The following is a 121,896-nucleotide window of genomic DNA, read 5'->3' on the forward strand; positions in this document are numbered from 1 at the left end:
AAAATCTCAGGATAACCTTAACATTTTCAAAACAAACCATAGGGATCTGAGGATTACTGTACAAATATATGCCAAGAAAAAACAAGAGGCCAGAGGGCCTGTATCGCTCACCTGGTTTGTAATGGCAAGTAATGTTCTGAATACAGGTTCATTGGTTTTTTCTGAAGGACTTTGAATATTTACCTCTAATTCCCCTATTGGGCCCCACCCCTCCTACAGTACCTGAACCGTTTAACGTTCCCAGCCTAACGCAAACGCAACGCAAAAAAATCGTCCGTTAGCTAACGCTAACGATTGCTAACGCTAACGATTAACGATAAACGATTAACGCAATACCGGCTAACGATTAACGCAAAACGCAAAACGATCGGCTATGATAAACCGGAAATACCATTGTTATAATCACGGACACGGCTTGACGGTAAATAAATTACGGATCTTGACGTTCTGAAATACAAACGAAAGTACAAGAAAAAATGGAGTATGTTCGGGATTAAAGTTTCTGTATATCATATAAACATTTGCCTATGAAAACTATATGGACACGATGAAGTCAAAGACGACAGTACTCAATGCAAAGTTTCCACTTTACATGTACAAAATGTACGTTTACAAAATGAATTACATGTGCAACTGTGTGTATGGAGAAAGAATGGTATTATTCTAAAGTGTCATTTTACCCGATATTTTAAGAAATAACAAATTATTACAACATCTCTTTACTGATAATAACACAATGAAGTCAAACACGACTGGACTCGATACGAAGTTTCCACTTCACACGTACACGTACGTTTACAAATTACGTGTACAGCCGTATATATGTATTAAGAGAGAATTGTATTATTCTAAGTGTCATATTTGTCCGACATTTTAAGAAATAATAAACAAATTGTTACAACAACACTTTATTGATAATATTACCGTCACATACTGGTACTTTAAATAGTATCATGGTATTGAAATGACGAATAAAACATTTTCACACAAACACATTTAAAATGCAGTAAATCAAATTTCCATCTATATGTTTGATTTCTATTATCGATGTTTCATAACTCAACAATTGTAATAATTAACATCTTATAGTGTTTCCCGCATCAATCACAAGTTTCAGGGTTTTTGTAGATTGTCGAAAGGCTCTTCCGCTTACCATGGAAAATTGTATTCTCGGAATATTTGTTTCATAACGGATTACACGCTGTATATTACTAGGGTGTGCATTCATAAAAGCCCATTGCTTACAATTGACTAGGCATCGATTTTAGGGTCGTACATGTACATTTACAAATGCACGTACATACGCCACAGCTACTGTAATAAAGATTGAACATTTGAATTCGTGTTTCACCATTTGCAGTTCTCTCATTTTATAGTTCATGCATATAATAAAGATATAAAGAATGAAAATATTTCACTTCCAGTTATTTATATTCAAATTAAGTCAATTATGCATAATCATTAATAACAACGACGATGAAGATAGTGATGCACATGCATACATGTATGTACACTGAATATTATATACTGTAAAATTGCATTGCGACAGACAATTTTCTACGTATATTTGTAACTGGTGTAAGAAATATAGTTATTTGATAACATTTCACATCAAGCAACTCTTCAATTTACAGTTTAAACAAATTAATTATTCATACAATGTATAAGTGTAAGTTAATTCTTTCCAACGTAATCTATACTATAGGAAAGCATATTGCACACATCAAAACTTTGAAATACGACAGTACATATATGGACGTGAAATGTACTGTCACAGTGTACGGGGCACAGGTAAGTTGGGTATAAAGTTAATCTCCCTCCCAAGAAGGTGTTAATTACAGGTGAACTCCGCCCGTGGCAAGCTACAGGGGGTCGACACAAGGTAACACCAGTCGTGACCTATATACCTGTACAGGTAAAATACCCGTGCGCGTCACGCTGGGAATTGAAGAGATTCCAGTTACAAATAACAACGGGTGCCTGTGACTGTCCAGTTTTTATTGATATGAGCTGATTTGACATGCGTACAGTATGTGTGAAGGCTTACAATGTAACGTACCCCTGCACAGTTCGAATTATCTACACGTGTTCTACATGTACATATGTAGTTGTAGGATTGCAAACATTTACATCATTTTATTCCATTTTCATATAAATAAAAGTACTAATAAATTGCGTTTAAAAGTATATACATGTAAATGACAAATCTCACCTATTCCTCGTGTTCAAACTCGTCATATTAATGATTTTTAAATTTCACGAATTTATGCGTTCTTCGTACATTGATAATATTTAACATAACAAAAACAATATTATGCAGCGTGTCTGTAATAACATTTTTATATTTTTATTATCTGTTTTAGCTATTTTCTTGTGTAATCTATCAGTCGTCGTGGATACACGAAGCAGTAAACGTAATATCTTAGTAGATAAAAATGAACATTATATCCGGATCGTCAAAGCATATCACCGGCATTTGGTTCTATTTTTAGTGGTTAACGTTAGCGGAAGTCGGTCCTGCTAACGATTAACGCAAACGATTTCTAACGCAAACGATTGTAAACGCAACTAACGATTAACGATTGCTAACACAAACGATAACGATTAACGATAAACGGTTGCTAACGCTAACGATTGCTAACGGAAATAACGCAAACGCAAACGAAACGCAAATTTGGGAACGTTAAACGGTTCAGGTACTGTACCCTCAGGGGTCAGAGCCAAAATTTATACAAGTTCTGTTCCCCTTCCCCAAGGATGTTTGTGGCCAAATTTGGTTACAATCCATGCAGAACTCTAGGACAAGTAGCGATTTATAAGATTTACCTCTATTTCCCCTATTGGGCCCCGCCCCTCCTTCGGGGCAGGTGAGCTAACTAGGGCCCTAGGAGAAGCTGTACATGAAATTTGAGAAAGATTCCTTCAGTACTTTCTGAGAAATAGAGGTAACAAACTTTTATTATCAAAATCCAAGATGGCTGCCTGGCAGCTATCTTGTTTTTCCAATCATTCTAAAAATCAGCGTGACACTCCTAGGGACCAAGGGAACCAAGCATGTAAAATTTCAGACATATCTGTGGAGTACTTCTCGAGAAAAAGCGGTAACAAACATCAACTGTAACAAGAGATCCCAGAGGGATCTTGGCGCCCACCAAAGAATGATCTATGTCTGACAATGGAAAGATGGATCTTTTCTCTGCTTTTCAAACTTTTTCAAACATACTACATACAAAATTTGAGACAGATCGCTTCACTACTTTCTGAGAAATAGCAGTAACAAACTTCAACTAGCAAAATCCAAGATGGCTCCTTGGTGGCCATCTTGTTGATCGCTTGGTCCCAAAACGCAATATGCACAACTAGGGCCCTATGGGAACCTTCATCTGAAATTTGAGGCAGATCCCTTCAGCACTTTCTGAGAAATAGCGATAACAAACTTTAACTATTAAAATCCAAGATGGCTGCCTTGTGGCCATCTTGTTCACAGATCGGTCCCAAAACGCAATATGCACAACTAGGGCCCTATGGGAACCTACATCTTAAATATTAGACAGATCCCTTTAGTACTTTCTGAGAAAAAGCGATAACAATCTTTAACTATCAAAATCCAAGATGGCTGCCTGGCGGCCATCTTGTTGACCGTTCACTCCCAAAACGCAATATGCACAACTAGGGCCCTAGGAGAACTTGCATATGAAATTTGAGGCAGATCCCTTTAGTACTTTGTGAGAAATAGCGATAACAAGAATTGTTAACGGACGGACGGACCACGGACCACGGACAAAAAGCGATTTGAATAGCCCACCATCATCAGATGGTGGGCTAAAAATCCAAGATGGCTTTCTGGCGGCCATATTGTTTTTCCGATCAGTCTCAAAATCAGCATGACACTCTTGGGGACCAAGGGGACCATGCATGTAAAATTTCAGAAATATTCATGGAGTACTTCTTAAGAAATAGCGGTAACAAGCATTGTTCAAGGAGGGAAGACGGATGATGGACCATGGATGAAAGGCGTTTTGATCGTGAATAGCCCACCATCTGATGATGGTGGGCCAATAAAGACAATTCAGTCTTTATTCCAACAATTTCCCAATCTGCCAAGAAATGGAATCAAGCAATGGTAACCTCTTCTGCCAAGACCGTCCACAACAGCTGGTGGGTGATACCGTAGCCAGAGAGACCGGTCGTAGTCATGGTTTGGATGCAAAAGTCACTGATCTCACATATGGCCTTAGAGTTGTAGTAAGTTCCCATCAGCTCTGCCATACATCTATCTGACACATCTTCATTCAATTTGGCTAAAACCAAAATTACACACAGATGTCAGTGTCTGATTTTCTTACAAATTATTGAAATGAAGAAATTGTTTCATTACAAAAGGAAGATATGAATCATTTAAAATTTAATTATACAAGTAAAATACCTGTTGACAATCTGTCAATAACCCTAACAATTGTACGAATGTGTACAAATTACCCCTACAATATTTGTAATTACTCAACCCAATTAGTATGAGTGCTTACATTCAGAAATAAAATCAGAAAAATTTAACAAGAGCTGTTTGAGAAAAACAAAGCTTGCCCCTGGTAGCTATTAAAGATGTAAGAAGAAGAAGTTTAGTTATCAAGAAGGTGTATTTCTAATTTGTGATATTTTATTCATTTAATGATGGACTAGAGTTATTGACAAATTGATTCTGTATTTTACCGGGGGTATTATGTTTGATATAATAGACATGCCGGTACAGAGAAATATCATCATGCTTGAACTACATAGTAAATTTTATCTTAAAGCTAGTTTTGATAAGTTATCCAATCATCATTTTGATTAATATTTGCGGTCATATGTATATATATCTCATCATTATTTTTTATGGGAGAAGACAGATTATAAGTTTACATCTTGTGTTCAATTTCATTTGTATATAATGTGCAAATAAAATATGTTTAAATCAAGTTTACCTATTGGGCCTCTTCAAATTCTCAAATTCCTATCGTTTAACCCCTAAAATGAATGCCCAAGTACAAATGTATGTCCATAACATAAAAATCCTAAGAACCTATATATGTAGTAATTCCAACAGGGAAAAAAGGGCATGGTGCTATGTTTTGAAAAGGGCACCTTGACCGCCATAAATAACCATCAGAGGGGCACAAACATTATATCGACCACTTCCAATACAAGTGAAAATCTTAACAAGAGGCCCAGAGGGCCTGTATCGCTCACCTGGTTTGTAATGCCAAATAATGTTCTGAATACAGGTTCATTATTTCTTTTCTGTAGGTATTTTAATATTAACCTCTAATTCCCCTATCGGGCCCCGTCACTCCTGCCCCCAGGGGGTCAGAGCCAAAATTTATACAAGTTCTGTTGCTCTTCCCCCCAAGGATGTTTGTGGCCAAATTTGGTCACAATCCATGCAGAACTCTAGGACAAGTAGGGATTCATAGGATTTACTTCTATTTCCCCTATTGGGCCCCACCCTTCCTGCCCCCGGAGGGTCAGAGCCAAAATTTATACAAGTTTTGTTCCCCTTCCTCCACTGATGTTTGTGACCAATTATGGTTACAATCCATGCAGAACTCTAGGACAAGTAGTGATTTATAGGATTTACCTCTATTTCCCCTATTGAGCCCCGCCCCTCCTGCCACCGGGGGATCCGAGCCAAAATTTATACAAGTTCTGTTCCCCTTCCTCCACTGATGTTTGTGGCCAAATTTGGTTACAATCCATGCAGAACTCTAGGACTAGTAGCGATTTAAAGGATTTACCTCTATTTCCCCTATTGGGCCCCGCCCCTCCTGCCCCTGGGGAGTCAGAGCCAAAATTTATACAAGTTCTGTTCCCCTTCCCCCAAGGATGTTTGTGGCCAAATTTGGTTACAATCCATGCAGAACTCTAGGACAAATAGCGATGTATAGGATTTACCTTATTTCCCCTATTGGGCCCCGCCCCTCCTGCCCCCGGGGGGTCAGAACCAAAATTTATACAAGTTCTGGTCCCCTTCCCCCAAGGATGTTTCTGGCCAAATTTGGTTACAATCCATGCAGAACTCTATGACTAGTAGCGATTTAAAGGAAATGTTGACGGACGGACAGACGGACGGATGGACAGACGAACGGACGGACGGACGACGGACGCCGCGCCATGACATAAGCTCACCGGCCCTTTGGGCCAGGTGAGCTAAAAACTGTCTTGAAAATAGCCCAAGACTGCTAATTAGGGCCACTGGGGTATTGGTCAGGGGGTCAGGGAGTGGTCACACCTTTTATGTTTCTTTGCACCTTTGGTGACCCTGATACCAATGATACCCATCACAACACTTAAAATCCTAATATAATCAAGAAATCAATGTCACTTGTTATGGATATTAACAGTTTTTCAACGCTTGCACCAAAACCTTAACCTGGTGATTTTGGCCATTTGTGCCTCTTGAAATTCTCAAAATCTAGCATTTTACTCGTTAAAATCATAGTTCATATCCATCATAACACTTACAAGCCTAAATTAATCAAGAAATCAACGTCAGTTGATACATATAACAGTTTTTCAACACTTACACCAAAACCTTAACCTGGGATTTCCAACGCCGATGTGGACGCGGAGTGATTCCATAATAAGCCCCTCTCTTTGACCTTCATCCCAGCAACTTGCAGGCCCAAAATGAGTACCCTAGGCCTTTCAGTTCTTGTGAAGAAGTTGTTTAAAGATTTTAGCCTATTTGATCCCTTTGACCTTGAACGAAGGTCAAGGTCATTCATTTGAACAAACTTGGTAGCCTTTCATCCAAGCATGTCACAGGGCTAATATCAGATCTCTAGGCCTCTTAGATATTCACTATTCACAAGAAGTCTTTTAAAGATTTTAGCCTTTTTAACCCCTGTGACCTTTAATGGAGGTTAAGGTCTTTTCATTTGAATAAACTTTGTAGCCCTTCATCCGAGCATGTAACAGGCTCAATATTAGGTTTCTAGGCCCCTTATTTATTCAAAAGAAGTTGTTTAAAGATTTAAGCTCATTTGACCCATGTGACCTTGAATGAAGATCAAGGTCATTTATTTGAACAACCTTGTATTGGTAGTCCTTCATCCCAGCATGCTACAGGCCAAATACCAGTATGCTGGGCCTTTCGGATATTGAGAAGAAGCCATTTGAATGAAAGTTTATGCACGGCACACAACAACAGATGATGTATGATAGCAATAGGTCATTCAATTCTGACCCTTTGTCTCATGATCAGGTGACCTAAAAAAAAGCCTGTAGTTCCACTAGGTGCTTTTTTGTGTATTATCAGCATTGCTATCATTCATTTTTCTACTAATTTGAATCAAAATTAATTTTGGGCAAAATTGGTTTTGAATTTTTTTAATATAAATTTACAGAATGTTGCAAAAACTTATTACTTTTTCTTCGTTTTAGATACAAGTCTGGTGGCCAACGAAGCTGATTTTTAAGTTCTTTGTGCTTCTTTAAAAATTCCCAAGGTTTTCCCACAACATATTGCAGTTTCTGGAAATATTCCTCATCATCTCTGCGCACATATTCCACAGCACTGTTACTAGTCAGCGTAGACACAGATTTCATTTCCTTCAGCCTGGAGATAATGTCTGTAGACAGGTTGTGATGTCTGCCCTGCTCATCATACTCTCGAAGCAAAAGGTTCAAGTGTCCTGATAAAGAAAAACAAGTACCCGTATGTACCATGAAAGTTACTGTAACATGTAATTTATTACAATAAATGTATTTCAATCCAATAATAGAAGCTTACTTCAACATAAGTTTTACCCAATAAGCCAATTTGGTCCCACATTCTTTCATAATTAGCAAAATTTTCATAACAGTATGAATCAAATCAGTGATTTTTCTCCTTATATAATTGGGGTCGGTAATCGGTAAACGACCCCATTCCCAATGCCAATTCCCTTATTTTTTCCCAATTACAAAGAAAAATTCCCAAATCAAATTGCTTAAAAACAAATAAAACTTGGAAATCTCTCCCCTCGTTGTTTAATCTAAAAACAAACTACTCTGAAACTGTTGTGATGGTCGTCACCTTTTGATAAATTGACACAGTTTACTGTTTTACAATATCTAATCACCAATAATACCATGTTCAGTAATGGGTTACTTTTTCCCAAAACTGCTCTTTTTGCGATTAAATATTCCCAATTTGTTACAAAAAATTTTTCCCAAAATATCCTGAAAAATCACTGCAAATTTAAAATTGGCATATATTTTTTTTTGTTTACCCAATACTTTCAACAAAAAATCATGAGGCCATTGTTGTGAACATTCACTAAAATATAAAATTTTAACCCAAAAACATAAATGGGAACAGTGTTGTTTTGGGTACACCAACCATATAAACAAACGTAGAAAAATGGGCAAAACCTGGGGAATGTGTTAATATTTTAACACACAAGTTTTGACATTCTATCAATTATCAAATACGCCTAGCAATATTAAGTGGTCTCTTTTTGCTAAAAGCAAAAGCAAGTGGTCTTGAATTGATACAACGGTCAAATTGTGTTATAAATACATGTACATGGCCATTAAATTTGGAAAAATGGTGTCGTACATATACAGATGTGGTTCTAATTAAGGCAGGTTTGACTGTATATTTATATCCTGCATTACGTCACTCCTGTGGTATATCAATTCTCTCGAGCTCCATCACATGTGTATTTGTATGATCGGGGTTTAATTGCACACAAATTTTCAGAAATTATTTTGTGGAAATCAGCATGGAAGTATCTTCTATCAGAAATAATTTTATTGATGTGAAATTGCATGAAATCTGTAATCATACAGATACCTTGTACATATGCGATGGCAGGAATTGGTACTTGCCGAGAACTGGTCGCCTGCCAGTGTATATATACTCCAACATGCAGGTTTGGGAAAAACCACTCACTTAAATTTTGCTTATTATACGCAAACTCCAATGGGACTCATTCACGTACCGCGTGATACCCGATAATGTTTCTGCAGGACTTATATAATGACTGTTGTTTCTATTGGTGATGGAATGATGTCAAATGATGTTGTCGCGGGATTATATTGGGTATTATTTGGTATGTGAATTAGTCCCATTGGGGTATAATTACACAGTTTGCTTATATTATAATATGTATAATACGCAAGTTAGTGGTTTTCCCCCACCTGACACAATGTTGCAAGGTTTACACGACAAGACACTTTTAAAACGCCGTGTCACATGACCATGTCCAACACATGTTATCATGTGGAATAAGGCCTCGTAACATGCAGGAGTATGGCACTGAAACAGTCAAAATTACAATTTGATGATTTAGTAGAATTGAGCTGTTGAGCTAATGACAAACATACTCCCATAACATGAGAGTCGACTGGTCAGCCGTTTTTTATCGGACGTTGTTTTTCTGTAGACACGACGTAATGTTCCAAAAGTGGCTAGTCGTGCTATACCTATAACATTGTTGGAGTAACCCAGTGATGTAAAATACTTCAGATGAACGTAATTAAGATCGCAGTTTTATCTTCATCAAAAGACACCATGTAGGACCAAATGTTTCAAAAGACGTGTAGTAAGCTAGGTAGTTTTTAACGTGTTATACAGATAAAGATACAGGGGAAGGATTGCGCATGCGTGCCTGCCGGACGTCTCTTTTCCTCGCTCGGTAAAACTAACACGATTCTAACATATTCTACCAACTATTCACCTTTTCTTCCGTAAATTCTTTAAAATTATCTTTCTAGCTTTCCAAAATCTCTATAGATACTCAGTCATCGCTTTGCACTGCCCTGTATCATTATTTCTCTGCCGAATATAGACATTTCATACTTCCCGCCATCTTGTCATTTCATCCCTTGTAAACTTCCGGCTGGACGACTTCCCCGTGGTAAGTATATTGCACTCACAAACAACCATGAAAGCTGCTATAGTCATACTTGCATTAGGTCTACTCACTCTCTGGTTAGTAAACAAATCATCATTCACGCACCAAAACAATAAAATTGATCTGAATGCTGACAGAAGCACAAACATTACATACATAGAGACCCACACCACTGACATAACCAGCATATGTCATTCTCTACTCCCTAGGCTCAAACACAAACTAATTAGACCCAGTTCTCATTACCTATTCATACTCCTGCTTACCGTATCATCAGACACTGAACTTAACCCCGGACCAAGAACCCCAAGATTTCCCTGTGGAGTATGTAATAAAGCAGTTACGTGGAAGTCCAACGCTACATGTTGTGACACATGCGAGACATGGTACCATGTTAATTGCCAAAGCATGAATCTTTCCTTGCTCCAGTACTACACACACAGTGATGTCTCGTGGGAATGCTTGAACTGTGGGCTTCCAAATTTTTCATCCTCTCTTTTTGAAAACAGCCCGATAACAACATCAAACAAATTCTCAGAACTTAGTAAACTATCTGACAGCCCTTCCAGCCCAGGACTACCCACAGCAACGTTAACTTCATCACCAATTAAAAATCAAACAAAACAAAACTCAAATAAGTTTCAAAAACCAATTAGAATAGCACCCATCAACTTCCAGTCCATTTCAAATAAAAAACCTGACTTAGACGAGCTCCTTCACACACTAAAACCAGACATAGTAATAGGTACTGAAACATGGCTTAGCAACACTACATCATCATATGAATATTTTCCCATCTCAGACTACACTGTATACAGAAAAGATAGGAAACCAAACAGGAAAGGACAAAGTCACGGAGGGGTACTTTTAGCAATTACAAACAAATATATATCACAGCAACTCCTGGAACTACAAACAGACAATGAATCAGTATGGGCAAACATCACAATGGCCAATGCACACAACCTTATAGTTGGAGCATATTACAGACCACCATCAGATAAAGGACAATCACTACAACAACTACAAATATCCATGAACAGATTAGGCCAAATTAACAATACAATAGCATTTATCAGTGGAGACTTCAACCTCCCCCACATCGACTGGCAGAACAACCAAACAATCACAGGCAAAGCAGATCAAACACAGCACCAATACTTACTAGACATTATGGCAGACAGCTCTTTCACACAATTTACAAACAAACCAACTAGAGGTGACCACATACTTGATCTCACATTTACAAACAGACCGTCAATGCAATCATAAACAAAACAGAAACAACACCACCCATAGGCAAAGCCGATCATGACATAGTATACACAGAAGCTGATGTCAGACTTAAGAGATCAAGAAAAGAACCAAGAAACATATACATTTACAACAAAGCCAACTGGGAACAAATTAGACAAGATTTAAATAAACTGCATGTATCACTAGAGCAACAAACAAATGAAACTGCGGACTCATTATGGAACAAATTCAAATCTACACTACACAATTCAGTGGAAAAGAACATACCCCAAAAACATTTGACATACAAACATAAACTTCCATGGATAACAAACTCTCTACGTAGACTCATCAACAAATCTAAACGACTTCACGCCAAATGTCGCTCAAATCACCAACTAACACAAACATACAAAACACTAAAAGCAGAAGTACAAAAACAGATACGAAATGCATACCGTTCTTACTTAGAAAAAATGATTAAAGATCTCCCTACAGACGAGCAAACCACACCAAAAACACACAAACGATATAACCCTAAGAAATTATTTAGCTACATCAAAACAACTCGAAAGAAAACACTGATATTACAGCCCTACGTGAAGATGGTCAACTTGTAACAGACACCACCACAAAAGCAAACATTCTCAATCAACAGTTTCAAAAAGCATTCACAACAGAACAAAACCATAACATACCAAACAAAGGCCAATCACCACACCCCATTATGCCTCAAATACACATAACATGCTTGGGAATTACAAAACTCTTAGAAAACATAAACCCACATAAAGCTTCAGGGCCAGACCAAATACATGGGAAAATACTCAAAGAACTAAAAGACGTAACAGCACCCATTCTCACAAAAATATTCACAACATCTCTCACCACAGGAAAACTACCACAAGACTGGAAGCATGCTCATGTTCACCCTATATATAAAAAAGGAGACAAACACAACCCTACAAATTATAGACCAGTCTCACTCACCTCAATTTCATGCAAACTCATGGAACATATTATAACAAGCTCTACAATGAAACACCTCGAAAACAATAACATTCTCTATGATTTACAACATGGATTCAGAGCGTCCCGATCATGCGAAACACAACTAGTCACCTTTATACATGAATTAACACAAAACCATAACAACAACAAACAAACAGACATTATCATCATGGACTTTGCCAAAGCATTTGACAAAGTCCCGCACCATCGCCTACAATACAAACTCAAATATTACGGTATTACAGGACAAACACTTACATGGATTACAGACTTCTTATCACACCGCACCCAAACAGTTGTACTTGAAGGGAAACAATCAGAAAAAATACCAGTTACGTCAGGAGTACCTCAAGGAACCTGTTTGGGCCCAATACTCTTCCTCATATACATAAACGACTTCCCAGAATACATCAAGCACAGCACCCTCAGACTCTTTGCAGATGACAGCATATTATACAAAACCATACATAACACACAAGATGCACTCAATTAAATTACAAGAAGATCTAGACGCAGCAGGTAGGTGGGAGGAAGATTGGTTAATGTCCTTCCACCCGGACAAGTGTAACGTCCTTAACATCTCAAACAAATGTTGCGTTTTTCTTTTTGTTTTGTTTTGAAGAAGTATCCCACTTCTGACACCAATTGTTGCGTTTTTGCTCTCTTTGTTTTAATTTGAAGAAGTATCCCACTTCTGACACCAGTTGTTACGTTTTTGCTCTCTTTGTTTTAATTTTGAAGAAGTATCCCACTTCTGACACCAGTTGTTGCGTTTTTCTCTCTTCGTGTAACCAACATATAAATAAAGTTCAAGTTCAGGTTGTCAGGCACCGCCGAAAAATATTAAACAAAGTCCTTTTATGAGATATGTTTCCATTTATTCAAGTTGTATCAAATCAAGCTAAAGTTCAGGGTTTTCACTCAACAGCAACATCTACATACGTAAACTAATCCTTTTAAACCAACTGTCCGATTTATCTAAACACACTACAAACTAATCACTAACTATCATCTGACTGTCCAATGACTCCAGCTGTATCTCTTGGCTGACTCTCAACTAACTGCCAACTAACTGCTCGGCAAAACTCCAAAGAACTCCAAAGAACTACAGCTATACCTCTCGGCTAACTCCCAACTAACTGCTCGGCAAACCTCCAAAGAACTCCAAAGAACTACAGCTATACCTCTCGGCTAACTCCAACCTAACTCCCCACTCCAAGTGTCTCCTTCCCTTTTACTGACTCTAATTTACATCTCTATTCTTAGACTACTATTATTAGCTAGATACTCTATTCTAAGGATACTTATTCATAAAATGCTATTCTTAACTAAACAATCTAAACTAAGGATATATATTTATAGGATGGCTATGAATACACATGCATACCTAAAATAGGATGGCCCCTGAACTCTTTGTGACCCTGGCCAAAATTAGACCTAGCACATAGATACCATAACTAAAGATAGAACAATACTGAATATGCAAATTAAAGACTGTCCCATGCACCACATCTCTATCTGCTGCTAAAGATAGGCGGTCGGAATCACCAGAGAGCAGAAGTATATAAATAACTCCAAACTAAGATAAGGAAATCCCCTATCCATTCTTAGCCTAATGACCTACCCTTACTACAGACAGCTCATTAGTTAGGCTCTATAGATACACAATCACTGACCCCTTTATTTACATATCATCTGAACTACAGTGCCCGAATGTTCTCACCACCATTACTACATCATTAGCGCTCTCAGACTGACCACAGCCCTTTCTAGTCTACAAATGGCTTGGTTTACAGCTGGCGTTGACCATAACCGCCATCTCTATTTAACCCCTACTGGTCTGCTGACCAAATAACTACAAACTAATTGGACATGCTAATTGTTACACCAAATTAATGATCTAATCTACCTATCATAGAGACTAATAATTAAAACTACTTAAAACTACAATTATACTCAACCTTTATACACTAAAAACGCCACACAAACGCACAAAGACCAATTATACATATAAACTCCATGACCACAAATTACAACAAGTAACATCTTGCAAATATCTAGGAATCACAATACAAAATAACTTACGATGGGACACGCACATCAACAACATAACAGCCAATGCTAACAAGACACTAGGATTCTTGAAACGAAACCTACAGATAAACTCACAACATATAAAAGAACATGCATACAAAGCCATAGTCAGACCCAAACTGGAGTACTGCTCCTCCGTATGGGACCCCCACCAGACAAATCAAATCATGCAAATCGAAAAAACACAACGCAGAGCAGCACGCTACACAACAAGCAGATACCACAACACAAGTTCAGTACAAGACATGATGGAAAACCTCAACTGGACCTCACTACAAACACGCAGAACAAGAACACGTTTAATTTTATTTTATAAAATCATACACCATCATGTGGCAATAAACTATAGTCAAATTCTCAATCTGACAGACTTCAGGACTAGACAATCACACCCATTCACATATAGACATATAGCTGCCACCAAGGACATATTCAAACACTCATTTTTTCCACACACAATTAAACAATGGAACATCCTACCGGTGGCTACAGTACAAAGCACTACACTAGAGGTCTTCAATTCACATATCCTAAAAACAGAGCTTGAAGAACTAAACCCCACTCCCTAAAATTTCTATCATATTTTTATCTTATAACTGTCACTAAAAGAAAATAATAAAAAAAATAACATGCACCTTCACGATCACTGTAAATAACTTCACTCTTTTTTTTCCCCACAATCACGCCTCTGCCAATCCGCACAATATAATCATCGGCATCGATGGATTTGTGTTTATTATAAGAAGAAGAAGATACAGCAGTGTACCTAATAGGCCTACATAGGGCCATCAGTATCATCAGTGATTGTTGGAAGCTGGCTGTCGTAACATGTAATTACCTTCCACCACGCGCAGTCCAAATAGACCATCCACATTTAGATCTTCATAATTCAATTTGTAATAATTGACAACTTTCTCCAGTGCATCAACCACTTTCCCTATGTAAACCAAACGATCTTCCGATAGCGAACACCGTAAAAGTAATATAAACAGCCCGACAGCTGAAACTTTCGCCGCCATCTTTATTTTCTTTTGACATACTAATATCCGGACGCGGAATTCGAAAGCGCTTCCGGAAATAAAAATATTCAGAAATGTAAATATATCAGAAACATATATACATAGAGATTAAAAACCCCTTCTTTGTCTATGTTGACAGGCAGAGGGACCTCCAGTTTATAGGTATTTTCCCTTGGCTAACTTCTTTTTAGTATATTCCTTTAAACATGATATTTTTGCATCAACACAAAGTTTAAATATTATATCATGGTTTGATGTGATCAGTTTTCCCAATTGATGTTATTTAATATGATTTTTGAAAGTATTAAAATGAGCAATTTTACCTGATTTTTCGAAAATCAGGCATTCAAAACCGGAAGTGCAATTTGTTTTATTAATATATAAGTTAAAATATTATTTTTTCTTTCCAAAATCTTACTCAAACCATCTGAAAATTACTGAACTTTTATAACATATCAAAGTTATTCTGCTTTATTTAACTATTTAAGAGTTTATCTAAAAGCCCATAGGGACATACAGAGGTACATCTGCCTATCGTAAAAATGGCGAAGTTGCCAATCTCTATGTATATATGTTTCTGATTATATGGCTAATGTTATTCCTAATGACATAGAAATAGCATCGCAGTCAGAAATAACATATTCATGTAGATGTAAAATGACAGGTATGATTAGAGTGTTATAATACATTACAGCGGCGAATACATGTACTGTCCACTACTGTACCTTTCCGAGGTTTTATTTTTAGCTATTTTATAACGTTATATAGGCCTAATTAGTGTCTTACAGCAGGGTCATATAATATAAGGACGTTTGTTGGTGGAAGAAAATCTGAGTACCAGGAGAAAAACCACCGAGATACCCAACAATTTTCTGATGCATGCTCATATCTTATCAGTTCGGCCGCAACAAATCGTAATTGTTGCACATTGAATGTAATATATGACCATATATTTATTTTTTATGTTTATTTTTTTTCTGTTTAAAAAAATCAATTAGAGTCGACTTACAATCGTTGATATATACTAACGTATCAATCATTTCTTGCAGCGACTAGGGCGACGCGACAAGCAGAACTGTATCATCTGCATACATACATGTAAGTAAAAACAAATTAATCAAACCGATTTCTACTGATGGACAGTTACTCTCTAATAAAACATATTTCACAATAACTCACATATAAATTGTACAATATCGGAGACAATATTTCGCCTTGGAAGAGACCGATCGTGTTAACTATGATATTCAAAGAAAAGCCCATTATATTTATTGAAATATTTCACATTTTGATACACTGATTGAATAATTTTCAGCATGTTTCCATCAATGCCCTGATTTATTAATTTAGACTATAAAATACTTCAATCAATTAGATCTCATTCTTTCTAATAATCAATAAAGCAGCAATATAGTCTTTTTTTTTACTTTACAATGTTTCATCTATCAATGTTTGTAGAACGTTTGCATCAAATGTGGAACATCCAGGCTTAAAGAGAAATTGGGCATCTGTTACTCAGAATTACATTATACTTCTGATCCCATTTCATCAGCTTTTTATTCAGTATAGATATGAATAATTTACCCATCACACCCCCCCCCCCCCCCCCCCCCCCCCCCCCCACGTAATTATTTGAATTATTGATATCATCGTTGAAACCTTGCTCATCAAGTCCTTGGTCCGATGACGCTTTGCTCATTTATTTACTTCATAATATCGAGAAAAATAAACATTTAAAATATACAAAAATGAATCCTTGCTTTTAAAAATAATGACATTAGTTAGATCGATAGATCGAGTCGACTGGGGCTGGTCATTGGGTGGTTTGTCGAGATCTAGGCCTAGTTTGTATTGTTGGTTTACGCAATGATTAACGAGTTTTTATGGTGTCACTTTTCAAGTCTATTTTAAACGGGTCGGTGTGAAAATAGCGCTTAAGTTTCAGTTTTCAACTGCATTCCGGGTCATTTTTCAACGCTGAAAAATGACGCGAGGTCAGTTTTCAACTGGGGTCCATTTTCAACGTTACAACGGCGCACGGCAGACGACGACAGCACAACTTAGCCTACATCTTTTGATTTAAACATATTTTATTTGCAATGTTACAGTACAAAAAGGATTGGGCACAAGTTAAAAAACTTCTATTAAGCCCGTTCCAGTTATTTTTTAACGTATACAAGCAAATGGTGACCTAAGTTATATATGTAGATAAACTTTATTAGAGAGAGAGAGAGAGAAGGGGAGAGATATTATCAGTATTTTGATATAAAATATACAAACATATAATATAATGATAATGATTATGATACTAGAGTAATGGGTCTTTTCCAGCTCAGGTGACAATCACATCTGTAACACTAATCCTCATGTCATGCCAAACAACTGATCTATCACATGCCGTGCCCATGCGGTGTCTCTCTCCTTGTCACTCGCTGATCCTTCTTTATTAAGCCGGGAAGGACCTGATTTAAATGTTTAAGCAAAAAATAGTAATATAGTATTCTAATTAAATCTATTTGAATCTTTAATAAACTGCTGAGTTGATTGGCAAATAGTTTTGTTTTCTTGATTTGACAACATAGAATTTCCAAATAGAAGTAGGTCTAGCGGGATAAAGTTATTAATTAAGCTCACGAAATAATTTTACACGTTGTTCTGCATAATTTATACATACGAAAAAAAAATGATGTGCATCCTCAATACTATAACCAGATTGGCAATATTTATAATTTATTAAATTAGCATGATATATCATTTAGAGTGCTGGATCTATTTCTTATTCTGCCATGCAATATATTGTATTTTCTATCACCTATAAGATAGTAAGAGGGTATTTGTGTATCTCTAAAACTGAGAACGGGGAATTTGGAAAAGCCAAAAATGATACACTTTGTCTAATTTCAAGGTCCAATTGATTCCATAGTTGAATTGTAGAAGGGAAAAAGGAGAAGTTTGTTAGCTGTAGACGATAGTTTGGTAAAGAGTAATTATTAGCATTACGAAGGTTACATTGAGAATTTTCTGAGACTAGATGCGGAAGAAGATCTGTTAGGAAATCAGGTGTTAAGTTATTTTTCATGTTGTAAAATAATTGTAATTTTCTTCTGGATCTTCTATTTGAAAGCGGTTCGTCCAGTTTCAGAGTATAGAGATTCTCTGCTAGTGTAAGATGGTAATCCAGTAATTACACGAGCAGCTTCTAGTTGGAGTCTGTCTGCATCACCGAAAGTACACCCATCCCAAACCTCACAACAATATTCAAGTAGAGGAATGATATATGAGTTATAAATTCGATATAAAATTTGTCGATTTAAAATGAATTTTAGCTTTCGCAAAATACTAATCTGCCGTGAAACGTTTTTCACAAATATCTTCAATATGGCTTGTCCATTTACATTGTCCGTCTAATATGACTCCCATGTGTTTATGATTATCAACAAAATTTACACTAACGTTATCAAATTTAAGATCTATAGCATAACCTAATTCAGAGTTATAAATAAGTAATGACTCAGTTTTTGAAGGATTGAACTTAACTAACCATTTTTGCGCCTATCGTTGAATGTGTACCAAATCATTATTAATTACAGTTTCGATATTTAAAGGAGATGTATTAGAATACATTTTGTATATCAACGATTTCTCATCTGCAAATAATTTTGAGAGACTTCGAAGATTATCGGATATATCATTAATGTACAAGATAAATAACATAGGACCTAAAATAGAGCCTTGTGGAACACCGGCACTAATACTTTTAACAGACGATTTAGAATTTCCAACACAAATCTGTTGTTTTCTATCACTTACGTAATTAACTAACCAATTCAATAGATTTCCACATATACAATAGTTTGCTTATTTCACTCCAGTCCCCTGTGCATCACACGATCAAACGCTTTCGATATATCACAAAAAACTGAACATATAGGATACGTATTTTCAAGGTTTTCACTTAAAGTGTGATACATTTCTATGAGTTGATGAACTGTGGAGTGACCAGGCTGAAAACCAGACTGAAACTTGTATATTAATGAATTTTCAATTAAATATTTATTCAGATATTTTACAGCTAATCTTTCAAAAACTTTCCCGACTGTACTAAGTAATGAAATTGGTCAATAGTTAGTAAAGTCATGTTTATCCCCTTTTTTGAATAATGGTGTTACCAGAGCATGCTTCCATAGTTTTGGGAAAAAAAACTCCAGTTTCCAGTGAAGACCTAAATATGAGAGACAGAGGGAAAGCTACAGAAAATGCTGTATTTTTTAATATGTTTTGACTAATAGAATCTATGCCTACAGCTTTATTTCTATTCAATGATTTTAAATTGTCGATTACGCCATTTAATTCAAACTGTATGTCAGAAATAGTAGATTGTGTTCGCAGTTCAATCGTCGGTAACTCAGTTCCGGTTGACAAAACATACCTTAAATGTATGTTTATGTAACGTGATTGAGTAATTTACCTCTCTATATTGCTCGTTATATAAAAAGTAGATACGTGGCCAAATTTTGAGGTGTTAAATTTTGGCGCTTGCATGCCGAAATAAGCTAAAATAAGACCACATCAAAAATATTCCTATTTACGGTACATGTATACGTGTTGTGATGAATGAACGTCGAAGTCATTTGCAGGATATCAAAAGAGGAATTAAAGAAAATGCAATAACTTTGAATCAGTTTGCTTGCATTTTATTGGCTTTAAATCAAATTACAAATTTTGAATGAAGTCAAAAGTTCACACGCTGTTTTGTCTCAAAACCTATGCAGAATAGTTTATCAAAAAGTCCCTGTAGCTGTTAACCTCGGCATACACTGACGGGTAGGTCGTTGGACAGCCAGACGCGCCCCATGACGTCACTCCAACAAGTTCCATGGTATTGCCATTTGCACACACCAAAGGTCCACCACTGTCACCCTGTTACATGAAAACAAATACTATATCTTTTCCGAATATACTGATTTAAAATAAATCAAATGATAATCTCTGACGAACAACTAAGTTGATTTTAGAATACTATTACCTTTGTCACTATTTATATCATACTTTATTGTACAAGTTCTTATATACCACACATATACGTACGTTTTGTGCCAAGCAATAACATTTTACAATCCTATTTTATTGATAAAATACATGTATATGAATATATCCTTACATTACATGCACTAATTTGGGTAGCACCATCTTCTGCTTGAAGACAAATGTGACACGTGTTACATATGTAATTTCCCCACACGTTCTTGCACGTACTGTCCGTCAAAATCTTCACATTGGTGCCTTGAAGGGTGTCCGGAAGAGGGCCTATCAGGAAGAGAAATACGTGTACGAGTTTTTAGAGTGATTATCATCTACTGTGGTTTCAATGACGTCAATATATATTAAATACATATCATAGGAAGACATTAATACAAACAAAGATTTCAACTGTAATTAAATATTCCGTATTTGCACATTACAGATTTTATCTGCCCTTGCGGGTAAGTATTGATTATGACGTCATGTGTCCAGTAAAAATGTCATTCTATGATTCGTTTCTACAGGCAATCAGAAAAGATGAAATGGTAGAAAAGAGAGAGATTGAAAGGGAAGAAGAAAAATATGTAATTTATTTCAAAGAGATGAGATATTTCCTGTCTTATTGATAAATGAATGTGGATTACCATAATGATATACGCGTCTCTCACTTTTCAATGCATACATGCCGATATACTCAGCGGTATATTGGATTTACAAGGAGATATGTTCACAATAGTTCTTGTCAGAGTGACAATCGAGATAGACACATGAATTGGTGCGAATTACAATATATTGGTCTCTATCTCCTCGTTGGAAGAAAACAGACTTTTGCAACCAACAGGGAAATATTCTGATGCTCCCTAAATATTATTTAATCTCCCATTTGCGAGAAAATATAACCAGGATATGGTTTTTTTAACAATCATGAGGGTCATCTCAGTGAACTTCAATGACAATGATGTTATTGCCGATCTATCTTGAAAAGAAATCTACGAAATTTTCAAGCATTTTTCTGAAAATTTTAAAGATAATCATTTCACGCTTTGCAGAAGATGGAAGAAGAAAGGTCAAGATCATTAATAAAACATAATTTAACCCTAATATTAAAACATCATGTTTCAATTATGTTTAAAATGTAGATATGTATTCTTTATATTCGGATTTTAGCATTGTCTATTCCAGTAAAAATGCCATTCTAAGGGTCATTTCCAAAATACAGGCAAGTAGGTGGTTTCATACATAACAGAAATACAAGAACGAAATGGTAGAAAAGAGAGAGAGGTTGAAGCAAAAATATCTGTGTGGATGTCAACTTATGTCTGTGTTGTGTTATGGGTATATTGAATTTTATGTCTAAATTTGACTAGACACATGAACTGATGATAATATTAGGTCTCCACCTCCTCGTTGGAAGAAAACGGATTTTTGCAACCAATGGAGAAAGGTTCTGATGCTTACTAAATATTATTCTATCTCCCATTTTTGAGCAAATGAAACTAGAACATGTTTTGTAATGATGAGGTTTATTTCAATGAACTTCAATGACAATGATGTTATTGGCTATTTATCTTGAAAATAATCTACGAAATTTTAAACCATTTTTTCTAACAATTTAAAAGACAAACATATCACGCTTTGCAACAGATGGAATAAGAATGAAAAATATCATTAATAAAAATACCTTACCATATTAAAACAACAAAGGTCATAACATGTCATTAATTTGACGTAATCCTATTGGAGCGTTTTGGATAGTACGATAAAGATAGTTGCAAAGCTTATCATGAATTATATGAGGAAAATGAAGAGATATTCCAACACAAGGTAGTAATCTCGACTACTGTATATAGCTCTTTCAAATTTAAGAGTTATGCTTGCTAGTAAATGCATTAGTGACCAGAATGAAGTCTTACCTGTGCCTGAAGTTCGTCCCCAACCGGTGATTCTACATGATCCTGGATCCAATCCAGCCAAATCGCTATTGCTCCTAGAATTTAGGGGAATGGCTTGTGCGTTACTATGCAAATGCATTTTTTCCACCCTCAGTACTGCAATGTCGTTCGGATATAACCCAGCTCCTGAATCGTAGCTTGGATGCTGTTAAATGAATACAATGTAAATGCAAATCGAATTTATTGCTCAAAGTAGCATTTATATACATTTTTATTGAAATCATCTTTTCTGTCATAATAACTTAATCAATTTTCATTGGTTACAGCGGTATTGGTTATTTGCGCCACGACTGCATTATCCAGATACATTTTCAGCTAAAAGTTTCAACTTTTACCATCTACTATGAACGTCATTGACTTTTATTATTTCGAGAAATTAGGTAAGTAATTTTTTGTTTTACAATCATCCAAGGTTTGTACTGTCAGTAGTACCCAAATTGATATATTTTCTGACTTTACAATATTGAATGTCTTTTCAACTACACATTATTTTCTTTATAACCTTAAATCAGGATTATAGAATTCCTCCCTCTAGATGATTTATGATTGTATGGATTGCTGTTTTTTGAACTGTTGAGGTTATTCTTCCAGCTGGAGACAAGTCAAATGCAATTATATCCATTTATAAACACATTATTAACACTGTTGATACATAATACATATGAAAATAAGAACATTTGATTTGGTTATTTTTATATCATACAGAATACTAATGATGCGTGCATATTTTAATTAACAACGTCAGTATCATGGAAGACACAATGCTCACCATGGTTACTTTTGTGACTGTGGTTACGGATCCACCGTCTGTTCTTTTTCCGCTGCCATACCTTACGGTATAGGATCCACTGCCAAAAGCCAAATACATTAATGTCATGATAAACGTTGTTCTTCATAATAGAATGCAATAAGAAAAGATGTTCTTCATTTGTTGATATTTGAACACGTTAAAGGGATTTTTTTGTTTAGACATAAAACAATTTTAAAATTCTTAACATAAAATGAATATTTGGAAAATGATTGCACTTTTTATTATTAGTCTTATCATTGAAATCATCTTTACTTAACTGTGCGGGGAGTTTCTTAACAATTATTGTCGCTATTGCCGTATTTTCGTGATACTTCTGATCGAACTAATGATTTTTGTTGCCTTAATGGTATTTTTTAAATCAATTAATCTCACGGCATCATTGCAGTTATTTTGTGCTAGGTCAATTATTTTAGTTTGCCTGTTAATAATATTGAAAATGATAAAAAGATTAAAACGTTTGTTATGGATACATCACTTGTCAGTTATAGAGATGAATTGATCTATCGTTAAATACACTGATAAAGATAGCCTAAAAAGATACTTTACCAAATGAATGCCAGAATCTCTGTGTGAAACTATGTTAATGTTAAAAGATGACGTAATGATAGTCAGCTACTGGGCTGATATAATGATAACGCAGTACGGATAAGACGACCCGCAGTATCGTATATTTCAGAATTGTTAAAAAAGTGCCGATAATTATGAAATTAAAATTACGCTAGAGATAAGACAAGAACACCATACAAAGTATTTACTTTCATTTAAATTTCTACAAAACGAGACATAAACAAGATCTGTACGGACACTAGTAAAATCGAAGGGAATCAGATCACGCGTTTCACAAAAATAATGTTCCATTACATGTACTTTGTTAAAATCAGACAATGGTCCTACAAATATATGTCGACATCGACCTAGAAAGTTTCAGTAATAATCACAAAGAAGAGTCGGGACGGAGAAAAGTATATTCACATCAGATAATATTCTCACTGTGAATATGAATATTTCTATTTTGTTATCATCATTAATTAAAGATGCTCCACCGCTGACAAATGTTATTTTTTCACGATCAAAAACAGCAGCAGACGATTTGGTATTTTTCTTCAGTTACAAAATTTACTTACTTTACACCATTACCACCATTGAAAAGTTTGAGCTTCTAATTTTACTTTAAGATAAGAATACTATAAATAATTAATTGCATCCCGAAAAAATTCCATGCCACTATGTTCTATATAGAATGAAGTTCTGACTGCGCATGCACCAAAAGCAAAATAAATTATTTTATATTATTGTTTGTGTTAATCAGACATATATATACACGATTAAACACCAATTGTTGTCCAAATGATGAGTATCATTTATGGTCTGTCGGCGGTGGAGCATCTTTAAGTTGTAGTGTAAGAGACAATACAGTCCTTACCTTCCGTCTACACAATGTGCGGCTGTTATAACAGCAGTAGAATTTAGGATGCTTCCGCCGCAGATATGACTGTTACTGGATCGGAGTGATACCTGCCAGGGATTGGCACCGATTGTGGCATCATCCCCGTTGACAATCCTACTCTCGGTCATCTTAAATCAAAAGTGGACATCTAGTTGGTAGTTTTGTTTTAGTCTTTGATGTATTATACTAAAATATATTCTGTCTAGATTAAAGAACCAAGTCTCCCGTAGAACTCTATAGTGTTTTATTAGTCTTTTACAGCCATTATACCATCTCTTATTATTAAAACACAATGTTAAATGAATGTAGTATAACACAGTATGATATGATCAAAAGTGTCATTTGACGACATATATATTCACAAACACCCAATCCAAAACGAACATATTATCATATACATCATATTTCCATTATTTAATTCATCTGATATCCAATGACTTTGTCCATATTTTGTTTCTGTTTTCACAAGTGTAAGATGGAGAACGTTTTATTGGCTGTGTCAGTGTGATGAGTTCATGAATGAACTTAGTGAACAATGACGTGACGTCTGGATTTAAGAAAGCCATGAAAAAAGGCAACATATTTTGATGTTCTTCGAAATAGTTTGTTGTAGCTATTGTATAATAGGGAAATGAATGTTTAAAGCTCTACCATAATTACCTGTTCGGCCTCGTCGATCAACCCCTGAGACGGATGTACGGGTACCGGAACAACCAATTTCGCCAAAGAATCTGTAAGGTTATATTCCATATACATGTATATCCATGTACTCAAACATCATATTTGGAAACATCTAACTTGTATTTTAATGTACATATTACCCACTGAGTAAGTAATATGATAAATGTTGGGACATTCTGAAGAAAAATGAATTATATGCTATTTACAGTTTAATTCTTAAAAAGCAATACATTTTTTTTACAATTAAAAAGACTTTTTTTTCAAATATGTATTTAGATTACTATTAAGATATGAATAATGGCTACAAAATCTACAATCAAGCGGCAACACATTCCTTAAATGTCTTCCATTTGTCTTGTTGAGATAAAAGAGAAACAAATGCACGGATTTAGCATAAATAGCTGTACATAACTAAATATTTTTGTTTTTGCAAATTATTTTTAATCTGCCATATATACAATTTTGTCTTCATCCTATAATAATTAACTTTTCTTTGTTTTCATACCAAATCTGGCTTTCTGATTGGCCAATATTTTTTTTGCATACCACTGCATGGCGCGAAACCCCGACGTTATCGTGACGCCACAATAGAGACATTGACGTTGCGTATTGATTCGGAAAAAAGAATCCCTTGAAAAACCACTACAATGTTACATTTAAACATACTTCATTTTATCAAATAGAGTATAAAATTAATTATAAGTATTGATGTCACTATTTTTTTTTATTTTATCGGGGTATGAAAAAAAATGTTTGCAAACTTTTGTGAGAATCCGCTACACGGATTCACACACTTTGCAAACAATTTTTTTTCATACTCCGATAAAATTAAAAAATAGTGACATCAATGCTTAAGATCAAAATTGATTTTAAATGGATAAAAAATGTAATGATTAAGGCAACTAAAACCATTAATTAATTTGTCTTCTTGCTGATATGATAAGAAAGGAAACCCTAAAATGTCCAGCAGGAGGGAAAACTATAATCTAGAAAATATTCATGAATTACTTTCTGTGATGTCTGTAGAAACACAAAAGACAAATTCTTTTTTTTTAAGATTAGTAATATTGCTGAACCTGAGCCCAGATCACATTTTTCATATGAAAATATTTCCATTTACATTGATAAATATATATGAAAAGAAACTTACCGGCCACCAGCAAAGTACAAACGAAGACGAGCCCATTCATCATGATGGATCAACAATCAATGTTGTGTACTTCTACTCTGTGAGGCTGTCCTTTTTATACTAAAGGGATCGTGATACGACCTGCAGCATCTGCACCATCTCTCGTCCTCGACGTCCACACCTGTCAAATTTCTCGAGTACTCAACATGATAAAAAACAAAAAACTTGAATAATCGTGATGTTTATGTATTTATTGACGTACTTGGACTGAGTTTTTCAGCTGTTTATGATGATTTATGATGTGGTGATATTTGAATTGAAAAGAAAATACAAAACGTCACCATGTTACAAATATCTGTATTTCATAAACACTATATGCAAATTGATAACTTAACTACAGAATGAAACTGCCTTTTTATTTGTTTTTCATTTGAAAGATTTTTGTAAATAAATTAATATGTCCAGAACGATGCAGCACCATATTTTGAACGAAAATGTACATATAATGTTATAAAAACCCTATTCTTTATATGAGTACTTTGACGCATGGACGACATATCGCACATTTGTTTTAAACCGGAAGATGCTACTATGATCTGAAAGAAAAACAAATATATATCTAAATACAGATCAAGATAATGTGGCCAATGATGAAACTGTTACAATAGGTTAATACCGGGTATGGGAAAAGGATAAAATGCCAGACCAAAAAACCTTTACATACAATGTAATTCAAAAGCAATATCTATCAAATAACTTGACTTAACTAATCTACAGTCATCAAAATATCATTAGCAGAACTTTTTAAACGTAGAGTACACGTTGGATCTAGAATGAAAAGAGAGAAAAAAATCCATATTCAGATGTAAATAAATCCATAATACATGTACCTACATGTACTTAAAACAAATACTGGTTTTATCAATTTCTACAATTATTCATACCAGTGTTTTGTTGATGGTCAAACTTCTCGTTAAATCATTTATCATGTGAAATAAGTCTTCTGACAAAAGCAAAAACGATTTCAAGGACTTTTTTTTCTTTTCTTTATTTTAAAATCCCCACATAAAAAATCAGATATACAAAAGCGACAATGTATATATGCCTTATTGATGATATAGTCTAGTCACCCTGCGTTTAACCTCAAAATAAATGCAACAGAAACAATTTATACCATAAAGCACATATTCAAAATCCGCAAAAATTGACAAAGGGGAAATATTTAAAATTTTAATTTGAAATATGTTGATTTACACATATATATTATAGAGAGAACAAAGAACGATAACTCTGTGTATAGACAACTGCAGAATACGATATACACTTACTAAATAAATGTACAAGAGGATTTGTTAGTTTAACGTCCTATTAACAGTCAGGATCATGTAGGGACGTGCCAGGTTTGTTGGTGGGGAAGCCGGAGTACGCGGAGGAAACCCACCGACCAGCGGCCAGTACCTGGCAACTGCCCCATGTGGGATTCGAACTCGCGACCCCAAGGTGGAGGGCTTGTGGTAATATGTCAAGACATCTTAACCACTCAGCCTAAATGAACAAGAACTTGCAAGTGTTATAAAATACGCTTTAGAGGAAATGATTGAAAAAAAAAGTGTTTTGCAATATAAATTCATAAAATTTCAAATATGACATGAGATATTATGTCCGTGTTTATCATGTTAACCAACTTTACTACATTCTTTCAATCACTTTCTGCGATATATGTTTGCCATACAACAAAGCATAAACGAAGAATAAACTCAAACAAAAACATAATGAGGTAAAAAACGGTATAAAGCTAGTATATTAATAATCCGAAATAAAAGGCCAAAATAAATTCAAAGTAAAATCAAAAATCATTTCTATGGAATATATATTCAGTCACTATAGGGTCTTCCTCAGTCCAAAATCCAAAAACATCCATGCAACATATTTGTATTAAATTACTTACTTATGCGTACTCAAAATAACTAGCTGGTGTCTTCAAACAGAATTGAAATGTTAAGAAACCTGATACTGTATTTTATATTAATATGTTACATTGCATTGTAAAATCGTGTGAATAATGTAAATATCGTGTATAAGTTCTAGGGAATATGCGTTATATGTTGTGACCACTTGTGCTAGAATCCTTGTTGTTACTTTGTACGATATCATTTTAAGACACAATTACAAGCTTCTAGATTTTATTTTTTGGTGGGGGGTGGTTGTCTACAATATGTATATGTGTTGTGAGCATTAGCCTTCATGCAAAATATTATATTTATATTCATCTGAAGAACTGAAGAACTTAATTATATATTTTGATTGTACAATATATTCTTAAACAACTAGAAGAGAAACAGCAGATAATGTGTACTGTCTGTAAAAGATCGTCCGACTAATATGCATTGCCTTTAAGTCAACTCACACAAAATGTTATGCTTCGTTGATTAATAGTGTTTTTTTTTAAGATTTTCTCTTTCTACATTGATTTATTTGTTCCCCGATTAAAATTTAGATAAACAGAGGTTTTTTTCAATTATTACACTGGCGTAATTAACGTTGAGCGTAACGTTTTGTGAATTAATGTGCCATACAATTGTGCAAGACAATTCTTCCAAAAGTGGAAAAATCCTAAACTACCTTTAGAAACTTTTTTTTTCGTTCAAAATTTTTAATCAATTTTTATTATTTTCAAACTGTTTTTGCAAGCACTTTGTGGCAAAATACGATAAATTATATTTGTTGACCATAAATCAAAAATTGATTTTCAAGGATTTTTCGCTTTTGACCTTAAAAAATCCACATTTTCTCTTATATGATAATTTTTGATATGTTATTTATGTCATAATATTATTAACTAAAAACACTTAAATTGTTTCTGTTGCAATTTCTTTGAGGTTTGGTCATTTTTCGCGTAGGGTGAGTAGACTATTAAAAATATAATTGATATAACATGCAGTATATCGTATACTGTCCTAGATTCGGTGCTGTGCTTATATACACCCCTCGTTTTTTAATTCATTCTGTCTTTGTCGGGGTATAAACGAGTGTGTGTCAATGAAAATAGCTAATAGAGGAATAACGACATCCTACTGTAACGTTACCAGCAGATACATTTGGATTGTTGGCAGTGCGACTGAATTTCAGTAAGCAGATTGAACTCGACAAAGTAATTAGTCAATATTTGTTTTAGTATGTGCTATTATAACGATATTTTACACGTTGTACGTAATGCATTATTCACCTAACGTAAGTTTGAGAATTTCGAGATCCTAGATATATATCTGTATGTAATGTTAAAGACAACAGAAACGTAATAAAGAATTTTCTGTAAATTTGTGAGTAAACTGTAACGTGTACGTGTTTAAACCCGTAACGATATATACTTTTTATTACAATATAAAGGTAGAACAATTGCATAATCGATTAGTATTCTTGCCTGATATCCCTTTCCGAATCTCTCAAGTAAAATTATATTTACATTAGCTTCTTCATATAGTCAAGTGCATACTTGTCCGTCAAATATAGAGGGCTTACCAGCCACCAGAAAAATTCATGATAACGTGGTGACGTGTTATATTTTCTTTTCAACTGATATATTACCGCATCATATAACATCATAAAACAGCTGCCAACTCTACGTCAATGAAAATACATAGACTTCACATTTGTTCTATCTTTTGTGTTTTTACCATGTTGAATACTCCATAAATTTGACAGGTGTGGACGTCGAGGACGTGAGATGGTGCAGATGCAGATGCATTTTAGGGTTTCCTTTCTTATCATATCAACAAGAAGACAATGGAATTGATTGTTTTTAGTTGCCATTATCATTACAATTTAATCCATTTAAAAAGCCTTTTGACCTATAGGATTAGGACAAAATTGTATATCTTGTAGATTCAAATTAATTTGCAAAAACAAAAATATTTAGATATGTAGAGCTATTTATACTAAATCCATGCTAGTTTCTCTTTTATCTCAACAAGACAAGTGCAAGACATTTAAGGAATGTGTTATCGCTTGAACGTGGATTTTGTAGCCATTATTCAAATATAAGTCTTATAGTTGAAAACAAAAATAACTAAATTATTGCTTGTTAAGAATTAAACTGTAAATAGCATATGATCCATTTTTCTTCAGAATATCTCAACATTTATCATATTACTTACTCAGTGAGTGATATGTACATTAAAGGAACAATTCAGTCTAAGAGTACATTAAAATTTGCATATATATATCGGAAACAAACCAGCTCTAATGGAAATTAGATTAGTTGGTTTTACTGACTTATACCAGAAAAGTCCACTGTAGTGAAATGTATGTGAAATGTTTAAACTCGCTTGCTGTCCGCCATTACACATTGTGCTTGGACGTCTTGTATGCCGAACCCTGGTCCTAGCCAGTGTAGTATAGAAATTTTTGTCTAGAACTACTCAAATCGCTTTTACAGTAGTGTTTTAACATTATTATGTGCATGTTTTGTTTAAATATAATTTCACCAACTCCTCTGTGGTTATGTATTGCATTTGTTTAACATAGGTGACTTTGGCTCGGGTATGGATACAGCTTACATGTTATACCTGCTTAATCGTATTGATCAACGAATTGGAATTTCAACGTTATCAATCAAAATTCTTAACAATGTCTAGATTATGTCAATATTTCTTGTTATATGTTTCATAAGGAATGTAGAACAAATCATTTATGTCATATTTTGCTTCATGGTTATGTAACAGAATTAGCTTCAATGAATGGCCCCATTAAAATATAAGTTATAAGATGTTTCCTAAAAATGATTCATTTCTCTACTGTACAATAGCTACAACAAACTATTTCGACGAACATCAAAATATGTTGCCTTTTTGTCAAGGCTTTCTTAACTCCAGACGTCACGTCATTGTTCACTAATGTTCATTCATGAACTCATCAGACTGACACAGCCAATAAAACGTTCTCCATCTTACACTTGTGAAAACAGAAACAAAATATCGACAAAGTCATTGGATATCAGATGAATAAAATAATGGAAATATAATGTATATGAGATGTACATGTTTTGTTTAAATATAATTTCACCAACTCCTCTGTGGTTATGTATTGCATTTGTTTAACATAGGTGACTTTGGCTCGGGTATGGATACAGCTTATATGTTATTCCTGCTTAATCGTATTGAGCCAAATCGTATATGTCGTCAAATGTTACTTTTGATCATATCATACTGTGTTATACTACATTTAACAGTGTGCTTTAATAAATAATAGATGGTATAATGGCTGTAAAAGACTAATAAAACACTATATAGTTCTAAGGGAGACTTGGTTCTTTAATCCAGATAGAATATATTTTAGTATAACACATCAAAGAATAAAAAACAAAACTGTCAACTAAATGTCCATTTTAATTTAAGAATTTAAGTAGGATTGTCAACGGGGATGATGCCACAATCGGCGCCAATCCCTGGCAGGTATCACTCCGATCCAGTAACAGTCATATCTGCGGCGGAAGCATCCTAAATTCTACTGCTGTTATAACAGCCGCACATTGTGTAGACGGAAGGTAAGGACTGTATTGTCTCTTACACTACAACTTAATTAATGATGATAACAAAATAGAAATATTCATATTCACAGTGAGAATATTATCTGATGTGAATATACTTTTCTCCGTCCCGACTCTTCTTTGTGATTATTACTGAAACTTTCTAGGTCGATGTCGACATATTTTCGTAGGACCATTGTCTGATTTTAACAAAGTACATGTAATGGAACATTATTTTTGTGAAACGCGTGATCTGATTCCCTTCGATTTTACTAGTGTCCGTACAGATCTTGTTTATGTCTCGTTTTGTAGAAATTTAAATGAAAGTAAATACTTTGTATGGTGTTCTTGTCTTATCTTTAGCATAATTTTAATCTCATAATTATCGGCACTTTTTTAACAATTCTGAAATATACGATACTGCGGGTCGTCTTATCCGTACCGCGTTGTCATTATATCAGCCCAGTAGCTGACTATCATTACGTCATCTTTTAACATTAACAAAGTTTCACACAGAGATTCTGGCATTCATTTGGTAAAGTATCTTTTAGGCTATCTTTATCAATGTATTTAACGATAGATCAAATCATCTCTAAAACTGAGAAGTGATGTATCCATAATAAAAGTTTTAATATTTTTATTATTTTCAATACTATTAACAGACAAACTAAAATAATTGACCTAGCACAAAATAACTGTATTGATACCGTGAGATTAATTGATTTAAAAAAACCATTAAGGCATCAAAATTCATTAGTTCGATCAGAAGTACCACGAAAATACGGCAATAGCGACAATATTTGTTAAGAAACTTCCTGCACAGTTACGTAAAGATGATTTCAATGATAAGACTAATAATAACACGTGCAATCATTTTCCGAATATTCATTGTATGTTAAGAATTTCAACATTGTTTTCTGTCTAAACAAAAAAAATCCATTTAACGTATTCAGATATCAACAAATGAAGAACACCTTTTCTCATTGCATTCTATTCTGACGAACCACGTAAATCATGACATTAATGTATTTGGCTTTTAGCGGTGGATCCTATTCCGTAAGGTATGGCAGCGGAAATAGACTAAGCGGTGGATCCGTAACCACAGTCACAAAAGTAACCATGGTGAGCATTGTGTCCTCCATGATACTGACGTTGTTAACTAAAATATGCACGCATCATTAGTATTCTGTATGATATAAAAATAACCAAATCAAATGTCCTTATTTTCATATGTATTATGTATCAACAGTGTTAATAATGTGTTTATAAATGGATATAATTGCATTTGACTTGTCCCCAGTTTGAAGAATAATCTGAACAGGTCAAAAAACAGCAACCCATACAATCATAAATCATCTAGATGGAGGAATTCTATAATCCTGATTTAAGGTTATAAAGAAAATAATGTGCAGTTGAAAAGACATTCAATAAAGTTATGATGAGAGAAAAAGTGATTTCAAAGAAAATGTATATATATGTTATTTTGAGCAATAAATTCGATTTGCATTTACATTGTATTTATTTAACATCATCCAAACTACAATTCAGAATCTGGGGCATTTCCGAACGACATCGCAGTACTGACGGTGAATGGAATGAATTTGGATAGTTGCGCGGAATGCAATAACTTTGGATAGTAACTGGGAATGCAATAACTTTGGATAGTTGCGCGGAATGCAATAACTTTGGATAGTAACGCGGAATGCAATAACTTTGGATAGTTGCGCGGAATGCAATAACTTTGGATAGTAACGCGGAATGCAATAACTTTGGATAGTTGCGCGGAATGCAATAACTTTGGATAGTAACGCGGAATGCAATAACTTTGGATAGTTGCGCGGAATGCAATAACTTTGGATAGTAACGCGGAATGCAATAACTTTGGATAGTAACACGGAATGCATTAACTTTGGATTGTAACACGGAATGCAATAACTTTGGATAGTAACACGGAATGCAATAACTTTGGATAGAAACGCGGAATGCAATAACTTTGGATAGTAACGCGGAAGGCATTCCCCTAAATTCTAGGAGCATAGGCTGGATTGACAAGTAGAATCACCGGTTGGGGACGAACTTCAGGCACAAGTAATAATTGTTTCTGGCCACTGCTGCATTTACTACCCAGGATAATTCCTAACTTGGAAAGAGCTATATACAGTAGTCGAGATTACTAGTTTGAGTTGGAATATCTCTTCGTTTTCCTCATATAATTCATAAACTTTGCAACTATCTTTATCGCACTATCCAAAATGCTCCAAGAAGATTACGTCAAATCAATGACATGTTAAGACCTTTGTTGTTTTAATATGATAAGATTTTTTTATTAATGATCTTTTTCATTCTTCTTCCATCTGTTGCAAAGCGTGATGTGATTATCTTTAAAATTGTTAGAAAAGATGGTTTAAAATTTCGTAGATTTGTTTCAAGATAAATAGCCAATAACATCATTGTCCTTGAAGTTCATTGAAATGAATCAGAATCTTTCCCCATTGGTTGCAAAAATTCGTTTGCTTCCAACGAGGAGGTGGAGAACTAATATTGTCATCAATTCATGTGTCTTATCTCGATGTTAACTCTGGTAAAAACGATTGTGAAAATCCAATATACTGCTGAGTATATCGGCATGTATGCATTGAAAAGTTAGATACGTATATATCATTATAGTAATCCACATTCATTTATCAATATGACTGTAGAAACGAATCATAGAATGACATTTTTACTGGACACATGACGTCACAATCAATACTTACCCGCAAGGACAGATAAATCTGTAATGTGCAAATACGGAATATTTAATTACAGTTGAAATCTTTGTTTGTATTAAAGTCTTCCTATGATATGTATTTAATATATATTGACGGCATTGAAACCATAGTAGATGATAATCACTCTAAAAACCCGTACACATATTTCTCTCTTCCGGAAACCCTTCAAGGTACTGATGTGAAGATTTTGACGGACAGTACGTACAAGAACACGTGGGGAAATAACATATACAAGATACAAGATACAAGAGGTTTTATTTAGTGTTGTATGCATACAATGAAATAACATTAGCTCTGTAGAGCTATTCTTACGACAAACAAAGGTATAAACATTTTATAACAACAAAGGAGATTGTATTAATGTAAATGATAGGATAGTAATAATATTGTCAAGTTATGAATAGTTTAAATTTATCACAGCATGTAGTTTAGTTTCAAAACAGAAAACACACAATATATAGTAGATACATTCTATGGGACATGTTAAAAAAGCAAAGCTAAACGAGATGCTGTATGAACAGTTCCATGCTACATTCTACCAACCAAACTTAAAAACGCTGGACAAGGTTCGTATATACATACAATACCAATATGGTATAGGTTAAAAATTGACAGAATACATGCTAATATAGCAGAACCTAAAACAAATGGAGCACGTTTGTAATACATACAATGTGGATAGTAAGAAGAAAACATAAAAGCGCAGATTATAAAATAAGACAAACAAGCAGAGACAGGACAATAAATTAAAAAAAAAAATCATCTTAGTAGTGAGCACTTTAAAAGGATTTCAGACATAGAATGTTTACATATGCATGTGATATATGAAAAAGCACTAAGAGTAGAAAATTATGTTTGTGCAACATTCTGCGAAGCGTCTGATAATTATCGACCTTCCGGAGTTCATTCGGCAGACTGTTTCACACCTGGGCAGCCTCAAAACGAAATGATTTTTTTCCATATGAGGTTGAGTTAACTCTTGGTTTTCTGATTGTGTTCTCTGTTTTGAAATTATACATAGGGTCATTTTTAATAATTAGGTCACTTAAAAAATCTGGTGCTAAGCCATTTAAAATTTTAAAAACCTCTGCAGCCATAGACTTTATTCTGATGACATGTAAAAATGTAAGTTTGTTTCTGCGTAAAATATCTATCACAGGTGAGGTAAAATCATTTTTAATAAAACGCAGAGCTCTTTCTTGTATCTTTTCCATCTTTCTTGTGTTGCTGAGGCATAAAAATGCCATGCTAAGGGACAATAATGAAAATTTGAAGTAATAAAAGATTTATAAATAGTCATTTTGCCCATTTTGGTAAGGTTTCCTCCTATTCTTTTCAAAATAGCTAATTGTTTGGAGGCCTTTTTGCATAGTTTGGAAATGTGGTTGTCGAACTTCAAAAATGAATCAATTTCTACACCTAATAAGCTTACAGAGTCATCGCATTCAATGTTCTGGTCCCCAATACAAAATGACTTTATGTTATCATGCGACTTCTTTCCGAAACATATTGCCTGGAATTTACTAGGGTTTGCTTTCATTCCATTTCTGGAGAACCAGTCAATCAAAAATATGCTTTCATTTTCCAGGTACTTTTTAGTTGGACTGGGCAGTTGCTGATGTAGGATAAAGTGTTGTCATCAGCATATTTATACAATACACAGTTTGTTAAAAAGCTAATAAAAATGTCATTAAGAAAAAATATTAAAAATCAGTGGGCCGACTATGGACCCCTGAGGAACTCCCTTTCTGAGCAGCTTCCAGTCACTGACCCTGGGGCCGAGCCGAATCCGCTGCTTTCTGTCACTGAGGTAGCTGCTCATGAGACTGATTGCAGCCTCATCCAGCCCATAGGCTTGCAGCTTCCCCAGCGGCAGATTGTGGGGGATGGCATCCCTAGCTCTGGGTCAAAAATTGGATTCGCCAATTGAAATTTGCGGGTCGCGTGTCGATCTACCTGGGTATTCTTCACGGGGACAATTTTTTATATCTTTTATATTGATTAAAAGAAGGGGAAACATTTAAGAATGCCAATTAAACATGTATTTCAATCCTAATACCTTTATATTTCATATATCTTTTATTGAAATATATATATAAAAATACTGGGCTTAATTGAATGGAAATATTTACTTAATTTTCATCACAACAGAAGTACTAAATTAAAAAAAAATAATTGTCAAACCTGTTCAGTATCAGTTGAAATAATAAAAAATATATCTTATTTGAGAGAAAGAAAAAGTGAAAATTTCTTTGAAATTTGATTGATTAAAATGTATTTATATTTACTATTAATATATTTTCATAAATTAATGTATTTTTTTCAAAAATGTACACAAAAATTCTGGAAAAAAAATCCCTTCCTATTTTTTAACATGATTTTTAATGAATTCCTGAAGTTGTACCGATCCGGGCCGACTATTATAATTATCCAAAATGGCGGCCATTACGATTGCAAACTTTGTGACTTGGGGGACAGTTAGGCCTATTAAACATTAAAAACGTGAGTAAATCATTTACAGTTGTAAGCTGTGTTTGTTTTTGATGTAATGCTCACTAGCTGTAATCACAAAATGTATTGAAAGGCCAGGTAATTGTTTTCTAATGGTGGCCAATCGGCCGATCAACTTCAGCTGTAATACACACGTGTGACACTACCAAGCCCAGGCATCATGCAGTCAAACGCCTTGGACAGATCCATCAGTATTGCACCAACACATTGATGGTTGTCCAAGGCCTGACGCCAATCCTCCAGAATTATGTAACACGTGTCACATTTGTCTTCAAGCAGAAGATGGTGCTACCCCAATTAGTGCATGTAATGTAAGGATATATTCATATACATGTATTTTATCAATAAAATAGGATTGTAAAATGTTATTGCTTGGCACAAAAAGTACGTATATGTGTGGTATATAAGAACTTTTATAATAGAGTATGATATAAATAATGAGAAAGGTAATAGTATTTTAAAATCAACTTAGTTGTTCGTAAGGAATTAACATTTGATTTTTTTTAAATCAGTATATTCGGGAAAGATATAGTATTTGTTTTCATGTAACAGGGTGACAGTGGTGGACCTTTGGTGTGTGCAAATGGCAATACCATGGGACTTGTTGGAGTGACGTCATGGGGCGCGTCTGGCTGTCTAACGATCTATCCGTCAGTGTATGCCGAGGTTAACACTTACAGGGACTTTTTGATAAACAATTCTGCATAGTTTTGAGACAAAACAGCGTGTGAACATTTGACTTCATTCAAAATTTGTAATTTGGTTTAAAGCCAATAAAACGCAAGCAAACTGATTCAAAGTTATTGCATTTTCTTTAATTTTCTCTTGTGATACCCTGTAAATGACTCTCGTTCATACTTGTACCGTAAATAGGAATATTGTGGATGTGGTCATATTGTAGCTTATTTCGGCATGCAATCGTTAACACACCGAAATTTGGCCACGTATCTATTTTTTGATAAAACGAACAATATAGAGAGGTAAATTACTCAATCACATTACATAAACATACATTCAAGGTATGTTTTGTCAACCGGAAAAAAACGCAAGACGTGCGACGCCAAAATATCCCAATTTACGGTATTCGATAGACAACATGCAAAATTTGATTAGGCTTAACCTACGACAGCCATAGCCAGAATTTGATGGATATGTAAGTCGACTTAACGACTTCGGTATATTCGTGTTGTGTCGTCTCCAATTGTTTAGTGGAACTCTTACCCTTTTAATAGTGCTATAACACTGATGCTGCCGAAGATACCAAGCAACACACCCCTCCCGGTCACATTATACTGACAACGGGTAAATCAGTCGTCCTTCTCCCGGAATGCTCATGCTGAGCAGTAAGCAGGAGGAGAAACTACCACTTTTATAGGCTTTGGTGTGTCTCGGCTAGGGGACAGAAACCAAAGCTTACCTCATAGGGACGAGCGCTCAACCAAAGGCCAAAATGTTAGTAGCATTCATTTCAAAAATCCTAATGACAATTGTTCAAAGAAACTTATTATTCAATATAAAGATTAGGAATCTTTGATTCGGTCAATATGGTGTTATACTGCCATGGTAGAATAAAAATGAATCAGAGTGGTATAACACCATAAAACAAAAATTGACTTCGACAAAGGCACACATTTTTTTACGACATGGATAATAAAATAACCATTTGAAAGTTGTGGATTATTTTCTATTTGCTACAAAATGTGTGCTAACCATGGTACGTATAATATATACATATATCCAAAGTTCAATTGAATTTACCAAGAAATGTTGATCTCTTCATTCGGAATGATCTAATTTTATATTAAGTATATTTTCAAATCAAAAAGAAGTAATTTTGATCTTAGCATACAAGGATATCTCTACAGAGAGGATTCATATTCATTATTTGTTTTGGGAGGTGCTTTAGGTAATGGTGTGGGTACCTTTGGGGGTGTGTGCCCGTACCATTAGTCAGGGAAAAGACCTATGCCATTGCATCCACATTGATTTAACCCTGGCTACGCCTCTGATTAGAGATACCAGGGGTTTTGTATGAGATGTCATTGGAACTGAGAGCACTTCAATTCTATCCATTAAGATATTGTGAACTTTTATTAAATATGCTTCTCCACTATCGAATGGTATTTTCTCTCCATTACATACATAATGAATTTGATTATTTAATGGTTTTATATTCAGGCGTTCTTTTTGATTCACATATCTCAACTTTCTAACTTGAATGGGTTTATCGACGAACACAGCACTTGATAGATATCAAGGTATGCGCATAAGTGTGAGTTTTCATTTTTTATTTCTGATTACATCAAATTACCGTATCCTCTCATACATTCACATTAAGTATTACTCAGCTCAAATATTTTATTTGTTGCGTGGTTTTTTTCATCAGTTATAATCAATATTATTAAAATAATTAGTTTATTTTGTTTAATTAGTTTTTTGTTTTTTTTTCGTTTTACAGTTTCATTTCACCGTTGGTTCTGTACGAGTCTACAGCATCATAGAAGTGGAGTTCCTTGGTTTAAGCAAAGTCTGATTTATAAATAAAGTCATTAAATCGCATTTTAAAAGTTCTATTCTTTAGTTTTGATTATATATTCAGTTTTAGTTTTTATACTTTCCATTATGTCAGAACATCAAAATACAATAAGAAAGGCGTTTCCTCACTTTGCATGGCTATCAAGATGGAGTCTGTGCAATGTGTCATATGCAGAACGACAATCAGTGATAAATCCAATGCTGTTCAGTTAAAGGATTTGTGCAGTCAAAAATGATAATTTCAGTTTATGCTGGAAATGGCTTTATTAGCACGTGTAGAAACCTCTCTGAGCCGCGCGCGACCGGAATAACCTGTAAACCATCGATATCGAGGTCCAAAATTCTGACCGTCCGATTATGCATATTTTATAGCTCTAAACCGTGTGGCGTCATAATAGTCCGTGGCTTATAGCTGTACTATAACGGATGTGTTATCACTGACATCGACGGTCACAGGAAAAGCCTATCAACGATTTTTTATGATTACTTTTGAGTGAAGTTAATCGTAAAATAACTAAAAGAGTGAAACTCGATGTTTCAAATACTCTAATTTATGCTCTAATAGCAGGTATCTTCGTGTAATCATGAAAGAAAATCCACACAGAAATAAAAGTTTCGGATTTTTTGTCGAGGAGTTCAGCAACGAATAAGCTTTAACTAGATATTTTCCTGTAGTCTGTATCTTTGATACATTTTGAATTACAAAGTTTGTGATTGTAAAATGAAATTTTACGTACCAATTTAAGAAATCCTTGATTAAAGTATTGACTTACGTACACACTGATGATTGATCATTACAAACATTGCGTTGTGTGTTGCTAACCGAATAAATTGAGATACGTTTATTACAATACCGTAAAACGTTTCAACATATGGTAGAAAGAATTTATTTTTGATATTAAAAAATATCTAAATATTGAGATATTAAGCAAAGCAAACTATTTTTTCAGACCGTGTGGACGCTTTCAATTTTTAATCGATATTTGCTTTAAAATATTAAATATATAGCGCGAGCTGTTAGGGGTCACATGTTGATTGACACTGCCATACATTCTCTTCTTATTTCTCGTGATTTTGAGACTGACATAGAGAACGGTCATGGTGTTTTGTGGCATTTAATCATATGGCATGTCCTTACCCAAGAAAATGATGATATAAAATATTTAGTTTTAATTCGATGAAAAAATAAATGTACGGTCAAGAGGTGAGCCATTTTCGGCCAAGACCCTGTGTCGTGTCCAATAAAGTAACCAAAAACTGCTGGTTATACAAATATGTGGGGATTGGGTAAGAAGTGAAAACAAAACAACATTTTAACCAGCAATAATTTTATTTCACAAACAGACACTTAGAAAGCCCTGGGATATTGTTTAATAACTCGTATCTGAGTAAAGCACGAAATTCTGGTAGTAGCTGACCTCAGTATACACTGAGGGATATGACGTGCTGCAGCCAGACGCGCCCCATGACGTCACTCCAACAAGTTCCATGTCACCGGCGTCATTTTCACACACCAACGGACCACCGCTATCACCCTGTGAAAGAACAATTTCATAACTAACCAAACCTCGTGAATATTTACAATGATTTAGATAGTGATACAATCATATCACCATATCTTTTCTAACATCATACCAAAAATAAATTATGCAACACTTGAGTATTATACACTGTCTGTACACGACAACGAAGTAATTTAAAACAATAAAACAATCCATTATAAAGAAGAAGAAGAAACAAACTGGACAATGATATTCAGTTATACAGAGTAAATCCTTACGTTGCAAGCGCCACTGCCATCTCCGCTAACACAAATATGAAGAGGAGCATTTAAATTGTTTCCCCAAATACTACCACAGCTTGAATCCGTCAAAACATTTACATTAGTTCCTTGTAGAATTGTTGGTAGGCTGCCTATATTTGGAAAAAAATGATAACTCATCAAAATATATATGTATCAATACGTGGTTATGTATGACGTCATATCCCAGTGATATCTAAATGTCTTTAAATGTTTCTTACTGTAGGTCCCCTGACTTCTGTAGTGGCTTTACATATAAGAATAATAATTTTTCTTTGGGGATTTTAAGTGAGGTAATTTCGTTAAATAAATTAATATCGATGGGTTGGGACCAAGAATCATAAAATGGTGACTGACTAATTGAATGTGATTAGGATAAGGAGCTTCGTATAATTATAACGGCGACAAGTTTCGAAAGTTGAGATCATGATCACTCTATATATGTTAATTACGTAGTTTTCATATAAATTACTGCTAAACTAATTATTTATAGACTTTCAAATACCTTATCAATTAAGATTATTATCATAAAAGTATGTTATTGTGATCGAGGTCTGTATTATTTTATGGTATATTTTGATTTCTTATTAAATTCATCATACATTGTTGATATAATTAACATCTTATCTAAATATGCACTAAATTGTGTTTATTGATCTTTACTGGATAAAGGTAGTATTTTTTTCCGTGAAAACATGTTACATATACCACATATTTATTTTCAGGATGAAATAAATCAAAGTTATCCTATTCATAATGCGGAAAATTACCATAAAAAAATATATCATATGTGATCAAACTCATCAATTGATGTCCGTAATTTATTCTTACTGCTTGAGCCTGAAGTACGTCCCCAACCAGTGATTCTACAGGATCCCGAACCCAAACCAGCCAACACATTATTGCTCCTAGAATTTAGGGGAATGGCCGCAGCGTTACTTCCCAAACTCATTTCCTTCACCATAAGTATTGCAATGTCGTTCGGAAATCCACCACTGCCGATCTGGTACCTTCCATTCTGTGATATGAAAAACAATGCAATACAAGTCCAATGTCGAGAAGAATTGCAATGACTATATCCTTGATGAGTAAAGAGTATATCAGATTAAGAACATTAAGAACATTAAAAACATTATTATTTATCTAAAACGATACACGTTATTGGAATCACGTGTAATTGAATTGTCATTTAAATGCCTCAATGTTCCTATTTCTTTTTAAGCTTGATTGCAAATTGAGACAAAGATTTTTTTAAGTTCTTAGCAAAGTTACATGGAATATAGATAGTATCACCAAATTAGTTCAGAACTTTTTTGTCTTGATCTTTACTGACACTATTCATGTCATCCTGAATTGCCACCGAATCATACAAAGGGTGGATATATTGTGATTAAGGATGCATATTATTAAAGCAGGTTGACATCAACATGACTGTTAACGTCAACGTTTTCCACATGTCTGAAATTAATAGTTCTAAATAGACATCCTAATATATCCGTACAGTTCCTTGTGATACTGATAGGCGAGTGGTTCATTTATAGACAAGGTGGAATTATTTGAGAATAAAGACACTCACTATCTTCATGCCCGTAGCGGCCGAGATTCCTCCTCCTGAGATGCGACTCCCAGAGCCATATCGTACTGAGTAAGGTCTTATAAACAAAATAAATCATTTTAAACATTTACTCTCGAAAACAATGAAATTACATTTCGAATACAATCCAATTTGTACGCGGATGTAGATTCATTATTTTAGAATTTAATATTTTAATTGTCCTACCCAAAGACTGTAGCTACATTTAAATAAAAAAGAGACTGTTTTGTGGAACTATGGTATAGGAGTGTCACGCAACTTTTCAAAGTTACTAAATATAGACTAAAGCTCAATCCTGGCATTTTACAAGGTACAATTTTCGCCCGATTTATAAGTAAAAACAACTTATGTCAACATTAAATACACAATGAAGAACTCCTTACGTGTATGAGCTCCCCAGACAGTGTGCAGCCGTCAGAATAGCAGTAGAATTTAGTATGACCCCGCCACAAATATGGCTGCCCATTGATCGGAGCGACACCTGCCAAGGGTTATTAGAGATTGTGGCTTGTTCCCCTGAGATTATCCTACTGTTGGTCAGCTGAAATCAAAATGAACCTTTAACATGGGATTTCATATTTTGATTTTTATCTCGTGCATTGGTTTATTTTTTGTTTCTTCGGATTCACATGTTTTATTTTGGACGGGGATGAAAGTTTCTTTATATACACTTGCCTGTTCAGCCTCATCGATGAGATCTTGAGAAGGGTGGCTTGGTATCGGTGCCGAATTTGGCAGTGCCGAAGATTCTATAATCACAAAGTATGAAAATATCATTAGATACACGAATCAAGCTTGACTAATTTTATCGATTTATATGAAATGTTGTTAATTTGCTTCCATAGTATTCTGATATTATAAACACTCACTACTGTTAAATGTCAATATAAACTAGACACCTACTTCAGTTTAATTATACAATATCTCCTTTGTACCAATAGTGTGGTTTGGAAATTAAATTTTCTTTATATTACAATTAAATAGAACAAGTATCTACCTTAACTCTATAGATGCTACACCACTGATGAATGGTATTTTTCCTTATCATTTTCTTCATTTACAAAAGTTACTTTCTTTACACCATCACCACCATTAAAAAGTTAAAAATAATCAACTGCGGGCTGAAAAAAGTCCATGGCACTATGTACCCATATGGGGAATGACGAAGTGATTGCGCATACACCAACAGCAAATTAATTATTTTATATGTATTTTTGTGTCAATTAGACCCATATCTACACGATTAAACACCAGTTATTGTTTAAATGATGAGTATCGTTTTTACTCTGACGGCAGTGGTGCATCTTTAAACACACTACAAAGATTAAAAATCAATATATCGGAAAGATAATTATAACGTATTAATTGCTGATTTATATCACCAACATGCAATAATTACGTTATCATTATCACTTAATGAATTTATCGTGATGTCGACATTTCCTACATCTCTTTGGTCTTGTATTTCAATTTTAGCTTTTATATATATTCTTATTTTATGATTATTATTAATCAAGGCAATATTTCTTTCGGAAACATACTGATACTTTAGGTGTATTTTGTATTAATTAATATAGGTAATCTAGTGACTTACCGACAACCAGCAAAGCACAAACGAAGACGAGTCCGCTCATCATGATCGTGCAACAACCAATGTCGTGTACTTCTGCCCTGTGAGGCTGTGGTTTTTATGCTACTCGGATCGTGACAGGACCTACATCATCTGTACCCTCCCACGTCCTCGGTTACAAAAATTCAGGAGTTCACAACACGGTCAAAGATCTTAACATAGAACAATTATTATGTTCATAAAATTATTATTGCACTTTTGTGGAGTTCTGATGGTTTATTATTAGATTTCGTGTGCGACAGAACATACTGTGTTTTCTGTAATTTATAAACACGTTTTCCAATTAGTATCAATACTAAGCGTCTTGACATTAAAAGCTCATTTTATATTGTTCTGTAAAAAAGTTTAGATAATTGGGTTTGCACTGTTACGACGATCCTTATGGACAAACAATATATCAAAACACAATGTAACAGTCTTCTCGTGTATTGTGTTGCGCGTTTGAAATCAGTGTTGCCATCAGTTTAAATTATAAATCAGCAATTCAATAATAATTTCACAAAAATAGAGTTATCGTCGATAGAAATTGCATGATGCATATAGTATTGTAAGATACATTTCAGTATGAAATAAGAACTACACGCAGGTTCTAATCGATATATTATAATACTTTTTGATAATAAATTCCAAATCGGTAAAATGAAACCTACCTTTAAGAACAAATACACTCTGGAAGAGAGAACGTTTTTAAAGTTATGAAGTTGATGGTCCGTATAATTGAATAGTCTTGTATTTTTCTGTAGAAACTTGTCGTGAATGTTGTAAAACAACAAATAAAAAATACTGCTTAATTCGATTTATAAATTAATAGGACCACTGCTTAATTGGTGTAAATAATTTCATCCTGGAAACAAACGTAAATGGTATTTGAAAGCCCTACACTACGACCGAAAATTACACATAGTCTTGTCAAAACGGATAGAAAATATAGCAAGTTAGTTGCATCATCGCCATATTTCTCAAAAAGAACAAATAATCCTTTATTTCTTTTACATTACATACGGGAATTCGTTCAGATATTCTTTTGTTACTTGAAGTAAATATTGTGAAAATTTCAGAAAAATTGTGGACCGGTAAATTTGTCGTTTAAAGGTCTTAGTGAGGCAAGGTCTATTTTTAGCAGTATTACACCATGGTCGCACCACGGCCCTTTTCAATCATAAAATTGAGAAAACAAAGAAAGTAATTTCTTAATCTTAAAGAATACTCATTAGTTACATTAAATGTAAAGTAATATATGATTTTATAACCTATATATTGTAGAATAATTAAAATATTGAATCACAATAACAAAGTATTTTGGAATTTTTAGGGCATTATCGTTCACTTTTCAAGCTAGATGATGATTGCAACTGCATTCTCAGAAATATTCTTTTTATTTACAGTTGAAAGGCATATATAACAAAACAATAACAAAATTTAGAAAAAAATGGGTGGGAGTAGATTATTATGTAAGAGAATCAAGTTGTTACCAATTTTCACACATCCAGTATATTAGTACATATATGTATAATGGTGTTGTTTTTCAAAATATTGTGCCCTCAAAGTGTTTGCAATGGCATGAAATCACACCATTACAAGTTTTGGTTTAAAAAAACATAGACAAATTTATATATGATTTTTTTTTCGTTCAAAATTGTATTTAAATCTTACTATATTAAGTATTTCTTAGCAGTTTAATATTTAGATTGTTAAGAACATTTTGTGATCAATCAACTGAAGTTTGATTTCTAGTTTTTAATTTATTTTTTTTTCAGAATTTTCATGAATTTTATAAAAGTTAACTAAGAATTTTTTTCAGCATCTTTTATGGTTAATGAAACAGTCGAAAGTTTTTGAGGTCCACAGTTTTATTTTTCATAATTAGCTTTGTGCATCGTAAACACATCATACTATCAAGGTTTATCATTTCAGGTATTAAATTTTGATTTAATAAGAAATTTGGTTATCACAAAATGAATCAACATGTCAGGGGGATCCAAATAAATTACTTTATACGTGACACAAAGCTAAGTAACATACAGTATATGTAATACACTGCATCTAAATGATTTCCAGTTTGATCAGACACTCTCATTTTCTGTTTGACTGTTTCTCCATTATCTCTGTACGATTAATACCATATCCACCAATTCACATTTTTAGAGATGTTTTTGTCGATAAGGATTACTTTAGAATTACAAATAAAATTCATATAATTCTAAACTCAAAGTCAGTTTATATAGTATGGAATAAAACGGTTTCATCGCCACACACTGTTTACCACGGGGATATACACTATGTACATGTACTGTGATCGAAGCCTTTCTTTTGTGTCTAATACTCAGTAAAGCTGTTCAATTTTCTAATTATATAATAAATATAATACTAACATGAAATTCAAATATGATTATTGAAAATAAAGGTACAATCATGTTTTGATGATCTACTTACAGATAACGTCTATTTTTATTATTAAAACTGCTACATTCAGTTAGTTATTTTGCAATATTAAAGAAGTATTTGCCTTTAATGTATCTAAATCTGAAATGATACATAAATGAGTTTCCCGCCCAAATTAAACTTAAAATCTAAAACAATACAATATGTAAAAGTGATGAGGTTTACATTTGTAAGCATGAATCAACATAAATGTTAATCTATCAGAAGTGTTAGCCCTGCAAATAATTGAACTACTGTAGGTGTGTAACATGACCCATGTAACCTGGTAACTCTTCCCTCTAAAACCACACAGTTACAGAATCCCATTTTAATCACTCTCTTCACTGTAAAATATGCTATATAATTACAAAATAAATCATTAGAACAGGACATATTAGTGAAGCTACTTCAAATGCAAAACAGCTTATTGTGGTCATAAAACACCAAAATGTTTTGTAATTTTGATTATGTAAAACTTAATTTTTCTACAAAGTATCACTAAATAAATCAATTTGAAATCATATCAAGCGTTACAGATGAGCATTGGATTATACATTAATGTTGACACCGTTAGATTCTTGTTTAATGATACAAAAAAAGCATATTCATAGCATTATGTAACGTTTCTAAAAATAGACCTTGCTATATTATAACCTTTAAACGACAAATTTACCGGTCCACAATTTTTCTGAAATTTTCACAATATTTACTTCAGGTAATGAGCCAACTTTTAGAAAATAATTTTGGTGCACTCAAACTGGAAGTAGGTGAATCACCATTGTTAATAATTGACATGGCCAAAAATAACACCCAAAATTTCGATATTTTCTGTCTTTAAAATGTAACCAAAATTTTATTTGTCACATTTTGTCTACATATTTGTGATCATAATATGTAATTATTTATACTCTTCAGAAAATAATACAGTTTTATGACATAAAACATTATTTTGATACCATTTTGGATCAAAAATGGAACCCTGTCATACACCTCTACTGGGCAACATTAATTTGGCCATAGCACAGGCCCCTGGGACCTTTTGAATTTTTTAAACGTATTTCAAGGGTTTGCATTTATGTTGCTACATATAACATTTAATTTCAATAAAATTGGTTCGTGGGCAAATTTCCATTGTTCGTGAAAGAGGTCCTGCGAAATTTCTTTTACTCCGTCAACAAATTGTTTTATCTTTAAAAGTTCCACCTTTTTATCCATCACCAACTTTTTTTATCTTTAGATATCACACCTTAATCGATTAATGTATTGCCGATTCCTTTTGCTGAATTGTAAATGACAACATTGATTTCTAACGTATAATTAAAATACTAAGTGTATTATTGTTTTTATGAAATATCATATACCGTGTGTAAGAATTGTCGTAGTGGTGCATGCCGACATACATACTGCTTTAAATTTTCAAATGAAAATGTGAAATGAAATTCGTAGATTGTAATAACTACTGCACTTTTTATCACATCCTTCAATTTAGAGATTCCCAAAAGTGATTAGCTTACTGTTGATAAATACAAATACTTTTGTTCTTTGCTTTTTTATGACAACGTGCATTTATTTGTTTTTTAAGGTTTCAAATTAATTTCATTCCGCAGCAACTAAGAGAGATAGCAGGGTTGGGACCCTTAGGTATATCCCTCTTGCACCATGCAAAAGAGTTCGCTTTTGGTTTTTGTCACTCAATCGCTTCTTTTTTGTGTCACATTCATACTTCAACCGCATTTACACAAATACATGTATTGCACAATGTAGATAGAGATGGTATTACCTTGAATACAAGGTGTTTAAAATACAGAAAATCGTAGTGTGTTCTATATCGACGAAATATTATCGTGCCATAAAAAACCAAAAGTAAAATAATAATTCCATCGACTATTTTATGTTTGTTTGTTTGAGTTTTACGGCCTATCGACAGCCAAGGTCATTATGGGCCAAACTACTAGTACTATGTTTAGTTGTCTATAATATAATATATATAGTATAATAAAAGTTTCCTATTAATTGTTAGATAATAACTATATTGTAATAAATGTCTATATCATCAGATGATAGTACAGCACCAAAGATTCAAGATTAGCTTACTTTTCAGATATAAATTTATTTAGATAAAATTAGACGATTAAATAAAGAAACCGGTAGTATGGTCTGTTTCACACGAACTTTTATCGACCCATAAAGCATCATAACTTTTCGAAGTGCATTAATACTTTTATGAACATAATAATTGTTCTATGTTAGGATCTTTGACCGTGTTGTGAACTCCTGAATTTTTGTAACCGAGGGCGTGGGAGGGTACAGATGATGTAGGTCCTGTCACGATCCGAGCAGCATAAAAAGCACAGCCTCACAGGGCAGAAGTACACGACATTGGTTGTTGCACGATCATGATGAACGGACTCGTCTTCGTTTTTGCTTTGCTGGTTGTCGGTAAGTCACTAGATAGATAACTTATACTGTACTACACAATGCACTTAAAGGGTCACTGTATTTCCGAATGAAAATGCCTTAATTAATTATGAATATGAAATAATAATATAATTATGTAAATATATATAAGTTAATGTTAAAATACAGCACCAAAGATGCAAGAAATGTAAAAGTCGTTTTGGTTCCGATAAGTACTACGATTCTATGTTTTCCTTGTATAATTTATGGATAATGTAACCTTAGATATCACGTTAAATTCATCAAGAAAAAACAATGCCTTAGTTATTGCCCGTTGATAATATAATGAAAAATGATAAACGTTTTAATTTTCTTTCCATTATATCATTAACTTCGTAGTTCGTTTAAAGTTAATATGGATACTTTTTTCTATTCAATTGTAATATACAGAAAGTTTCATTTCCAAAACACTGTATTGATACAAAGGAAATATTGTACAATTATATTTAAATCGATGACGTGTATTATTTTACAATAACATTCAACATTGGTAGTATTTAAAAAAAAAATGAAAATTCAAAAAATTAATGCCTACTGGTGACTGAAACCAAGGCATTCAAAATATACTAAATACTATACTATAAGTGAGAAAGTGAGAATGAAAGAGATGTTTCTTTTGTAATTGTCTTTTTTGTTTACTGTGAAATAAGCTAATAAAAATGTGGTTCAAATGAAAAAAGAAAAGATTTAAAAAAAAACATTCAATATTGGTGAGTGTTCATTACATCAAAATAGTATGGAAGCAAATTATAAATCGATAAAATTAGTAAAGGTTGATTCATGTATCTAATTTGTTCACGTTAATGTCATTTCCATACTTTGTGATTATAGAATCTTTGGCGCTGCAAAATTCAGCACCGATACCAAGCCACCCTTCTCAAGATCTCATCGATGCGGCTGAGTATGAACTGGTAAATAAATAGCCACATACACACACACTCCGATAAAATGCAAAAATAATAATCATATAAGAGAAAAAAACAGTGACTAAATATTGAAATAATTCATTATGGATTTTATCTATGAAATATTGAAATGATTATCATTGCGACATGTATTGTGAAACCTTCAGAGAGTGAGATTTGATGTTAAAGTTGTAAGTTTCTCTATAGTATCACACATTGATGTTGTGTTGGGGTTTGATATTAAAACTGTCAGTTTCTCTATAGTATCACACATTGATGTTGTGTTGATATTTGATGTTAAAGTTGTAAGTTTCTCTATAGTATCACATATTGATGTTGTGTTGGGATTTGATATTAAAACTGTCAGTTTCTCTATAGTATCACACATTGATGTTGTGTTGAAGTTTCCGAAGATAAGACGAGATGGCGTATTTGAATTGTAACGTAATGCCACTTGATCATCAACATAAGGTATGATCACAATTAAAATAGAAATATGAAATCCCATGTTAAAGGTTCATTTTGATTTCAGCTGACCAACAGTAGGATAATCTCAGGGGAACAAGCCACAATCTCTAATAATCCTTGGCAGGTGTCGCTCCGATCAATGGGCGGCCATATTTGTGGCGGGGTCATACTAAATTCTACTGCTATTCTGACGGCTGCACACTGTCTGGGAAGCTCATACACGTAAGGAGTTCTTCATTGTGTATTTAAGAATTTATAACATTACAGCTTTTATTATGTTCGCAACCAATGGTTAATATGAGTGTATTTAATTTAGGAAGAAATTATATCTATTAACATTACTTATTTTTGCTTTTAAATTTGGCGAAAATTCAGTTTAAAGATACCTTGTAAAAATGACAGGATCGAGCTTCATCATTTATTTAGCAATTTTGGAAAGATGCATGACAACACTGGATTTCCATCTTTTAAATGTAGCTACAATTTTTGGGAAGGAAAACTATTTTACATTTGCGTACAAGTGGGATTTTATATGAAACGTCATTTCACTGTTTTCAAGAATAAAGTCAAAGTGATTTATTTTCTAGACCTTACTCAGTACGGTATGGCTCAGGGAATCGCAACTCAGGAGGAGGAATCTCGTACGCTACGGGCATGAAGATAGTGAGTGTCTTTTATCGAATATTTTCGTCATGCGTATTTAAATGAACCACTCACCTATCAGTGTCACAAGGAACTGTGCGGTTATATTAGGATGCATATAGAAAACTACTCAGACATGTGGAAAACGTTGATGTTAACAGTCATGTCGAAAACCTGCTTTTATAATATGCATCCTTTAATACAATGTATCCTGCCTTTGTGTGATTTGGTGGCATTTCAGGATAAGACGAATAGTGTCAGGAAAGATTAAGACAAAAAGTCCTGAATTTTGTGATACTGTTTATTCTATGTAAGTCGTTGACTCAATTTGCAATCAAGCTTTAAAATGCACCTAAAAGGTTTCTCGTGACTGTTTATACGAATATTGACAATATCCGACGACCAATTCAATAACACAGATTTTTTATAATGTTTATTCTGTGTATAATTATCGTAGGTTTTAGATATATAACAATGTTTTACATCCTCAGACTATGTATATGTTCCTTAACATTGTTTTTCATTTGACAGAATGGAAGGTACCAGATCGGCAGTGGTGGATTTCCGAACGACATTGCAATACTGATGGTGGAGGAAATGAGTTTGGATAGTAACGCCGCGGCCATTCCCCTAAATTCTAGGAGCAATAATGTGTTGGCTGGTTTGGGTTCGGGATCCTGTAGAATCACTGGTTGGGGACGTACCTCAGGCTCAAGCAGTAAGAATAAATTACGGACATCAATTGATGACTTTGATCACATATGAGATATTCTTTATGGTAATTTTACGCATTATGAATAGGATAACTTTGATATATTTCATCCTGAAAATGTATATGTGGTATATGTGATAGGTTTTCACGGGAAAAAATACTCCCTTTATCCAGAAAGGATCAATAAACAAAATTTTGTCGGATTAGATAAGATGTTAATTATATTAACAATGTATGATGAATTTAATAAGGAACCAAAATATACCAGAAAATAATACAGACCTCGATCACAATTACATAATTTATGATAATAATCTTAATTGATAAGGTATTTGAAAGTCTATGAATAATTAATATAGCAGTAATTTATATGAAAACTACGTAATTAACATACGTATCTATGTATATAGAGTGATCATGAACTCAGCTTTCGAAACTTGTAGCCGTTATAATTGTACGAAGCTGCTTAACCTGATCATATTCAATTATTCAGTCACCATTTTATGATTTTTGGTCCAAACCCATCGATATTAATTTATTAAACGAAATTTCCTCACTTAAAATCTCCAAAGAAAAAATATTATTCTTATATGTAAAGCCACTACAGAAGTCAGGGGACCTAGAGTAACAAACATTTAAAGGCATTTATATATCACTGGGACATGACGTCATACATAACCACGTATTGATACATATATACATTTTGATGAGTTATCATTTTTTTTCCAAATATAGGCAGCCTACCAACAATTCTACAAGGAACTAATGTATATGTTTTGACGGATTCAAGCTGTGGTAGTATTTGGGGAAACAATTTAAATGCTCCTCTTCATATTTGTGTTAGCGGAGATGGCAGTGGAGCTTGCAACGTAAGGAATTTACTCTGTAGAACTGAATATCATTGTCCAGTTTGTTTCTTCTTCTTTATACTGGATTGTTTTATTGTTTAAAATTACTTCGTTGTCGTGTACAGACAGTGTATAATAATCAAGTGTTGCATAATTTATTTTTGGTATGATGTTAGAAAAGATATGGTGATATGATTGTATCTTTATCTAAATAATTGTAAATATTCACGAGGTTTGATTTGTTATGAAATTGTTCTTTCACAGGGTGATAGCGGTGGTCCGTTGGTGTGTGAAAATGACGCCGGTGACATGGAACTTGTTGGAGTGACGTCATGGGGCGCGTCTGGCTGCAGCACGTCATATCCCTCAGTGTATACTGAGGTCAGCTACTACCAGAATTTCGTGCTTTACTCAGATACGAGTTATTAAACAAAAAACGAAAAGCTGATGCCGACAAAGTGTCACGGGATTTATATGGGTCTTTTTTTGTGAAATAAAAAATGAAGGTTAAAAAATTATTGTTTTCCTTACTTGTGATACCACAGTGCCGGAAATTGGCTTATTTCTTTGCCTTACTTTTATTTTTATCTGATTAGATCCAAATATTTGACATTAACGTTTTTTTCGGGTAAAGGCTTAACATATAAATTAATGTAACATGACAATATAGAGTGAAGGAGAAAAATTACGATGACGTCATTAACATCGTATTTTCACATAGATAACATAGGTTGAACAATCATTCATAGTAACTTTGGTAGCTTTGAGGTTTGTTGGAACGGCGTTACACAGTGGATAGTTAATGTGACACTGCCCAAATCGGAACACTTTTAAAATACGTGGTACAAGAAATTTCAGTTTGCAATATGACCTAACAATAACTATCCTTAAAAAATTAAAATGCGGAATAGTAACTATGATAATTCTCTATGTCCTTTTCTTTTCTGTTGCTTAATATCTCTATTCAAACATGAAAATAATGAATCCGTGAAACAACGTCATGCACAAACCCTAAAAATACAATATATTTTTAAGTACGTTGTAAGAACATTGCTGAGTGAAATATTTTTGAATTTTTCTTACTGACAACTGACAAGTAAACATTTCATGAAATTAAAACTGGATAAGGAACGTTCAGAGAACATGCTCTTTTTTAAAAATAATTTTCAAAACGTAAACCAACTAACCAAGTTAGTAGCTTTAAAACTGTATTACATTATTTCAGGACAACAATAATCAGAAACGGATATTTACTTTTTTCACATCCAAACATCTTTAATCTGATAAAACAGTCAATTGATAGCAATGCCTAGGAGCATGTGTATGACTAAAATACTAATTATCCAACCATTGATCCGAAATATCAGACGGACTTTACTGTACTTCAGATATGGCCGGTAGCAACACTTGAAACAACACATGTTCTATTGCTGTAACGCTACACACTTACGTTGGTATTTATTTATTTCACTTACCTATTGCAAGAGAGCCATATTAGAGTCATTAACGGTCACCTGAATGTTGACTCTTTTCGGCCCTTGGATTTGATCAAGAGTCAATGTGAGAATAACATAAGTGTAAACAGCTGCCCAGATAGTATGACCACAGCGTCCATCCTAAAATAGTCCCCTGGGTCAGATGGGGGCAATTTGTCCATGATGTTCTACTGCTACCTCAAACTGAGTGGTTTTACCTAATTAGATTTATTTCCTTCAGAAATTCGAAATGGAATTTTTGTTTAGTTATTAGTATGACTTATGGTCAAAGTCCTATACATGTATTATGAAAAAAAATATAAACATAAGTTTAAGACGTGAAAATTTAATGCATATCATTTTTATAGCATTCCATTATCACATGAAAACTGGTTTTGCAAGTCTGATTTTATGTAGGAAATAAGATCGACAGATTTAAATTAATATCAATAAATTTAATAAATTAATAATTTCCATTCAACCTTTAGAGAAAACACACACTGAATTCTCTAATATTTGCCATTTTACATCGATATTATCATAAAATTATCCAACCTGATATGATTTTCAAGTAAAAGGTTTTCACATATCTCTACATAGAACTTAGATCAAATGTTCAGTATTGGTATATGTTAAAGTGATCCCCTGACTCTCTTAACCCCTACCTTGCTCTATGCTTTAATCAGTGTCATGTGTTAGGTTTCCTTCAATGGATAATATAATAAATGAAAACGTCGAATTTTACATCTCGATGTTATTTTATTCTGAAGATTTTGAAAATCCTTGAAAAAAAATATATATTAAAATACTACTATAAATAAATATTTACAAATACTGAAGACAATTTTTAAATATTGTTGAGAATTTAATTGAATATCATAAGTAATAACATCACAGTAGTTCATATAAATATACAAAAACAAAATAAAAAATACAAATATTATGAAACACGCTTATATTGTGTATATGGCAATGAAAACAATCAACTTTAAAACAAATAATCGCAATGGGAAATACTTGTATTCTAGCATGTATACGTGCTCAGGGGAATGTCGAATTCTGGAAAAGGTTGTTATGGCTACAAAAAGCTGATAGAAATATCACTTTAACGTCAAAAAACATATCGGCTTCCATAAAGTGGAGGAAATGATCATTATTTCTCTTCATTCACTTCTCACATGATGCCGCCATTCATCAACTGTCATGTCCATTTGTTAAAATCTTCCAGTACAAAAATGTCTTTATGTTACATACACTTCACTTGCGTTCACTTAATCACAAAGTAACAATTGTTAATCCATCACATCCATCCATTCTAATTACAGGTCATACATCTATCGTCACCTCGTTTGTCTGTCTGGTGCAATCCTGAGTACAACTGTCACAACCTTCGCCTTACAACGTCATTGTCATCAGACGATATTTTGGTACAACGGCCTTTAGTTGGATTGTGTTGTGGGAAATATTCATACGGAAATGCATCACCTGTTATTTTTTCTGTTTTCTTTTGTTAACCGGGCCATTTCTTGCATGCCTTCAAACAAACCATCTCCATTCTTCGCGCAAGCGCCCTGTATGAACCATTTCCGCCCAGTTAGTTTCCCTAAACCCATCCGATCTGCTACTACTGATGTGTTCATGGCGTCTGTAAAACGAGACGTTCATAAATAAGTAAATGATAAATAATAAAATATAACATAAAATAAACAAAATAAAATCATGTATGATAATTTATGTTTAAATGAATACACAAGTTGGATAACATCATTGTATATTTAAGACATTGATAAAGATATGTTTAAATTAAATCAGAACGACATAAAATTCATCAGTTCTAAAGTAAACATCATACCTTGATGAATTTAGTTTATATATAAACAACAAATTATATCTTTTGCGTGAATTGAAACTTACGTGGGAGATCTTGTTTATTTGCAAACACAATAACCGGTACTCCTCTCATTTCATCATTCTCTAGTATACTGAACAGTTCCTCTCGGGCTTCATCGATCCTCTCCCTATCGTTACTGTCTACGACATACATCAAACCTAGAGGCCGAAAAAGCGACATTATCATTGGATAATCAAACACAATATATACACACGAATGTGGTATGCTGCACAAAAAATATTATTTTGTTAGTCAAGTTTCTCCTACTGCACCAGTAGCAAGCATTTTGAGAGAGATCTTGGTTCTAGAAAAGATATTTTAAGTTAATTTTAGGTTAATTATAATAAAAAATGTAGAAGGATATCCAGAGAAGAAAGATACAGTGGACTTTAACTACTCCACGAGAAAAATTTGCAAAAATAATATCCTTACACTGCTGACAGTTAAACAGATGTATTGTACATTAATGTGCATCATATTGGTGAGATGAATAAAAGTAGAAAAGATCGATCACATATTAATTTCTTTGAGTATACTTAATTTTTTATTTACTAAACATTCTTACCTTCAGTATTTTGGAAGTATACCTTCCAGAGCGGCCGGATTTTGTCCTGACCACCGACATCCCATACGGTGAAGGATACTCCCTTACACGGAGACACTTCCTCCACATTAAAGCCTATCGTCGGTATGGTGGATACCTGCTCATTCAGCTTGACTTTATACAGGATTGTGGTTTTGCCTATAAGGGATAATATTTTGTGAAAACGGTGTTTTTGGTGTTTTTTGTAATTGAGAAGGAGCCATGTAAAGATATCTAATATGTGATTTCATAATATGTGACATAGATGTACATGTATACACTAGTCTTTTATCATATTTTTGTATACATTAATTCACATTGTTTCCATTTGCAATAAATTAACACGGGCGTCTTATGTACAAATAAACTGTATAACAGTCGCTTATCAGCAACTATACAATTTAAGTGACAGCCCAAATGTGATCATTTCAATAGGTATAGTTATAAAATAGTTATACATTATAATAAAATAATTATAAATAAAATAATCATATAATAAAAAAGTTATAAAACAGTAATACATTATTATGAAATATTTATATAATAAAACAGTCATATTATAAAATAGTTATTCAATAAAATAGTTGTATTATAAAAAAGTATACAGTATTATAAAAAGTATTTGTATGTTATATATAAAACTAAAATGATGGATAATCATGCACATAAAAATAAATATATGATAAGATAGTTATATTATTTAACATATAATATATAATATATTAATTGATAAAAATTATCTTAAATTAAAATATAATTTAACATAATAGCTAACCGTAGATACCATACCACTTACATGACAATTTCTATACAACATTATAATTTAAACTGAAAAGCCTACAATTATTAGATTACCTGCAGCATCTAAGCCCAGCATCAGTATCCGAGCGGGTGTTTCACTAGAGAAACTCTGCAACACATCAGCCAGCTTAGCTAATAACGATCCCATTTTGGTCTTATTGGATATTTCCTTTATATCTTACAGTTATCTATAAATGTTCTAATGGTGTATGGCGGTTTGTTGAAGTTTTGTAGGTTTTATAGTGTCTCGGCTCCACGTATTTCACAAACCCCGTTCATGTGTATGCAACACGGTACCCGTCAATTCTAGCCATACAATCAGTACCAGCGTGGAGAAAATTGAGTCACGCTTTGGGATATACCCGATTCTATTTTTAATCTTTCTATACTGATTAACGGACAGCTAACGGCTAATTACCGATTAATAATAATACATTTGTACATTTGTAAATGTATATAATATAACTATTCAGATTTTGAAATAAATCCGATAACTAAACTAAAATAGAACAAAACAGTTTGAATCATGTAATGTTAATCAGAAAATAGTCGACTAAACACTGGGTCATTGTTGATAAGGTAAACAAACAGGGGTTTCCCTGAGGTAAGTCGGTTAAAAATAGACGCTATCGGAATATATCGGATTTTACCCATAGTGTATTATAGTGAATGATCCGAGTATACGCTTATGCGTGACGCAATTTTTTCCACGCTGGAATTGACCAGATGGCTTGAACTGACAGATCGGGTGTTGCATACCTCTTGGACAATCTATATGGAATACGTGGAACTGAAATGCTATAAAAGCTGTCGTATCTGGAATAACCTCACACAAATTTGGATAGATCACAAGGTGACAGTAACTTGTAGTTCAAAGTAACAGTGAAAATATTATCAGTAGACTATGGGTTTGTTATTAGCGAAACTCGCCGATGTTATGAACAGTTTCTCAAGTGGAACGACTACAAGGATTCTGATGCTGGGGCTAGATGCTGCAGGTAAAAATTATTTAAAATTAAACTTAATATTTTTTAGTTTTATAACAAAAAATAGAAAGTCACTGTTATAAATTATCAGCTTTACGTCATTAATGATTCTAGATTTTTTGTAAAACGGTTGCAAATGAATTTACATATGATTTTTTTATTTTTAGTAAATGCATGAATTTGGTCATACATGATGTTATTATCAAAGTTTTTATAAAAAATAAACATTTTTTCTCATTGTATCTTGAATTATTTCCAGGTAAAACTACGGTGCTGTACAAGATTAAACTAAACGAGAATGTTTGTACTATACCGACGATAGGCTTTAATGTGGAGGAAGTGTCTCCGTGTAAGGGAGTATCCTTCACCGTATGGGATGTCGGCGGTCAGGAGAGAATCCGAGCACTCTGGAGACACTATTTCCAAAACACCGAAGGTAAGTTGAATATCTAGACTTATCGCCCTGTTCCTGAAAAGAAAGGCTGATCTCGGATTTATTATTGTTCATATTTGTTCATATTGTTCACATTGTTCATGTTTCGCTAGAAATAAGAATTACCATCTCATGTCAGGTTAGTTTAAATTAGTTTACAGAAGAACAATTCTCTTTCCTTCAAACTATTTTTGTTTTACTTTCAAGCTATGTTATTTTAAAATGATAAAAATAATATCTATTTTTCTATTCAGAAAATAAAAACTACTTTGTCCATTTGTTTCAAAACTGGTTTGTAAAGCCGCTTGAAACTATTATGAAACAAAAAAAAAGATCCATCGCTCTCTGACTTAATTGTATTAATGTTAAGTAAGTTATGCTGGTTTATTACTTGCCTTAATGTCTTATTAACAGTTAAAGTTATTTAAAAACGACATTCCATTGAAGCAATATACTAGTTATGTAATATTACATATGATGTAAAAAAGAACGTCATAGTCACTGTACTTTTCCTTGGCAGGTCTGATATATGTCGTAGACAGTAACGACAGGGAAAGGATCAGTGAGGCCCGAGAGGAACTCTTCGGTATACTTGACAATGATGAAATGCGAGGTGTTCCTGTGGTTGTGCTGGCTAACAAACAGGATCTTCCATGTAAGTTGAGATAAGTATACTATACATAGTCGGTCATCCTCAATACTTCAGGGGTATTATTACTGACGTTATCGAGATTATATACCGTCGGTATATGAATTCTTTACAACTATTATTTGTTACGATCAGCATTTTGTGCAAATAATCTGCGATAAACCGTGGGCTTCCACTATGTGCTTTTTCACATTTTAATTCATTTGCTTTCTTTTTCGTAACGCATGTTGAAATAAGCAACACATCTAGCTTGCACGTGTTAAGTTATATCTTATATATTGCTTGATTCAAGAATACAAATGCAGCAGCTTCAAAATTACTACACTGAATACTAAGATTGGTTGTTTTAAAATTCATAAATAATGTTTGGCTTTATTTTACTTACAGACGCTTTGAAAACATCGCAGATAGCTGATGAAATGTGCCTGACGAAACTCACCGGACGGAAGTGGTTTGTGCAGGGGACATGCGCAATGACTGGCGATGGAATATATGAAGGCATGAATGAAATGGCGCGACTAGTTAAAGAGAACAGGAAAAACAACAGATGAATTAGATAATATAGATAGCATGCGATAAGTGTATCACGGGTTGCTGTACAGCAACAGAGTATCTAACGGCACTCGATTCGGGAGATCCAACATTTCCATTGGCCCAGGCAATGCGAACGTGGTTGTAGGACTTCCGGCAAGAAGTGTTTTTGTTCTATTGAACAAGACACTGACTTTTTAACCAACGAAAGAACTGTTTTGTGCAATATTGTGCAACTGATCAACTGTTGAAAATACATGTCTTGTTGATAGCAATTTTATTTACATGGGCTTCTAAAGCTGTGATGAAATTAGTATTGTGCATTTTAATGTTAGTTACTATTTATATCATTTTGTGTTAACTTGTATTGTATACCTTGTTATGAACATGTTCAAAAATAAATGATTTGATGAATGTCATTTTAAATAGTTAGTAATGTGTGTTTAAGGAGTAAAGCGGTAAATCTAGACAATCTACACGTGTTGCTATAGAAAGTCGCCGTCGTTTCCATAGTTATAAATATATAATATCACTGGAAAAAACCAGTAAACATAACTTATTGAGAGATACATCTGACTTAATGGATTGATCATTATGAAGATGTAATGTAAAGTACCTGTTACAGTGTTACAACTACCATTGAATATTGCCCACACAGTGTTTTAACAACAACCAGGTGCACTTTGTAGTACAACGACAGCGAACATGTAAACTACATTTACATGTAACAAATCCAAAAGGTCCAAAGGGTCTTTGCTACGGATGGTTTAATGTTGCATTCCCGAGGTGTACACTAGTGGTCACTTTTTATCCAAATTACTTTTTATCCTAATTTTATTAAATTCAGAGTTCAATTTCGTAAAAATATATCATACTCTTCCAAAACTTTTCTGCAAATGTAGACTGAAAATTTATATCATAAAAATAAATGACATTTGTAGAGTCTTGAAACAAAAACAAAAAATAATGGCCAAATTTGGAGATTTAATTTTACTGATATTATTTTTTCACCGGTTCCAAAATGCCAGTAATATTTTGTAATTTTTAGACCATATACTGCCATCAATGGATAATGGAAATTTAAAAATGCTCCACCGCCGACAGAGCATAAATGGTTTTCATCATTTGAGCAACAATTGGTGTTTAATCGTTTATATATATGCCTAATTAACACAAATAATAACATAAGATATTTTTTCGCCTTTGGTGCATGCGCAATGATTTACTTCATTCCATATAGAATACAGTGCCACGGAATTTTTTCGGGATGCAATTAATTATTTTTCATATTTTTAACTTGAAGTAAAATTAGAAGCTCAAACTTTTCAATAATGGTAATGATGTAAAGTTAGTAACTTTTACAACTGGAGAAAAATACTAAATCGTCTGCTCCTGTTTTTGATAGTGAAAAAATACCGTTTGTCAGCGGTGGAGCATCTTTAAGAAAAATCTTAAACCTGTATAATTGTCATCTAAATATTAGATATATTCGAAGGTCTATTCATTGATACATCAAGCAACTACTACAACTTTCCTAGCAATTAAGTATAAATCAGGTATTTTATCAAACCTAGTCATGAAGTATAAGTGAATTTTACGTATTTTGGTGGGTTTTTTTAATGTGTATTTCAATGGCTCCCCCATTTCGGTTACTGTACGTCGGTATTTTTGTATGTGCACATTACATCAAAGAGACTGCACACACAAAAAATCGGAAATTTCCGAAATCATTTCCTAATGTCAGACTATACGTAATTATCAATAAAAAGTCAAGTTAGATTCTACCCCGATATTGTTAGTATTTGTAGATATATGAAATAAAGATATATCAAAGAATATTTATAATGATTTTTTAATAACTTTGATACAGCAGTTGTTGAAAGTCGATACTTGTAAGCATGCCTTCATTTTACGAGTATTGCCGAAAGGAAGTCGGAAAGTCTCGGTAGAGTCTGGACAGACGTTACGTAGTTACGGTAGTCACATGACGTTCTCGGCAACGATGTTACAATGTCGTCGAACTTCGGCTTGTTTGACTAAATGGGACCCACCTGGCGATATTCAATATTTATTCGATTTTTTTTTCATCAAAAGATTCCTGATCATTATCGCTCATCTTGGCTTCGATTTAGTCCTGTCTCTGCATGATTTACAACAGGATTTTTTTTCTTCAAAATTCTTCTAAGTCATGAAAAAAGACAGATACGGATACTGGGAGTTTAATCCTTTTAGAAATATTTTACGTGAGATCGCGATAACTCGACGACGACTGGTCAAAGCGATAATACTATCGTTATGTCGCCGACGCATTGTCGAGTTGCCGCTCCGTCGCTGTCGAGTTGTCGCTATCTGGTGTTGTCGCCCTAAAGTATCAACCTGTGGAAAGTGTTAACTTTGTGAAGTGACCTGTTCACACTTACATTTTAAGCGACATATAACAAATTAGTCCGAACAGTTTGACGGACTACTGTACTTCGGATACGGTAGGTAATAAAAAAAGATAAAACACCATGCGTTCAATTGTAACGATGCGATACACTTACGTATGTGTTTATTATTTGTTTTAGCTAATAACAATGTCATTTTGGTCTTATTAGATATTTCCTTCGTATTTTACAGTTATAGATCTATAAATATTCTATTGGCGTATGGCGGTTTGTAGATGTACTGTAGGTTTTATAGTGTTTGGGTCCACGTATTTCACAAAAACTGTTCATGTGTACATCTATGTATGCAACACGGTACCCGTCGATTCTAGCCATACAGTCAGTACCAGCGTGGAGAAAATTGCGTCACGTTTTGGGATATACCCGATTCTATTTTTAATATGGACAGCTAACGACTAATCATCGATTAAATTGATAGTATATTTGTATATGTATTTGTATAAATATATTTCTTCATAATTAAAAATAAATACGATAACTAGACTAATATTCAAATTAGAGTCTTATGGTATAAAAGGAAGAGTGTTACAGTGGTTTCGAAATTATCTTTCTGATCGAAAACAAAGAGTATCTACTGAGGGTTTCCTATCTTCTTATAAAAATGTCAATGCCGGTGTACCACAAGGTTCTGTCTTAGGGCCATTCCTATTCTTATTATATATTAATGACATAACTGAATGTGTAAATAGTAAAATTAAACTCTTTGCTGATGATACTTCACTTTATGAAATAATAACTGATAACCATGTAGAAATTGCAGATAATCTAACCAATGATCTAAGTAATATCAATAATTGGGCAAAGAAGTGGGACATTAATTTTAATCCTTCAAAAACAGAAACTGTACTTTTCTCAAGAAAAAGACATATATTTAATCCTGATATTCTATTTGCAGATGATATTGTAAACTCTGTTCTATTTCATAAACATTTGGGGGTAACTTTCAGTAATGATGGTAAATGGTCCAAACATATTAATAATATTTATACTCAGGCCTCTAAAAGACTAAATATTTTAAGATTACTAAAACATAATGTAGATAGAAAGAGCCTTTTAAAAATTTATACATCCTTTATAAGACCTGTTTTAGAATATGGTGATGTCATTTGGGATAATTGTACAAACCAAGATAAAGACTTATTAGAATCTGTACAGATAGAAGCAATAAGAATTATAACAGGCCTGAGAAGAGGAACATCTCATAATAATTTTTATGCTGAAGTTGGACTTGATTCACTTGCATTCAGACGAAAAGTACATAAATCAATATTGATGTTTAAAATTGTAAATAATGAATCCCCTAGATATCTTACTAATTTGATTGATCCATTCTTTAATGATAATAATAATACTCCTTACACATTAAGGAATAATCGCCTGTTTAATCCCCCCCCCTCTGTAGAACTGAATTATACTCCAACAGCTTTATTCCCTCAATGCTAAGAGAATTTAATCAAACAGATATAGAACTCATATTTAATAATTCATTAGAACAATTTTAAAAAAGTATCAAAATTGATAATGATATTCCTACAGAAATTTCTAATATTTTTAAATATCATGGCGACCGTAAATATAACATTATTCTGTGCCAGCTACGAAACAAAGCAAGTAATTTAAACTCTGATCTTTATCACGATCACTTAAGAGAATCTCCAGCCTGCTCCTGTTATTATACCAATGAAAATTCATATCACTTTTTCTTTGACTGTAGGCACTTCTATGAACAGAGAGCAGTTCTTATACATGGAATAAATAACTTAGGTTTACCAGATAATCATAATCATTTAAACATTGAAACACTATTAAATGGATGTAAATTTTGCAATAATGATATTAACAAAGATATTTTACAATGCGTGATTGAATATATATGCCATACTAAAAGATTTGATTTCTGATAAACATATTTTATATACATGTATCATAGCCCTCTGCATATATAAGCAAACAAAAACAAGTAACAAGTACCCATATCTAATTACTTGATAGTCAAAATACTATCTAGCAGTGCAATTAAACATCTAAACTATTGTATATGTTAATATTTATTTCTAATTTACTCTAAACTATCCTGGCTGGATGGATACTGAATACTGTTTATCGAATATTGAGAATCTTTTATACTATAATAATTATCTAATTGAATAATCAAGCTGTACATATTAGAACCATAAATGTTGGTTAACTCCAATTGTATAAAAAATTGCATTCAATCTCCTACAAATTTTTTTTTTTCATATTCAACTGAAGACAAAATGCTCATTTGTTGTCAGACTTTCATACATATATTCCAAAGGTATGGGTCATTGTGCATAAGGACGGGGACTTTTTGGCCTAATATCTCATGGTGTGTATGTATGTTAGTCTGTCAATAAATGAGCATGATTCTTATCCCTATCCAAAAACTACAATCACTAGGAATATGAAATCCAAATAACTAAACTTGTTCTGAAACATTTTCTATAAAAAATAAAATTGGAGTTATCCCCCTTTAATTAGTAATTATTAATATTATTATCACTATACTGTAATTAATTTAATTTATTTGTATATATCAATATATGTATTAATTAATTGCAGAATGAATTCATGTTTATACTTTAAAATAAGATCTGGAGAGGACTTCAATAGGCGTAGCCTGATGTCTGATCCTATTGATGTACATAATATCAATAAAATATTGTTGAAATTGAAATTAACTAGACTAAAACATCAGTTTTAATCGAGTAAGTCGTCTAATACATTGTACTTGACCAAGTTATGAACTTTGTCGTCGTAGGTAAGGTAAACAAACAGGAGATTCCCCGCAGTAAGTCGGTTAAAAATAGACGTTCTCGTAACATATCGGATTTTACCCATAGTGTAGTATAGTGAATGATCCGAGTATACCCTTATGTGTGACGCAATTTTCTCCACGCTGGAATCGACCAGATTGCAACAACCAATCTGTCAGTTCAAGGCATACATCATAAACAATCTATATGGAACACGTTCAACCAAAATGCTATAAATGCTTTCGGATCTCTATCAACCCTACACAAATTTGGATATATCACAAAGTGACAATATAACTTGTAGTGTAAAGTAATAGTGAAAATATAAACAACAAACCATGGGCTCGTTATTAGCAAAACTCACCGATGTTATGAACAGATTCTCAAGTGGAACAACTACAAGGATTCTGATGCTGGGATTAGATGCAGCAGGTTAATATTCCAACTTATACTTCATATTTTACCAATTTTACAAGTTTTATACCAAAAATGTGAAAGTCACTGTTATAAATTATCAGCTTTTAAGACATTATTGATTTTAGATTTTTGTAAATTGGATGCAAATGAATTCACATATATGGTTTTTTTTATTTTTGTCAAACACATAAATTTGGTTATACATGATGCTACTATAAACGTTTCTGTAAATACAACAACCATTTTTTCAATGATTATTGCGTTATTTCCAGGTAAAACCACGGTGCTGTACAAGATTAAACTAAACGAGAATGTTTGTACTATACCGACGATAGGCTTTAATGTGGAGGAAGTGTCTCCGTGTAAGGGAGTATCCTTCACCGTATGGGATGTCGGTGGTCAGGAGAAAATCCGAGCACTCTGGAGACACTATTTCCAAAACACCGAAGGTAAGTTGAACATCTAGACTTATCGCCCTGTTCCTGAAAAGAAAGGTTTATCTCGGATTTAGTATTGTTCATTATTACTAGAAATAAGAATTACGGTCTTATGTAAGGACGTTAGGCGATTTATGCTTAAATTTATAAATTCAAATTAGTTTAAAGAGGACCAATTCTCTTTCCTTAAATTAATTTTTTTTCAAGCTATGTTGTTAATAAAAAAGATGAAAATAGTATTTATTTTTTATTCAGAAATTTTTTCTTCAATTGATTAAACTACTTACTATTTTGTAAAACCGCTAAAAACCATATTAAAACCAAAACCAGATCATGTGAAATTAATTTGCTTTTTGTAGAAGAACATAAAAAATCATAAAAAACGCGCGGGCCGAAGAGAACACATTGTATAAAATCTAAATTATTTTTATTTTTTGTCATTCTATCGCTTTCTGGCTTTTAGGGCGTTTAGTAAGTTATTTTGTTTCGTATTTTTCTTCGTTAGTCTTAACTTCTTATTAACGGCTAAAGTAATTTTAAAACGACATTCCATTTATACAATATACTAGAAAGTAATAAATACATATAGTGGAATTAAACGTTTTTATCACTGTAACTTTCCTTGGCAGGTCTGATATATGTCGTAGACAGTAACGACAGGGAAAGGATCAGTGAGGCCCGAGAGGAACTCTTCGGTATACTGGATAATGATGAAATGCGAGGTGTTCCTGTGGTTGTACTGGCTAACAAACAGGATCTTCCATGTAAGTTGAGATAAGTGTGGTATACAATGTCTGTATGAATTACTTTTAACTACGATCAGTATTTTGTGCAAATAATCTTCATAAAACTTGATGGAGTTAGCAACACACCTTGTACATGTTACGCTATTTATTATCTTTTGCTTAAAACACAATGCTGCAGAATTGAAATTAATAAATTACATTTTATTTATAATTTACAGACGCTTTGAAAACATCGCAAATAGCTGATGAAATGAGTCTGACGAAACTCACCGGGCGGAAGTGGTTTGTTCAGGGGACATGCGCAATGACTGGCGATGGCATATACGAAGGCATGAAGGAAATGGCACGACTAGTTAAAGAAAACAGGAAAGCTAACAGATGATTTAGATAACATAAATAATATGCGAGAAATGTAAAGCGAGTTGTTGCACAGCAACAGAGTATGTAACGGCACTCGATTCGGTGTATCCAACATACGCATTGACCCGGGTCACGCGAATGTGGTTGTAGTACCAAGAAATTCTACCAAGAAAATATTTAGGTTTTCCTTCTGTCCGTTCAGACATTTCGGAGACTAAATTATCTTGTTTTATTAGCCTCATGGTCACTGCAATGCAAGAGAATAAATGGAATTCGAATCATCCTATTTGGATTTGATGAAGTATTTCTGTACATTTACTTGTTATCTATGGAACAACATATTGACTTATGTAACCAACCAACAAACTGTCTTTTGCAAACTGATCGACTGTTGAAAATATATGTCTTGTCTATTACAATTTTATATACACGTACTTTCAAAGCTATTTATTTGTGTGCATTGAATACTTCGTTATCAACATGTTTAAATAAAAAGGAGTTTATGAATGCAATTTTAAATGGTTAGTAGTATATGTTAAGGAGTAGAAAGACAAACTCCGACAAATTCTTAGAATACCTTAAATATTTCTATTGGTAGTTATTGCTTCCCTGTCGTTTCCCGAATTTAGAACACATTTCATCAGAGAAAAAAGTGGTACATGTAAGTGTAACATATGACGAGATACATTCCATTTGAGGGATTTGCTTTTATTACCATGGAGATGTAATGTAGATTTCAAAAAGTGATATGAATAGTTGAGTTAAATAATAAATCATTACCAACAATTTGAAGCAGTAACATTTGAATATAACGAAGAAATAATTATCTTATATGTTTATACTACTTATACCTCCTTTCAAAAGTCATTGACCAATAAACAGGATAACTGGAGTATCACAATCCCGTTCGGGCGACTTGAGGTCGACAAGGCTAGATCACGATAACTCGGCGTCGACGGAGTGACAACTCGAAGACGATGGATCAAAGCGACGATGATATCGTTATATGTCGCCGTCGCATTGTCGAATTGTCGCCGTGGAGTTGTCATGATCTCGAGTTGGCGACAGAGCGAGATTGCAATATGGTACTAAACCGTCACCATAACAACCTGTTGAAAATGATAAAGTGATAAGGTGACCTGTCCACTCTCACATTTTCCCCTACCAGTTGTTGACCAAAATGTTACTTGAATGAATATAACGGTATGTGAGTCTATCACATCTAAAACGCTCCACAGGGACCTGGCACGAACATTTTAAACCAATGATATACATATATATATATTATAGTATCAAGGTTATGATCTCGGCGGTCGAGAAAAACGGACCTATTTTGTTCATCAAGCACTCAATGGAAAGATAAATTATTTCTCTTTAAGGTAAGATATCCGTCAATGGTGTTTAGAACCCATTTATCAAAATAATCACCGTTTTAAAAAAAATAGGTCGGTTTTTCTTGACCGCCGAGTTCATACCCATGATACTATAATATATATACGTATACTGTTAGTTTAAAAAAATCGTGCCAGGTCCCTGTGAAACACTCCACACAAGATCATGTTGATAATAGTTATGTGATGTTTATTGTTTTTGACACTAACAAGAATGTTATGCATTCAAAATATTCATACCAAATTTCCAATAAATCGATGCTTTTCTAATTGTAAATTCATTCTTTATTGAATGTAACTATTTTTACAGGAGGCAAGTGGTTGATGTAAAAATATGTATATTGCAATAAATAATTATTGTCAGCAAGTACACATACGGTACAAGATATTGTAAAATACGTACTTTAGTCGGATCTACTTCATTATCTGCTCTTATGACATAACAGAAAACGGAATCGTCCTTATGAAAGGAACTAGCTGGTTATAAGTCGTTGATTTTTTGTCAGGAAACCTGCATATCAGACGTGTTCTATTGAAAACAGAGCTATTCATATGTAATAATCACCCAGTTCGAGAACCAACCTCACTCAAAAGTGTGCAATACTGTTTTTTCTCTCATACCTACACTGGTAATACTGGCTGGTCTAGGGCAATACACTCATGTCCCCTGAGGCTGTATTGCATGGCTACCCATGCAGTAAAGCCTCGTGACGTCACAACGTCAACACAATTACTATTTACTAGGTACATCTTTTTCAGAAACTAGAGTGGATAAAACAACGGGATTTGCGTTGAAAATTTCACGCAATTTTCATTTATGACAAATTGAATTGCAACCACTTTTTTCAAAATGGCGTAAAATCATAGTAGTAAAATTACAACAAAACGCCGAGGTTTGAGAGAAAAATAGTCTTTCATATGTGGATATGAAGGATAGGGATATTCGACTCTCTTGATCACAAAATGTTGTAAAACCTTCGGCAAGCCTGGGGTTTTACAACGTTTTGTGGCCTTCGGGTAGAATATCCCTATCCTTCATATCCACATATGGATATGAAGGATAGGGATATTCGACTCTCTTGATCACAAAATGTTGTAAAACCTTCGGCAAGCCTGGGGTTTTACAACGTTTTGTGGCCTTCGGGTAGAATATCCCTATCCTTCATATCCACATATGAAAGAGTCTTATTATCCCATACAATACTTTCTACGTGTCGCCTGATGCTATAGTGCATAACCACACATGGCTACCTTTATAGTACCAATTTGTGACGTGACTGCGTAAACAACATCAATTTCCAAAATAACATTTAAAATATCACGCAATATTTATGCATTGAGACTTGACTTGATATTGCGGTTTTCTTCTTATTTCTCAAAATGGCGATCATAATTGTAAAATTGCAATGAAAAGTCGAGATATGACAGAAAAATATTCTCTCGTCTGTGGATAGGAATGATGATATACTCTACCCTCGAGATCACAAAATGTTGCTAAAAACTCTTCTCTGAAAGCGTCATATACATGTAGTCTAATATAACAGTCAAGTTTCTTTATTCCGCGGGCCTTACGGCATTAAGAGTACAGACTGATTGAGTCCTGTTCATTGTATTTGTAGTGTAAATTGTCTTGTCTGTAATGGCCTTCGTATGTACATGGTACCTTCGGAAGTTGTGTTTTAAAAACACAAAACTAGCATTTAAGTCAATAGATACTACAGATGTTTATTTTATAGATAAATACTGCAACAGGTGTACGCATCATTCCATAGCTTTATCAATGTAATGCTTAACGTCTGTGAGTCTAGCCGTTGTAGCACGCTGTTTTGTTTTAACTGATAATCAAATAACACCAATGACTACCAATTACACGACATTTGACGGAGACGCTCCTCGAAACGTCAGACCAGGCATCATAAAATGGAAGGATTCCTGTATAGCAGGACTTGTTGGTATACTAATAGGTTTGGCTGTTGGACTTGTTATTGGACAGTCAGGCAAGCAGAAGACCGGAGATGGAGTCTTTCTTCCCGGAGTTTCAAATAAAATTATCAAAGATGGCGATCCCGCATTTAGCGATACTATCATCAATGAAATCAAAAGTGAAAATATTCGGGAATACCTAAGGTAATATTTATGATAACTATTATTTTGGATTTTATAAGTTAGTCGAATGATATGTGTATTCTATATAGTATTTGATATAAAATGTTCCAATACAATTTCCATATGTATCCGAAAACAACATAGTGATTCTTGGTTTCTTTGGTACTATTTTTGTCAATCACCATATCAATATCTGTTCAAAAATATTATCTTGTATTCATAAAAGTGCAATGTTTATTCAAAATTTTCTTTTATTCAAAAAAAAAAATAATCATTAGATATAAACATGTGTTCATAGAGTCCAATACGTTTTCAAAACTAGAATACTTGTTAAAACATTAAAATATATAGTTAGTATTAAACTAAATGATTTATATTTTTCCTCAAAAAATATTATCGAGATATCTTCAAAATTTCAACTGTTCTAAAATCAGAATGATTTTCCAAGCGTTACAGCCAAATGAAAACTTTGGAAACAGCACTCCTTTGTGTCCCTGTTGTCCCGATCAAAACATTCCCTCTTGCTTGCCATGTTTGAAAGGTCTTTTCTCTACAGTGCTTAATCCCGTTGAAAATAAGCGTTCAAAGGCCATTTGCATGGTTTAGTTCATGTTGATAATTTAATATAATATAAACCCAATAACGAAGCGGAACGGTATCAAACGATTTATTTTCATCACTTATGTCGACATAAGATGAACATTGAGCTCAGTATTAGATAATAACAATTGCCGCTGGGACAGAAAAATACAATGGTGGCAGTAAATAAAATTTTAGTTTTTATATTTTGATTCCCAATTCTAAATTTAATTATCACGAGGCAGACGACAACGGATGTAGGATTGGAATAGTTCATGGTGAAAGTTTAGGGGTGACATAGCTAAACAGGGAAGTATTTTCGATTACATATATATGTGAGTATAATAATGAGAATAATGTTTCTCTGACCGAAAACAGTTTTAAATGACATTATAAACAATTAACTGTTTCAAATTATGTAACATGTCTCTTCAAAATTTTTATTGTGATTATGCCGTCATCTTGTCTTCAATTCATGTAAACATACAAATAATGCCAGCATCAATGTTGTAATTGACCACAGTGAAATAAGACATTTAACGATGGAATCAACAGTTAATCTCTAAATTTTGTGTTTATTATTCAATAATTTACATTATACTGATGATTTAACTAAATTGTAATTCTAATACCAAAAGATCTCCTGATATGCAATGATATACACACATATACATTATGACGTTTCACATATATCATTTGGTGACTGCTTGTTTTATTTTTGAATGAAAAATGAATTATAGTTTATGACATAGGTTAGCTTGTTAAAAGTAATATCAAATATTTTCTTGGGCAATATTATACCGCTTTTAATTTTCAATACATATTATATTCAAGAAATGTTGAAATAACTGAATATCAATATTACGCCATAGAGACCTCTCAGAGCTACCCCACCTTGCGGGGACGGAAGCTGACTTTAGCCAGGCTAAACAACTACACGACTTTTGGAAACAAGAGGGACTTGACGAGGTCTACGTCACACCGTATGACGTCTTGTTGTCCTACCCCAAAAACACGGATGACGAAATGATGAACCGGATAGAGTTGATCAACGCCACCGGTGGTGTAATGTACCGGTCTCCACTAAGGGAGGCAATCCTTGACCCGAGAGAGAACAAAAGTGGTGTAGTGCCACCATTTAATGCCTACTCAGCTGCTGGCGACTTAACAGCGGTTAGTGTTTTTTATTATTATTTTTTGTATATGTTGCTGTGTGTGAAATGGAGCGGAAGATGGAATTGCGTAAATCGCTTCATTATATTAGGACTATGTTGAAGCCTCTTTAGTGATTAAACTTCTGTGGAAAAAAATTACTCTTTCTTAAAATAAAAGTGACCTTAGAAATGTGATATCTGTTAGAGCACTGAAATGTCCTTCAACGAACAATGCGATTATCATCATGAAAATTGAACCACGATGCTCTCTGTAGAAGAAAAATATGCTTACTGCCTAAAACATTATCTAATACCAAAATGTTAAAATGTTTTACAGTTGTTTCATGACTAATGAGACAACCAGAAGTATATAGGAACAGTTCACAAGATCGGTACTCATTCCCATTAACAATTTTATTGTTTGGTTTGGTTTGATTGTTTCGTTTAGGACGTCAGGTTTATGTGGTAGCCACATAACATTGCTTTTGCAGCGACGTATATCTTCTGCGACAACTAAAGTAATCGAATGTCAAATTTGCTAAAAAGTTGATAAACATGCTTCTTAATAAGATCACATAACTGATATTTTAAAATTTTGTTTTGTTGTTTTCAAAGGAGCGCCTTGTGTATGTTAACTATGGACAACGAGAAGATTACGAATGGTTGAGGAACAACACGTCCGTCAAAGTCTCGGGTGCCATCGTTATTGTGCGGTACGCGCGTGTGTTCCGGGGCAACAAGGTGCGTTATGAAAAGCGTTATTTTCTAAAGTTGTTTCATGTCTGATATACCTATTTTGTGATTTTAATTAAGCTAAAATGTCAATATTTATTCAAGTGTATCCATTGGCATATCTATACGAAACGGCAATTTAAAAAGAAAACTAAAAAGATTTGGTCACTATCACATGTATCTATGTACAATGCTGCCATAATAAATATTGTGTGACCTATTTGCACTCCAAAGAGGTATAAACTAGAAACTCAAACATATGATAACCAGAACGAAACTGTGTATCGATCGTTGTATTGATTAGTTATTTAAGACCAGATAATGACAAAGTTATCCAGTTTACTTCAAGCTATAATACAAAGGTCTTTCCATGTAAAGGATCATCATGGAGAATTTCTCAAAGACTCAGTTCTTTTGTATTAAAAATACTGACAATTTTAATACAGATTGACAGTACTTTTTCGATATTAGTAAATAAATAACTGATATGGATACTGAAAGTGATGTGGTGCCTTAATACCTAGATAATTTCTATCTCGAGGCTTATTTTACTTTTAGTTTCTGGTGTTTCTAGGTTCGACTAGCAGCCGCTAATGGAGCTGTCGGTGTCATTATCTACTCGGACCCTGCTGAAGTCCTACCAGACGGAAACCTTTATCCGGAAGGCTGGTCACTGCCTCCTTCTGGTGTACAGAGCGGTACAGTTGGGAGAATGAGCGGGGATCCTCTTACCCGTGGTTACCCCGCAACAGGTATGGTTTTATATCGACACCCCTCTTACAAAACTATTACACTGACGCAAAACGTATACAAGCCAGGAGAAAAAATCACACACGTGTGTTCGGGGAGAACTAAAATTGCAAATACGCCGATGAAGACAAATTATTATTGCAAATGATGCATTCTTTTGTCTTTCTTCAGTTTTTAATCCGAGAGTCGATTACCGTTTTAAATAAAAGGTTTCAATGTCTCATATAGAGCGTCTTCGAGTGTGCCTCATCATGTTTCTATCACTTTAATCATGGTTACAATGACTACATACAAACCATACTTATTCTGCTTCACAATTATAAATGTTCTCTTCTTACTGTTGGATGGCTCAGCATATATTTTGTAATTCTGCTAAAGCAGTTGTTCAACCTTAACTTAACAATTTTCCATACAATCATCATTATCAGCATTAAATGCACTCGTATCATCCAACTCTCATATCTGCACATAAAAAATCACAACAAATGCCAGTAAAAAGAGTCGTGTTTTAAGTTACTTATGATAATACAGAAACAGCATACAGATACCCAGAGAATAGCAGCGAAGCTGATCTGCCCACCATCCCTGTACATTCTATTGGATATGGCGCGGCAGAGGTGTTCCTTAGGTGAGTGACTATCGCTTTGTGATTATTTTATGTTTTGTTCGGCATTTTCGGTGACATAAAATGGCTATAAATGTAAACATGAATTAATTAATCTGAAAATTGCTGTTATTCAAATCGTTATCATGTTATCTCAATTTAGTCGTAATGAATAAAAGTTTTCATCAGTTTTATTTCAAAGTTTCAGTTAAACGATATACATATTAATATTAAATGTGTATCCAGTCGAGTATATATTTTTATAGGTTTTTCCTGTCTTTTTATAATGCTATCTAAAGAGAGATGACAGGCGAGGAGGTACCAGGTCACTGGAGAGGAGGGTTAAACATCACCTATAGAATTGGAGGACAATTCAAGACGACCGGCCAGTGAGTACTTAATACTTATAAATTCATGCATGACGTCTTCCTTTTGTATTTTGTATAGTTGGCAATTTAAGATATTGGTTATCCAGTTCACGTTAAATATAACATTTTGATTGGTTACTAATGTCGAACCTTTTTGAGACCACCTGAGGTAAGGTTAGGTTATCTATAGTCTCACCTGTAAGAGTCCACAGTAATTTTACGAAAGGTGTCGGTAAACTGTATAACATGAAATTTTGGTTGTGTAGAATTTTTGAATTTTTCGTTGTTTTCATTGTTGTTATAAACTATAAATATACAAAAATATATAAACAACGAATATTGTTGTTTATGATATTGTTATAATTTTTCTATCGTCGAACGACGGATATTTCTACTCACGAAATTATTTGAATTCTCCGAACCATGAAAGAAAGTACCCACGAATATTCCATGTTATGTAGTAATTATGGCCGTCATCCTGTGACAAACAACGACCTGACTTCTACATTATAGTGTTAACTTACTGAAACTTCCCCTAGTACGCCTTGCATAATTCAATTTGCATAAACCCATTATTTTTTGTGGCGAATTAATTTCGAGTTAACATACGTAAGGCAATGTAATTTCGCGATCTAAACTTCAATAGTTCAACTTTACTTGTATATGAAACGTTTACGTGACAATTTATTTTCTTATATCCCACAAAACAAAATAGCGAAATTAAATCGCACACGATAATAAAGAAGTTTAAAGTATATAAATCATGTTTCTTGTTGGATCCAGAAAGAATGTCAGGAACGCCAAAAAGGGGTATTAATGTCAAACAATAATATGCTTTATATTTAACAAAAGCTATTTTCCGAATTTTTCAGCAACCTGTCAGTGGCGATTCAAACATATGTAAAATAGATAGTACTTTAGATATGGATTTCAAGCATGTCGCTGTTATAAACAGCTGTTTTTGTAATATAATGCTGCTATGTTTCAGAAAAATACGGATTTTTATTTCGACGCAGAACTACATGAGGCGGATCCATAACGTGTTTGGAATAATACGTGGAGATATTGAGCCAGGTAGGTCGATTACTTACAAAAACATATGCAGTTCTAGAATTTGTTTTGTTGTTATCGTTTAACTATAACATATATAAAATCTTTTTTTCTTTTTTTTTATTTCATATGAAATTTTATGAAAAATTTTGTTTTTCATTTTTGCGAGCCTTGACGAGAAAAAATAAATCTTTGATAAGTTTTATAAAAATCTCATATAAAATAATATTATTTATCACATAGCTACATAATTATATTTCAAAGAATCTCAACGTCAAGATGTGCAGTTGCCGAACTCAAACAGAAGCCCCTATTTTGTCGCACGTCCTCCAATCCTGATATCATGTTATTTTTTACTTACATGACGTCGCAATAAATTCTAGCCAATGGGAATCGATTTATATTATATTACACGAGTAACATATGCGAATAAATAATACACGGACAAAGTCGCTGGGTATCAGACGAATACCGTTATAAATTTAAATAGATTAATATTATTTTGCCAATCCACTACCAAAGATGCTTACCTCAATGAAAATGGACTTTCTCTAAACATATTTCGTATTTGGCAGATGAACTTTTGAATATACTAAACAGCTCTGTGGGGTTTCGTAAAACAATCAAGACATTTGTTTAGAAATACCAAATACATGTGTACCTCGATTTCAAAATGATTTTCATTATTTTATTTTTTTACAAATTCGCATGGCTGTTTAACCAGTCCGTCCAATGTCAATTTAGTAAGCCCTCTAAGCCCTCTAAGCCCTCTAGCTATGTTTCCTGCTTTCGATTGTCGTTTTATTACCCATGATCTTTTAATCATCATTCATTGTTACATAACTGGTTTTGGTAATATAATCTTAAACACGGAATGTGTACGGATTGTGTAAACAAGTCCTATTCCCTACCCATACTTACACATTAAACTTCGATAATTCTATCGCCATATAACAGATATGACGATGTTCGTTTTCAGACCGGTACGTACTGATGGGTAACCATAGAGACGCGTGGGTGTTCGGATCTATTGACCCGTCTAGTGGGACAGCCGTCATGAAAGAGGTGTCCAGAGTGATGGGTAATCTGGTCAAACAAGGTATTAAGGTCACACAAATCCCGTATACCTCTATGAACTATGAAGAAAAAATACCGAGAATGGCGGGAAAATCCGGCGTCATCATGACGTCACAATAGAGACGTCGAAGTTGCGTATTGATGTCGAAAAATAATCCCTTGGAAAATTAATGAAATAGTACATTTAAAAATATTTTTTATTTTATCAAGTAATAAGAAAAAATAATTATAAAGCATATTAAATAAAGCATCTAAATAACTATGCATTACCAAGATGATTCAATGCAACAGTTCTAAACTTACAAACGATCATGTAAATGGACGTTTGTTGGTTAAGAGAATTACGATAACGGAAGGCTTTGATATCATGTTATGTTAAATGGTTTGGGTTGATATTGTTACATTTAGTTACAGACTATAATACTAGAATTCAGCTTCTTCAGTGAATACTTTATTATGTGACTTTACTTCAATATTTATAACAGAACACACACATACACATCAATTCCAGAACGTCAAATTAAAACAATGACGCCGATGGTAACGGAAAATAGAAGCCGTTTATTTTATTCATGCATATTGAAGAATTTACTTACTTTATGATTATAATGATGACCATGATCATGATGGTGATGATGATGATAATGATGATGATAAAGATAATGACAATGAAGATAATGACGACAACGTTGACGATAATAGTTATATAATAAAGATATTTATAGTTGAAGCAGAAACAATAACTTCCATAACATGAACTCCATGTCTCGTGACGGCGGTAACAGCTGTGATATACAGCGTGACAACACTAATTACAGTTTTAGTATCTAATGCATCTGTTATAACACTATTTCAAATTATGAATTATTCAACTGCCATTAGGAAACGGCAATTTTATGAACGATGTACATGTATATTTTATATATGTGACCATGCGTGAATGACAGAGTACGTCAATATTGATTTTATTTAATTTAAGTATAGCTTCTGATAGCAATGCGTTTTAATTACTCTTCATGATGCTAGTATATATGGAAGTAATTTTATTTTCATATTTTCTCCGCTTTGATGAATATCATCCCAAATTAGGGTAGTTGATGAAGTAATATCGATTCCATAAATACACCAGTTTTATAAAGCCAAACCGTAGTTGGTAAAGGATATAGTCGAGTAGTTCTTCCAACGATAATATGACATCATATTTTGCATCATACTTTTGAAATGACTATCGCCGATAGGTGGGACTAACCACACTCCAACAACGTCATTTTAGTACCACAAAATCCTCGTATTGCCTTGGAAATCAATATCTATCAATTTTGAAGGGTTTATCTATTTTCGTTAAAATTTGTTTCGATTGAAGTATCAATTACATCTGTGTATCATTTGAAAACAAACTTGATGATTAAAATTAAATATATTGCGATATACAGGTAGATGGCGGCCCCGACGAACCATTATATTCTGCAGCTGGGACGCAGAAGAGTACGGAGTATTGGGCTCATATGAGTGGGTTGAGGTATGGATATTTCTGAAGTAAAGCACATGTAGCAGTAATCCGTTTTTCGAACTATTATTCAGACACAATTTTGATTATCTCTTGATGTATTTTCAAACAACATCCCATCATCTGCTTGTAGCAATATGTGAAAAACCTTGCCGTACGATCAGTAGCCTACATCAACCTGGACATGGCCATGACAGGTACGTCTGACTAATTTCACGAGACACGTAAAATAAGTTCCCGAAAAGTAAGTTATGTAAGTTATCCAACTGAGGTACAATGAGAGAGATAAGTCGACAGGTAAACGACGAGAGAAATTAAGCTCGGTGGGACAGGTAATATTGCGAGAGAAGTAAGGCCGGTGAGCCATATTAGTCGGATGACTTTGATGTTAAGGTTTCGGTAAAGTCCATGTTGGAACAATGTAAAATAATATATTTTTACATAGAAATCCTTGGAATTCTAAAAACATATTTGGTGAATCTTATCCTTAGTGGTCGAAGCAAAAAAATCTGTAAGCATGTCAACTTATGTCTGTCTTGTGTAATGGGTATATTGAATTTTATGTCTAAATTTACACACATAAATCGCAAAAAATTCAAACGTTTTAATACAAACATGTTTCTGAAACTGAAACTCGCAGATAGATATATCGAAATATAAGCTAGGTAGTGCGGCTTTACAGTCTTCATGAGGAAATATCTGGGCTTGTATATCACCTTGTTCCCTCAATGGGCGCCGCCACATGGTATAGTCAAGCAGCTATATTAAGGTGAATTTAACTGGAAACTACGGTGCCACTTGCAAAGTTTAGTACGTTTTCCAAATAAATGTTCTTACACACAAACTGTGTCATTTTTTCGGAAATCAAAGCTTACTTTCCTCCTTTTTATACCAATGCGTGAGCGCTTCATATTCTTTCAAGCTACTTTCGGTTTCGAGTCACAGAACATTATTACGCAGAAAATGCATGAAGCAGAGTAAATTGTATAATAATTATATTGTTTTAAATGATATTTTAGATATGAAACACATTTACCAATTTTTGATATGGGTTATACTATTATATCTTTTACATTGTATTTATGTCCGAGATTATTTGTAGAGAAGGTACTTCCGGTTGTACAAGCGCTGCACGCGATGTGATGTTTACTTCGTATAAACTCACGCAAAATAACGAGATCGAAGAGGAGCCCGATTTCGCATCTACTTTAGCTAAGTAAAGCTGAATAAATACATTCATTCTGTATATATGATACTTAAATCGTACGTTCGTTTCTTTGTCAAAAATAAGTTTATCTGGGCGAAATGTGCCTTTGTCAACTTGATAATCGCCGACGACACAACACCCAAAAATATTTTGTAAAGCTATTCATATTTTATTTTGTTTCTTTTTATTTCTATAATTGCACAACAAAGAATTCAAATTCATCATGGCTGCTTTCTTCCTTTATTTTCTTAATTTTATATGACTTTTGAAGACAAGAATTCATAGTAAAACACATTTTAAAGCTTTAAAAGAAAACCCTAGTACATCTAGATCTATTGACATTGAAATTGTCATTTATTGAAAAAATGGTTAAAATTATTTGGCAAAATTATTTTCCTATGTCTTGGAACAAACAGTGTTATAAAATAGGTTTTTTTTGTAAAATTTTGTACTGTATTTTTATAAAGCAAAACTGCAACCAATGTATAGCTCTCCCTCCACTGAACATTTTGAGCTATTAATCATTACCATTGCATCAGAAATGAATAATTTTTGATGTTTTTATTATTGGTCTCAAAATGACTTTACCGGAACCTGAAGTTTGTCATAGAAGTCATCGATCTAATTTGATTGCATAAGTTTAGTGACATGTAAAACTTTGAATAATAGAATACAGTATGTAAATTGGTCAATCCCCATGACTTTTCAGGAAACTTTTCGTTTGGACCAAGTGGAACGCCATTGATGTATCATGCCACTTACGAGGCCACTAAGAAGGTAATGTATCAAAGATGAACAAGATAACATGTAATACTCCAACATTAAAATATCGATTGGTTCTTCTGTACTGATGGATACATAGTGTATTATCAACATCACCTTAACACGTTACTTTGCACCCAGATAATTTACAGATTATGTCATAAATTATGTTATTATAACGTTTAGCAAAAGTAAGCCACTTAAATATATTTTAGGGGAAAACAATACGCCAAAGCATTTCATTTCAAAATATTTTTATTAAATCATTAGATTTAATAGGGATTGGGCAGCAGGCTATGCCTATGTAAGCCCTCTCACTGTGGATACATACATGTACATCTCAAAATCATATATATAATATATGTAATTTTACAGACAATATTGAAATTAAATATATATTTAGGATACACTTGTAAGTAATACTATGGTAACACTCCAATAATGAGCAGGTATAAAAAGCATGTTAAGTATATATATATATACATGTATATATGCATACCTATGTTTTTGTTTATAGTTAAAATGTGGATACTGTATAGCCAGATAATGATAAGTTGAGATTTATAATGGATTCATATCAGTTCAATAAATACAGTTCCTTGATTTAAACCGGTTGATATTGATTTGAATTTAATTTGAATTTGGATCCCTCAATGTCACTCCCACACAAGCCATTCCTAGTGAGCAGGCAATACTATAAAGTCCATAGTGTTACCACTAAGTACTGATCCTAGTCAGGAATGTCCAGAGAAAGAGCCATACTGAGGGAGTATATTAAAACATATGCATATAAATTAATTATAACATTGGAGAAAATGGGTTTATACATAATGTAATATAAAAATATGAGTGTTATAAGGGTTTACCTATGATCTACTCCTGTCAAAGAACTTGGAACAGACAAAGGATTAAACTTGTAATATTATATCTAGGTAATTCATTATAATAAAATGTAATATCAATAGTTTAATACAAATTTGAGAATCAAATGGTTGAGTTATGGTATGGATATATTTGAGAATATAGTAACCAATGCATACCTGCAGACAAAATAGTTGAATATATATATATATATCCAAATCCTCCAATACTATTCATTCTTCATATTTCATGAAACAGTTAGATTATGTTTGTATAAGAAGTCATAAACATGTTAATATTCATATAATATTGGATAGTACAATATGGATTATTTTGCTAGATTTTAATATATACTTGTATAAGAGAGGTATGAATGTTATTATGTAATAATAATTATGGTGGGCTCAAAGTCTGCCAGATGATTCAATAAAGGTTTGGACACAGGCACACAGGTTTGAATTTATATCATGGCTAAGGTGATTACTTCCCTTTGTTAGAATGTCAGCATTCATATGTAAATGTTGAGAAAGATTCAGGTCTAGATTCAGGTGAAGGTTTAATTGGATGTCAAGTTGTAAATGAGACAGAGAAGTTAACAAGCTCTGACGTTGGACTGCATATCTAGGATTGAAGAGAAAGAAGTGATCAACATCTTCAGTAGAGTATCCACAAATACAGGATGGACTATTAGAAAGATGGTCTTTATAGAGATCAGAATTTAGCTGTCTTGCTCGATTACGAAGTTGACACATAATAATATCAAAATACCTAGTTCCACCATACTTAAAAGCATCAGTACATTTATCATCAACATTGACAGGGACGCCAAAGCACTATATATTACGGTCATCAAAACATGGCAGTATCACCTTCGCCTCAGCAAGGGGCCTTAACTCTTTTCTCATACAGTATGTCACAAAGATGCGTTACTGCATTTTGGCTCCATGCACCCACCAGCCTCCTGATTGCAAACACGACTAATGTGTGCATATGACCCAAATGTGACATAAAGTGTATAAAGATTAAGTGATTATTTTATCAATCTGACCTTTCAAACTATGAAGAGTATTTGCTTCTATCATATCTGGGAACTATGAGAAGGACTTAAGTTTGTGTCCCTCCTTCAGGGCTTTGAGAACAATTTTATCTCATGATAATAGTTCTAAACAAATTTTACCCATTTCCTTTTGGAATTGAATCAAAATGTGTTTTTTTTCTGTATAAATTATAGTAAGTAAGCATTGATGTCAATAGTTTTACCTTCATCGGGGTGTGAAATAATTTTTTTTGCAAACTGTGTGAATCCGTATAGCGGATAATCACAAAAACTTTGCAAACTAAATTTATTTCATAACCCGATGAAACAATAGTAACATCAATGCTTGTAATTAATTTTTCAGACTACTTGAGAACATAAAATACGTTTAAACGGAGAATTCCATTGATGTTCCAATGAATTATTTTTGCTAAATCAATACGCAACGTCGACGTCTGTATTGTCACGTCATGAAAAATGTCGGGTTTTCGCACCGTTCTCGGATTTTATCCCTATAGTATACGACGAAAAATAATCTGAAAATCAGGATGTAGTATGAAAAAATAAAATTAATTATTGTGTGTTGAGAAGAATATTTTGGAAACTTGATCCATTAGTCGATTTCGTCCTTTCAACAGTTCCTCTGGGATGAAGACTATATCATTTACAGGTCATAAAAGGTTTGCTTTAAACTTCACTGCATTTGTTTTAGCAGTTTTAGAGAAGTAGATTAGTCGAAAATGCAAATTGTGTACCAACACATAAGGCATGACGCACGACGGATGATGTACGACAGATGAAATGCAAGTAGTATAGGTCACTTGAGACTTCGTCCCATATGATCTAAGCCATGCAATCTAAAGTATATGGTTGCGCTATTTGTGGCATTCTATAAAATTAGGTTACAGTATACTCAATAAAATACTATGTAACTATGGCTTCATACACATTTTTATCACAAACTTAAGATGGTTATCAAAAAGAAATTTTCTCTGGCCAGTATGTAACCATGTTCACGGGTTTTTTGGGTTTTTTTTTCATTATTTCTTATGTATCAAGTTTATTTTGCTGTTGAGCAGGTAATTAATCCCAATCCGGAGACTGGAGATGAATTACGTACAGTGTATGATAAGTGGCTGAGGACATACCCAAGGTCAGATCAGTCTAAACCAGCGTAAGTAACCTCTGACCTTTGACCTCTTCATCTACATGATATAAAGTAGCCTACCATAGTGATGACTATCAGGAGGAGATAACCTACCATTATAATGACTCCGGGGGTTAAATCGCTGTTATCAACCACTGACGGTGGTAAAGCTTGCTTTTCCATCAACGTGCTTTATTTTGATCCTTGAACATCAGTAATTGTTACAATTTAGCACGTAGGAAGCGGGAGGGGGAAGGTATAGCACGACGAGACACTTTTGTTCAATAAGTCGTGTCTATAACCTCTAACAATTGAGGCTGGATTCACACGGCGCAGAAATAGGCTCGATATAAATTCAAAATTTCAAGTTGTATTTACACTAACCTTTCACATCCTGAAAGAAAAAGAAATATCCCAAATAATGTTAAATCCAAAATACAAACGTCACTATTGCGCTTTTATAATGAATTTAGGCATTTTTTTACCTTCACCACTATTTGTAAGTCTACCCGGTCTCCGTGTATTACGGAATAGTGACGGAAAGTAAAAATATCAATATCTGCGAAATATCTTCGACTAAAATGTATTAGTTTATTTAAATACTTCCAGAATTCATGAGAACTGAAAAAAAATACTTGTTTCCCTGCATAAAAACAAGCTTGGTTGAGTTGAGGGGGTTACAAAATACGCCACTGTGTATGAGGCAAATTCTATTATAAAGTTAAGATGTCTTTCGATTTAAGAAAATTGTAGAAATTACTTGAAAAAAATCTTTCCATATAGAAATTCATACGAAACAAACTACTTATTTAAAATATGCATCCTCAATGTGTAAATGTATATTTTAAGTTTTTATTACAAGTATTATCTAGATTTGAAAGTGAAATCAAGTATAACTGTTAACAGACATTAAATAAGCATTGAACTAAAGCACAAAACTCGGCTTATGATAACGATGTCGACCACATACTGTATATAAATTATCTGTATGTTAATTCTAAGCACCACTACTCTACATTGGTTCCGTCTTTACATGTTACATAGTTACATCCCCTGTTAGTAGGTATCGATTGGGACGTCATCATTTTGTGAGCATATGACGTCATAACCAATACCTCCCCGAAAGGGCAAATAACTCTGTAATGTGCAAATACATAAAAGAAACGCGTGCAATGGCAGAACCGATAGTACTCTAAAACAATAATAGCTGAATGGTTTGAGTTTTGTCCGCACTGTCGACAATGGTGTTGTTGTTGCAGATTTGGTGTACTTGGATCTTCTAGTGATCATGCGGCATTTGTACAGTTAGTAGGGATTCCATGCCTTATGTCATTCTATGTAGGAAAACAGGTGAGTATTCTAGACGCATATGAGTATATATACAATTTTGCATTTACATATTACAGAGTAATCTGCCCTTACGGGTAGGTATTGATTATGACGTGCGAGAGTGATGTCAAATATTTCATAGAAAACGACGTGAAAGTCGCTCAGAAAATAAAAGACGTCACCATAAATACAAACAAATGTACCCGAAAGGGAAGTAACTCAAAGACAGAATACTGTAAGCGGGAATATGTTCATGTGTTTTTGTATTCATACTTTTTGCTGTGAGAAACTTTTTCGCTCTTTGCATCTAAAGCCTAACTCTAACAGATAAAGATTTGCACTTGTTCATATATTCGCGTGTTGGTATATTCGCGGAGATATGACAAAAGCGAAATAAGCTATTATACGCCGCGAATAATACCACTTTTACAGTATATGGCTATAATTTTGTACTGAATAGGGGTTAACAAGTTTCTTGTGTCATGAGTTGAGGCTAAGAAAAATAGGTAGGTATGATTGCGCTGAACTGACACTTTCTACTTCCCTTAGACTGGGGTTAAAAAAAATAAGTCTTCCTTATTGGAAGTCTAAAATATGTCTGATTTTATCCTCAATCGGTCTAGAGAATACCTAGTTTCAGAACTCCATATGGAAATTCTTGTGAACAATTCAGATGTATTTGCAAATCAAAAAGAAACCAGCACAACACGAATTAATTCAACACATAATTGGAAATGTGAATAAGAATAACTTTTTTGACTTGTTATATTTTTTCTGTTTTGTTGATCATGTATAATTTAATTATTTTAACGTCCTATTAACATCCATGGTCATGTAAGGATGGCCTCCCATGTATGCAATGTGTAGCGTGTGTGAAGTGCGAGGTACGTGTTTTGGGAGACTGCGGTATGTTCGTGTTGTGTCTTTTTGTATGGTGTATCGAATTATGAGACATACGTTATCATGTACATTCCTTTTTTTATCTGGTACCAGTCACTAACTATCGGTTCGTATCCCGGATACCACTCTCGTTACGACACCTTCCGTCTTGTGGACGAGTTTTTTGACATAGGCTTCAAGGTAAGAAAAATAGGTCGCTTCCGTTATTACAACTTTTTTCTGACAGACTACCAACTGAGAAATTCATTACTAAGGGGGTTCCAGGGTTTTTATAAACATCAAGATTTCATTACTTATTTCCGGGTATCCTTCTGTAGGTGAAGACAGGGTTTTGTTGCTTATGAAGACGTTTGTTGTGACCAGCAATGGCGCAATCCGATTATTATTAAGATTTAATATTTGATTCCGACACATTTTGATTTTTACTTCAGTTGTTATAGGTGAAACGAAAAACTTTCTTACAGAAAGTATGGTTTTCTTCATACATGTTTTACGAACCTTCATGAAAATCCTTTGTAGTTAAAAGTTTGAAATTAAGGATACCATTTTGTTGTTATTTCCGCATTTATTTCCTAAAGTGTAATAATATGGTGTATGCATCTGGAAAAATGTTTAAAGCAATAATTAGTTTATATAAATTCAAAATCCTGTGTCAAAAATGGAAATCATGAATCTGACATATTTACTTGCAACATCGGTGTAAAGCAAAGAGAAAATTTGTCACCTTTCTTTTTCGCTATTTTTCTTAATGATATTGAAAGGTTTTCTCCCCTCTCGATTGTACAACAATGACGGACGAAGAGTAAAACGTCATTTTTTACTCATTGTTTTCATACTATTTGAAATGTCCATCCATTTGAATAATGAAACGATGTCCGTCCGGGGAACAAGAAGATAAAATATCAAAGATGCAGTATGACTTTAAGTACTCGTATAATTTGGTACTCATAGTTACTCTGTTGAATAAATTGTAGTTCAGATCCATCAGATAATTTAATTTTTAGCATGATGATTTAGTGTGAAAATGTTTTTAATGACAGATATCGTTGGAGACTCACGGTTGAATGGATTACGCTACGCTAAACTTATCACCAAATGTAGTATAACGTAGTGCAACCAGCCATGGGTATGCGACAATGCATGAATAGGATGCAGTCCTATTTCACCACACCTTATTACTTTTTTCTCTCTATTTTGCTGCCAGACTCACCGCGCGGTTGGGCAGATAATTTCAGAAATGACAAGGAATTTGGCCGATTCTCTCATAGTACCTTTTAATGTAAATGACTTGGCAGAACAATTACAATTATATGTCAAAAACCTTGACAATAAGTATGGCCGATTCCTCAGATCACACGGTGTTCATTTTGGTGAGTAATACTTTCTTGTTTTCTTTTTTCACAATATTTCTGCTTTATTCTAGATATATATTCAGATTTACATTAAATATGTCCTGTATGAGATATAGAGGTTCCCCATCAAATGACTGTTTATCATGTTTATCAAGAATGAGTTAGTTAATTTTCAAATTTTGAAACACGGGCTTTAGCGAGTCTTAAAAATAAGTAAATCATTTATAGCGTTTATGTTCAAACACCCCAGTGTTTAAACACGGACAGCGACTCGTATTGGTCATTTCCAACATCTCTTGATTCCGATTGGCTTTCAACTTTGGATTACTTTTTACAACGCATTTTCTATTTGTTAGTTTTAATTATAGGTAGTAGACACTATGATGCAATATAAATGCACAATGGTGGTTATTTTACTTGAATGTGACAAGAAACAAAAAATGTTGTCTCGTTATTGTTTTCAAATTTTGGAAAATAACTAACTCAAGTGTGGTTAACATGATAAACGACAGTTCTGTTCTAAAAAGTCGAAGTGACAAATCAAATTTGTTTATTGACATTTCATCTTGAAACATAATATGACAAATTGTTGTTTGGAATCCCTTAACATGGGTTATCCTGTTTTATAATTATATTTCATATTTCAAAATGATATGTGTAACAGGATAAAAAAAAACATTTGAGCAGTAATTTGATACTTTCGCTATTCTGACATTCGAATGATCTTGTGTGAATAAATTACATACTTAAGATATCTCCTTAACTTCAAAAGTCTCCAGAAGAAAAGGACAGCAGAATTCCTTAGAAATGTTAAAACTGGATCCTGAGCTGTAATTGAAACTTATATCAATTATCTTACGGATGGTTAAGTAGCAATGTTTTAGAAAGTTTATAACGTTTTAGAAAGTTTATAACTTAAGTAAAATGTTCTTCTTTTCTTTATTGACGTACTTTTCAGAATGGTTAGAGGAAGCAGCAGACAATTTCACATCAGAAGCTGTTTCATTTCAAGCTATGGTACAGAACGTTGATAGAAATAAGTAAGGAACTGTCTATATCTGTTAATGACATTTTCCAGATAATGCAATAACACTCGTCACATTCTCGTCACCTTATCATAAGTACTTTTCTCTGATAAGTAATCATATCGTAACCTTGCCACATGTATAAAACGTTAAAGAACATTATCACTAGCATGTACTAGTGATACGATTAGCATACGATATTGTAGTACATTAACAATGTAATAACATAGATCGTTATTCATCTGGACCTGTTATTTACTGATGCTTTCATGTATCTAGCCCTTTAGCAATCAGGCGGATAAATGACCAGTTGATGCTGTTAGAGAGAGCATTTATTGACCCTGCTGGACTTCCCGGACGACCCCATGCCAGGTGAGTTTCAGTTGACCTCTTGTGAGTTCAACATAAAATTTCATATTAGAGCCGTATGTCTAATAGAAAAGTTGGACATCATCAAGAACGTAGATATCTAAAGAGTATTTTTAAAAAGCTAATCATTAAGAATAATACAAAAATTTAAATTCCAAGCCTACAGGTGACAACATAGAATTTATGTAACATAGACAAGCAAAGTATTGAAAAAATAATACAGATAGTATACATACGAATCCCTCGGTACTTGACATATTGATGTTTCAGACACGTGTTATATGGAGACATCGATGTGAATTCATATAAGGGCACTCCTTTTCCTGGACTAGTGGATACATTACTGACATTAACCTCTAACAGGCAACCGGAAGAGGAAACGGAAGTACTCTGGGAAATCGTAAAACAACATTTCTCAGTTGTAGTGTTTTCTATTCAGTCAGCGCAGTCCACTCTGAAGGAGGTTACTCAATTTATGTTAAAATCTAAGAAATAAGTGTGATAAATGCGTAATTAGTTATATTTCATTGGTGTCACCACAGAAGAGAAAAGTCAAGAAATATGATAACTGTTGAACGCATTAAAAATGGTCTTGTTGCTCCTTATACTAACTAAGAAATTGTAAATTATAAACTATTTTGAACAGAACAATAGAAAGAAGATATCATTGTGGACAATGTTTTATGGAGGAAGAAGTGATTATTTCTGATATATATAGTTTAGTAAAGTTTGTTTTAGATTTTGTATCGTTAATATTTAGTGCCTACATATTCCACTTATTTATCGCTCCGAAATGTGAGCATTTGAGTTGTGATAGCGTGCATGGATTACAACATGATCATTATGAAAGAATAAAGATTAAATAAAGACAATAGATTACTAGCGTAGGCATCAGTGTATGTGTATCAAACAACTCGTAAAATCAAAGTGATGTTTTAATTTCAACAAAAAGCAAAGGGATTTGATATTAGGCAAAACCTATCTTAGTCATCTCCAAACAAATCCGGTAAAGTACAATTTTAAAGTGATGATTATAAGCGCAAACAAAATTAATGTAAATTGTATGCAATGTAAGAAACCTATATGGTTTGATAAAATCCTGGATCAGCATATGAAATATCCATGACCGGAAATTGTAAATTAGATGTATACGCTAGAAAATTATATATTAATTTCATTTTGATGTCTACGAGAAATGATAAAAGTTTTTTTAAACACATAACAACTATTTTACTGCAAAAGTGAATACAGAAAAGGAAAGAAGGTGAGCTGGAAGATTGTATGCGTTGTGGTAATGCAATAACAATAATGTTAAACTAAATTAATTTTTTTAATACTGCTAGTTTAAAAAGATAAAACAAATAGATAACTTATATTATTTTGTAAGTTAGATCACACTACTACATATACATGTATATGCAACTTGACTCATGCAGTATTTCAATAATACACTTTTAAATGCACATACAATTTCGCCAATATTTCTTTATTTGTTTTGACAGCACTTGATATTATCGTTCTTTCCGCATATTAGATATGAAATACGGTGACATGAAATCATTTTAAATCGACTGGCTGTCTAAAATTTCCACATTAAAAAAAATGAAGAATAGTTGAATCATGAATCATTTAAATACCAACCATTTACATTTGTAGACGTGTTAGGGTTTGCAGTTGTGTGTCATTATCATAACAAGTAGTTGTCCCAGCCGTTACGTTAGATAACTCTGTAATACTTACAACAATGTAATATTGACGACAAAGACTTGTTATGTGTGGAGGGTACAATGCTTTGGATAGATTGTAGCCTTATAAGGAAAAGGTTGATTGCGGTGCATTCCTGATGTTGTATTTAGTTTACACTACAATTGAAATCTACTCTCGTTAGTTCTGTATATAAACGTGTCCGTTTAGATTAATATTTTGCAAAATATTAAATAATTTTGTCGGGAATATGTCTGCTTTGATACGACCGTCCAAATTTGATTTGAAAGAAAAAAAATATATATAATATTTGAAAGCAATGACCTATATCATTTACGTTTATTGTTTGATTAAATGATTAAGAAATCAATCTTCTAGCAATTGTTATTATAATGATAATGTTGCGTTATTTGACTTCTTACTTTTGTGTGTACATTATGTATAAGGTAGACGTAAGTGTTTTGTGTCTAGAATTTACCAATAATCTATATCCATATTGGTAAACTGAAAAGCTGTACATTTAAAAGTACACTTTGATAAGTCAGGGCATAAAATGTGCAACATAATTCTACACACTTGATATATGAGCTGACATACTACATGTAGTTTCCGATCATTGTTTATTTTCAAGGGAGGGGGTGTTATTCTCTGTTCGATACAATGTATTGTCGATTTCTGACAATAATAACTCATAATGATAATATATCTTGCGATCTGCTCTTCTTTATTCGCAAGCATTAAATTCTTGGAAACTTAACCATGAATATAGTGATTATTGTTATTCCTTCACGAATGAAAAACAACTATACACAACCTATTTATTAATGTGTAGTTAGGTAACATCCATGCGTCTAAAACATATATGTTATCGAGGATTTTAGGATTATATATGAGAAAGATTTTTACTTCTGACCCAGAAGTCGGCAATTCGGGTTAGAGAGATAAAAGTTGTCAATTTGAAACACACATTTCAAGCATCAGGAGATATTTTAAGTAAGCACTGAATTGGAACTATTAAAATGAAATGGTAATTCAAGTATTGATAGAAATTAAGATCACTTTGATAATGAAGATATCGACATTTGTCAAATATATTTTAAAATATTTTAGTTAATGCACGTTATAGTCATGAATAAAACACATTATGTAAGTTACTACACATAGTATATGTAGGCACCCATAGAAAGATTGAAAAGAAAATTACTAAATTAGATAGTTTCTCAAATAATAATGTGTATTAAAACCTTCTTACCATACACACACAGCATTTAAAGTACGATGTCATGACTTAGTATATCCTAATATGAATGCAAATATATGAGAGGAATTAGAGACAAGATAAACAGTGCATGCATATACAGAAACATTCACGATAATCCAGAGTTTACTATCACTTCCGCTTAGTAACCTCTGGAATATCGATGATGATACTAAAATATTCATGTGCACATAAATGTGCAGGTTGGTAGCTATTTCCTTTAGGTAAAATAGCATCCGTCTTCACCTGGAAACCAGAAAATCTGATCCCACCACAATGCCTCCTACAAAAGAGGTTATCACATAATGCATATCAAGTTACTTACGGGTAGATCTCAAACAGGTATTCACCGCATATTCATACTGTACTGTTTCCTTTTAGCGTATTGTTAATTTCTTTTTCCAATACTTACCAGGTATGATATCCTCGAGAGACGAGCTAAATATAGCACTGGTATAATATGACATGGCCACTCAGTGTTACTAGCCTAGTCTACAGCGCACTAGCTAGACACATTATCTTTACAAATTTGTTTTTTAATTAAAAATATATTATTGAGATGTTTTGAAGTTTCACAAACAATCTACGTTGTGGGCAGGACCAAGTAAAAGTGATATTTTTCTACCTTTTTCTCCCTTAAATCACCATTATCACTCTCTATAATATCACCGTTTCGACCCCAGATTTAAACATAACATATATAGTATGGATTGTTGTTGCAGACTTAACAATCCCCATTGTATAGGTTTTACAATCATTAATTAAATCCTGGTGTCTAGTTTTGTCCACTGTCACATACCTACAGTGTCACGGTACTAGGATTGCCATGTGGCTCGTTCCGTTTGGTCATTACAACTGATAGTAGTATACCGCTGTGATAAGGCTATGTGTGTACAGAGAGAGAACAGCACAACAGGGTCCTATTTAATCAGATTCTACCATATATAGAATGACTGTGGTGTGTACAACTACCTGAGTATACGGGCGACCAGTGCTCACCCATCAATGCATTATAGATAGAGGGCCAATATCCACATAACAAAACAAGATGATGTACGAACTGACAGACACGGACCATATCCTCACCAAGGCCAGGTATGGCAACCCTAGGAGACCTCTACTTATTTGTGGAATAGTTGCCCTAGTGCTGGGACTAGTGTTGGGTCTACTTATCGGCCGCTTTGGGCTGTGTCCAGACAGCGAACCAGCGTCTGCTTCCGAGAAAGATGGAGTATTTCTACCCGGTGTTTCAAAACAGATCATCCAAGATGGCGATCCATCGATTAGTGATATACTCATCAATAGCATCAGCAGTGACAACATCAGGCAATATCTTCGGTATGTATGGCAGCAGTATGTATGTATCACTGTTGTGTTTCAGAACAGACAGTGTGTCTGTCATTTAGTCTCCGTGAGATTTGTCAAAAATAGACCTGCTTTAAAGCTGACAATCGATTTCTTTCACTAATTAAATCAATGCTTATAATCTTGTATAGGAGAACGTGTGTTGCGAAAAAAGTATATCATTTGGAATGACGAAGAACATCATTTACCTTCTATAATGATCGCTTGTTGACAAGCAATTGAAAGAGAATGTTTCACCTGAATCGGTAGAGTATTTGCGGTATTTAAAAACCTGTATCTATATTTACTTATACGAGACTTAAATCATCTGACAAAGATGTACCTCAATTGTGTCTAGACACTGAATGAAATCCTCTATAACTCGTTATGCTCTACCTACCTTGGTGAAGTAATATAAGATAAATGTAAACAAGTAAGGTTCTGTGTATTAAAACTCATTATGCCCAAGGCCGGGTATTTCCTTGCCAAGGTATAAATGCAATATAAACCATATACTGCTTGAATTATGGCTTTTCATGTAAACAAAAGTGAGGGTCAAATTGTAAACTAAATGCAAATAAGAGATCAAGGGCATAGTCAGTTTGTTTTGTATGTGTGTGTGTATATATATATGTATGGCAGTTATATGGTACTTGTATCTAGCTGGTACGGTCATATGAGTATTTTAACCCCTCAAACATAACGTTTAAAATAGTAACGTGTGACGTATCATGTACATACAATATTTACATCGATAGTTTGTACTACTGGTTGTAAACTGAAAAATGTACTATTAACATTCAAGCCTAGAAGAGCTGTAAAATGTAATATTTACATTAAGTCATGGAATAACTGTAAATTGTAACATTTACATTCAGGCATGGAACAATTGTAAAATGTTGCATAATTACATTCAGGCATGGAATAACTGTAAAATGTAACATTTACATTCAGGCATGAAACAACTGTAAAATGTTCAATTGTTACATTTGCATTCAGGCATGGAACAACTGTAAAATGTTACATAATTACATTCAGGCATGGAACAATTGTAAAATGTTTGGCATGGAATAACTATAAAGTGTTAAGTTGTAACATTTACATTCAGGTATTGAACAACTGTGAATTGTAATATTTACATTCAAGCATGGAAAAACTCAAAATTCTGGTGACACAATTTTTTGTATGCTATAGGTTATTGTATTATAATTAAACATGATCAATTATAAACAAAAGTAATATCAGTGTCCATGTTCGGCTGCGGCGTGTTGAACCAAAATTGATGTCATGTCCAAACAGTTGGTGTTTGGTTTTTTTTTTTTTTTTTTTTTTTTGTAATCGATCTCTCTTCATCAAATATAGCTGTGATACATTATTAAAACACGCTTTCAACTGTTCATTAACAATGTGGTATTCAGTTAAATCGTCAATAAAATAATGATTTCGTAATCTGTCGTTCTATCGTTGTTAATCTGACGAACGTTTTGTCGTAAAACAACTTCTAAACATAACAGAGTATTTAAGAAAGATTCTGTTTCATAATCTTTAAACTCTCTTCATTTTCCTACGCCCCTCCTATTTCGTTTTCTCTTCTTCCTATCGAACAACTGTTTACAGAGACCTCTCAGAGTTACCCCACCTGGCGGGGACGGAAGCTGACTTCAGCCAGGCTAAACAACTACACGACTTTTGGAAACAAGAGGGACTTGACGAGGTCTACGTCACACCGTATGACGTCCTATTGTCCTACCCCAACGTCACTGATGACGAAATGATGAACCGGATAGAGTTGATCAACTCCACCGGTGGTGTAGTGTACCAGTCCCCACTAAGGGAGGCAATCCTTGACCCGAGTGAGAACAAGAGTGGTGTAGTGCCACCCTTCAATGCCTACTCCCTTCCAGGGGACATATTATCGGTAAGGATATCTGTGGTTACAAATGTAGTGAAACAATAATGAGTATATATGATTGTTCTACACCACTACCAATACTTGTAAGGGTCGTCTGTCAATTGAACCTGTCGGTCCATGTCAACGCATATCGCCAGATCGTGTTTACACATTATTGATATACACGTATATATATATCCAAATATTTGCTGCTGGCTTTGTATTTAATTACTTGTCACAACTGTATTTGCTATTGAATTAACAAAAACCACCTATTCGCCCTTTAATGTTATCGAGTCAAATTGTTTATGTAATATTTAGTATTTGTCAATATTTTGTAATATATGTATATCCTAATTACGTTTTGTAATTTGTCATTTCCTGCACTACTCGAAATACTGTAAACCAGCTTTCTTCCGCGTGCAATTTATCTTCGCGATCGCAAGTAAGATAACTTGGCAAAGGTCTAACTCCGCGAAGCAGTAATGTTATTCGCGAAAATTAGTCTCCGTGAACTTGCTTTGAAACGGAAATCGTGAAAATCAATCACCGTGAACTTGGTTTGAAACGGAAATCGCGAAAATTAGTCTTCGTGAACTTGATTTGAAACGGAAATCGCGAAAATTAATCTCCTTGAACTTCATTTGAACCGTGAAAATTAATCTCCGTGAACTTGGTTTGAAACGGAAATCGCGAAAATAAGTATCCATGAAAGAATGTTGATTTATTTAAAGTAAGTTGTTATGTTTTAACCTAATAACAAAATACGTGCCTTCATTTGTGTTTCTCCATTTTCACGCTTGGATATTGAAGTGTCATCGAGTAATATAATGGAAGACAATCAAACATAAATGTAAAATTCTTTCATGCAGGACTTTATGAAACATTTTACTTTGGATAACACAAGTAGAAAATTAAACATATCTAAACTAATATTTCATCTTTCCAGGAACGTCTTTTCTACGTAAACTACGGCAGAGTAGAAGATTACAACGTGTTAGGTCCCAACGTATCCGATACTATTAATGGAAGTATTGTCATCGCTCGGTATGGCAAAATATTTAGGGGCGACAAGGTATGTATAACACACAACTGATTGTCATTTTTATCCATTATCTATTTATGCTACAAACCCGTAAAAGGCATCTTTTTAAAATATCTATATCATTATATAAAATTCACATGTAGAGAAACATATCAAGTTTTATGTGTCGTACTATTATTCCATGTTGCTTCAAATATCAATTAAATCAAGGTGATTTAGGAAATTACAAATGGAGTAGGTCTTCAAGAACGTCATATTTGAATGGGCAGGAGAGCAAGAATTTCTTTGACAAAAGATTGTTTTTGTTGTAATTCCTCGTAATACACTTTTTAATCCCTTAAATTTCATGAAAATTTAGGGGAGCTCACAAAAATCCAACATTTTATTTCAAAGTGATTTTTCACACTTTTGCCCTAACAGTTTTGGTATCAACCCATATATATTTCAAATTTTGTAAGAAAAATTATGGTTTTGCATTAATGACGTTACAATTTGGGACTTTTAAAAAGTTAAACTTGTTTATATTGAATTTGACCTTCATTATTGAGTGATAAACATTACAACATTGTCTTCGTTATAGGTCAGACTAGCAGCCCTTCATGGCGCCAGTGCCATCATCATCTTCTCGGACCCAGCAGACTACACATTGGATGGAGACACGTCACGTGTCTATCCGAAAGACTGGTGGCTCCCTCCATCGGGGGCACAGCGTGGTACAACCTTTTTGGGCTCTGGGGATCCTTTGACCCCAGGTTACCCTGCAATAGGTTTGTTACCAACCAAATTGTCTTAGAAATGTACGATGTTATTTTGGCGATGTAAAACATAGAAGAAATAGAAGTCACATATAATACTTCTTATCTGTTATCAAGAGTGGGGTTTTTGTGTCTTTCTCCCTTGTGTTCAACTTTGTTTCTGTAATTAGTGATAAGAAAACTTTCCCACACAACGCAATTCTTTATTATAGAAATTATTGAGTTTTTGGTTATATAAGAAGTTTTGACCTAACCTCCCGCCGATTCAATTAATCATTTTCCAGAGACGGCATTCCGAGTCGATGTGGACAGTCCAGAGGCGCAGCTTCCCACTATTCCGGCTCATCCTATCGGATACGGAATAGCCCAGAAGATCCTGGAGTAAGCGGATTTATATTTTCATTAAAAAGATGACAGTTCCTAAGTGAATTGCCTACTGCCGTTATTTCTAGCAAATCAATCATGCTCTGATTTATTCGGCATATGCTCTCATGAATATTGTAAATGAATCCTCCGAATTAATTCGATATGAAATAATAATGCTTACTATCATGTAGGCAGATGTCTGGGGAGGCTGTTCCAGCAGAGTGGCAGGGCAAGCTAAACCTTACCTACAGATATGGCGGCGAAATGAAGGAGACTGGCTGGTACGTCATCAATAACGCGACATCCGGGCAATATTCGATCCCATGCTTTAGAAATTAAATTACTTCTATTAAAAAAGTTACACGATAATCTACTTTACAGTATTTCTTAATGTTAAAAAATGTTTATTGATTCTGTTGTGCAACTGAGCATGCATGAAGGAATGTAACTTTAAGAATTCCGTTCATTTTACAATTATATCTAGCAATAGAACCAAGTATTCTTACTCCACTCTATACTACCGTGCCCTATATATATACAAATATATAATTAATGTGTTATGCAATGTATTCACCGTTGTAGGAAAATTCGGATGTTCATTTCCACCCAGAGCGAGATACGTAGAACGTATAATGTATTCGGCATCATTCGTGGAGCCATAGAGCCAGGTACACACATCCACCAATGCATATTTTATGATCTGGAAAACTCGCTGAATACTTCACCTTTTCGTTTTAAACAACAATGCTATGACCTAGTTTCTGAACGAACATGTATACTATAAAACAGTTGCTTTTTGCTAACCGAGTTAATCAAACTTTAATGCATGAAATGACAATGCGGTAAAAATTTAACATTAAAGGCTATGGAATGACACGCATGTAAAAAATTTATCTCTTGGATGGTAATTGAAATATCGATCGATAAAAGCATCTTTTTTATTATTTCAATGTTTGATCGATTTCAGACCGGTACGTACTGATGGGTAACCATAGAGACGCGTGGGTGTTTGGAGCTATGGACCCGTCCAGTGGGACAGCCGTCATGAAGGAGGTGTCAAGAGTGATGGGCAATCTGGTCAAACAAGGTATTAAGGTCAAACTCCACACGAAATTGCACATATCCTAGATAAACCCCATCTGTAGAAAACGATTAATACTTCAGTCATGGTCTTGTAAAAAATGTGAAATTTACAATGGACTGTCGACGGATAGTATGGGCCACTAAGATAAACCACCAACCTACGGCCGCTACCAGACAACTATTCAACTTGGACACCGACATTCTGTCTAGAAGCGGGACATACCGTATGTTAGGATGTTTGTTGTCGGAAATATTTAGTTCTCTGTGTCTAGAATGGGACTAATTAACGTACCACGTGATACCCGATAACGTTTGTGCGGGACTAGTATCTCCAGTGGTGTTGGAATATAACTATTTGTAATCTTCCCGCTGAAATGACATTTGAGCGGGATATCATGTTTTGACGTCATTCCGTCACCAATAGAAACAATATCCCGCGCAAACGTATCGGTTAAGTTCGATTAGGTCGTATAGCGTGATTTACATAATAGATGAGCCTTCCATTGACAACTTTGGAGCGGAGATCATTACAACAATAAAACGAATGGAAGGACATTGTGCTCTCATATGATCTATAGCGAACATCATTTTAAAAAGTATGTGATACATCATATATCTATCATATATTTCTGTTTCATGAAGCATCATGCAAATGTTTACTGTATTAACAACTATATATACCCACGCTCATTCAGCTTTTGTATTTTAGTTAACAATTCTTTTGTCCATGTTTCTGTTCGCCTACTTTTCATATGATTTTTTTTTTCATTTTACATACTATCTTTATGATACACAGTATGTATTTTAACTGTAGCGTTTTATCAATGGTTTTATCAACGCCCTATTAAGAGCCAGCGTCATCTAAGGACATGCCATGTTTTTATGGTGGAGTAACGGTCAGTAATTGTAAACTATCCCATCTCATAATCGAGCTAGCGACCCAGTGATGGAGCGCTTTTGGTAATATGTTAGGACATATTAACCACTCAACGATGGATCCTTGATATGCCAATGAATATTTGGTATAAAAAATGCATGAAATACAAAAAAAAATCACAATAAAATCTTCTAAATTCGTCACCCTTGATCTTACCTCCTGTAGTCGTAGACAAGTTGTAAGCAGTATATCATTTGATACGTTTAATGAGCACGTTCAGTGATGTGTGACGAATTGTTTTCTGTAGGAAGATGGCGACCACGGCGGACTATCATATTCTGTAGCTGGGGTGCGGAGGAATACGGACTTATTGGTTCTAACGAATGGATCGAGGTAACAACATTTGTTCTAACGAATGGATCGAGGCAACAGGATATTTTGCATAACATAGTCCATTTGTTCTAACGAATGGATCGAGGCAACAGGATATTTTGCATAACATAGTTCATTTGTTCTAACGAATTGATCGAGGGAGCAGGATATTTTGCATAACATAGTTCATTTGTTCTAACGAATGGATCGAGGCAACAGGATATTTTGTATTACATAGATCATTGGTTATAACGAATGTATCGAGGGAATAAAATGTTTCGTATAACATAATTCATTGGTTCAAACGAATGGACTGAGGTAACAAAATATTTTGTAGTACAATAATGCATTCGTTTTAACGAATGTATAGCGGTAACAAGATATTTGGTATTACATAATCCATTGGTTCTTACAAATGGGCAGGGGTAAAAGGATGTTTTGTATTCCATAAGTCATTGGTTCTAACGAATTCGTAGACTAGCAGGCTATTGTTTTAAGTAACTAAATCTAGCATACATCACGCTGCCAGTTATAATATATGAATTCTTTTCTGCACCACTGATAAATTTTAATATCTTACAGGACACTTTAAAATATATATTACTTTTTGTATGGAACTATAGATTTAAAAGTAATTGTCATTGATAGATCTTTTTGATTGTTTATTAACCATCACACCATCTTATATCTACCCATGTACAGGTCAGTGGTAGATGTTTTTGGTTGTTTATTAACCATTACACCATCTTATATCTACCCATGTACAGGTCATTGGTAGATCTTTATGATTGTTTATTAACCATCACACCATCTTATATCTACCCATGTACAGGTCATTGGTAGATGTTTTTGGTTGTTTATTAACCATCACACCATCTTATATCTACCCATGTACAGGTCATTGGTAGATGTTTTTGGTTGTTTATTAACCATCACACCATCTTATATCTACCCATGTACAGGTCATTGGTAGATGTTTTTGGTTGTTTATTAACCATCACACCATCTTATATCTACCCATGTACAGGTCATTGGTAGATGTTTTTGGTTGTTTATTAACCATCACACCATCTTATATCTACCCATGTACAGGTCAATGGTAGATGTTTTTGATTGTTTATTAACCATACACCATCTTATATCTACCCATGTACAGGTCATTGGTAGATGTTTTTGTTGTTTATTAACCATCACACCATCTTATATCTACCCATGTACAGGTCATTGGTAGATGTTTTTGGTTGTTTATTAACCATCACACCATCTTATATCTACCCATGTACAGGTCATTGGTAGATGTTTTTGGTTGTTTATTAACCATCACACCATCTTATATCTACCCATGTACAGGTCATTGGTAGATGTTTTTGATTGTTTATTAACCATCACACCATCTTATATCTACCCATGTACAGGTCATTGGTAGATGTTTTTGATTGTTTATTAACCATCACACCATCTTATATCTACCCATGTACAGGTCATTGGTAGATGTTTTTGGTTGTTTATTAACCATCACACCATCTTATATCTACCCATGTACAGGTCATTGGTAGATGTTTTTGGTTGTTTATTAAACATCACACCATCTTATATCTACCCATGTACAGGTCATTGGTAGATGTTTTTGTTGTTTATTAACCATCACACCATCTTATATACCTACATGTACAGGTCATTGGTAGATGTTTTTGGTTGTTTATTAACCATCACACCATCTTATATCTACCCATGTACAGGTCATTGGTAGATGTTTTTGGTTGTTTATTAACCATCACACCATCTTATATCTACCCATGTACAGGTCATTGGTAGATGTTTTTGGTTGTTTATTAACCATCACACCATCTTATATCTACCCATGTACAGGTCATTGGTAGATGTTTTTGGTTGTTTATTAACCATCACACCATCTTATATCTACCCATGTACAGGTCATTGGTAGATGTTTTTGGTTGTTTTTATAACCATCTATTCTACCAGACGCATGTAGATTTTTGTTTATTTATAACCATCTATATCTACCATGTACAGGTCATTGGTAGATGTTTTTGTTGTTTATTAACCATCACACCATCTTATATCTACCCATTACAGGTCATGTAGATGTTTTGTTGTTTATAACCATACACCATCTTATATCTACCCATGTACAGGTCATTGGTAGATGTTTTTGGTTGTTTATTAACCATCACACCATCTTATATCTACCCATGTACAGGTCATGGTAGATGTTTTTGGTTTTTATAACATCACACCATCTTATATCTACCATGTACAGGTTTGGTAGATGTTTTTGTTGTTTATTAACCATCACACCATCTTATATCTACCCATGTACAGGTCATGGTAGATGTTTTGTTGTTTAACCATACACCATCTTATATCTACCCATGTACAGGTCATTGGTAGATGTTTTTGTTGTTTATTAACCATCACACCATCTTATATCTACCCATGTACAGGTCATTGGTAGATGTTTTTGATTGTTTATTAACCATCACACCATCTTATATCTACCCATGTACAGGTCATTGGTAGATGTTTTTGGTTGTTTATTAACCATCACACCATCTTATATCTACCCATGTACAGGTCATTGGTAGATGTTTTTGGTTGTTTATTAACCATCACACCATCTTATATCTACCCATGTACAGGTCATTGGTAGATGTTTTTGGTTGTTTATTAACCATCACACCATCTTATATCTACCCATGTACAGGTCAATGGTAGATGTTTTTGGTTGTTTATTAACCATTACACCATCTTATATCTACCCATGTACAGGTCATTGGTAGATGTTTTTGGTTGTTTATTAACCAACACATCATCTTACATCTATTTATGTACAGCAATACGTGAAGAACCTGGCAGCCCGTTCGCTTGCCTACATCAACGTGGATATAGCCGTAGAAGGTTGGTACTCTTATTTGTTCCGGAAGAAAAGTCTAAAATTAGTATTTATTTTAGTATTTAAGTATAGATGTAACATGGTTACCGCATTTTGATTTTAAAAGTACATGTAGCAATATTTACTTACTACATTGTAATAGTATATATATATTAATATTTCCACGATAATCATTTTGAATTATGTGGTTAAAAATCAATTCGTTTTAAATTATTCAAAATCTTCATTTTTTTCAAATGCATTTAATTAAGGATCACATGCATATTAATTTATATATGAATATTACAAAATATAATCCCATGTCTTTCGTCATGCGTCAGACCTTTATGCGTTCCATGGGGTAATGTTTACAGAAAGAAACAGAAGAAACTTAACTTAAGTACAACGTTCAATGCTTAGCAAGATCCAGACTATCACAAAGAGACACAATACAAATATACGACAGCCTCCCAAAAACATACAGACACCCATACACACAACACATCGCATACAAGAAGGCCGTCCTTAAATCTACCTAGCTTTTTAGAATTTAGAATTTAAATTCATTTGTTTGTATTTTGATCTCCATAGGAAACCACACTATTTATATAGCTGGGACACCTCTGATGTATCGGACTTTATACGACGCTACTAAAAAGGTAAATGTTGTCTGTATTTGTATCATTAGATTTTTACATTTCTGTATGACAAAATATTGGCAAGAGATGAATTAATGTGACGCTCATTAATATCGGCGTCGATGCATGGCGGCTCGCTGCAATCGGAATAGTTTTTTCTTACTACCATTCTCGCTTGAACAGCTCAAGCAGTTTTCAAAGTTGAGTAATACAAAATATTTTTTTTCTACATTGTTTCAGTAATGAAAATATTGAATTCTACTTGAAAATATCATTTCAGGTGAAAAATCCTAGTGAGGAGGACGTTTCCAGAGGCATGCCAAAAGTTTATGATAAATGGCTCAACACGAGTGCTGTAAACGGATCTTCTAAACCAAAGTACGTCACAACAACCACGAAATGTACATGGGTCTAATACTAAAACATTCGATAAATAATTGATTATACATTGGATAAGAAACAGTCTGAGAAAATTCATAGTCATCTAACCATACTGTATCTGCATCGGGATATTTTTATCTTTACTAATTTATTATTTTGTTTTTTTAGTTTTCAAATCTATTATCATTCTGTCTACGTAATCATAATAACAGAGCCATATTTCCATATCAATTTGGAAATGTGTTGCTAAATATTTCCCTAAATAAGACTATCCTTCCATTTCCAAACACGACGTTATCTTTATAGCACCCCACAAACTGTAACAAATACTGCAGCTGGCTTCTTTCATTCGGGAATAACCTAAAACGATGTGTTATATTATGTAGATATAGCACAAAAAAACTGGGTATTATCTTAATTAACCGCGAAGATGAGAATATACTCATTTTGTGTATATCTCCATAATATAAAAATAATATCTTCCAAATTCATTGACGGAAATCATTATACCGTCGTTTTGCCAATCATAAGCGGGCAAGCGGCATTAAAAACGGCAACGTTATTTTTTTTCTTTTATTTAAGCATTGATGTCACTATTTTTTAATTTTATCGGGTTATGAAAAAAAAATTGTTTGCAAACTGTGTGAATCCCCGATTTGCAAACAATTTTTTTTCATACCCCGATAAAATTAAAAAATAGTGACATCAATACTTATAATTAATTTTACACTCTATTTGATAAAATGAAGTATGTTGAAATGTAACATTAAAGTGGTTTTTCAAGGGATTTTTTCCGAATCAATACGCAACGTCAATGTCTCTATTGTGACGTCACGATAACGTCGGGGTTTCGCGCCATTCTCTGATGGTTTTTTTCACAGTGGTATGCAAAAAAAAAAAAATGGCCAATCAGAAAGCCAGATTTGGTATGAAAACAAAGAAAAATTAATTATAAGCTGATGAAGTAAATTGCCAATGTAAATTATCGTTGCAATAAACATTAAGTTACTAGGCAATAAAGAATAACAAATATATATATAATATATACACGTAGTCAGTTATTTTCATCATTTTCTATATATAAATCTATATTCAGTTACATGCTTTGCAAAAAAAAAAAAAAAAAAAAAACACACAACAACAGCTATTAATGCTTCTCTTAAAAAATATACCATGAAAATATTTTTCGTTATCAATATTTAACAACAAATCATTGCTTATTGTTTAATTGCCATAACCCAGTCTAATACCCAATTTGACAGTATACCGTTACTTGGCGCCGGCAGTGATCATGCCAGGTTTGTGCAGTTTGTTGGACTCCCTTGCGCTGACTTATCTTACACGTACGATGAAGTAAGTATTAACCATAGTACATATCAAACAATCAATCTCTGTCCTAAGCAATTATGGAGTATATTATCAAATAAAGGTGGTTAAATCAGCCAATCTAATTAAAATTACACTTGTAATTCCTCTCCACCACGAGTCTCTACGATACCTATAATTCAGATTGATACATCAACTTGTCGGAAACATATCTCACTATTAATAAGCGTCGTTTAGTTTTTCAGTAACATTGCTTATTTCATCTATCTTTATCTATCAAGCGATAGTCATGACTTTTGTCAAAATAAACAACGCGTCGAATATTGCAGTCTCTCGGTTGGTTAGCATATAAATAATCTAAAATCGATCGTACGAGTTATACAAAAATAAATCAAAGTTTATTTTCAGCAGGGTGCTTATATATTTGTGGGAAGCTTCTTGCACTGACGTTGTTTATATCCCAAACCTTAGTGTTTTACATACTTCTTAAACCTTGCATTTTAATGACAAAAACTGTTAAATACCTGATTTGGCACTTTTAGTTTATCCACTTGATAAAGTCATACATTTATCTTTGAGATCGGAAGAATACATATAATATATAATTGCGCCTCTCGATTAGCCGCTTCATGAATTATATAAGTCAGTGTGTGTCATATATTATAAAGAGGACTTTTATTATACACTTTACAGAAGAAGTACCATCTGGGATCCTACCCCCTCTACCACTCAGTGTACGAGACCTTCTATGCCATGGACAAACTCGTGGACAGAGGTTTCAAGGTAAGCGACTGCTCAGTCTAATCGTCCATATATATAGATATGTGATAATGACGTTTCTCTTCCACTAACTGCAACAACAAAATGTTTTGATTGCATAAAAACATGGTTTAATCGATGTCTTAATGAAGGGTTCGCGACAGTGACCGAACACACAATTTTTGAGAAACGGATTTAAATTCAAATGTTGATGCCACAAAATAGACGATCCATGACCTTTCTTACGTAGCGGGTTGACACTTTACCTATTAATTAATTATAAGCAACCGTAGTAACATTGTATGTCATATGACACCAATAAATACAGAGTTATATAGCTAACAAACGTATAATTTCTCTACAGCGTCATGCAGCATTGGGACAGATAGTATCGGAAATGTGTCGTAATCTTGCAGACAGTCTCATCGTGCCTTTTGATGTCCTGGACTTTGCAAACGAGCTTAATGAACTAGTCCGAAGTCTGGACAAAGATCATGGTCAACTACTCAGGAACAACGCGGTTCGGTTTGGTAAGTATTTACCGGCATTTTTGATGCAAGGTTCGAAATCCCATATTTTGTTCTCGAATTTGTCCTTGCTCTGTCTTTGAGAGAAAACAGGTATAAAACATGATTTCGTCAGGAATGAAATGTGATATAACAATATCTGCGTCCTCTGCAGACGCAACAAGATTCAGAATAGTGCAGTTTCGAAATATATCCCTCTTATATAATGCCTTGTTATTTTCAAAGAATGGCTCGAACAAGCAGCACAAAACTTCACAGCGGAGGCCCGCAAGTTCAAAACTCTGGTGGACAACGTCAATAAAAACAAGTAAGTAACATGCATCAGACGATATTATCAGACACTTCAATGCGCATTCGACAGGCTCATTAACTGCGGTTTAAAGCGCTAACAGCTTACTAACAAGAAGTAACAAAGTATGATTTGGATAGGAGATATAATGAAGGGAAATGATATTTGTGACTTTTATTCGACACCTGTTTCGATGAGGCTTTGAATGGTATGCCGTTTTCTGGAGCACTCGTAATGACAACTCATTTGGTATCGTTATTTTGTCTTTTTTTTCAATTGTGACAATAATCTTTCTTCACTTTGTAGTCCATTTGCCATTCGACAAATCAATGATCAGTTAATCCAACTAGAAAGAGCCTTCATGGATCCCGCGGGACTCCCAAACAGGCCTTTAACCAGGTTTGTAGTGGTGACCTAAGGTTTTATAACTTTTTCAAAGTGAAAAGTATATAATGCATTATAATTAGATTATCCCTATACGAGATATATTCGTAAGAAATTTTTCAACAGCTCGACATGGAATAGTTTTAACAAGCAAAGTAAGAAAGCAATAGAGATAAAATGTCATTGTTTTTAAAACGTTTGTAAAACTAATGGATTATATGATTTTGTATACAATGAAAATATTAAGCAACTTCGTTTGAACTGAAAGAGTACGCATTATCAATTAAGTATTTGTAATTAACGTTTAAATTAAATTGCAAAAACACTCGATGAAGCATAGAACATGTATACAGTTCGTGCATAAATGAAAATTTCTCTAAGAAATCGGAAAGGGTGAACATTTAAACGAAAATTTCTTCATCAACAGACACATCCTATTTGCCCAGAGCAGTGTCGACTCTTACTCTGGCAGCAGTTTCCCTGGTCTTGTTGACGCACTATTTGAGATAGAGAAGGCGCCGCAAGCAGACCAGGAACAGAGGTGGAATGTGGTCAAGAAACATTTCTCAGTCATTGTGTTCACTATAGGGTCAGCACAGTCCACGCTCCGGGAGGTCACAAAGTTCATGCCAGACTGAGTTCAGGATATACACTGGACTTTCATCTGATCTCATCATTATACCATACGAATGTATCATTCTGTTGTATTCTTTAACAACGATTCTGCATTTTCAAATAACCTTGGCCCGAATTTTTCTGTCATTATATCGTCTTTTAAATAGGCATTGCATCGGCTCAAAGACGGTAGATCGGCAGGATAACTCGGATTAAGAATTACCTAAAGCAGTGAAGTTTATGAAAGTTATACTTATTCGTAATAGATGTGTATATATTACGAATACTTTTGTGATAGTCCTATCAGTTAGATTAATATCTATATATATTTGGTTGTGATTGCAAGGGAAACGACCCCAATGCCTTCAAAAGTGTCAACATCATTATTAGAGACTGTATTGACGGATCGCCAGCTGTCAATCAAACCGCACGTGACATTGCATTTTGCATTGTGTGTGTTAGATGGTTGGATAGAAACACGCGCGAATGCGAGCATGGGGCGTGGCTATTAGCATTCCGGCAATTGGTCAATTACGTGTTATGCTATAGCTACATCAAAGGAGAAGATTCCAACCAACGCGGACTTTTTAAAAAATAAATACAAAGCCAAAGAGCTAAATACTAAGATTTAAGTGACCACAGGCTAACAATTTACCTAGTATGAGTACGAGTTTCTAGTTTCATTATGGATCTTCAGATTTAAGAATTTGTGAGTTCAATGACGTGTAAAATTTTAGTACATTTGTTAGGGTTTTAGTGTATATGTGTGTGTATACGTGCTGTGAAAGAAGGAAGACAACTGCTGTTTGAATGGATGCCATATCTTGATATTAACGATAATGAATTTTCTGTAGAGCACACTCATTCAATCCTGAAGACTGGAGCAAAGAATACAAAGAGTTGTGCCACAATTCAGACTTGTAAACCCCTTATTATGTTCATCAGAACAATAGCAGCTACAGACAGTAATGAACAAGAAAATTGTATTTTCAAATCATTATTTTTATATATTATAATCTTAATACTATATATGAACTTGAATGAATATATAATATCAATGCTATATAGACATACTGCATACTATCAATAGGGTGATTAAATTTCCTTGTTAATAATTGTTTCTGGACTCGGATAATGTTCCAAATACAAGACACATTTTAAATATGGCGTAATACTGCATCAACATTTTCTTTATGGAGGTTTGAAGATAAAATATTTATAAAAGTATTTTATGATGTATTCAATCATTATTTTCACTACATGTTAAATTGCTGGTTTGTCCATTCATCATATGGAAATATATTTATGTAAGCGCTTATTTTAATGCACATCAACCAGAGAACATTGCACTAAATGTAATATTATGATTACAGATTATTTTTCTACGACAAGTATTATAGGTGCACAGTTTCCTCTCAAATTCAATTTTATCTACCAAATTATGCATGTTTGTTCTGTTTATTTGTTCGCTAGCTAACATATGATTTGTTTTCTCTCACAAAGTAATGTAGATCATTACATCACTATATTACATAGTATAATTATCCTACTATATACAGTATATTTCCAGCAGAACACCTGGGTGATGTTGCTCGCATGAACACGTATATATACGCGTATGTAACAAACAGTACCTGGTCTGCAACTCTGCATGAAAAATAATGAAAGACCTCAAAATAATGTCATATTTCCCATTTTATTGATGATTTAATTTAGAGTTCATGATGAAATTACATATAAATTCCCAATGTCTGTAGATACAAGGAGTGACATTGGTAAACGTTTTATAGTTTTATACCAATGTTTTTTGTATAAACCTTAGTAACATACATCCAAATGCATGATTGAATCGCTCAATTCCATGCATTCAATCTACGACATAGAGAACAAATTTTATCATCAAAACATAATTTGAGAAATTAAATATCAATTTGTGATTTTATAAGATATAAAGATGGACATGGGTAGTTTTTCTAGTCAGTATGCCTATACACTAGTACATGTAGATGTATAAACCCTTGTAAACAAATGTACATCAAAATACACGATAGAAACGCTCAATTGTATGCATTCAATTCTACACATGAAGAGAATCAATTTCATTAGCAAAACATAATTTAAGCAGAAAGCAAATTAGAAATACATGTTATAGAGGATACTTCATCGTGTTAGTTTTGCCTAATGACTTTTTATAGAGATATGCAATTTTACAGTATCCCATCTCTCTATCAATTTGTGTTATTTTGTCCATCCGCCACAAGACTAGATCTGAATATGCGTATTCAGGTAAATTTTGAAATAAACCATTTCATGATTTGAATTTTCAACTGATTTATTCCTATCAACGGAAATGAACTGGATTTGGCATATCAAAGTGCTTGAGTTAAGTTTTAGCTATCCTTTTTCAAAGTTAAAAAGGTAACTAATGAAAATGCCAATGTTAATGTATCTTTGCGGCAATAAAGTTTTGACCAATAAACAGATATATTGCTCCTTTGAAGTATTTTAGTGTTCCCTGTTCATTATACAGATGACTTAGTGTTTTTTTGTTCACCTCGATACACAGGATGTCATGTTTACCGTATATATACAACTTTATTTTCTTGGATACTGTATTTTGTCTTCGTGAATTTAAAAACATTATTAAATTCATTAATTCACGTTCATAAAATGTTACGGTAAGTTTTTTTTATATGATGTCAATATGTTTTATACCATTATTCACAAAAAATCAATTTGAATTAACATTGTATTTCACTTGTTATATTACGATATTACACGAAAAATTGTGGCTTACAGTACCATTGGTGTGGATGTTGTATCACAGCACAAAAATAACTATGTACATCAATGAACACACATAACCTTACCATATATTTATCATAAGCATCATTGTCATTAAACAATGACACTAACGAGCCCCTTGCCAGAACCACGTTAGAAGCACTTAATGCATTTCGCAGTGTGTATGTCACCACGATCAACACAGGCACATAAAAACTAATAAAAGAAAATAAATAAATACGGTAAACGTGTAAAGGAGAAGGTACGTTAAGACTCGAATATGGCCCCAAAATTAATTCTCCAGTAAAGGACAACATATTTTGCCATATAACAGTTGAATACATTTGCTAACACATAACATCCCGAAAATATCCCGCATGTGCCAATTATGTTCACTATGACGTCATCAACATGCAGTTTCCCGCCATTTTTCACAAAAATCCTTGAAAAATCATACTTTTTGAGTGGTTTTCTCTAAAAGTGAATGTGGCCGCCTTCGTGGAGCAGAAAGAGATTTTCACACGTTGTGTATCGTGTATTTATGCATATCCATGCAAAATATAAAGTTGCTCCAAGGTGGCGGCCAAATCCATTTCAAGCCTTTTCTAACCTAAAGATGATGAATTTCTAGCAAAATTTGGCGAGAAGAGGAAAATCATCAATTTGATGACGTCATAGGTGGAGCACATCGTGTACATGGTTATAAAAAGTTATGTTTTGATGAATGGCAAGTATGAGAGTATTTATTGATGTGAAATTGATGTGGATCAGAGTTAATATTTTTCGGCCTGAAAAATTAAGGCCAAATACTGGTCCTATCATATCTACTCCTTTATGCAAGGGAGGAAATTACGCTAATTACACGAAGGTCTCTTGATCGTGAAAATTTCCCCCAGGAGCAATATTTGTTATATGTATGAACTTTTTTGTTAGAAGTCTGAAAGTGTATTTATCGCAAAAATAACCACACTGCAAAACTTTTGTACATGCAAATAGCCAAATTAAACACTTGTAAAATATCCTTGTTTAAAGTATACTTAAACTGTGGAGATAAACCAAATTCTGCCTTTATTGGCTCCATAATTGATATTTTACTAAAGTGAGGACCATGAGGATTAGACATTCTATTCTCTATTACTATAGGTAATATACCTTTACTGACTGTCTCTATTCTTATCCAAACATGAGCAGCTTTACAAAGAGAAACATTAACTTTTATATGTTATGGAATAATTTCATTTTTTGTTGTTGAAGAACAGGCAAGACTACAAATAAATTATTTGTTAAATACGATAATCTCACGTGACTGGTTGCTTATCAAAGCACCAAAGGAAAACAATAAAGATTTAGTACAGTAGCAAGAACAACATTAACTTTACAACAAACAGGTTTAAACAGATACATCAAATTTCTACAGATTTTTCAGAGACTTGTATTGAAAATCATGTATAGAATTTTCAGTTTTTTTTTTAAACACCACACAGAAAAACATTTACATTTTAGAGATGGAAATGGAAAATGGAAAATAAAAAGGGTAAATAAAGAACAATTTCCATAAATTAAGAAAAACTAATATTCAAGATTTTTGACAGATTATCAAAACATTTCCTGAAATTTAGATTAATTTTAAATCAATACGTTGAAGGAACATAATATTTAACCTGACTTTGTCAAACAAATCTTCCTAAGCAAGTGTGTGTCCTGCTGATTTACAATCAGAACCAGAAATCAGTACAAGTCAATCATTTGACAGGGCAAGTCATGTATCAAACAAATTAAATGAAAATAGACACATTTATTTTAAATGACTGAGTCTACAAAAAATACATGGTCCCGCATGTAATTACAATTTGACCTTCACAGTTAGTGGAGAATATCCAAATACCTGTAGGTATACATACGACTTGTACACATACATACATGTAGGTACTCTGAATCAAGCACACCTGTATGTAAGTCAGACCATCTATACTTACAAGTTTCATACAATTACAGGTGAGAGACTGACACTGAAGAGCCACCTACTGGCAAGTACCGAGTACTATACGTACACCTGTCCAGAAGCCAGACGGTCCATAAATGGTGCTACAATTTCACTTGTTGCAAAATTGAATATCAGTCCAAATGTGATGGAGATAGGCAGCGCTGGAAGAGCTTTCTTAAATATCGCCAACAACAGCAGGGTAAAACACAGTCCCTATAGGAGAGATGAGGAATAGGGTAAATATTTAATGCAAATCTAATAACACTAAGTGACTTATACAACATATACATACTACACATATGAGTCTTCAGGGGTGAATGATTAAAGATGTCTGAATTATTATCAACAGATATTATATTTTTGAACATAAAAAATTATATTTTGTTGCGGTTTTCAACAAACACAATAAAAATTCATCAACTGTGGCTGAAATAGTGAAGTTTTAAATTAATACCAGAATTTTTCTCTATGTAACAAATAAAATCTTTCTCTATTATATTTAAGTTCCCAGAAATGTTCTTGACCGCAAATTTACCAAATTTAAACCCTCACAAGTAAAATTGACTATACAGTAGAATGAACTGGGAACACTTACTATAAGGATGGCAACAAAACAAGCCAGTGTAGTGTTCCAGTCACCATAGGACGAGGCTTTCCCTACCAATACGCTGTAGAAGATAAAGTCTCCCAGCCCGAGCTTTATTCCACCTAAAATACAAACACAACATTTTCTAATCATTCAAAACGAATTATCATATAAATATGTAACATTTCAAAATTCACAAAATTCATTACATCATGTTGAACATACATATATCTTAAGATGTAGGTATACAGTGACTCTCAACAAACTCATAAACAAAAAGTTCACAACTCAAGACTTATTTGCAGACAAAGGGCCCACACAACTGTGTATATAAATTCGTTTCAAAGTTTGGTATTGAAACAGAACTAACCACTAGCAATGTAAATAATAAAATTAATGTGAACAGGAAAAAAATATTTCATATAGTGAAGGTTTCTACAAAATAAAGCCCTAGAATGATTCCTGTGATACTTACGTTCCTCGTCCTGTTGAGCTGAGGATTGTGACTCCCGTGAGTCACTGGTTGGTCGTTGTGGTCGTGTTGTGGTGGTTTGTCTAGGTCTATCACCTAACGCTGCTACAGCATTCCGTGCCTGAATACAGAAAAATTGGTTTGGTTTGAATACCGAGAGAAAAACCACCTGTGGTAGGTACCTGGTAGCTGCCCCACATGGAATTCAAACTCGCGACCCATAGGTAGAGGACATGTGGTAATATGTCGGGACATCTTAGCCACTCGCCCACCGCGGCCGATTAAAATAAAGTAATTTGTGTGGGACTCTAAAATGTACTAAGACAATTTTTACTGTCTTATCATAGTTAGGGAAATCTGAATTTCTAATGCTCTCTTATCTAATCTTAATGGTAACATAAGCTTCAGAAACTTTGAAACATGTTCTCAGCAATATGGCATATATGATGTCATGGCAACAATGGTCCATCTTGACAAAAACAAAACGGAATGAAATCATGAACCAAGATGTAAATACAACCCACATCCTATCAAATGCTTGTTCATAGATTCTTACATGGCATTATCTTTGCAGGACAAACCCTTATAGAGCAAAATGGATATTTGAATAATTCATTTTTCTCTTTTGGCATTGACACTGAGAATAATGCTTATAATTTAATTAAGATAACTCACTCAGGTACTAATTAGGCATAAATTTCCGTGATTTAACTTACTTTTACGATAAAACAAATTGAGTTGTGGCGCAGTCATATCTTATCCAATAATTCAGTTTGGCCAATGACTGTGCCGCTTTTAAAATTCTCCGTTAAACCATTTTGTATATATGATGTTATAATACTTGAGGTACAATTCTTTCGGTCTATGGAAAAATAAACTCAAAGATCTAACCAATAGAAACGAGTGTAATATATGAAATTAAATTTTTTTTTAAATAAATCAATGTATATATATTCACATTAATTTATTTAAAGATGCTCCACCGTCGACAGAGCATGAATGATACCCATCATTTGTGCAATAATTGGTGTTTAATTGTATATATATATATGTCTAATTAACACAAAAAAGTGATTTAAAATCATTTATTTTTGCTTTCGGTGAATGCGCAATCAGTACTGCATTCCATATAGGACATAGTACTTATTTTATTATCTTGAAGTAAAATTAGAAGCTCAAACTTTTCAATGGTGGTAATGGTGTAAAGTAAGTAACTTTTGTAACTAAAGGAAAATACTAAATCGTTTCCTCAATTGTCAGCGGTGAAGCATCTTTAAATAGGAAAACTAAGAAATGAACAGAAAAAAATTACATCATTTACATCATTACATTATTTAATATCCACATCTATTCTGCATTAGAAGAAATGACATCCTGACAAAACACATCCTTGTAACAGTACCTCTGCGGAGTCTGTGCTATTCCCGGCCAAGATCTGTTCCCTTGCAGGATTCCCTGTAAATCCACCGTCATCGTCCTCAGATATGTTACCTGTAGTTAATCCTGCTCCTCTTGTAGCTGCTGAAATCCAATGTACATCATCCATTCAAATACCACAATTCCAGTTTTTGAAATTGTTTGGATTTTTGAGCTTCACAGAACAACACCTACTATAATTCAACCATTTTAATTTTTTGCATAATTTTGTGCGAGCTCAAACTTGAATTCTAATGTTTTGTAAATATTTGTACAGTACAAAATGTAAAATGAATGCATGATTGTCAGTAAGAGTCCTTGATAGAGAATTTACGTATTCACAAATCTCTTGAAAATAACAATTACATGATATACTGTAAACGTGAATATGTGCAGTATTAACAATTAACTCATCATTGTTTACTTTAATGTAATTTTGAGTGCTTTCTCATCCTTTCATCAATAATATGATTCCAAAGATTCATAGGTTTTTTAACTTGAGGGTTAGGAAGGTCCAGGAAGGAGAGCATATTTTTGAATTCTAAATTTACAATTACTTTAATGAATGTTTTATAAAATCATTAACCATGACAATGAATGCTTCTGGGAACCTATAAACATAACTAACAGTAATCTGATCATGAATACAGTGTACCTGTTATTTGCTGGTCATTCTTTGCTTTCTTTTTCTTCTTTTTAGAATTTCCTTCTGCCATTCCAATACCTACTGTCCAGATCATGGTAGCTGATGGTGAAAATACAGACTATAAGACACATGAACTGATGGATAATGTAGGAAGTTAAACATTTAAACTTTTTTAAATGTAGGAACATTTTCCTGCTCAATTTAATACAAAATCGGGTTAGGATTTATTCTAAATTTTCTTTATTATGTTAAAAGAATGTTTGTTTTATCTCCCAAAATCTAAATAAAATCTATATAACAGCATGCAATGTACTTGGACAGTAATAAGAACTAGAATTATGTCAGTATGACATGAAAAGTCGCTGCAACAACAGATTTTGATTGCTTCATCTTAAAAACAATATATCCTACAGTTCTGATGTTACCTACGAACCACATGTGTTGAATACCCTGGTAAAGCATGTGCCTTATTTTCAGAAAGTGTACTGTACAACAAATCTACTGCTAGTGACCAAAACTAGGTCCCATTTCTATTTGTGAACTGCAAAAATTTCAAGTAAGGATTATACTAATATGAACAGGTTGGTGACATGGTTATCGCTTGTTTATCTGGTGAACTGTCAATACCGGAAGTCAGCAGATGCGCATGCATTAACCAGAGACGGGTCCAACTTGCACATATCTTAATAAAGCCGCATAGCTTAGCCATTAGTAGTTTTAAACACAGTATTTAGACATCTGAATACATTCCAACAAAAACAAGATATTAGCTTTCTACATACAAGAGTAAATAAGAGCTGGAAATATAGGTTCGTTTCTCTTCTGAGCTGTCTCCACTAACATCCTCAGCGGACCCTTGGGGCATAACACAGCCACCAAGTCTGAAAAGCAAACGGAATCTAATTAACATATCTAACAAAATCAATTAGTAGTCATTTCTTTTCTTTTTTTTCCCTTCTTTTCACATCCTTTGTCATTTATGGACATGCCTGGTTTTGGCCTTGCAGGAAAATAAAAGTTTCCATAAGGTCATGTGTTAATCATATTACTCAAACACCCCTGAAGACACACTTGGACTCTTCTATTCCAAGGGCAGGAGCAGTCCATTATTGAATTCCAGGGGTGAATAGGGCAACAACCATTTTGTTACAGTACCCCACATGGATCTTGACCTTGTCCCCAGAAGTGGAGAACTAAATGTAAAATTTCAAACACATTAACCACTCTGCCACCTCAGCCCATTTTACATGTTTATCTCTATCTCTTTCACATGGAAATGTCTTTATATATCTTGAAACTGGTTCACATTCAAGAATCAAACTAATAAAAATATACAGCTTATGATTAGATATTTGAATTTTATATTTAATACCTCTTCTGTAAAGAGTTGTTTATACTTTTACATATGCATTTTTTTATTCTATAATCTTTATTTTTTTATTTTATACACTTTATTCCATGAATTTAGGCAAAACATTACCCTCACCACAAATAGTCCTTTACCATTTCTCTAATTATAAGTATCAATATTACACAGGAACTTATTCTCCTTCAGTTACATATACAGAGAATCAGAAAACACTGCAATAAGGGTCAGGTTCTGATGACCTTTACCCTCTCTTGTGACCTTTACTCTCTCTGTCATTCACTTTCAATATGTGTCTCTCTGGCTATAGCAGCAGGAGACACTTCATCACAGCATTTATAATTATAATATAATGATACATTCTTAGAGTGATATTGAATAAAATGACATGAGATAACACACATAAGTTTGTGTGAGATTTAACATATGTATCCTTGAAACAATAATTTGATTTGATAATCCAAAAGATCGCTAGAATATGTTTCCCTTGAGGAACACTATCAGTTCTTGATACAACGGAGGGGAGATATAGGGATCTGTATTCTGAGCAGGTTGCTATGGTACCTACCCCAGATGACCATGACCCCTAACAGGACCCAGGTGGTCCAATCTGGTAGATACTTGATGAAGATAAGTGACATGAGAGCTGAGATAATGATGAGGTAGGCCTGCTGGAGAATGAGAGGACCTTTCCAGTGAATACAGATCATTCCCATCACACCAAAGTTCCATATCAACAAGGCCACTGTGATGTAGTCGATGGGTACATTATAAGCCTGCAGCACCACTCTGTAAAGACAAAGAGTTATTACTGGTCAACAATTTTCTGTTATCTCATCGATGGATCTGGGCCCAGTTTCATCAGTATTCCATAAGTTAGTTTAGTTACTTTAATTTAACCTCATGACTCTAAAATATTAAAGCTACACTCAAAGTAGGTATAATTATGGATTTGGCTGATTCTACATTTAACTCATGAAAATGAATCAAGCTTATGCCTTACTTACTTAACACAGGTTTCAACCTAGTAAAACTACAAACTTGTAAATACTTACTTAATTTATAGATAGGAGAACATCATAAATACTTACTCAATGTATAAATAGGAGAACAGAAACAACAGCATAAGAGATGAGCCAACCAGCCATCCGTGTATAACCTTGTAGCACCTAAACTTGTAGAGAAGAAGCAGGAATGTGGTCATGACGATCACCACTCCCAGCAGGATCATCGCGTTAGCTAACGACTGCCATACTTTTGTTCCTGTTGTGGAGTCTGCTTTGTCACCATCATGGAATGGAGTATAGATTCTGAAACAAAAATATTACAATGTTTCATGTTATCAATGAATTGCTGTATTACAATATAATTTCTTTGATTTACAGTTATCTTAGTTCAGAGATAATGGGTTGGGACTGTAAAATATCAATTCTTTCCCTGTAGGCATGCAACTAAAACCAATTTGAATCTCAATGATTTTCCTTCCTAAGTTATTGGTATTTTCTATAAGTACTATATATATATACAAAAATAATATAACATTATTATACTATCAATAACAAAAGTAACATTATCAGTGATTTACAATATATGTACTTATTTCAGTGCAATAAAATTTACCGCAAAAGCTATCTTGAACATGATAATGTAACGATGAATTTATGCAATAAGTATTATGGCTATATAAACTAAAAAAGAAATTTAAATCAACGCAACCCAACAATATTTTACCACATCATTTATCTCACAAAAATCCCTACAATTAAACTACCACTAGAACATGTTTGTGTGCATTACTTTATGATATGATTCTTCTAATGCATACATAGAAAACAATTCAAAATTATTGTATGATACATAAAATTATAAACCTGGATTCAAATTGTACACTTACAAGTAGCCTGACTTTTTGGTGTAGAAGGTAACAGAGCTAATGGTAGCTACTACCACCATCATACACAGGGTGACCGGAGCAAACAACATGATGACATGTTTAGCCCCATACAGCATAACCTCTTCTTCATCTTCTTCTGCATCACCACTGGTACCACGCCGTCTCTGTGGAGGACGTGCAGGGCGAATTTCTGTTCTTGTTGCATCTGTTTGATCATCTTGATTTACTTCCTGTTCAACATATGACATAAAATCTTTATAAAAAAGATCTAATGTGATATATGAAAGTCATAATACAACATTTTTGTACATCATACAGTATATAGTTATTTAAATATAAGTGATGAGGTTAATTACGTGTACATCTAGTTCCATATTCAGAATCATTATATCTCATTTGATAACAGGAAATGTTTGATAAATATCTGTCAAACATTGATCATTATCATTCATGAGTTATATACATTATCAGACTTTTATCCACAGGCGTCTGCTTCTGATTTTGTTAAAAATATGATAACCTAACCTAGACTACTAAATAAACATATATTAGGGGTACAGTAGGTAGGCTATTAATGTTATATATATTCTTCCCAAACCACAAACAGATGACTGTGCTTTGATCATATCATTTTAAAATGTATTGGCTCATATTTTTATTACCATTCCGACGCCATTTCCCTGGTTGTCCCTGTTACGGCCTTCACCAAAGTCCTCATACTCCTCGCGGGTGACGGGTTGAGTCCTCCTACCCTGGTATGCTGCCCCGGTAGACATTAGTGGCCTGGTTTCACCAGCGGAATCAGTGGAATCGGAATCGCCCACTTTTGTACTCATACAGTCAAAAACTCAAAAATTATATCGAAGATAAATAAACTTAATCCATTGACGAATGTATCAGTAAATAACGTATTTGTTTACAATCACTCATCCATATAACAAACTAATTGTTGTTTTTCGGTTCACACAATAAAAGATGTGATCCAATCCCGGGCCCGTTTTGCGTTTGTCAACAAACCTCAGTGCGATCTCTGAGTCATCTATTAGGCCTATTTCGATTTAAAAACTTCATCATTTCAAACGAATGTTTATGTCACCGATTCTTCAGGAGTTTTCTAAATCAAAGGAGTGTTATAACCTCTACTCTCAAAAATGAGGTTAAATGTGTCCCTCAACTACCTTTTTCTCTTTCACTTACAATCGTTTTTGCCCGGAAGTGTAAAATAATCTCATGACACGGAAGAGTGCCCGAAGGGAGGTAACTTGTCAAAAATTTATTTTAGCGCGGTTTTTGAAACGCATCTTTCATCTCTAAGACAAGAATAATGTTTGTGTACGAGTTGCAAACACTATTTTACATACTTTTAACGATATCAATTAAACCAACATAAAAATGCTAATTGATTAAAAGAAATCGAAATGAAATTGATGGAATAATTCCATTTTATTCAAATTTATTACTTTCCGTCATGGATCGATACATGTACTTGGCATTTTAAAATTCCGAACAACTATTGACTGTGATATAAAAGATAGATCTACATCCTTTGTAGAGCTTAAAAAGTGATTCGATCGTTAGAGGAGAACATTAAAGATGCCATTTTGCAGCTCTGCCTCATGCACTGTAAAAAAAAAAAGAAAAGAAAAAAAGTGACACCAAAATTTCCCGATACCAAAATGATGGTGATTGGACGTGAGTTTCGGTGAAATGGGCCGAGTTAGAATTATTTAAAGGAAATGTTAACAGCATCTTAAGTGGCGTAGATTATACACCATTTTGTGTATAGCCACGATCGTTAGATATCGGTGGATGGATTTGTGACAGAGGTGTCCCGTTTTTTAATAAGTACACACGCACATATTTTATCACAATGACAAAAGAAATGGACATGGAAACAAGTTTTTGTTTTTTACTTTTCTCCAGCTTTACCTCCACGGTGATGTATATGTTGAAAAAAATCATAATTGATCCTTTTTTTAGGACAAATGTATTGACGGAAGGGCAAAATGGAGTGACGTGTTGATCTAGATGTAAAGTATAGAAAGGAAGGCAGATAAACCCATATAGTTCAATATTTTCTAAAGTTTATAATCATTAATACTTAATTTAATTAAGTAAGTTATGTTCAAGAACATGTTTAAGATGTTTAAGAAGTGATATATATAGGCATAAAAAACCTAGTTTAAACCTTAAAGTTATAACTGTGCTGTAACTGGGCGAACATTTTGACATGTCATTTTTTCTATTGAAAAACCATAATGTTTGATGAATTAAGCTGTGAAAGTTATTCAAATGGCTTCAAATGCACTGTAAAATTGTTGTTTTCTATGCCTTATGTATGTTTAGATGGAAACTTTACTGTAGAAATCATTTTACAATTACTCATAACACTATAAAAATGTGAAATAAAATTGTAGACCACAATTCGGCTTCATGGTCTGACAGTAGGCACCCATTTCACTTCACTATAGATGTTAATACAATGTATGATGTTTTTGGCACTACTTATTTGTACTTTTCAAATTAAAACCTATGCATTGCAAGTTCTGTAATTACAAAAAATGTTGGTAATTTTTTGTGACGAAAGGGATATCAAAAGCTCTTCTTGATTCGTGAGTCTGAAAAATACGGCACATATAACTTTAACAGTCAATTAAAAAGGTAGGGTGAAAGACGGAGTGCCCAGAGAAAAAACCCACCGAAAACGGTCAATACCAGACATCTAACACATATGAGATTCAAACTCAAACTCTAGAGGTGGAAGGGTTTTGTTAATATGTCGAGACATTTTTTTACCCAGAATAATTTTATTCAATATTCAAGTTCAAATGTCTTAACCATTAAATTCCCAACAATTAGTTGCTACATTGCTACGAACATATGTTTCAAACATGTGGGTGTAATTCCACATAAATTTTGATAATTGTTCTTTTGTGATTGTAAACATCTTATTCCGACACATTGAACACTTAGATGTAGAACTAAATCAAAAGACGGATGTGAATCAGATTCTAGCGATCAGTAGTGTTATTTTGGACTGAAGAAGGCCCTATAGTAGCTGAATATATATTCCATAGAAATTTTGATTTTACTTTTTAATCTATTTTGGCCTTTTATTTCGGATTAGTAATATACTAGCTTTATACCGTTTTTACCTCATTATGAATCAGATTCTGATCTATAGATCTATCAGAGTTACTTCCCTTCGTTTTACTCTGTCAGTAACAAACTTTAATTACTGGCAGAAAACATCGAGCTGTCTTCCCATCTACATCTAAATTAAATTGACCACCCTATCAA

General features: G+C 33.7%; 10 protein-coding genes across 12 annotated transcripts in view; 5 read left to right on the top strand and 5 right to left on the bottom strand.

Annotated features, from left to right (window-relative positions):
• LOC138317983 (uncharacterized) overlaps positions 1-15,246 on the bottom strand; it is a 21,761-nt gene extending 6,515 nt beyond the window's left edge. The window contains exons 1-3 of the mRNA XM_069259986.1: positions 15,061-15,246; positions 7,407-7,673; positions 4,129-4,301 (exon numbers count right to left, since the gene is read on the bottom strand). Coding sequence (XP_069116087.1) covers positions 4,129-4,301; positions 7,407-7,673; positions 15,061-15,241 — 621 coding nt within the window. The 5' untranslated portion in view covers positions 15,242-15,246. The remainder of the gene's footprint in view (positions 1-4,128; positions 4,302-7,406; positions 7,674-15,060) is intronic.
• A 4,673-nt stretch (positions 15,247-19,919) lies between these two features.
• LOC138319997 (fibrinolytic enzyme, isozyme C-like) lies at positions 19,920-26,393 on the bottom strand. The gene is made up of 7 exons (XM_069263096.1): positions 26,305-26,393; positions 25,134-25,204; positions 24,450-24,601; positions 22,985-23,063; positions 22,177-22,360; positions 20,403-20,548; positions 19,920-20,161 (listed from the first exon to the last, which is right to left on the bottom strand). The coding sequence occupies exons 1-7, from the start codon at positions 26,345-26,347 to the stop codon at positions 20,006-20,008; spliced, it is 831 nt and encodes a 276-aa protein (XP_069119197.1). The 5' UTR covers positions 26,348-26,393; the 3' UTR covers positions 19,920-20,005.
• A 5,277-nt stretch (positions 26,394-31,670) lies between these two features.
• LOC138319589 (chymotrypsinogen A-like) lies at positions 31,671-37,880 on the top strand (the record flags this gene model as incomplete). The annotated part of the gene is made up of 6 exons (XM_069262740.1): positions 31,671-31,825; positions 32,848-32,924; positions 33,332-33,415; positions 34,611-34,829; positions 37,231-37,400; positions 37,642-37,880. Coding segments are annotated over 6 exons (861 nt in total), but the record flags the coding sequence as incomplete, so codon positions are not given.
• Positions 37,881-40,948: 3,068 nt separating this feature from the next.
• Positions 40,949-44,691, bottom strand: LOC138319998 (trypsin beta-like). Its single transcript, XM_069263097.1, has 7 exons — positions 44,614-44,691; positions 43,695-43,768; positions 43,403-43,560; positions 43,002-43,077; positions 42,257-42,443; positions 41,405-41,538; positions 40,949-41,159 (listed from the first exon to the last, which is right to left on the bottom strand). Exons 1-7 carry the CDS (start codon positions 44,654-44,656, stop codon positions 40,995-40,997), a joined length of 837 nt encoding a protein of 278 aa, XP_069119198.1. The 5' UTR covers positions 44,657-44,691; the 3' UTR covers positions 40,949-40,994.
• A 4,738-nt stretch (positions 44,692-49,429) lies between these two features.
• LOC138319999 (trypsin beta-like) lies at positions 49,430-53,629 on the top strand. The gene is made up of 7 exons (XM_069263099.1): positions 49,430-49,509; positions 50,359-50,438; positions 50,965-51,122; positions 51,488-51,563; positions 52,074-52,260; positions 52,990-53,123; positions 53,367-53,629. Exons 1-7 carry the CDS (start codon positions 49,467-49,469, stop codon positions 53,529-53,531), a joined length of 843 nt encoding a protein of 280 aa, XP_069119200.1. The 5' UTR covers positions 49,430-49,466; the 3' UTR covers positions 53,532-53,629.
• Positions 53,630-55,017: 1,388 nt separating this feature from the next.
• On the bottom strand, positions 55,018-58,222 carry LOC138317985 (ADP-ribosylation factor 3-like). Its single transcript, XM_069259991.1, has 4 exons — positions 57,907-58,222; positions 57,034-57,210; positions 56,492-56,626; positions 55,018-56,222 (listed from the first exon to the last, which is right to left on the bottom strand). The coding sequence occupies exons 1-4, from the start codon at positions 57,998-58,000 to the stop codon at positions 56,059-56,061; spliced, it is 570 nt and encodes a 189-aa protein (XP_069116092.1). The 5' UTR covers positions 58,001-58,222; the 3' UTR covers positions 55,018-56,058.
• Positions 58,223-58,579: 357 nt separating this feature from the next.
• Positions 58,580-69,263, top strand: LOC138317984 (uncharacterized). Of its 3 annotated transcripts, none has more exons than XM_069259989.1 (4): positions 58,580-58,850; positions 66,365-66,541; positions 67,159-67,293; positions 67,494-69,262. In XM_069259989.1, exons 1-4 carry the CDS (start codon positions 58,757-58,759, stop codon positions 67,655-67,657), a joined length of 570 nt encoding a protein of 189 aa, XP_069116090.1. In that variant the 5' UTR covers positions 58,580-58,756; the 3' UTR covers positions 67,658-69,262. The 3 variants fall into 3 exon arrangements, with proteins under 3 accessions (XP_069116090.1, XP_069116088.1, XP_069116091.1); XM_069259987.1 differs by lacking the exons at positions 66,365-66,541; positions 67,159-67,293; positions 67,494-69,262 and adding exons at positions 59,098-59,274; positions 59,792-59,926; positions 60,308-60,870 and having other exon boundaries at positions 58,616-58,850; XM_069259990.1 differs by lacking the exon at positions 58,580-58,850 and adding an exon at positions 65,859-66,107 and having other exon boundaries at positions 67,494-69,263.
• Positions 69,264-70,881: 1,618 nt separating this feature from the next.
• Positions 70,882-91,822, top strand: LOC138319590 (N-acetylated-alpha-linked acidic dipeptidase 2-like). The gene is made up of 18 exons (XM_069262741.1): positions 70,882-71,153; positions 72,584-72,884; positions 73,481-73,606; positions 74,172-74,349; positions 74,879-74,975; positions 75,251-75,340; positions 76,308-76,393; positions 77,349-77,468; positions 78,880-78,965; positions 79,087-79,150; positions 80,870-80,937; positions 83,899-83,993; positions 85,226-85,316; positions 86,289-86,375; positions 87,400-87,565; positions 88,506-88,587; positions 88,852-88,944; positions 89,212-91,822. The coding sequence occupies exons 1-18, from the start codon at positions 70,882-70,884 to the stop codon at positions 89,435-89,437; spliced, it is 2,328 nt and encodes a 775-aa protein (XP_069118842.1). The 3' UTR covers positions 89,438-91,822.
• Positions 91,823-92,744: 922 nt separating this feature from the next.
• LOC138317986 (putative N-acetylated-alpha-linked acidic dipeptidase) lies at positions 92,745-109,951 on the top strand. Its single transcript, XM_069259992.1, has 18 exons — positions 92,745-93,241; positions 94,865-95,165; positions 96,088-96,213; positions 96,764-96,950; positions 97,223-97,319; positions 97,496-97,585; positions 97,887-97,972; positions 98,272-98,391; positions 99,572-99,657; positions 102,492-102,555; positions 103,121-103,188; positions 103,448-103,545; positions 104,811-104,901; positions 105,568-105,657; positions 105,998-106,163; positions 106,386-106,467; positions 106,756-106,848; positions 107,261-109,951. Exons 1-18 carry the CDS (start codon positions 92,952-92,954, stop codon positions 107,469-107,471), a joined length of 2,346 nt encoding a protein of 781 aa, XP_069116093.1. The 5' UTR covers positions 92,745-92,951; the 3' UTR covers positions 107,472-109,951.
• Positions 109,126-119,835, bottom strand: LOC138317987 (presenilin-1-like). Its single transcript, XM_069259993.1, has 10 exons — positions 119,259-119,835; positions 118,597-118,826; positions 117,794-118,012; positions 117,271-117,491; positions 116,119-116,217; positions 115,346-115,435; positions 114,677-114,795; positions 113,278-113,395; positions 112,812-112,924; positions 109,126-112,429 (listed from the first exon to the last, which is right to left on the bottom strand). The coding sequence occupies exons 1-10, from the start codon at positions 119,430-119,432 to the stop codon at positions 112,274-112,276; spliced, it is 1,539 nt and encodes a 512-aa protein (XP_069116094.1). The 5' UTR covers positions 119,433-119,835; the 3' UTR covers positions 109,126-112,273.
• Positions 119,836-121,896: the final 2,061 nt, after the last annotated feature.

The sequence above is a fragment of the Argopecten irradians genome, chromosome 3, assembly GCF_041381155.1.
Source record: "Argopecten irradians isolate NY chromosome 3, Ai_NY, whole genome shotgun sequence".
NCBI classification, from domain to species: Eukaryota; Metazoa; Mollusca; class Bivalvia; order Pectinida; family Pectinidae; genus Argopecten; species Argopecten irradians.

What these genes read in the sequence shown, in the direction of transcription:
- LOC138317987 (XM_069259993.1), bottom strand. Translation starts at nt 119,432, where the DNA reads ATGAGTACAAAAGTGGGCGATTCCGATTCCACTGATTCCGCTGGTGAA. An exon ending in TTCTCCTATTTATACATTGA is followed by an intron (nt 117,492 to 117,793) that starts GTAAGTATTTAT and finishes TTGTCTTTACAG; the next exon opens with AGTGGTGCTGCAGGCTTATA. An exon ending in GAATGACCAGCAAATAACAG is followed by an intron (nt 114,796 to 115,345) that starts GTACACTGTATT and finishes ATTGGATTTCAG; the next exon opens with CAGCTACAAGAGGAGCAGGA.
- LOC138317986 (XM_069259992.1), top strand. Translation starts at nt 92,952, where the DNA reads ATGATGTACGAACTGACAGACACGGACCATATCCTCACCAAGGCCAGG. An exon ending in AAATATTTAGGGGCGACAAG is followed by an intron (nt 96,214 to 96,763) that starts GTATGTATAACA and finishes TCTTCGTTATAG; the next exon opens with GTCAGACTAGCAGCCCTTCA. An exon ending in ATAGCCCAGAAGATCCTGGA is followed by an intron (nt 97,320 to 97,495) that starts GTAAGCGGATTT and finishes ACTATCATGTAG; the next exon opens with GCAGATGTCTGGGGAGGCTG.
- LOC138317985 (XM_069259991.1), bottom strand. Translation starts at nt 58,000, where the DNA reads ATGGGATCGTTATTAGCTAAGCTGGCTGATGTGTTGCAGAGTTTCTCT. An exon ending in GCTGGGCTTAGATGCTGCAG is followed by an intron (nt 57,211 to 57,906) that starts GTAATCTAATAA and finishes TATCCCTTATAG; the next exon opens with GCAAAACCACAATCCTGTAT. An exon ending in ATACTTCCAAAATACTGAAG is followed by an intron (nt 56,627 to 57,033) that starts GTAAGAATGTTT and finishes TTCGGCCTCTAG; the next exon opens with GTTTGATGTATGTCGTAGAC.
- LOC138319997 (XM_069263096.1), bottom strand. Translation starts at nt 26,347, where the DNA reads ATGATGAATGGGCTCGTCTTCGTTTGTACTTTGCTGGTGGCCG. An exon ending in TGATCGACGAGGCCGAACAG is followed by an intron (nt 24,602 to 25,133) that starts GTAATTATGGTA and finishes TTTTGATTTAAG; the next exon opens with ATGACCGAGAGTAGGATTGT. An exon ending in CCCAAATTAGTGCATGTAAT is followed by an intron (nt 20,162 to 20,402) that starts GTAAGGATATAT and finishes TTCATGTAACAG; the next exon opens with GGTGACAGTGGTGGACCTTT.
- LOC138317984 (XM_069259989.1), top strand. Translation starts at nt 58,757, where the DNA reads ATGGGTTTGTTATTAGCGAAACTCGCCGATGTTATGAACAGTTTCTCA. An exon ending in GCTGGGGCTAGATGCTGCAG is followed by an intron (nt 58,851 to 66,364) that starts GTAAAAATTATT and finishes CGTTATTTCCAG; the next exon opens with GTAAAACCACGGTGCTGTAC. An exon ending in CTATTTCCAAAACACCGAAG is followed by an intron (nt 66,542 to 67,158) that starts GTAAGTTGAACA and finishes TTTCCTTGGCAG; the next exon opens with GTCTGATATATGTCGTAGAC.
- LOC138319590 (XM_069262741.1), top strand. Translation starts at nt 70,882, where the DNA reads ATGACTACCAATTACACGACATTTGACGGAGACGCTCCTCGAAACGTC. An exon ending in GGGTAATCTGGTCAAACAAG is followed by an intron (nt 77,469 to 78,879) that starts GTATTAAGGTCA and finishes TGCGATATACAG; the next exon opens with GTAGATGGCGGCCCCGACGA. An exon ending in TCAGATCAGTCTAAACCAGC is followed by an intron (nt 83,994 to 85,225) that starts GTAAGTAACCTC and finishes TTGTTGTTGCAG; the next exon opens with ATTTGGTGTACTTGGATCTT.
- LOC138319998 (XM_069263097.1), bottom strand. Translation starts at nt 44,656, where the DNA reads ATGATGAGCGGACTCGTCTTCGTTTGTGCTTTGCTGGTTGTCG. An exon ending in CCGCTACGGGCATGAAGATA is followed by an intron (nt 42,444 to 43,001) that starts GTGAGTGTCTTT and finishes TTCATATCACAG; the next exon opens with AATGGAAGGTACCAGATCGG. An exon ending in ATGGCAGTGGCGCTTGCAAC is followed by an intron (nt 41,160 to 41,404) that starts GTAAGGATTTAC and finishes GTTCTTTCACAG; the next exon opens with GGTGATAGCGGTGGTCCGTT.
- LOC138319999 (XM_069263099.1), top strand. Translation starts at nt 49,467, where the DNA reads ATGATGAACGGACTCGTCTTCGTTTTTGCTTTGCTGGTTGTCG. An exon ending in TGTCTGGGAAGCTCATACAC is followed by an intron (nt 51,123 to 51,487) that starts GTAAGGAGTTCT and finishes TTTATTTTCTAG; the next exon opens with ACCTTACTCAGTACGGTATG. An exon ending in ACGCTACGGGCATGAAGATA is followed by an intron (nt 51,564 to 52,073) that starts GTGAGTGTCTTT and finishes TTCATTTGACAG; the next exon opens with AATGGAAGGTACCAGATCGG.